The sequence below is a fragment of the Periplaneta americana genome, chromosome 13, assembly GCF_040183065.1.
Source record: "Periplaneta americana isolate PAMFEO1 chromosome 13, P.americana_PAMFEO1_priV1, whole genome shotgun sequence".
Lineage (NCBI taxonomy): Eukaryota > Metazoa > Arthropoda > Insecta > Blattodea > Blattidae > Periplaneta > Periplaneta americana.
In genome coordinates, this window is record NC_091129.1 from 131,395,780 (window position 1) to 131,534,320 (window position 138,541).

General features: G+C 35.3%; 1 protein-coding gene across 1 annotated transcript; it reads right to left on the bottom strand.

The window, feature by feature from the left end:
• Window positions 1-11,436: 11,436 nt before the first annotated feature.
• Window positions 11,437-117,255, bottom strand: LOC138712446 (farnesol dehydrogenase-like). Its single transcript, XM_069844270.1, has 7 exons — window positions 117,118-117,255; window positions 81,979-82,112; window positions 52,995-53,163; window positions 50,079-50,208; window positions 42,375-42,513; window positions 26,378-26,542; window positions 11,437-11,698 (listed from the first exon to the last, which is right to left on the bottom strand). The coding sequence occupies exons 2-7, from the start codon at window positions 82,108-82,110 to the stop codon at window positions 11,657-11,659; spliced, it is 777 nt and encodes a 258-aa protein (XP_069700371.1). The 5' UTR covers window positions 82,111-82,112; window positions 117,118-117,255; the 3' UTR covers window positions 11,437-11,656.
• Window positions 117,256-138,541: the final 21,286 nt, after the last annotated feature.

The following is a 138,541-nucleotide window of genomic DNA, read 5'->3' on the forward strand; positions in this document are numbered from 1 at the left end:
GTACATAACTCATTAAACTGTTTAAAACTTGAAGATAGATTAATGATGGAAATTATTTTCTTTCGGCAGTCTGAAACCATGCTTTGTTGTATTTATATATTTACTCTTCTTCTAATGAATTCAGATCTCTAATTTTTTGTGATTTAGAATTCCACATTCGGTATGATATGTCCCAAATCCTATTTTGTGGGAAGTGTTACTGTTTATTTAAAATGTATTTAGTGTTCAGCAGACCTTACTAATCTGCATTAGGTTGAGGTTGAGTTTTCCTCCTCTTAAACTTGACAAATGTTGTTTTGCGGAGTTCTTGGAGGGTTAGGAGGGGATGATAACTGCTCCAAGTCCTTGGCGGTTGAAAGTAGATAACGGTTAATGAAGCCACGCCAGAGAAGAAGTTTCTCAAACAAGTGGAGTTGTTTTCCCACTAGTTCACGCAACTGTCATCGGAAACCTCATTCACCTTGCAAAGGACATGCATTCAGAAATAACACCTACGTGGATTGATCGAAATAAGAAATAGCCTATATCAACTTTAATTTTTATTTATTTTTTTTATTTTTCCAATTTATTCGAAATTTTCACAGAATTTAATAAAGTATTCATGCAATCACACCATTGCAATGCGATAGAAAATAAAATTCATTCAGATTACAGCCGTGCTACACATTTTGTGATCGATAATTACATTTTGGAGATTGTACGACAGCCATGGACTTAAAGGGGAAGGAAAGAAGATACTCCCGCCCATGTATTTTCCGCTTCACCACTTTAGAAACCAGCACTTAATAAAGTACTGTGAACCAGTGGTGGATTTTAGGCCACCTGCGAGAGCCGAAAGCAATTGATGCATGTCTCATACAATCCGTCACTTAGCAATGATTTCCTTCAGATTTACTCGTAGCGGTCCGATACGTAACTGTCTCTGCCGGATAATGTGAATGAGGAATTAAGGTGTAGTTTGCAGTACCTCAATTGAGATATTTACGCCCATTCCTGTTGTACGAGAGAATATTATTGAAAAAGAATACAATGTAGGAAATAGATAATATTGTAATTTTTATACTGAACAACAATGTAATTTTATTCTGACAACAATAACTCTTCACTTTCTACAGTTCAATTCTACTCCCGTCAACAATGGGATTTGCTCTCCACACAGTAACACAGTATTCGTTAGTGCACTCCACAGACGACAATGACAATTTACTTGGACTATTACGAACAACAATGAACTTTAATCTTAACTAATATTCACAAAGCACTATTTACAACACAGAACTGTCAGTTCTCAGCTCGTTTGTCTTGGCTAGTTCTTCTAGCTCAGTCACTCGCGTTCACAGAATCTCGAACCCCAGACCTTCAGAGACGATCCGCTGAACTTCGAACTCAGGTCCCCCAACTGCGGTCCACTGCACTCGAACTCCGGGCTTCAGGCTCCACAGTTACGGACACAACTCAAGTTGCGCTCTGGTCTCGAAGCTGGCTTCACTGCTACACAAGACTAACTCGCTTACTGTCCAAATCTGCCTGTAACAACACTGGCTTACTGACTGACTGATTGACTTACGTTCACTCGCGCGTTGTATTTATAGCTCAGCCATAGTTTCTGGAGAGTTCGCGGTCTGTCGACAGATGTCTAGAAGATAACGGCTATCCAGACTTCCCTGGATCTTTCTCCTCACTCCACTCTACTCCCTAACACATGCCCCAGGAAGCAGATGCGCGCGCAACCCGCCCAAAACAGGGCCGATTTAGCCCTTCCTCCGTCGGTCGTGAGATCGAACCTCACGTGGCCGTCACAATATTAAATAATGCAATGTTACAGATAAGTCGTCTTGTAGGTAATGCTTACTGGGATATAAACACTTGAGAATTCAACACTTTGTATGAATTATTACATCTAGCAGGGGGCACTTGGCAACATACGATATATTAAATAACGCTAAATTCTGTGAGAGTGTGGGAAAATTTATGGCGAAAGTTCGACAGTTGAGGGTGGAACTGGCCGAGGGGGAGGGAGCCGAGGAAATATGGGAAAGAGTTATTGTAATTGTTGTTATTGTTGTAATGAGTAGTATTAACACTGAGCGAATGAGGTAATTAGGGGATAATGTTATTTTTGTATTTATTGTGTCTTTTTTCTATTTGTTTTTATTTCGTGTGTATGTTTTTTATGTATTACCTTTATAGACATTATTTGGATTATTTGTTGCAGTTTCAATAAGGAATTGAATTGTATATATACTTTTTTTTCACTGTATGTGTTTTTTTCCTTTCACATCTTACATTTATTTTATTTTTATTATTTTTTGTGAAATTTGGTATGAAGTCAGTTTAGTTGTAATTGTGATAATTAATGATAACGGTAGTAATAATAATAATAACTGTTGTTTTACTATTTTATTATTAGTAGTATTATTTTTGTTTTCTTTGAAGTTTCAAACTGTGCATAGTTATAGCACGAATGGCGGTACAGGCTCGTGCGAAGGATCTTGTGTACATGAGTTTGTACAGGGACATCATTTCATTTTTACTAACATTTTTAATATTAACTTGCCTATACGTCTGGATCAACGCCGTTTGCTACTTCCTTCCACGACTGGAGTTCGATGATACTGGCGTAATATACAAACAAATCACTTTACTAGGTATAGGAGGGAAGAAAAGTAGTTCATCCATTCACGTAAACTAGGAAATATTGCGCTTTTGAGTTTGATCATTTTATATTAGATTCTTGTTTAATCAAAATACAATACAGTATTAACAATGAGTGTTTTTACTCACGAACTGAGCTATCCATGTGGACGTATTCATTATGCAATGTATATTATACTGTCTACAGCACATTAGCGTACAATATAGAGAATGAAGTTAAATTGAAAAATAATCATAATTTTTATATTTAAACACATTTTTTTTAAATGGTGGTCGTTCATTTCGATACAGGCTTCAGCTCTTTTTGCATATTATCGCACTATAGTCTATTGTATGTAATTCCAATTACCAGTTTTGTCCTTCGTACTAGCAACTCATGTTGACATAATTCTGTACATGCTCTATAAAAGATTACCTTACGTACTGTAAATTCAATCTTCACTTCTCCCCGATCCGAAAAGACAAAATGACTCAGACATACTACCTACTCTCCGTCAAAGTGGTTATGTCGTAGGGTCGTAGAAAGGGAGGGAAATCACGTGACAGTTAATTACTTATCAAGGCCCTTTTATTTAAGTCATTTTAAACAGTTGTATAATATTACGTAGACGTCCGATTCCTAACAGAAATTAATGTTCTCAGAAAAAAACTAAGACAGCCCAGCCACTAGCTGGCGAATAAAAGCTGATGGGGGAAACTGGGATACGACGTAGGCAAATGGACGACAGTACCTGTGTGAAAATGATTAAATGTTGAAAACTCTTTCGTCACTGGAAGACGCGAACATATTTTTGGAACGTACTGTTTACTATGACCGTAAGGCTACTGTGACTGTATATGCGGTCTTGTATCTATGTGGAGGACGGTTGAACTTCATTAGTAGATGGGGTGGGAGTGAAGTACATTAAAAAACTCGGGTACAATAAAAATTGAAGTAAAAATAAAATGATGTCCCTGTATGTATATATATATATATATATATATATATATATATATATACATATATACACTTTTTTTCACTGTGTGTGTGTGTTTTTTTTTCCTTTCACATCTTACATTTATTTTATTTTTATTATTTTTTGTGAAATTTGGTATGAAGTTAGATTAGTTGTAATTGTGATAATTAATGATAACGGTAGTAATAATAATAATAATAATAATAATAATAATAATAATAATAATAATAATAATAGTAATAACTGTTGATTTACTATTTTATTATTAGTAGTATTATTTTTGTTTTCTTTGAAGTTTCAAACTGTGCATAGTTATAGCACGAATGGAGGTACAGGCTCGTGCGAAGGATCTTGTGTACATGAGTTTGTATAATTTATTGTGTATCAGTAAACTGCACTTCATTCATTCATTTGTGTTATTCTTGCATGAAGTTGAAGAAGACTTTCTCTGTGCGGTTCGGACATTGAAAAGAAAGTGCCCAAAATTCAGTGAGTAAGGAACTAAATTTTGAAGTTTATCAACAAAGTTATCAACAATGTAAGAACACGAAACGTTTGAACAAAAAAAAAATGATTCTATTGCTGTAAGAGTAGATATCTTAGTGTGAGTAATTTAATGTTAAAAATATTACGATAATAACAAAACATAAAATTTCTTTTGCATAGGCCTAACTTAATATATTAGGGAAATTCCGACTTTAAACTATCGATCACAAATGTTGCCCAGTTAATGAAAACCAATAACATACTCTGACCGCAGTTCATTTCATGCAATATAATTGCTTTATTCTACCTTAGTCATTATTTAATCGATATTCTGGTTTCTGTGGTTTGTTTATTTGTTTCTCTTGTGTGAGCTGATTTAACAATTAAAATGTTTGTTACTAAATGACATATCCGGATACGTTTATTTTTAAAATGGCCAATATTTCGAGTTAGCTTACACAGATAGAGAGAGAATAAAACTGTATTTAAATATCTCTGTTCAATTTTCGAAAGACGTAATACGGCAAAACAGACATAGCAAAATAATGACTGATGGACAGGTAATAATTTGAATGTTGTGTGTAATAAAGCGCCCACTAAGAAACAGAAAAAGTACTTGAAACAGGTTCCATTCGATGCAACGTAATATAGGATTTTGTGAAATACAACAAACGTTGAAAAGAGGTCCACCAATCAGATTGATTACAACAGTGTTTTTCCTTCGACAAAGCGTTGCGTCGCTATGATATTAAGTTATTGTTTAGTGACTTAATTTACTGACGTAATAATAATAATAATAATAATAATAATAATAATGGTTTATTTTAACTGACAGAGTTAAGGCCATTCGGCCTTCTCTTCCACTCAACCAGTATGATAAAAAATTACTACAGTGCTATGAATATAACATAATTAATACAATACAATACAATTCAAAGCAATACAATACTACAAATACAAGACAATATAATACATAATTAATATAATACAATGACAATTCTTTTCGTTTTCACAACACCAATAAAATAATTATGTAATAATAATAATAATAATAATAATAGTAATGATAGTCATATCTAAATTAAATTAAATTATTAAGCTCGATCACAAGCATAATTTCAATTTGACTGCGCCCGTAAGAAATCGTTTAGCCTTTTCTTGAAAGTGGTTATTGTCTGGCAGCCCCTAATCTTCTGAGGTATAGAATTCCATTCACGGGGAACTGAGATAGTAAAAGAGGATGAATAGTGGGATGTTCTATGGGCAGGAATTGCTAGGATTTGGCTCTCCTGTGACCTGGTGTTGAGATTGTGACTGGAGGATAAGTACTTACTTTAATAAAATTAATTATTAGAAATCAAATTGAACTCACCAATACATCTAATGGTCGATGTAACTTATATCCAAATTACCTCACAATACGCAAAATATCACGATCGCCTGATAGTGGAGGTATGTATGTAGAATCTAGAAGGGCTTTTTTTTAATATTCATAATTTACTACAGTTAATTATGTTTAAAACATGAAGTGTGATGCTAAACTTTTGTGATAGCGAAGATAATGATTATGGTAGAAGAAACAAAGATGCTTTGTGAAAAAAAAGTTGCAACAGATGGTTGTTTTAGAATTTTGAATTGAAATCGCTGTGATTCGGTAAAACATCTATTTTGTCCATTCACTGATTGATGACTGACGATTGTGTGAATGGAGCCTTGAATATCTGCGTTGGCATGAAGCAATCATCAGTGCGAGCAAATGTGGTAAATGTACAGAATCAGCAGGCTAATCAGGACGCCCATAATTTGCTCTGCACCGGAATGCAGATAAGCAGGGGCATCTCTGCATCCTGCCGAGCAGGACGGCTAATTACAAATAGCTGAGGTTTAAAAGTGGAACTTCGTTAGTTGCTTGTAACATCAAGGAAACTCCGTATGTTATTGGCTTTCCTCCGAGGTCTAATCTGTGGGATTTGTAACGTCATCCGAGATTGAAAATTCTCGGACTCTTGTGACCTACGGTGAGTACGACAACGGACCTCCTTAGAAAAATATGTTACCATATCAGTAATTATGTTTCATGCTCTATAACCTTAAATATCCGTAGCAATTTTCTTATGTATAATCTATGCCAAAAAGAAAAAAAAAAAAAATACCGACTGCCATACACCAAATCTCCTTCGGAAGACTTCCGTTGATTTCTTGAGAGCTTAAGATTTTCACGTGAACGAATTTCTTATGCTCTGTTTCTCCTTTGTTTCATTTATTTGTTGTTTTTTCTGTCTGTTTATACATCAAGAGTTATAACTAATTTATACAAAGATATATTCAATGAGGGCTACCGGCGTAGCTCAGTCGACTAAGGCGCTTGCCTGCCTATTCGGAGTTGCGTTCGGGCGCGGGTTCGATTCCCGCTGGGGCTGATTACCTGGTTGGAGTTTTCCGAGGTTTTCCCCAACCATATGGAAAATGTCAGGTAATCTATGACGAATCCTCGGCCGCATCTCGCCAAATATCATCTCGCTATCACCAATTCCATCGACGCTAAATAACCTCGTAGTTGATACAGAGTCGTTAAATAACCAAGTAAAATAAAATATGTATTCAGTGAGTAAATTTGGTGCTAAATAAAGATTTTTTCTCTAGTCCTGGGAACCAGGCGCTGTTCGAACGTGGACATAGACAAATCCACGCTACAGGAGATCGGTCATTTTTTGTGTATAAGGCTGTACACTTGAATAAGTAGCAACACATGTTTCAAAAACTATTAATAGCGGTATTGAATATGAAATAAAAAATGAAGAAGATGAGAGTGAAGATAATGGAGTTGAGAACGTCGACATTGATGTAAGTATAGGTTAAGGGGAAAATATGGTTATCAAACAAAGATTATGGTAGGATTGCCGGTATAACATGAGGAAAAAATGTACTCAGAATAATATAGTATATAGAGTTTCCATTCGTTTTGTGGTGTTTTCAGGTCAGGTAGCGGAGAAATTGCTTGCATAAAATTGCAAATATTACGGATATGTGTAGAACTTTGCGTGTGAATAACAATTTCGTTCAAAGATGTCGGGTACGCTAGACGAACATCACTTTGAACAACTCCTGTAACACAGATTAGTATTCATTAGGAAATAAATAGGTAATAATTATGTGTATGCCAATACTAATCAAAGTTATGTGAATGAAAGTACGCTGGAGGTTACATATCGGTAATGACCAGGCTTCGAGACTTTGGACCCGATACGATAAGTTTACTGTGCATGCTAGGTTGTTGACTCGCTGCAGGTAGATAGAGATGTGTTGAGGTAAGAACGTTGCAATTTACAGTAGAGTATAGTAGTATGAGGAAACACATATATGTACATTCTGAAAGTTAATATACATAACACAATGATAATGTCAAAAGAATGTGAAAAGCATTTATTCTCCTGTCTTTTATAAGCATTTGTGTTTAATTATACACAGTGTTAATGGTGGAAATAAGCATGTAGCAATTTTAATTTTTTTCATTTATCCTATTGGTCGTCTTCAGGAAGTGCAGTTACAGTACCGAATTGCAATATACTTACTACAAGATACATTCTCAGTGTCTCAAAAGTAAATATTTTTCGGTTATCTGCCAAAGTTTGTACTGTAGAAAGCTGCGCTCTACGTCGCATGACGTGATAGGAGCAAAACTAAAAAACCTAACATCATTGCAGTCCTTTATTCTCGGGTGACCCAATGTCCACTAATTTGCTGTTTATGTTAACACAATGTTCCATATCCGTTATTTTTACACAAAATTTATTTCCACTTCTGTTTTACACATTCAGTAACCGGTGTACTTGGTGTCTCATTAATTCTCTGCATCATTTTCTAAATTAATTCGAGGGCTTCCGGCATCTCTTGCTCTGACTTTTCTACCCATGTAATATTTTCAGACACAGTTTGTATGAAAACCAAATTATTCGTCAGAACCTTCAAATCCAGAGCGTTTTCCTTTGCGTATTTGTTGGCATTCATTCTACAGTACCCCCACCCACTGTACGCTTTACCACTATACTCAGTACGCAGTTATGCGGATTTCCCACTGAACTGCTCTATTGGGTCCGAAGTCTCGAAGCCTGGTAATGACGCAGTCTACGGCGATCATATAGACATATCTGAAGCGCGTGTTCCCAGCCGAAAGTCGAGCTTGAACGCTGTGTATTACCAAAACATAACAAGTAAATATATAAATAGCAGATAATGGACATTGTGATGTCAATATTTCTGCAGGGAGAGCGAATTATGACATCGAGGAAAAGAATGTGAACATAATAATGATACCTACTAGTCTATAATTTGTAAGCAAGGTAGCCGTCATAAAGCTTGACGTGTTTAGCCTGTGTATACAGCACGTGTTGAATTTCAGTAGACCAAAGGGCAGACCATGTTCCTGTCAATTAGGACTCCTTGAGTGGTAGCTGTGAGTTAGAATTGGATTATTTCCACACCGAAGGGACCAGTAATCCTTAACGTTCTGTGATGTTCTGCTCCGTTGAGATGCGCCTGTACAGTGAGCACCTAAAACGATGGACGACATGCTAAGAGGATGCAAACCACTCTGTGTACATTTACTGAAACAAGATTAGACCCGTCTGCTAAGTCAAATATCCGTGTAAGCGCTAACGTGATCACGATTTTAGGGCATTATCAAAGCGCATTAAATTTTTAATTTATTTTTCAGCAATAGAGCGACTGATATCGGCTACGGATAGCAAGGGGCATTTGTGCTCTGAACTGCTGTAGAACGTGGGTTCGAATCCTGCTTGGGTTGAGTGCCTGCCTGAGTCTTCTTCCAGGAGTGTCCCAAACAGTGTCGACGAATCACTTGACTCACTTTCCGAGAAAACATTTTCTAACACGAATTCTATGAAAGCTAGTTAACCGATTAGTTAATACAGCATCGTTAAATAATAAAATAGAATAGTGAATATATTCATATTGTGGCACCCGTCTGGAACGTTCTGGTCGCGTCTTGTTGCGCGCGCATCCATCGAGAAGGAAGGCGCGGGGAAACGGAAACACGAATCCCTGATGCTAGCCGCGGTGCGGAGTGAGGGGGAAGAAAAAACGACTGTGACTGGGCGGAAGTAAGGAAGCATCTGGAGACCGATTGTTGTGGAGGCCCAGAAGCTTCGCGACGCAGAACATTCTAGATTTTCGTGGTAAATAAATAACACCGTGAGTTGCCGACGAGAGTCAGTAGCGAGTTAGTTACTCTTCAGTAAGTCTACAAGTGAGCCTTCGAGTGAGCAAGGGAGCCAGCCTTCGAGAGTATCTGGTAGACTGGGGTCCGACGTGCAAGGAATCGCATCTGGAAGGCTTGGGTTCGACGTGCAGAGAACCGCATCTGGAAGGCTTGGGTTCGACGTGCAGTGAACTCGAGTGAGTGAGCTACTGTAGAAGAACTAGCCAAGACGAACGAACTGTGAACTGAGAACTGATAGTTTTGTTCTGTACATAGTGCATTGTGAACATTAGCTGAAATTAGGAGTACATTGTTGCACGTGTATTGCCATTGTCGCTGTGTGGAGTACAATAACGACTATTGTGTTTAAAGACTATTGTGTTGCTGTGTTCAGTGGAATACCCATTGTTGTAGGGTGAATTATTAAGAATAAAAGTCACATTATTGACAGGTATGGTGGTTAAAAGTAGAATAAAAAGTTACAATATTTTTATTTTAGTCTGTGAAACATCGTCTGTGGTTTGTTGCAAGCCTTTAGTGGCCATGTGCATCAACTACTGCTAAAATGCAGTAACCATGGGTTACGAAACCACGGTTAAAAAGTAACCATGGTTGAAATGTAATTTATATGCACCATTCATAATCACCGGTTACTTAAATATGGTTAGCCGACACCTCATTTAACCAGGTTAAAATCCCTGATGGTACACTGTTTCTACAAAATGACGAAAGGAAAGCATTCATACCTGTGCAAAGATGATAGTCAACGTCTAAAAACGACTGCGCTTAATCCTTTCTACATCAAAACGAGACCATTTTTGTGCGAAAGAAAAGTGTCAAGGACAGGGATAGAAGACTCTGCGCATGCGTAGAACAGTACTCCTTCCATTCTATCTCGTTTCCAGAAACATTAGTTGTTGAAATTTAAAAAAGGAGATGTAATTGTATATGTTGAAACATCAGATTATATTACAATAAATTAAGAGTAGCTAAAGAAGAAAATTCTAAGAATAATTTATATAACCTACTGTCCTCTTAAAATTAGTTCAACTCCTCTTCCGAAACCAACGCTAAGCGTGCGCGCTTGAACTAATATTTTTGTTTAGAGTTGTGATGAGACATATCCAGATGTTTCTGACGCCATCAAAGCGCACAGATTGTCAGAACTAGTGATGAGAGTATTGGAATAAAAAGTACGAATTATTCGATTCTTGAAAGTTCTCGAGATATATCTCGAATCGTGAACAATTTTATTATTCGAATACTTTGCTCAGATGGTAGATGCTGCGAGAAGCTTGCCGAATGAGAACAGAAACAAACAGTACAGAGAAAGAAGTTCTCGAGAACACCGATTGCTCATCAATCGTATACATTCGGCTAACCTCGCCTACAAACATGACGTAGTTGCGTGCAATAAATACTTGCTCCAGATCGTTTCTCTCTGTTTCACCTCTCTCGTCTTTCTTTCTCTCGTCTAATTACGGAACGCAAGGATCAACATCTTTACTGGAAGTTGCAGATAGCTACAGCATGTGATTAGAATAATAAAATATGTAAACTCTTGTGCTTGCACAATACACTACTGTCACTGTTATCGTTATCGCTATCATACTGGATGTCGGATAAGAGAACCGAGAAGAGAGAACCTGCCAGTGAGTAATCAAATCGTTATTCGAATGATAAAAGTATTCGAGAGCTTTTATTCGAATGATAAAAGTATTAGAGGACTTTTATTCGAATGATAAAAGTATTCGAGAACTTTTATTCGAATGATAAAAGTATTCGAGAACTTCTATTCGAAATATAAAAGTATTCGAGAACTTTTATTCGAATGATAAAAGTATTCGAGAACTTTTATTCGAATAAATTAATATTCGAGAACAGATTACTCGATTCTTAAAATTATTTGATTCTGCTCATCACTAGTCAGAACTCTTATGTGTCGCTCTTCTCACATTGTCTGAGGGAATCTCTTTTCATAATGAGTGTAGAGGAACGGCTGTTCAGATTCTTTCGTATTATTTTTGTTTAGGTCTATTTATTTTCTTTGTTTGCTAGTTTTATAATATTATCAATTTTACATTGCTTTTTGTAAAAAAAGAACTATATAAAAACCATGCATAAGTACCAGAGAAGTTTATTATATTCAACATGTAGTGTTACAATATGTTGACATAGGTATCCAGTTCATTTTTGTGCTGATTCTCTGAGCTACTATATTATGTGTATAGAAGGCAATCTTCAGGTCGCTGATATGAAAGTGAGAGGTTCGATGTTGTACCCACTTATCTGAAGTTCAGCAGTGTGTTCAGGGCATACAAACATGTTAAATCCTTTCATGCTAGAAAACTTCTCCAACAGGTTTTATGATCAGGTCGTGAATCTGCAACAGAAATACAAAAAATAAAATATCTGTAATATATGAACTTTAAATAACTTTATGCTCGACCTTGCGGAAATGTAGTAATTATACACCTGGTAGTAGCCCTTTAATGCACCTCATTAAAGTACACCTATTCATTATAGTTCAGTTGTTCAGCCAATGAGAAATCACCATTGTACCATTATAAAACCGCAAGTATCGATTATTCTCGGATATGCAATCGAAAGACAATTAGCGAAAAGTCACGGAGGCTGGAAATCTAATACTGTCGCAGAAGGTTATGTTCTGTTACTATAATAATTAGCGTTAATTGTAAATAATATTGAAATAAATTCAATTTGTCATCTCGTTTTTCAATTCTAAATCAATTTTCAGGTTATATCATGACTAATCTTCATCTTAGTCTCTACGTTATATCAAGGTCAATGACATTCGGCCTCGGAAAAAATCAATACTTTCGCGTCTGCGCACATCTCACAATTCAGGTCAGTTCGCTACTCATTTACATAACCATAATATGAATATTTTTAAGTAATTTCAAGTTAGAAATATGGTCGAGCATGAAAAGTCTTATGAAACTTGCCTATAATGGTAATTAAGACGCTCGTATGAAAATTATGAAACTCGCTTGCGCTCGTTTCATAAACAAACATACTTGCGTCTTAATTACTACCATTATAGGCTCGTTGCATAATGTACTATTCTAGGTAGGCCTACGTAGTTACTGTAAACTTTCAAATACTGGAAGAATAATGATTAAAATCAGCTTTATATGCAGGATAATAAATAAGTCGATATTTCAACTCATTAATCACTCCAGCTAAGATATGTCTCACAGCTTCAAGAATCAATTTTAATCGTCTCAAGGAATCTGGGAGGCAAAATTTTAGTCTTATGCTTACATGACTCGTATTCAAATCTATGTCCATAACCTCTACACCAGAGATAGGCACAATATTCCCTCGCGGGCAGTGTATAGATCTACACCACATCTACATTTCTCCCTCCACACATATTCTGTCTGCATGTACGTAGGCCTACATACTTCACGTGTTACACAACATCTTTTGTACATGGCAGCATCTGAGCACCGCAACGCCAGCGAAACACACACAATTGAATACACGTTCACTTGACATTTAATTCGTCTATTCGCATAGTGAATAAGCAGACATAGTTTTTGTTTATGGATTTTGTGATGACAATGCATTGAGTGCTGTTGAGGAATGCAGACAACATTTACCCAATCGAATGGGTTTCATCCAGCTGTGTGTTTTCCCATGTTTTAGCGGAAGTTATCTGAAGCTGTGCAAGATTAATCCACTCTCTATCATCATATCCCACCTCTCTAAAATCCATTTTAATATTATCCTCCCATCTACGTCTTGGCCTCCCCAAAGGCCTTTTTCCCTCCAGTCTCCCAACTAACACTCTATATGTATTTCTGGATTCGCCCTCACGTGCTACATGCTCTGCCCATCCAAAACGTCTGAATTTAACGTTACTAATTATATCAGGCAAAGAATACAATGCGTGCAGTTCTGCGTTGTGTAACTTTCTCTATTCTCCTGTAACTTCATCCCTCTTAGCCCCAAATATTTTCCTAAGCACCTTATTCTCAAACACGCTTAATCTCTGTTCCTCTCTCAGTGTGAGAGTCCAAGTTTCACAACCATACAGAACAACCGGTTATATAAATGTTTCATAAATTCCAACTTTACTAATGTTACCCATTCTGTTCTGGAAGAATGCTACCGGTATTTAAATAATTATTATATATATATATATATATATATATATATATTGAACTGGTAATGGAAATTACGAGAAAACGGCTGAACGGATTTTAATGAGTGACCCCTCATTTTCATGCCTGGCATCCAAAGTTTTTCAGAAAAGTAGTAGTTTTCAGTGAAATGTCAATTTTCCTACATAATTTTCCTATTTTCCAAAATCCACCTGTTGTCAGTTTTGAGAACTAATTTTATTGAATCATGGCCGACTTGATTGAATTTCAGAACAAAACACACACTACAATAAACAATAGGCTATTACACGAAGGCCATGACCTGCAGGATTGCCGACATATTTAGAGCTCAATTCAATTTGTTATTAAAAACTGATTCTGCAGTGCATAATTTTCTGAGTACAGCTGTGTATTGGATATTCAAATCTACGAAACTTGAGGTGGTTTGATGACATTATTACCATTAGAAATTAAATATTATTATAGTTAATATCATGATGCGTCTATTCTTCATTAATATTGATGCCATATTGATGACATGAAAGAGAAACGTTTTGAGGTTATGTAAGTAAATGTAGAGAATATCTTAATTTAGATCTCCATTTCTATAATTTACTGAGTGACTGCTATATATAACTACAAAACTTAAGTAAGATAATAATATTGTTATTAAAAATCAAATATTTTTATACTTATTAAACCAGTGGGGTTGGGTCTTTTTCATATACTTAATGGCGGTGTAGTGTAGATATTGATATGTGTCATTGTCTTCAGTATTGGCTCGAGAGAGCGCAAAAATTACAGTTCTTAAGGAAAGATAAAAAGGTATTACTTACTGATAAAATAAGATCATTTCAGCAAGATCTTTTAGTAGGATAAGATGATTTTACGCTCTACATTTCAAGTTCTACATGCAGCAAAATGCTATTGTTCGAAAGCTTAGCAAACCTGACATTTTTTTAACTTTTGCCTACAATCCACAATGACCTGAAATAGCTACTGCTATCGTCCTGACATTGTTACTTGCGTTTTCGCGTTGAAACTCAAAAACTGAAGTTGGATAGGTTCAAGAAAAAGTATTTGGCCTAAAAAAAATCCATTGAGAGGGAGTATGTTTCACTATTATGGAAGCAAATAACTATCAAAAAGACAAGTATTCTTCATTGAAAATAAATCTGAAAAATCTTTATTTGAATGTCTAACGAACTTAGTTTGCAGCAGCATTTGCTGCACAAGCCACTAGTTGTAGTATAATTATATTACATCACACACCAAGATTACAGCAAAGAATCCGACGACAAAAGGATGCTTGAAGCAATTTCACCCATTAGGAACACATGAAACATAATTGAATATACGAGTACAAAAAAAAGTCTAAGAAGGGGGAATAATGCTCCATTTTCCTGACATAAATCGAAACAACGGACTATATTTGGTTATTTCAAATGTGTTTCAGTGTACAGGTTGAAGTGATTGACTTGAAAGGTTTGCTAGGTTTTCCTTTCCCGTTGGTGGCCAGATGCTTCCAATGGCACCGGGCATCTCACTCGTTTGTGGTCGGTGGTGGAATACAAATTGAATTTACCCCGAAGAAAGGGTCGAACACCAGAACGTGAGGATGACGACCCCTGTGATACGCCGCAGTTCCCGACATCTGTGGCCACATCGACCGCTCTCCTAGTGGAATGGAGTGTCGGATGACCCGAGGTCAGACTGGGGGATGGCGTCTGAGGCGACCGAGGAAGGGACGCATGTTTGGCTTCTGTTTCAGAAAGTCTGCATCATAATCTCAGGATGTGGATTTCAACGTCAGCAGTACTTCATTTTATTGCCATTAATGTATAAAATATTAAGATATGCGCGAGATATCATAATTTTATTAATTATTTTTGAGTATTGAAGAGGGCGGGAGATGAAAAGAACCCTCGAACTGCGAGAGTTTGTCGAGATATTGTTTGTAACCTTTCAGTAAATTAATTCCCTAAGAAGACCTGAATGCGCTGTGGAGTAACGGTTAACATGTCTGGCCGTGAAAGGAACGGGCCCAGGTTTAAACCCTGGGCAGTGTTGCCAGACTATACCTGGTAAGGTTTATCTTGTCTCAGTAGCAATAAAACCAAGTCCCTTCAAATGAGGGTGGAGATTATAGGAGGGTTGTAAATTTTCAGGATTCCTTTCAAAATCTTGTTATTGTACAGGCTGCCGGAACTCAGTTTCTTGAAAGACAAGCTCAGTGACGGAACTACACAGTACGAAGAGAGATATTTTGTTATTTTATTTTGCGCTACAGAATGTATCAATTAGTCCCTTCCGCCACTGGATGGATGGATGGATGGACGGCACCGCTGCACTCCCCCATCGCCATAACAACACAGACGAAGTAAGACATATCTCCTTTCTCTCTCTTTTCACAGTGAGACAAGATACATCACACAGCCTTTAGCAACACTAAAATCCACCCACGCTGCAACCAAATTTCACACAATTCCACAGGTCATGACCAGGCTTCGGTCCTGAGCACAGAAACGCATGAAGTTGAGAACGCACGGACATAGTGTTGTGTTGGTCGAGTGGACTGTGAGATGGAGCGCGCCGTTATTTATTGTCTCAACATATAAACAGTCCGTCATAGTACGGCACAAAATATATTTCACCCTGTACAGATGCAGTATATTCTAGTATGGACAATATATGTCTACCATTAAAGTATTAATGTGAATTGTAACCTTCAATCAGGTGTCCCTACGCCGAAGCCTGTTACACGTACCGCAGCCAAGCAGCAATAGGCCTACACACAACGGCAATGCACATTACGGACCCACCTGTGCTGTTGCAGTCACTCCTCCACACGGGTCATGACGTCATCTATACTCCGTGTACTCTAAACCTCATACTGGTTACTCTGTGTCCCTAGGCCGAAGCCTGGTCATGACTCTAGAATACATTTTTGTGTACTATAAGAAGGGAGAGCTACTGCGTAACAACAGACACCATCGTGCCCGTACAGCAATTGTCAACCTATTAAGAAGCAGAGGATAGGAAGTACATGAGGAGATTCATTGTGTGTCTGAAGACGATTCTCATAGAAGAGTCGATATAATTGCCATCAATAGAAGAACCCAGAAAGCGATGGTCTTAGACCCTACGATTTGCTTTGAACGAGACACAAATCAAGCACTGCTGATAAATGATAACAAGCGAGCTAAATATGTACCTTGTCTTCCATACCTCAGTGAAAAATATGGCATTTCGCTTTACAACTGGGATGTTACAGGCTTACTATTTGGAGCGAGGGGTTGTTTACCAAAATTTACATCTAATATCCTTAAATCCTTTAAAATTCCCTTTCATGAGGTTCAGAAGATTGTAATGGAAATTCTGAAGGCCTCTCTTCAAATTCTACACTATCATCTATATGTTAACGCGTAAATTTTTGTTTTAATGTACAAATCGAATCATTATTTTGCTCGTTTCATTTCCCTTTATCTTTTCTGTTTGTTAATTCCGGATCCCAGTGGTCAACGTCACTTGAGGACGGATGATTTGTAATAAATCTTGGTGGCATGCAAAATATATAGATATCTTAATTACATAGCTTTCTGAATCCAACGCTGGTTTAGTGTGACTTCGTTATTCGCACTTTTATTATCGCTACAGTATTTTTAGAAATTAGGTCTCTCCTCCATTGCATAACATAAGTTTATATAATGTTCAAACTTATGCATGCACATATATTATTTAATTGTTTATTTATATTCAGTATTATTTATTTAAATATGATGCATATTAAGCAATTTAGTCTTAGGTAATAGAAAGTATTTTTGTCACGGGTCGTACATGGAGCAGATCAGAGAGAAGAGAAAAACCAGACAAGTGACTGAGCTTGTTGTTTACTTTTTCACCCACCCTGTCAACAAGACGCATAGCTGTAAAAATCTGTTCTCCAAGCACACACCATCCACCTCAAGTTCATTGTTACGCAGCTGTCTGAGTCAATGAACGTTGTCCAGTATTTCATTGTCACTCAGAACTTTCAAAGCCCGGGGGAAAGTTAATAAAGAAAAGGTCAAAAACCTTCTAACAGAACGACAAAACCCAAGCTACCCATCTACAGATTAACAACTGTACCGGTATTTGTATATGCACATTTATTTTTTAATTAATACAAAAATTTAATGAGAATTACACACAAAATCCACACAGTCGATCATTCCACAAGAATAAAAATTCCACATATTTTGTGGAATTCCGCACAGTTTTGCTACAATGATTCTGGATGGGACAAGTTACCGGTTGAGATTTTCCTCCGGGATTTTCCCTCAACCAATTAAGACCAAATGTTGGGTAACTTTCAGCGCTAGACACTGGAGTAATTTCTCTGACATCACCTTCATTTCACTCAGATAACCACAGCAGTTGATAAAGCGTTATGAAAACAAATTTTTAAAAAGGCTTCAGTATCGTCAAGATAGGAATGCTGTGGTAATACTGAGATTTAGAAAAAGTATGACCTAGGATCTTATACCGAAGGTTAGCTAACGTTTCACACTCACAAAGGAATTCGTTATTTTGGACGTAAGAAAAGATCTTTGTGCGAGATCGTGCGTATTTGCTTGGTTTCCGTACAAAACCAATCCGCGGAAAGTCTAAAATTCCACATTCAGTATTCCCAACCTAACACACATAGCAATTTCCCTCTTCTTACCGCTTAAGTAACATACTGATTTTACTGCTTTAGGCTTTTAACATATTATTTTTAGAGACGTTCAATATAGTAATAATTATAAATTGGAAACTTACCACTGCAATTTCACCTAAATTGCACTGTTAATTATTGTTTTTAAATATTTGCAAAAATTAAGTAAACTCTACAACTCCACTAAAGTTACTGCATTCGTGATGCAAGTAACATTAAGAAAGCCGTGAAAAAACCAGCAAGATTCCAGACTCATCATGGACGGGGGGGGGAGACAGACGTATATCACGGCCTGCTGGAGTAGGCCTAAACACAGAAAACATTTTAAAGCAACAATGTTGAAGATAGATATTTTTGTTTTGCAAATTTGCCGTCAATGAACAGAAACCAAGATGGAGATTTCATTGCAGCTAATTAGAAATTCCTCTTTCAGGTATGTAATAAACGATCTTCGCACAAAATAATGTACGATACACGAGCGGTATGTTTTCTTTCAATTCTCGGAAATTAAAAAAGCTCAACTACGTTTCGCTTTTTCAAACTTTTCCTCGAACATGAAAACTTCAACATACCGCTCTTGTAACGCATATTACTATTATTATCCATAACACTGAAACCATTTCATTCTATCATTAGAGTTTAATTTATGCACATAATTTTCTTTGATGAAAAAGTTTTAGCAACCTTTAAGCAGGACTTTCTTTTTAATGTTTGATTTATTAGATGTATTTGGAAATGGTACATGTTCTGTAATGTAATGCTTCATACCTGAACATGATATGAGAAGCTGTCTTGTCTACATCATTATAAATTGCCGTGGGCATGTTCTCTAAATATACCCATTGTATGCAGGTGTTTCCTGAGGGTTCAATGTCCTTTAATTAGTCCTGTCACTAACTTGGTTATATTTGCTACATTGAAACACGTTGTAGAATATTCGTAGAAGTGATGGGAGATGTATCCTTCAACTTCGAAGGTACCGGGATGAATAAAGAAACGATCACTTGTTTTAGAACGTAAAAAGGTGTCTATTTAATCAGTGTCTAATAATAAAATTATAATGAAAGATATGGTCTTCAGATTAACTAAACAGTGCGTTTTCAGAATTCCAAGTCAGTGTTGCCAACAGTTGTTCGTATAATCCCGCTAGATGGCTTTCGAAAACCCGCGATTTTCTAACAAATATCTCTAGATTTTAATGTATACTTATTATTCAATATTAATAATAGGAATAGAAATTAGTAAAAATTATAGATTAAATAATATACTGTTTGCAGATGACATCGCCATGTTAGCAGAGAATGAAGACGACCTCCAGAAGTTGATATACAAATTTCAGAATGTCTCAGAAAAATATAATTGTAAAATATCACTTCAAAAAACAAAAGAGATGGCCTCTCGAGGAAAAAATCCAGTGAGATCAAAAATAATAATAGGGAAGACCCCAATAGAGGAAATATCACATTTTCAGTATCTGGGATGCTACATAAGCTATGAGAAAGATAAAGATTTGTATATCAAACTGTCAAAATTCCAGGCTATAAACGGGACCATCAAAAGGACTCTAGGAAAAAAAACAAGAAAAGAAACAAAATTAAAACTTTATAAAATATTATCAATACCAACACTCCTTTATGTAAGTGAGACATGGATAATGGGCGCAGGAAATAAAAGAAAAATACAGACTGCCGAAATGAAATTCCTACGATATGTGAATGGAAGTAATATCATGGACAGAATACAGAATGTAGAAATAAGAAAAAATTTGCAGATACATAGTATGGAAGAAAAAATCCATGATTATAAACATAAATGGACGGAACATCTATTCAGAATGGATGACAGCAGATTGCCTAAGTTAGCCTTAAATTACAATCCTAGAGGCAAGCGTGAGGTGGGAAGACCCTGGAAGAGATGGACACCCTGCTGAGACATCGCCGGAACAGGCCGAAATGGCCTAATCCATGACGTTGATGATGATGATAATAATAATAATAATAATAATAATAATAATAATAATAATAATAATGGTCAAGATAGAGCATCCACCCGCCAATGTAACGAATATTGCACACAATTATCATTGCCAATGTGGCGCTATAAAGTAATTTTGAACACTTTTATCACAGACACAACATATTCAAATTCTTATTGCACGATATATGTTACCGTTAAAATCCAAAATTTGACAAAACAGGTTTCAACTAGTAAAAACTACTGCAGTTTTAAAATATAGATAGAAAGCGAATTTTCGTAAGATCTAGAATCAATGACAGGTCAGGTTTGGTTTGGTTAGTTTTTTTTTTTCTTTTTTTTTAAGGCTTTTATCAAACAAAAACCTAAACAAACCAAACCTAACCTGACACTGATTCTAGATCATACGAAAACTCAATTTCTATCTTTATTTGCTTAAACTAGTTTTTACTAGTTGAAACTGGTTTTGACGGATTTCGGGTTTTAACGGTAACATATATAATATGGAATTATCATTACATTGACACATCCATTATTTCACAAAACACAAACTGAACGAATTAAATGTAATTATGAAAGCCGCTTATAATGCTAATATGAATTTTCATTTCAGAAACTTTAAAGATTAAAAACGCTAGTATTCCCGCTAAGCGGGATAATATAATTTTACCCGCGAGACGGTTATCCAAAAAAGCTAGATTTAGCGGGAAAACCGCTGAATTGGCAAAACTGCTCCCAGTTAACGAAGAGAAGAAAAAGTTTGCACAAGAGTGAACCGTAAGTAATGTGATTAGTTCTGGGGGGTTATTCTTTGAGATATTTCAAACAAAAAAGTTGAATACAATTTTGCTCGTTTTTGCTTTCTTTTCGAGATAAAACTTATTTTATATGAAAGACTTTATAGCGTATAAAACATTGATTTAATTCCCAATATGCTGAATCAGTTTAAGACAACAGTGTATTTTTATAATAAATGACTGAAATAATTTTAGTTTTGTCATTTAAATGTGCAGAAATCTGATCCGAAGAAATGTAACTTTTCGTTCTGCAAAGAAATTTTATGTTATGCCCCAGGGCTAAAGAACGCCCTGTAGCAAGATTTCCTGGTGAGTATTAAATTTGAAACAGGAACAGTGTCAGCAGAATACACGGTCTTAAGATGCTTAGCCAGCGTTATAGAGTCCTGTCAGGCGTATGGTAAATCACTGCCTACAATGAAAGTATTCTTACGCCACAGATCATTGCTGGACTAATCGCATTGGTCCAGTAGAACAAAACATTCATTTTAATTGGTTAAAATTATATCACGCATTGTTCGAACTCTTTTCTTACGCGTAGTCTCATTATAGCGACTTATCGCTATATTGCACCGAATCAAATTAAACGTAAGAGATGTTTGATTAAGACGACATTTGTAATTATGTGAAATCAAAAGAGGTTTTAAGACCATCTCACCTGGTGGATGGCGTGGTCGGTACCCCGGGCGGGAAACGGTTAACGAAACATAAGAAGTGTTGGTGAGGAGTTGAGGCAGTTAGTGAAGACTGGCAGAGAGGGTGAATTTGAGAGACTTGGAAGCGGCATGGCGTCATCCAATGAAATATATTGTAAGTAGCTTTGTAAATTTGTAAATATATAATAAATCAGGTAGAGTTTACAATATTGCAATCATTTCAGACTAAGTTTAGTAATCATGTAGCTTTCCTATAGTATCCTGAGAGCTCCCCTAGCATACATATGTAAAATAGGGCTACCCCCCATTGGAGATACAATAATAATATCCTGAGAGCTCCAGCTCTTCCAGTAAAATCGTTTCCATTGTTGAGTAAAATGGTGGTGTCAGAAATCCTGATAAGTAGGAGCACATGTCGAACACAGTAGCCGTCCGATTAGCAATCAGTGCGACCTAAGCGACGTTCGCACAACATTTATAATGTCACATTTTGTTCGCATCAAATTTCAACACATATAAATTATAAAACTAAAATTCTTTCTATTTTATTATCATAATACACTGCTCTCTTGAATTCACTGAGTATATTGGGAATTAAATCAATGACTTTCCCAAAATACGCTATGAAATGTTTAATAAAAAACATTTTTTTTCTTGGAAGGGACGCAAAAACGAACAACATTATATTATTTTTTGTATTAAATATCTCAAAGAATAACCCCTTAAAATAATGATATTATTTACGGTTCACTTTGTATATACACTGGCCAGAGAGTGCATTAAAGCATCGTGTTAATTGTATTTGTTTATAGCAGGTTGATGTAGGTCATCCATTGACTGCATGTGATTGCTGTACTATTAATGTTATGTTTATGTATGCATACTGTGGGGGACAGAACGTGAGGATGGATTAGCAATTAGCAGGTATTGATTGATTGGATTAACTGATTGAATTATGTGGAGGGGGATAATGACGAAGACCAACAAGGTTCACTTTTTGTCAAGATAAAATACAATCATCGCTCTTAAGGAAATCTTGTGCGGGTTCTTGAGAGCACGCAGTGCAGGCGCTTTGACATCCCTGACCTATACTGTTTGGTCAGAACAAGTCTGTCTATATTAGGATGAATACTATTACCAGGGGCGGCTTTCGAAGAGGGGCTGCGGAGTTGCAGCACCCCCAGACATCTGTGGCTCTTGTCTCGTTTTATGTTGTGAAATACATTTATTATACAGTCTCTATTTAGCGGCTCTCAATGACATGCACGCTATCGTTAGTGAAGTCACTTCCTCCCCTGGTGCTGCCAGAGCGAAACCAGAGGCAAGGACTATAAGATGAAGCCACTTCCTCCCCTGGAGCTGCCAGTCTCGTCTCGGATGCTTTGCGCGTTAGTTTTACCCCTCCTCCCTGTTGCCCTTGGCCGTGAATCCAGAGTTTCCAGGCGCTGCAAAATTTGCAGCAGTTTGTCAGTAGCGTGCAGTTTTAAATACGTTTTCTTTAATGTTGTTTTGCAAGAATGTTTAATTCTGTACAATATTTGCAGTCTATTCAGTTCAGTACCTTAACAATTCAGAAGAAATGTGAAATTAAGTGCCCATCAGTTGAATCTCATAATGGAAAGAGCCGCTAAACAAAATACAAAGGTTCGCATATTTTTTGCTAATTTATCCAGTATCCCTGCTTTCTTCTCTCGATCTCCGCACAGTCTGTATTAGATTAATGTGTTTCAAAGACAATTCCATCAGCTGGGGCAACAAGATGGATTTAAAATAAGAACAGTAAATGTTGTTCATGAGAAGAAGGAGCCATTGCTAGAATGTTTTCAAACCATAATGCAATCTGAAACATCTAAGATCACAATAAATGAGGCAAGCGCCCTGGTCCGTACTCTTGAATATCCTGAATTCAATTTCTGGCTCAGTTATTTTTTCATTTATTGATGTATCATGTATATATATTATACAACCAACTACAACATCGCCAGTTAGATATTTCTAAGGTTCAAATCTGCATATAAAAAATTAAATTATGGTTTATTTAACGACACTCGCAACTGCAGGGGTTATATCAGCGTCGCCGGTGTGCCGGAATTTTGTCCGCAGGATACTTTTAAATGCCAGTAAATCTACTGACATGAGCCTGTCTCATTTAAACACAACTTACAAGATAAGGCGCATGGAACTAATCTTTAAATAAAGTTGCTTGGTTTATTTTTGTATGCAGCCCCCCTTAATTCAATACCCACGAGCCGCCACTGACTATTACTAATAAACGTAAAGTATATACAGTACGATTATTTAATCCTGACAGTCGCCGGAGATGTGCGCCTGGTTCAGGTGAGTCCCTTTAGTTATGCCAAGGGGTGTTTGGGTTTGTCACTCGCTTGCTTTCGGAGCGATCGGATGTCATGCGTGCGGTAGAGCGGTATGTTTCTAGTGCAATTAAGCTGTACTGCATTTCTTTACGGACCGATCGCCCTTATCTCTACTCCGGAGCTCTCCCCACTACTCCTATTACTTCCCCTCTTTCGCGTCGCTGAGCTGTCAGAACTAAATAATCGGTCTGTAGTTACGAGATGATATGCTGCTAGACATGTACGGGCAATACTTTTCATCAGGTTCATTTTAGAAAAAAAATGTTCGCAGACATACGTGGATGGAAAGATTGTCAGAATCTTAGCTGCGAAATTAAGTAAGTTAGGAAGACTTCTCATTATGTGTTAATTCATACAATTCCTTGTTGGTTTTACCTGACATTTGAAAAGGATATTTTTCTCTATGACTCGTCTATGTGTTTGAAATGCGAAAAATTGATCGGACTGCATTTTCAACTAATAGTGATTGTGGGTTGGCTTGTCCATTAACAAATTATTCTTGTAGATTTTTAAAACTTTCTACTGTTCCATTCTGCACAACAAATTACATGAAAATAACACCTCGCTTTATCGCATGTAACAACTATTTTATTAATATAAACCATCTTTTAACAATCTTATTTTAAACCCTTACCTATAAGATTATGTTCGTAAAAATCCTCTTCTGTTCAAGATCGAAGTGTCGTCTGATATCTTTTTTTTAGTAGGTTATTTAACGACGCTGTATCAACTACTAGGTTATTTGGCGTCGATGAGATTGGTGATAGCGAGATGGTATTTAGCGAGAGGAGGCCGAGGATTCGCCATAGATGACCCGACATTTACCTTACGTTTGGGAAAACCCTCGGAAAAAACCCAACCTGGTAATCGGTCCAAGCGGGGATCGAACCCGCGCCCGAGCGCAACTTCAGACAGACAGACTTCAGGCAAGCGCCTTAACCGACTGAGCCTCGCCAGTGGCTATTATGTTTTATTTAAATCTCAACTGAACAGTTGAGGCATTGAATTCTACCTTTATTCATAATAATAAAATAGTCTTCTTTCCAAATTTTTTGGAAATTAAAACGAAACCTACAATTTATTCGTCATATTCCACCACTTTACACATCCCTGATTAGAACACTATGGTACTGAGGAATGTAAAACACTTCAGGTTAATGTAGCTTACAATAAACTACATCGATTTAACCTGATATACCTATGTCCGAAATGTATTGATCGGGAACTTTTAAATGGAGAGTGGTGTATAGACGTATTTCTACGTTGTAGAGCATTGTAATACGATAAGTTATTGAAAATGTAGAATCTTGTGTTATTTCAATCAGTTTATTTCATAATTAAGTAAAACTCAGTAAGAAAATATAATAATTGAACCAGTCATATTACTAAGGTTGCCCTTCTTATGGATTCCATGAATAGCACATTCATGTTAGGTACCGGTATCGGTTATCTTTCCGACCTTGCCAGTTTCCGATAACATCTGCTAAAACATGGAAAAACACACAGCTAGATTAAACCTCGTGGATTGGGAAAACGTTATCTGCATTCCTCATATTTTTATATTACATTGCACATCCAATGATAATAAAACTTAGTGATAACTTAAATAATTAAGTTAAAAAGCTTTAAAGAAAAACATATGTTTTGAAAGCATAAGAAAGAAGTTAAAATCTTCTATTAACTTTACTTAAATTAATACACCTAAACCAATAATACAAATAAATAAATCATAATACCCAAAAAAAAAGTAAATAATTTAATGACAATGCATTGCCATCACATAATCCATAAACAAAAAATATGTCTGCTTATTAACTATGCGAATAGACAAATTAAATGTCAAGTTAACGTGTATTCAATTGTGTGTGTTGCGCTGGCGTTGCGGTGCTCAGATGCTGCCATGTGCAGAAGATGTAGTGTAACACTTCAAGTATAGTACAAGGAACAGTAAAACGTTCCAGTATTTCTTCCCAACCGTTAGACTTCGGACATAGGTAGCTAGATCAGGTTAAGTCGATGTAAGTTAACCAAAACTACATTATCCTGAAGAATTTTGTATTCATCCTGAGACACCCTGTATATGTTCAATAAAGAAATAAACGAAATTATAATCATTAATAACAATACAACACGTAAATAATTACATTAAATTTATTTCAATCACATTCACATACCTTCTAAATAAGAAGAAATTCCTCAAAAATCTCTGTCTGTTCGCTATAGGCTATACTGAAACTGCACACATAGTGGAATTCACGTTATCAATTTCTACAACGTCGCATTTCTTTTGTCGTAGTAAGTAAAATGAGAGGTTATGTGTTCTGAGACCCAGATACTGTAAGTAGGAATGCATGTATTTGCTCAGTTGATGGGTCTAAGAGTAGTTGTTACCAAGAGTCGTTACCGTACTTCTCAATAAAACGCTTTTCATTACCTGTACGTGGGGCGGAGTGCCCAAGATGTAGGTCGCTGCGTCGCAGATGTCTTGACTGTCCAAGTGCGGCACGCCGGCGTATATCTGGTCTATAGTCGCTTTCTCAGGAAACTTGTAGCCTTCTGCTACCATGATTTCGGTTTTCACCATGCCAGGGCATATGGTCTGGAACAAAGCGATTTCACATTTAATTTACACGAATGGATATACATAGTTTAGTAAAAACTCTTACGATCTTACTAATAAAAACTCTATATACAAACGTTTAACTCTCTTATACTTACACAATGAATAGCTTGTTTATACGTCGTGTGTAAATTCCTTACTAATGATCTCTACATACGTCGTGTATAACAGTATAACTGTTACACAGCTACATCATAATTTCGTCATTACTTCATTACGAAAGGTAATAGAATATCTGAGGTTCTCTATTGCATCCAGTAGAGTGCTCTAATGTGCCATGTTAAGTATCGATAGTACAACTGGCTCTGATCGATTACCACACTATATGTTGGTCAAAGAGCACAAGCTACAGCAATATTATTCTTATTATTATGTGCTCTTTGGTGCTTTTCCAATTCACTGCGGGCTAAAGCAGGGAGATGCACTATCACCTTTACTTTTTAACTTCGCGCTAGAATATGCCATTAGGAAAGTTCAGGATAACAGGCAGGGTTTGGAATTGAACGGGTTACATCAGCTTCTTGTCTATGCGGATGACGTGAATATGTTAGGAGAAAATACACAAACGATTAAGGAAAACACGGAAATTTTACTTGAAGCAAGTAGAGCGATCGGTTTGGAAGTAAATGCCGAAAAGACAAAGTATATGATTATGTCTCGTGACCAGAATATTGTACGAAATGGAAATATAAAAATTGGAGATTTATCCTTCGAAGAGGTGGAAAAATTCAAATATCTTGGAGCAACAGTAACAAATATAAATGACACTCGGGAGGAAATTAAACGCAGAATAAATATGGGAAATGCGTGTTATTATTCGGTTCAGAAGCTCTTATCATCCAGTCTGCTGTCCAAAAATCTGAAAGTTAGAATTTATAAAACAGTTATATTACCGGTTGTTCTTTATTGTTGTGAAACTTGGACTCTCACTCTGAGAGAGGAACATAGGTTCAGGGTGTTTGAGAATAAGGTGCTTAGGGAAATATTTGGGGCTAAGCGGGATGAAGTTACAGGAGAATGGAGAAAGTTACACAACACAGAACTGCACGCATTGTATTCTTCACCTGACATAATTAGGAACATTAAATCCAGACGTTTGAGATGGGCAGGGCATGTAGCACGTATGGGCGAATCCAGAAATGCATATAGAGTGTTAGTTGGGAGACCGGAGGGAAAAAGACCTTTAGGGAGGCCGAGACGTAGATGGGAGGATAATATTAAAATGGATTTGAGGGAGGTGGGGTATGATGATAGAGACTGGATTAATCTTGCACAGGATAGGGACCGCTGGCGGGCTTATGTGAGGGCGGCAATGAACCTTCGGGTTCCTTAAAAGCCATTTGTAAGTAAGTATGTGCTCTTTGGTTTGTTCTTCTGTGGTTATAAGGCAACCATCATCATAAAATGGCAGTCGATACGAACAGCTGTTAAAGGGGCGGCCATTTTTTCTCTATATACAACGCTTAAACATGGGGTTTCATGTATACTGTATAACTATTGCAAAGCAATTCCCATTCTATAGTTACCAGTAGCGGCTGGTGGTCAAAATAATGAGTGTGCTACAATTTCTATATCGGCCTACTATATACACTTATATGTATTTATCTTAATTTGAGACTCGCCTAGTGACGAAATATGAAATCCATACGACGTTCCTTCCTACTGCAGAATCTGTCAATTACCCTGGTGTTAAACCCTTCAACTTGGATATCATACTCTTTTCTATTGACAATGTTACTTCACAGAATGGATCCTGTGAATTGTTGGAGGCTATGTATCGTAACAATTGAACAGCTCCATCTATATTCCGGAAGGCAGGTGTTCCGTATAGAACTCAAAGTTGTGTCTTTAACACTCTTTTGTTCAGTACAGTATAGCTGTTGACAGCAACTTCAAGTTAGCGTTCAGGAAAATTAGGCTATCCAAAAATTGCCAGAAAATTTGCTGTTTAACAATTTTGTTGCATCTAGATAGCTTAAAGACTGGAAACGGTGAGTAGTTTTCTGAATTATACGGTCACATACTTCCTTGGCTTCAGTTTTCTGGGATTCCATTCTCCGTCGCTTGCCGACTGATTCAGGAGGAACCTCAAAAACCAGGTAGACGGCAGCAGCAGTCGGACACTTGAATTACCAAATAGGCCTACATTGTAAATAGTTCCGAGTTCTTCCACAAACAAGCATTCTCTCGTTACGCTTTACTTTTGCAATCTCCAAGCTGTGTTGTGCTGAAGCTGACTGCAGCACTTCCCCGCGTAAAAATAGCCAATCAGGGCAGTGATTTCAGCTTCGCACATGCGCATTAATTGTCTACATTCTCATGTAGAGTTCTGAGTAGCACATTGTACCCCCTGAGGCACCAAAGAGCTAAGAGCGAAGACTAAACACTCTATAACGCGTTATGAACATAACCTCGGAAAATTGTCAAATGGCAGATCAGATACTATGGTGGTATTGCAAATACATTATTTGAGCAAAAATTATCATTGTGCTGTAGCACTGTAGCACATAAGGACGGGCCGCCCCTAATAGTTACAGACTGTTTATACATCCATCGCTTATGCATGGTTTATTAGTAACGTTTTCTGTCTCATCTCTGCATAATTCTCGTATAAAAACTATACACGGTTTATTAGTAAGACCGTTAGAATATAAGTCATTATTGCTTCCTACGTATAAAATTAAAGAAAGAGCGCCTTAAAGATGATACATTGAAAGATTTAAAGTTAAATTAAGAATTGGATAATAACCAGAGACCGGAAGTTTAGGCATTATGAATTATTACAATAGGCAGGCAAAAAGGCATCATAAATAGCTAAAATAGGCAGGCAAAAAGGCATTATAAATAGCTAAAATACCCAATAAACGGCAATTATTAAAACCTTGCACTAGACCCACAACCTTGCACTTTCCACAAAGGGATTTCGGCACCAAGAAAAGCTTTACATAAGTCGAATGCAACTTGAGGTTTTCGACTCGATGTTACAATTACTGTTGGAAGCAAAGAACTCTTCTTCCCAGTAGTCTTGGAAAGTGCATTTTTGTGTTTGGTTGTACTGATATGTTGCGATATGAAATATTTACCTAGCTACAACAACGTCGCAATGAAAACTGAAAGGAAAATAACCGTTAAAAATAACGTTAGACTCGCACTCATTGTTGTCTTGTCAAATAAACACAAGCGATAATTGAAATGTTGACTGTTATACATTTTTGCAGGGCAGCACTCATTGTTGCAAAGAGAATATGAACTGACTGAAAGACAATAATATACGTTTGAATCGGTTATTGTTGAAAAGACCAAGTCAACTTTTTAAAGTTTTGAGATAATCGAAAAAAACTGTACAATATTCTCGTATGTTGGTTTAATCTTCGATAGATTATCCACAAAACAGTATTTTTCGATTATCTCAAAACTTTAAAAAGTGGACTTAGTTCCTTTCAACAATAACCGATTCATTTGGTGAAGTCACTTTCATTGTAGCGTTTATAGAAATAAATTAAAATATACCTGTAGGCAATTTTTAATAATAAATTAATAAATAATAGATAAATAATCAAATAAAGGCAAAAAAAGCATTTATTTCGTAAATTAGGCATTTATATTAAAAAAGGCAGAAAAGGGCATCATAAAACTGTGACGTTTCAATCACGAAGGTATAATTCGTACAGATTTACTTTCAAAATGAAGATTGATTTAACACATTTAAAAAGGGATTCTGCCTAAGTTCCGGTCTCTGATAATAACAATTTTATTGCTATTCCATTGATGAACACTCAACGTAACCTACGCATGAAAGCAAGTAAGTTTATGTCTTCTTTAATTATTACTATCGTTTTTAAATGTCTTTTCTCAATTACATTGTTTTTTACTCAAGCATTATTCTCTATAGGTAGCAGGTTTAACTGTATACCCCTTTGCCGTCATAATGTCGCCGTAGTGTACCATGGGAGATGAATTTTTGTCGCATCAGTATTATAAAAGACTAATGACAGGTAACAGAGCATAGGATATTTTGCTAATACGGGATGTATCTAAATTCAATACTGAAACTACTAGGGATGATACAAGAGACCAAAACAAACGTTTTTTGTTAAATGGTCATGTGTCGGAAAGTAATTACTGAATGACAAAACCAGTAACTGTACTGTACTCTAAGGAATAAATAATACAATTTGTAACGTTACTTATGACTAGGCACCGGATTTTTAATGATTATTAGAGGAGACAAAGTAAAACTCATTGTTACCATAACAAATATATTCTGTTGGACCAAAAATTAATCTTTGCGTAGATTCTTCGCCCAACAGTGCATATTACTGTGGAATTCCGGCCACCAAGTCACTCAATTGAGTGCGCTCCTTGTATAATAATAATAATAATAATAATAATAATAATAATAATAATAATAATAATAATAATAATAATGGCTTTATTTAACCTGGCTTTATTTACACTCAACCAGGATTAAAACTTGTTTACATAGTTGAACATACAACTGGATCGGAATTAAGTAATTACATACTGACACGATTTAGGTACATAATGAGATCAAAAGAGGTAGTTAAATAAAAATTTACCTCATAAAATAAAAATAAACATAATGGAATACATATTAATGTTGTTGGAATCAAATACGAATGAAACAAAAACAGAAACCGATAATTCAATAAAAAATGTACACAGTAAAAATAAAAATAAACACATTGGAATAATGGCATTTGACTTAATATATGTCAACATATACGTCGTACTTGAAGTCAGGCCGCAAAGGGAAAAACACTAGAGGAGAGGAATTCGATCCGGTGCTGTGGATTGAACTTCGGGGTAACTCAATGGTTAGAGCACTCAATGGTATATAGAATCAAGGACCCGGGTTCGATCCCCGGCGCCGAAGCGAATTTTTCTCCTCTAATATAATCATTAATAATAAGAGAAGAATCTACAGAAGTCAAGATTTATATCTATGCCGACGACATGATACTGGAATCTCATGACAGGAGTGAACTCCAAAAAGCAACCTACGCGCTGGAAAAGTGGGCTGGCCAAAATGAGCTGGAGATAAACAAGCAGAAAACCGAGCACATGATATTCAGGAAAGGGGGGAAGATATCCCAAGAAGACGAAATCTTCCTGAAACAAGGACCTCTACAAACCGTAGCCTAAGCCAGGTCAAATACCTCGGACTGACAGTACAGACCACAACAAATTCATTCAGTATACACACCAAGCAAAGAGCTACAGCAGCCACAAAAGCCATTCATGACATCAGAGAACTAACCAAGCTATCTCTCAAAACAGCGATGATCATCTTCGACACCAAGATAGTCCCCATACTTACTCGTACATACGGACTAGACCTAATGTGGGACAAACTGCACACGAAAGACCTCCATACCCTAGAGAACGTCAAGGCTCGCTTCTTGAAGGCTGCACTAGGAGTATCAAAACACACTCTCTCCAGGCTGGTGTACATGCTCGCCCAAGAGACTTTCTTGATAGAAGAACTCAGAACAAAACTCGATCTGCCCTCCACTTCCAACTGGAAGAAAGCACTAGACGAGAGGATAAGGAAGAGGGAAGACATCTGGGAGGATTTCTACCAATGGTTTCACTCATATCTCATAGATAGGAAACAGAAAGTTGAAACCAATACAACTATGAAATCTACATCGACATGGGGAACTATTAATAATGGAATTCCTCAAGGATCAATATTAGGTCCCCTACTTTTTCTAGTGTTTATAAATGATCTTGCCCCCCTTGTAAAAGATGTAGGTCGTCCCATATTATTTGCAGATGACACAAGTATAGTAATTACAGCCAATAACTCCAATCTTCAACAGAGGAAATTCTCTTCAAAATATGTGACTGGTTCTCAGTCAATAAATTAGTATTAAATTGTAACAAAACTAACATAATTCAATTTAAATCCTGTCCAAATTCAACGTTGCAAATTTCTAGCGCAATAATTAACAATAGATCCCTATTAGCAACAACAACAACCAAATTTCTTGGCTTTAAAATCGATAATGTGTTAAATTAGAAAAATCATATTAAAGAAATTACCCCCCAAACTAAATTCAGCTTGTTTTGCTATTAGATCTATGCAAAAGATAGTAAATATCAATACCTTAAAAACAATATACTTTGCATACTTCCACTCGGTAATGAGTTTTGGAATAATATTCTGGGGAAATTCCACAGATATTAACAATATATTTCTATTACAAAAAAGAGTAATTAGAATAATAATAGGTTCCCAATCTAGGGAATCGTGTAGGACTATTTTCAAAAAACTACAAATAATGCCCATGGCTTGTCAGTATATCTTTTCATTAATAGTCTTCCTCGTATGTAATCGTGAAAACTTTGTAACTAATTCAACAGTTCATAGCATAAATACACGTGAAAAAAATGACTTTCATACTCCATCGGCAAGTCTATCGTGCTATCAAAAAGGAGTGCGTTGTATGTCGGTAAAAATTTTTAATAGCCTCCCTATCGATATAAAAAATGAAACTCAAAACATAAAATTATTTAGAGCCAAATTAAAGAAGTACCTAATTTCTCACGCCTTCTACTCTGTAGGTGAATTCATGACATTCAACAACGCTTCATGAAATTGATACTAAAACTATGTGTTGTACTAGTAGACTATATTGTAAATCTCGTCTATATATATTTCATCTAGACTGTGACTATAAATTAAGATTTTATAATAGTATTAAGTTTTTTGACTTGTTCCATATTCTAGCTGTAAGCATGTATGAATACCATGGAATGTTAATAAATACAATACAATACAATACAATACAATACAATACAATACAATACAATACGGAGGCCATGATAAACCAGACCTGGACAGACACGAACCAGAAGCTCCGCCACTTCGTGACATCGCTGGCGGTTCATGGATACCACCACAAGATATGCAGAATTCAGTCTTTCCACGAACCGGATGACAACTGTGTGTGTGTCTTATGCAACAAGACATGTGATAGATACCATATCCTAATCTGTGGGAATCGGGAGCTATCAGTGTTTAACTTTGTTCAATCTAAGTGAAACTCTATTATGCACAATTTGTGCGCTTTATCATTATTATTATTATTATTATTATTATTATTATTATTATTATTATTATTATTATTATTATTATTAATCATAAGGACAGGAGTTAAACATCACTTATGGAGAGGTGTTCTCAAACTTTTGGTAGGGGCTGTACAAATGTTCTTTCTCTCCTAATCCATCATACATGGCCGTGTGTCTAGCATTTTAATGTCTTCGATATTATACTTGTTTGCCTTTATTGTATTACACGGTAGACATGTTGTAAGGTCGTCAATTACAGACTTAAAGTGTCTATCATGCCACGGATATCTCGATTGTACGTGTTCTGCCGTGATGAACTCGCCACTGATCCAGCATACCTGAGAGCTGATGGGCTGGATAAGTGGAGAGTTCATCACGGCACAATCAAGACACAGTGCAAGCAACAGATAACATAGGCCCTATACACCAAACTTGCTCTTATGCCGACGTCTGGATTACACAATCAAACTCTGTGCAGTTCGAGATGACCATTGTGTATAAAGTACATTTCGAAGACCTTTGTTCATTCATGCTATATGTGGCTGTTAACTCTGTGCAATGACTGTACAATGCATCTGTAAAGCTAACATTGTTGTATGTGCAAACACGCATGCCAACCTCACCACTCAGTCTTGACTGAGGTCCTCCATGACACAGATTGAATGTCAGCACTCAGTGAATTCTGTCGTCAGTCACTGCATTTGGCGAGAGACCACCGCATTCCTGCTTGCCATCAGGTTCGGGGTGCTTGTCATCCTGCATTAACAGGATTGTTCTGTTCGCCTAATTCATTTTGTGCTCACTAAACATTTGAGTATGATTAGAATTTTTACTGCGTTTGACTAGTGATCAAATTTGCTCTATTCTTTTATTTATATCATACGAGTACTTTGGAAAAATATAAATTACAGTGAGAATGGAAGAATGACATTTCAAGATACTGACGACGGAGATGCATGTTTCCAACTTCACTGATTTCTGTCAGTCTTTCTTTCCTCGTGTTTATTTCCCTGTTTCTCTGTATGTCAATCGCTGTACACCTCCGTACACAATCTCTATCTCTATTTCTTTGTGCATCTCTTTATCCCCGTTTATCTTCGTCTATCTATCTCTCCCTAACCATTTCTCTGTATCTCCAATTGTCAGTCTGAATGTCCACCACTCTGTCTTTCTTTTTGTCCATCAGTTTTGTCTGCCTCTTTGTTCCGAACTGTTTGTTCCTCTATCTCTTCCATTTGTCTTTATGTTTAATTATATCTCTGTTCGTCCATATACTGTATATTATTTCTCTCTCTCTCTCATTTTTTCTGTCTGTCTTTCTTTCTGTCTACCTATTTTGTCTGCATCTTTGTGCCGAACTGTTTGTTCCTCTATTTATTCCATTTACTGGTATTTTTACTTCTATCTCTGTTTGTCTATGTACCGTATATTATCTAATCTATCTATCTATCTATCTATCTATCTATCTATCTATCTATCTATCTATCTATCTATCTATCTATCTATCTATCTATCTATCTATCTATCTGTCTGTCTGTCTGTCTGTCTGTCTGTCTGTCTGTCTGTCTGTCTGTCTGTCTGTCTGTCTGTCTATCCATCCATCCATCCATCCATCCACCCACCCACCCATCCACCCACCCACCCACCCACCCACCCACCCACCCACCCACCCACCCACCCACCCACCCACCCATCCATCCATCCATCCATCTATCTATCTATCTATCTATCTATCTATCTATCTATCTATCTATCTATCTATCTATCTATCTATCCATCCATCCATCCATCTATCCATCTATCCATCTATCCATCTATCCATCTATCCATCTATCTATCTATCTATCTATCTATCTATCTATCTATCTATCTATCTATCTATCTATCTATCTATCTATCTATCTATCTATCCCTGTCTATTGTCTGTCAGTCTATAATAGCTCTTATTCGTCCCCCTGTCTATTTCTCTATGTCTACCTCTCTTTGTGTCTATCTCTGTCTCTCTTGATTCCTCTCTGTCCGTATCTCTGTATGCCTGTTTGTGTTTCCCTCTCTCTCTCTTATTTGTCTCTTTATCTCTATATATGTATATTTCTCTAATTCTGTTTGTTTCTTTGTCTGTTTCTCTGTATATCTGTTTCTCTGTGTCTACATCTCTATCAATCTTATTTGTCTCTCTGTCCATCTCTTTGTAAAGTCTATTACTCTATCCATCTTGTTTGTCCATCTATATCTTTGTACGTCTGTTTCTCTGTGAATCTCTCTCTCTCTTATTTGTTTGTCTCTCTCTCTATGCCGTTCCTTTTATATTTCTCTATATGTCTGTTTGTCTAGGCCTATGTGTTTATCTCTCTTCCCTCTTATTTGTTTTTCCATCTCTCGTACTTGTAGTCCTGTATTTCAGAACAGCATGGATGAAGAAATTGATAGACAAATAGCATCGGCATGGAGAAAGTTTTGGAGTCTGTCCTTCATCCTAATGGACAAGAGCCAGAAATTGCAGAACAAGAGGCAGATCTACAACAGCTGCATTGTACCTGTACTTCTATATGGGGCGCAATCCTGGTCGCTCACCAAGAAACAGGCATTAAAATTAGGAAGATGCCAAATAGGAATGGAAAGGAAAATACTCGGAATAAGCCTGAAGGACAGAATCAGAAACGAAGAAGTACGGCGACGAAGCGGCGTAGAGGACGTGGTCACACTCGCTAATAGGACGAAATGGCGCTGGGTGGACACGTGGTACGAATGCAACCTACCAGATGGGCACACACGGCGACGCTGTGTGATCCAAGAATTGGCTGGAGAAACCGTGGACGACCGAGAACCAGATGGGGGGACGAGTTCAAATTGCAGCTAGGAGGACTGTGGACCAGAATAGGACGCCAAAGAACACGGTGGAAGGACGCAGTCAACCAACTTTGAGCGGCAGCAACAAGCAGGGCTAGTGAAATTGTGGACAAAAAAAAATAGGAATGTAAATAGACCATCAGGTCGGCTCTTCTGATGGTCAAGTCTCGAGCCACCCCTGCCCAAGCAGGAGGCCTTGCCCCACTGGGGATTTACGGCTTTTATTATTATTATTATTATTATTATTATTATTATTATTATTATTATTATTATATATATATATATATATTGTTACCTTCTTCTCGAACTATATTGGCATGAAAAATGGTGGAACTCCTGTGGCATGAGTTCAGCACGATATTACACTTACATTCCAACAAATACGACAATGGAAGACATGTAAGTAACAGAATCGAAGCCCTAAGAGGTGTTTGGGCACACTTCCCGCACATATTCTGTCGCACAGACCATGGCGCGCTTGAAGGATTTATCTCCATTTACCAAAACTTACGAGAAGAAAATGTAAAAGATACGAGTACATAAACCTCGTCAAATAGCCCGACATCTTGTTTTATACTGTAATAATGGAAGTAGACTTTGTCGTAAACGAAGAAATGGATACTAAATAACCGAAAAGCAGATTTGACACTGTAAAAGGAAACACGTGAGTCGCTCAGATGATAATGATGACTAGTAATCATGGGATAAGCATATATTATAATGGATGAGAAGTAATAAAACTATAAGCGATATCATTCCGTTCCCTGAAGGTGGGCGTAATGGAAGTTATATATTCATTGCGTAACTCACGTTTCATGTGCTTGCAGTACACTTTCGTAATAGACGTTTTGATGCTACAAACTCATGATTTAAAAGGGGTCTACAAACAATATTGCTGGAGAATCTTTAGTATGTTGTAAATATTCATAATTTAAATATGTGTGTCACTGTTATATTGATTAAGGCTGGTTGAGTGGAAGAGAAGGACTTATGGCCTTAACTCTGCCAGCGAAAATGTTCTATTTTATTCTATTCTATTCTAAAACTGCTGTGAAGCCCAATTTTCTTTCCGAAAAATAAGCAAACATTAAGAGATGATCATTCGTTCGTGGGCGTGTTTAATGTCCGTGAAATCTATGTGTGAACTAATCTTTACTAAACTTTGTACACGTACAGTATTGGTCGAGGAAGTCTCGAAACTGACAATGTTTCAATAAACCTAAAATTTGAACCAATAATAATAGACTAATAATAATTTCAAACGCAATAAAAACGTTATCGCAACCACTATCATCACTACTAAATATCGTCAACTCAAATGACATATCACCACCAACTTCCAGTCGTCCATCTCATGTTTTTTTTTTTTTTGGGGGGGGGGGAAGATTTCAACATATGTTTACATTAGCGAGTATAGAATTTAAGCATAACTTTCCATAGCCTAGCACTGCTCATTCATTCAAGTTATTTATCCACTTCTCATTTTTTTTGTTCTTTTGTACATGATCGATCCATATTCCACATATTAATTTCCTTTATTATTAGTAAGGCATATAGAGTGTTAGTTGGGACGCCGGAGGGAAAAAGACCTTTGGGGAGGCCGAGACGTAGACGGGAGGATAATAAAAAAAATGGATTTGAGGGAGGTGGGATATGATGATAGAGACTGGATTAATCTTGCTCAGGATAGGGACCAATGGCGGGCTTACGTGAGGGCGGCAATGAACCTCCGGGTTCCTTAAAAGCCAGCAAGTAAGTAAGTACTATTAGTAAGAAATATCCATCAGCCATACCGAGCATAGGATTTTCATTTTGGAAGACAATATGTTTTAGTTCCACACTGTGACTATATTATAATTTCATAAAATAATACACAAGTCACTATTACTTAAAACATATTTTACATCTTTTTGTTGTTTTAAGACAAAGAAGTACATAGAGTTACTACAAAAGAAATAGATACTTTGAGTTTTGTATAAAATAAAAACTGTCTGTGATGTCGACATGTATTTTGCGCTGTTACGTTGAACTATTAACGGGGGGGGGGGTCACCTTCCAACAGGGTGAAGCACTGGTCCACTGGCACCGTGGTGTTAAAAACTGAAAAATCATCCGGACGGTATACTTTCACAGCGCTGGATTGACTATGCAACAGACAACAACCGCTCGCACGCTGGCCACCAAGGAATCCCGATCTCAAACCGTACGGTTTTCTTCTTTGGGGACTTGTGAAAGACAAGTTTACCTCTCCTCACTTCCTAATGATTGGGGTGAGTTGAAATAACGTAATGCGAGAGCTGTGGCAAGTGTCGATACAAGTATGTTATACTAGAATTTGGATAAATTAAATTATCGCTTTACTGTGTGCTGTGTGGTACAAAGAGCATATATTGAACATTTGTGAGTACCCAAAGAAACTTGAAGGATTGCTTTATAAAGCAGTGTAAACTGACGCCTGATAACATTAATGATTTTGGATTTATAAAGTTTCGAACATTTTTATTTCTTTTGTAGTAATTCTGAACTTTTTATTCCACATGCAGCAGGCGATAATTTTTTATTAATCATTATTTAGATTTTGCTTATTGATGCATATACATTGTCTGTAGAAATCTGATAAATCAGAAATTGTATACTTTTGTCTTTAAGTTGTAAGAAAGTTCTGTAAAACTGTAAAGATATAAAGAAATAATGCTTGTAGTACAGTATTTGAATTTAAAAGACTGGAAATGTAAATCATTGAGTAAAATCTGAGATCTTCTCTCCGATGAAACTAGGGATGTAAGCGGGACTTCGCTGCAACGTAACTTACTCTTTGTGCAATTCCTGGAGTATTTGCTGTACGCTCTTCGATTACACTCCGGGAGCTTCATGTCGATAGCAGAGACTGTTTCCCGAACGTCTTAAACCAATTCAGAATGGTTTGTTGTATTCGAATGTACCTTTTCTTCCGATGTCAAAATGAAATCTAAACTTATATTACGTTTCAAAGTCGAAAAGAGAGTTTCATTGAAGCAGAAGGATAAGTTCTTGGAAATGTCCCTTAAACATTGTATTACACAGAAATAAACATGCCATTCAGTCACAAATTGAAGCTTAAATGTTGATGATGTACAAGAAATAATACTAGACTTTCCTTTCTAAGCTAAAATATGCAAAACTGTTGTGCAGCTACGGGGAAGAAAGAGTCTCTAGCGTTCTATGCCGTTAGCATCTATTGTATTACAAAGACAAAATACTTTTGTAAATATGTATTTATTCTTATATTCTGTATTGCTTTGTTTCCTAATTAACGCAATTATTACTTCTTCTAAAGGTTTTAATGACGTAAGACAGTATTTATTCGAATCCATTGCACTTTTACATCAGATTTATTTTACTGAAAATTACTCGACATATCTGTGGTGTTCGGGTAAAGGGTATAAGTCATTTTTATTTCCAGGTGGAATTTTGTTCCCCAGATGAACACACAAGTTAAATTATACAAGTGGGTGTGCAAAAATCAAAGAATACAAGCAGTTGATGTGTTTTATTTGTGTAGAAAATTATTTGTAATAAGGGTTCCAAGTTTAATTTTCGTTTATCTCCGAACTCATTTTCATGACTTATCTCCCTTTACTAAAATACCACAGATATAAGCTTCTTAAGTGCGTGTGAATCGGTCTGTGCAAGTAGTAGAAGCCATCCCCCAAATTAGAGACAAGAGAGACTTAAAGCTTCAGCATTGAATAAATGAAACATGTGAATATCTATGTACCCGTAATTCGAATACAGAGAGGATAGTAACCTCTGGACCAAAATTTAAGATGTGATTCTACGTGTTAAATACAATAAAACTTTTATTACTCTTTCCTTCCATGAAGCATCGTTAAACAGGCAAAAAAAAATAGCATTTGTCCAATGTTTGCAGCGTTCTATTAGGCTACTACAGTGGCCCGAGAGAAATAGCTGATTGCAATACAAGCAGATAGGAAATTGCAAATTGAACCGTTTAACCAAGAATTTGAATAACAGCGAAAATTGTTGGAATAAATGTTGCAACGCAGCGCACGTCGCGTGGTACCGACTGAGTACAGCAGAGGGGAAGGGGAAGGTAAGGAGTACAAGCTGAGCTTGCTTAGAGTTATTGCAGCACCCGTGATGTTGCCAAATCTTTCATAGAAACATGACGATTTCCTCTTAAACGATGAATGTTAGAGAAAAAACATATTTATATTTTTCAAATCTCTCCTCATGATCTATTACCAGTTTCATGTTGGTGCAGAGGTTACCTTCCACATTGTATATTTTCACGTGTATGAATTCAATTTTCAAATGTTATGCCTACATTTTTATTTAGTTTTTATATTAATAATATTAATAGTATATAATATAATAGTTATATCAGACTAATAAAGTCTCATTTCAGTCTTCAGACTTTTCGATTGCTCGTAAAATTCAAGTTCTGGGAATGGTAAGTTAATTAAGTAGTAAAATATCGCTGCAAGCGAAAAGTATTGGGAATAAATCTGAATAAGGAACAAAAAAAAGTTTCCTCCCTAGGCAGAATTCGAACCACGAAAGTCTTAGTTACCAGTCTATCGTGCTCTGAGTGAACAAGGCTCTGAAATCAGCTACAAGGGTCGGTCCGGTTTATTTTTGCCACTACTGTACAAATTATTTAACAATAAATGGCAACAGTTGTCATTTTACCACGATTTTTATTTTATGTCTTCACAAACGGATCACTCTGTATTAAAAAAAAAAAGACCGATACTAATATCATGTGGAAACATTGATTTATAAAGTAATAAAGGACTTTATTGTGTGTAGTCTATATTGAGTGCAGAGTGGAATATTTGCTTCAACTATAGGTGAAATACTAAAAATCTAATGTTTAATAATAAGCGCTCTTGGTGCGAAATAGTAATATGCGTTACAAGAGCGGTATGTTGAAGTTTTCATGTTCGAGGAAAAGTTTGAAAAAGGGAAACGTAGTTGAGATTTTTAATTTCCGAGAATTGAAAGAAAACATACCGCTTGTGTATCGTACATTATTTTGTGCGAAGATCGTTTATTACATACCTGAAAGAGGAATTTCTAATTAGTTGCAATGAAATCTCCATCTTGCTTTCTGTTCAATGACGGCAAATTTGCAAAACAAAAATATCTATCTTCACCATTGTTGCTTTAAAATGTTTTCTGTGTTTACTATACTCCAGCAGGCCGTGATATACGTCTGTCTTCCCCCCCCCCCCCAGTCTATGATGAGTCTGGAATCTGGTTGATTTTTTCACTGCTTCCTTAATGTTATTTGCATCACGAATGCAGTAACTTTAGTGGAGTTGTAGAGTTTACTTAAATTTTGCAAATATTTAAAAACAATAATTAACAGTGCAATTTAGGTGAAATTGCAGTGGTAAGTTTCCAATTTATAATTATTACTATATTGAACATCTCTAAAAATAATATGTTAAAAGCCTAAAGCAGTAAAATCAATATGTCACTTAAGCGGTAAGAAGAGGGAAATTGTTATGTGTGTTAGGTTGGGAATACTGAATGTGGAATTTTAGACTTTCCGCGGATTGGTTTTGTGCGGAAACCAAGAAATACGCACGATCTCGCACAAAATATCTGTAGCATGTCTTCCGTCAATAATTATTAATTGTAATTATAATTAATTGATAGCTGAAATTTGAAGACCCGTGTCATAAATTCATGGCAAATTTTAAGGAACCCTGTGCCTTAAAGAAAGGACACCAGTTAGTATTTATTGAATTTTAACGTCGGTGTAAAAATTTGAAGGTATGAATAGTATAAGTTCACGTCAGATTGTCACACACTACAACTGCCATCCATGCCATGTCACGAAGTAACTTACAGAGACTCTGATTTTGGATTTGCGCTGCACCAGCTCTCGGCGAAGACCCTCGGTGAGCGCCTGCACCGCGTTCTTGGTAGCGGTGTACATCATGAGGCCGTACTCCAGACTGTGCTGTGGCACACCGTGGCCGTTGATACTGCAACACACAAGAACCATGTGAAGAGTATAGAAATTATGTAATTATAGTATTTCGTATAGCAGGAAAAGTATAACATAAAAAGTTCAGCTGATATGAACATATATTAATAATTGAAGAACATCGGCTAGCGATACAACTCGTACCCTGCAAGCCTGTAAGTTACAAAGATGTGGGCCGACCTCACTGTATATGGAGAGGAAAAATTTTTTTCTAATGTCGGAACTAAACAAGAAGCATAATATAGAGGGTGATTCACGAGGAAGGGTAAAAAATTTGGGATGTGAATTCTGAAGTCATTCTGAGAGAAAAAGTTCATATGAATATAGGTCCGTTTTCGAACGGTTACGGAGATATGGCTCTTTGATTTCACAAAAACTTCTGACAAATTTAAAGTTTATATTCACGAATTCATATATACCTAATATTCTAGAAGTCGGGGGGTCGATGTTTTCGCACATTTTCAAAGGTACCTCCTTCTGCTTCAATGCACTGTTGCGCTCGGGCGTGAATCGCGCTCATCGCTCGGGAGAGTTGCATGTGGCTGTCTTTATACCGCATCAAAAATACGATCGATTAGCGCCTCTCTCGTTTCCCAGTTCCTTTGCTATACCAAGTCTTTCATCCAACCCCATAGACAGTAAATACTCTTCAATATGGTACCTTTCTGTTCGGAAAGCGTCGTTCGTATTCAGCGACCGCACGCAAGGAACTTCCATCGCACAAACCATAAACATACACAATATCGGCGTATTCTGCAGTCGAAAATTTATAAGGCATCTTGAAAAACACAACTTAACACTTCCGATAACTGTACCTGTATAACTACTGTACTGTAGGTAGCTGACTGAACTGCTGTGAACCGATAAGTGATAGCGTATTTGTTGTGACATTTGTAATGCCCCACCACCCGGTTTGTTTCTTTTCTCTTGCCTACATCGCTCACAATAAGAGTCCAATGTTACGTCATTCATCGGTGACCTTGTCTCACGTCAGCAGCATATGGTAACGTCTGATTCACATTGGGACGAGACGTTTTACCAAAAAAATGCACCTAGCTCCGCCATCGTTCGAAAACGGACCTATGCTCGTATGAACTTTTTCACTCAAAATGGCCTAAGGTATCGTATCCTAAATTTTGGACCTTTCCTCGTGAATCATTTCTAACAAGAGGAGTCCTTAATATTTATTCGATATGAAAACAGGCTTCTTTCAGAATATCACATATAACTCATAGCCAGGATTTCAACCACTCCGCTTATTCGTCCCAGACACTGTAGTAGAATCTAAAGTGGTTAACAAGTTATAAGAATAGTCAATAATCAACTCTTTGCCGTTTGTGCCAGAGTGTAGATTAAACAATAATTTTGTCGACATGAGGTGTGCTATCTTTAATGCCGCTACACGGCAGCGAAGCGAGCAGTCGTGGTGAACATGGCCTCATCGAGTGTGAAAGCTGCGTTAGTCGGTCGGATGGCCACATGTGGTTATCGGGTTGCTAACTTCCCAGATTTGCAAATGCGATTAAATTACTAGACTTTAATCGCCCCTCGTTCCAAATATATGGCACTTCATACCGCTTACGCAAAGTATTTCTCCACCTTTTCCGTGTGCAATTTTTTCCCCAGAATTTGATTGGTTGTGTAGCATAATACTTTACTAAACCGCTTCGGTTATAGTAACTAAAATATTGTGGAACTTGTTTGACTTATGACAGATGTTGCATGGCTATCTTAATTCCCCCTTAGTTATTATTGTGCATGAGGAATATTCGTAAAGAGAACAGAAGTGAAATATTGATATATGATGCGATCAAAACGACGGTAAAGATCTTGCTGTGACAATAAAATTATTATACCACATTAAAAATATAAGTTAAAAACATAGAGACTATAATATTGAAATAAATTTGATATTTATTGATTTTATAAAAGCTTTTGACAAAGTTAACATGAAGGAACTTATAGCAATTTTGCTCAGTATCAATATATATAATCATTTAAATGATGAAATTTATAATATTTACAACCACAAACGAATTGCTATAAAAATAGATGACAGATTATCAGCATTAGTTGCCATCAATCAAGAAGTACGATAAGGTTGTAGACTTTATCCACTTTTTTTTCGTTATTTACATGAACTACATCTTTCAATTTTGAATACAAAATTATTATGCTGAAGGTAGCCTACTATGACAGAAATACACATCTTGATACTTTATTGTTTACAGACGATCAGGTCATTATTGCTAGAACAAAATCTGATCTCCACCGTACTATACAGAATTTAGAAAACATTTCTTCACGATTTGATACGAAAATTTCAACCAATTAAAAAAAAAGTAACATTTTAAGGGAAGCGACCAATTTAGAGGAAAATATGATTATACAGATGACAATTTAATAGAAAGTTCAGCTCTTTTAATTATCTTGGCTACTTTCTCTCATTCGTGGATGAAGACATGGCAATCAGAATGTATAAATTGATTAAGGTTATGAATATAATTAATCAGGATTTTAAGCTATCTCATATGTAGCTAGACATAAGGTTTACTGTTCTTGCATATGGAAATGAAGCTTGTACCATCAGACGAAAAGAGACTAAAAAAACAGCAGAACTGAAGTTCATGACGAGAACTTCTATATAATCCTTACATGATCATCAAAGAAACGAAGATATTTTCAAAGAATTACAAATGGCTTCAACTGTCCAGCACATACGGCAATGAAAACTGAAGTGGAAAGAACAATGTCCTCAATGAAGACATTCTATGTATATAGAGTTTGCATTTCCTTGTTAAACATAAAAACACATAACTTCGCTTGACTGAAAGATCACTATAGTTTGGATGATATTCACATAAAAGCCCTCTTATTTCTGTATCTTTCTCTACATTTGTAGCAGAACTTGTTATACTTAGCCTACACTTAGTTTATTATTTTATTTTTGCTAATATTGAATTTCGTTTCGTAAGTATATTTCCGTGCTATTCCGATATTTCCTCAACCAAATAATACACATTCTTCCAGAGGTTGCAATCCAGAAATCCTCTGTCCTACAAGTTTATTTGCTGCATGCTGTTCTTATTCTATTCTTCCAAATAACTTTGTAGCCTTCATCGTTTTATTTTTCGAAGCGGTAACATAATTAATCCCTGTTTATGAAAGAATAAATAAGTAATCAAAACTGTAAACATGTTCTGTTATTCTTTTGCCCACAACATTTTATTCTCAGCTTTTTCACAGTCTTTTCATTCCATGAATCTCTCTTTTGAATTAGTTATCAGAACGTTATTAGAAAGGATGGTTGAGGAAGACTAGGCTATAGTATATTCCTTGTAACCACCTGTAATATCTGTTGACAAAGTTCCCCTGTTATGACATAAGTCAAATTAAACTGATATTGACGCATGATATCACGATAGAACACAGTGTAGGAGTATATATATCTTATCGGCGTGTGTAAACAAGCGGTGGCATATAATACAAAATCATTGCTATCATAACCTTCTTGCCCAGAATATGATACGAACAACCGACTGTCTTATTGACATTCACAAACAAAATTAATCTTCTTTTCTTTGTAAAAATGGAAAATTACTTCCGATATTGAGTATGTCAGGGGTTATACAAACAGTCCACCGTTGTGAAAGGCTAAGAAAGTATGATATTGTGGGAGCACCCACACATTGTAGGACGTTTGAGGTATAGCTGTTACAGGGAATGTGGAATAGAAAAGGGAACTCAGCTCTCCAGTTGGTCCAGAAGGTAGCCATTACTTTGGTAGTGCCTATACGTGGTCATGTAATCATGGATTGGCGCGAGAGACATTTGTCAAAGATTCCCTAGCGTGACGGTGGAACAACACAAGTACATCACTTATTCTCGTAAAAATTTTCTTCATATGAATTTGCCTTTGGTGTAAGAAACGGTTAATAAATTAAGAGTCCACTGCAAGAATGATGGATGTCACTTTCTTGTCGAAAATGAACCAAGACTGTCAATGCATAGCGTAAGACATAGAGAATGTACATAGAGAGTTATATGATAGTCATTGTCCAGTAATGATCGGAAAATCACAGTTAAGCTTTGACCGCTAAGCATTTCAAACTTTCAATTGCTTCTCCTGCAAAATGTATTCCAAATGACATCCATCATTCTTGCAGTGGACTCTTCAAATACATTATTTTGTTTTTACATTTGAAGAGTCCACTGCAAGAATGATGGATATAATTTGGAATACATTTTGCAGGAGAAGCAATTGAAAGTTTGAAATGCTTAGCGCTCAAAGCTTAACTGTGATTTTCCGATCATTACTGGACAATGACTATAAGTGTTAATGTCATATAACTCTCTATGAACATTCTATATGTCTTAAGCTATGTGTTGACAGTCTTGGTTCATTTTCGACAAGAAAGTGACATCCATCATTCTTGCAGTGGACTCTTCATTTGCGTTCTGCCCAAGAGCAGGTCTTTCACTGCAAACCCAGCACTTTCCAGTCTCCTATTTTCTGTCTTCCTCTCAGTCTCCATATATGATCCATAAATCATATATATGTCCGTCTATCATCTGATATCTTCTTCTGCCCCGAACTCCTCCTGTTCACCATTCCTTTCAGTGCATCCTTCAGTAGGCAGTTTCTTCTCAACCAGTGACCCAAACAATTCCTTTTTTTCTTCCTGATCAGTTTCAGCATTATTCTTCCTTCAGCCACTTTATAATACAAATTGACGTACTTCTCTTCCTCTCGCTTGCTTCTGACATTTCCTCTCCTATCCTGACTTTGACTTCTCTCTTTCCAATCTACACCAATTTTCTTTATGATCCCCATCAGTTTTTCCAATCCACTCTGTCAAACGCCTTTTCTATGTTTACAAATACTATATACACTTCTTTATTCTTCTCCAGGTATCTTTTGCAGATTGTTCGTAGCAGTCCGATTGCATCCCTCCCATCTTTTCCCTTCCTGAAGATAAACTGCTCTTCTTCCAACTGTTCTTTCATCTTAGAATATAAACTTCGATTCAGTATTCGCAGGAGAATCTTCGTCGCTTGTGATATCAGACTGATAGTCCTGATTTCGTTACATTAATTCTGGCCTGAGAAGGCCTACTGGCCTTAGCTCTGCCAGATTAAATAAATAAATTATTATTATTATTATTATTATTATTATTATTATTATTATTATTATAAATTATTATTTTTCTTCGGTATTGGAAGTAACACTATCTCCATAAAATCTTCTTGAACAATATTGTCGCCTAATGGAATCAAATTTGGCAACAGATCGATTGTGAGATGTTATCTTGGCAATTTTGTTTACATAATTATATTCCGTGTCATGGAATATGAGAGGTAGTTCTAATTTAGCAAGCTGATTTTGCTGTGCTATTTGTTCCTTGCACCTCCAAAAGCGAGGTTTATCCTGGTCTTCGATTCTATTGTCGATCTTCCATTATTGCATCACTTCTGTCTTGTGATTGGCTGAATAATTCTTCTTTTCCATATAAACTTAAAACATAACGCTTGGAGCTACCACACTTCTTTTAACTTTACATCATTAGGACAACATCTACGTAAACGTATTGTGAGTCGTTATATTTAATGATGTGGCTCCTAGCTTTAACTTCAACATTAATTTCACATTAAGTTTGCATTGTTAATGAGGCTTAGCTCCCTTGAGGAGCGATTATATTGTTCAGAAACATGACCATGACGGAAAGTTTCAATGTATGAAGAGGTCGCATTGTCTGGAGTGTTAATTTATTCATGGGTTAAGAGTTTCTAAATCTAAAAACTAGCGTTACACTGAACATAAGTTAGAATGTACGAGCAATTCTGCAGAAAATTGCCATTTAAAATTAACATTTGAACTCATTTATTATTAATTGTTTTCATACTCCCATTTCGTGGATGATAAAATAACGAATTAAATATTTTTAAAACTAGCCGTCACGGTGGTGTAGTGACTAGAGCGTTGGTCTTATAATCTTGTGGATCCAGGCTGGATTCCTGGCCTATCCCCAATTTATAACTAGTATTGCACAAGTCTGTAAGTCCATATAAAAGAGATTTTCTCCACAGCTCCGGTTCACCAGTGACATCCCAGCATTTGATCTCATCGCAGGTGTAGCGTAGATCAGCTTCCTAAGGCGTACCATAGGCAACGACTCTGTCAGTAAATATTAGTCTATACAACTGGCTTTATATGTATGTATTTATTTATTTACACTGCAAGTGGGCAAGTACCCGGTGGCAGTAGTAGACACAATATAAACAAAACAAAATAAAATTACAATACACAATACATTTAACCATACACAATACAATTATACACAATAATTACAATTAATAATAATACATAAAATAACCTAATTAATAAGTGAACCTAGTTTTGCATTACAACCTACATATATATAGGCCCTACATAAGTTTCACATTGGTACTGATAATAATCTTTCACTTTACTGTCATCTCACTCGCTGTACTGGCACTATGACACATTTCACTGACACTTTAGAACACATTTCACTGACACTATAGAACACATTTCACTGACACTTTAGAACACATTTCACTGACACTATAGAACACATTTCACTGACACTTTAGAACACATTTCACTGACACTTTAGAACACATTTCACTGACACTATAGAACACATTTCACTGACACTTTAGAACACATTTCACTGACACTTTAGAACACATTTCACTGACACTATAGAACACATTTCACTGACACTATTTATCACTGATCGGAACTATTCACTGCACTGTAAAACCATAACTTCACTAACTCACCACGCTTCACTGATACAACAGTTCAAATAAGACAAACAATTACATCCTTACTGATACTTATAAACAGAACTAAATTTAAACTAAACATTTCTAGTCTAAAACCCTCTTACAAGCTATTTTTAAATAATTTACAATTCAAACCAAGAGAGAAACTCGTCAGGCTAAATAAATATATGTCGTCTTAAAAAATAAATTTCACCTTAATTTTAATTTACACTTTATACACAACGTTTTAAGTTATTCTTGAATCTCCTTAAAGGGCAACCCTCAAAGACCGTTGCAGGTAGGTCATTCCAGTCATTTATAGTTCTATTTAAAAATGAGAATATATCTACATCCGTTTTCTGTTTCCTACATTTGATTTTAAAATCATGATCGTTCCTACCATAATGCGTTGACTTCTCTAACCGAGCCGTTATGTCTACCCATGCTTTTTGACCTAGATGTGCTCTATACAATGATGTTATTAATGATGAATTACTAATATTCAAGTTCTCGCAATTAGTATAAAACTGTAAAATGATGGCAGAATAAAGAGAAAAATTTATGGATGATTGCAAATAAGAAACTTACAAAATTATTATAAGAGAAACGGAAGTCTTCAGGATACCATTCATAGCATTTTCTGCATGCATTTGAATTTTAATTTCTATTCATCACAATTATTTTAACAGAGGTTACTGATGTAGAGGAGCGAAGCTATTGTCGTTCGGTTAACAATGTCCTGTAAGGATGAATTCTTTGATTCTGTTTTACCTGCTGATATGTATAATGTGTCCATCGTCCACCCCACGCTCCTCCATGGACTTGAGGGCCTCCTTGGTGCACATGCTGAGACCGAGGACGTTCAGGTCAAGGACAGCTCTCCAGGCTGATACAGGCCCATCTGAAAACCAAGCGTGAAGCTCATTCAGCTTCATTTCCAACTATCTATGCTCACATAGCAAGTTTACTTGTGAAAATATATTACAATCTGTATCTGCTTTCTAATGTGATTCAAATATGATGTATACAGATACAAAATCAGCATATTCTGATTACATTCCTGGCAGAGAAGTAGGGATAGGCTATCAAGTACAGACATTCGCCAGGAAAGCGGCCTGCCTGCAGTGTCGCTTGCGGGAATCGTCTATCCGTAAGCTTCCGCTTTCTATACCAATAGCATGCATATAAGAATTTTTCTACGTAATACTAACCTTATTATAGGCGATGTTGGAAGTGAATTATTAAATGAGAATTCACAATACCGTCCACAATACTTGTAAAATCCAATCATAAAACTGAACTCATTTTTCATCGTCTATAGGCCGTAATTCATGCACGATACTCACTCTGTAGAGTTTTAATATATTAAAAAGTTTAGCATTAGTAAAGACTGATGTTTCTGAAACACAAACTTCCTGTGAAACACGTCTTACAGATTTTTTTTTTTTTTTTAGGAGAGCGTGTAAATGATGTACTGATTTCACTAGTTTCTTCTTCTTTCAATACTCTTGGATTTCGCGTAGGAATTGCAGGATTTAGCGATCCTGTTGTCCTTGGTTTGTTAACAAGACGTCTAACAGTTTCTCTACCCGGAATTGAAGTACCCGGATATTTCACTTCAAATTGCCTACGCACCTCTCGACATGACTCTCTTTTCACATATATGCATCATACATCATAAAAACTCTCTGTTTAAGCGTGAATTTTGCGTTTTGCATTGTTAACAAATTTTACACACTCTTAATATTTAAGCAACTGTGTCAAGAAACTGCACTGCACGTGTTAACACTGCTACAGCTGGCTGTTAACTTAATAACTTGTCGACCTTGACTGTCGAGCGTTTCTTAACAACTACGCGCACAAAGCGGCGTACCAGCACATGCCACTTTCCTGGCCCCACCCGTAGACGAACGCTCTGTATATCCGTCTGTTAAGGAATGGTTGTTCGTTCTGTTTCCTGTAATTTTATTCCTAACAGAAAAATATTCACTGGTTTTATACTAATAATTGTTGTTTAAAGAAAATTAATAGAATCTACAATCCAGGATACACTAGCCAGATATAGCAATATAATGTAGCCTATACAGCGAGGAAGTGAAATAACCCTGCTGATTTTCAAAGCAAATAGCTCATATTGTATGTAAAAAAAAGTGTAATATCATATTGGTGGAAAATTCATACCGGTAGTTTTCGCAGAAAAAAAAATTTCTCCCCAAATGTTTAACACACTCTTATTCGGTAACTATCGCAAATAGGATCGTGATTTTTATCCATATCGATAGAAAATCTAATAAAGAATAATTTATTCCTCTGGTGTATTTCCCTAGCCTGGACCGTTTTCGTGTAAATTTAATAAATAAACCACCAATTTCAAGCCACTGAACGATGTGAACAGATTGTAACGTTGTAGTGAGAGAGGAAGATGTTCACTTAGGGATACAGACCTGAGTTCGCTGACCTCTTACATTTGTATTACGAGAAGAAAGAACAGTGTGTTAGCGGCGATGTTGCCAGACTGTTGAAAATTCCAACTTAATTTTCTAATGAATCGTGCATTTTCAATGACAAAACGTAATGTAGGTTTTCTATTCATGTAAGTGTATCCTATCGTTCCTTTCGATCTGTAGGGTTCAGAGCCATAGTGGGCCAAGCGCAATTTATTAAAAACGGAGAAAGCAAGGGTTAAAGTTAAGTGAATACCATAGTTTAATGAAGATTGACATATCATTTAGTTTTAATGTGTATACTTTATATTACTTGTTATGTGTTTCCATTGAATTATGGTAATAACTTCATTTTAATCCTTGTTTTATACGGTTTTAGTAAATGGCGCTTGGCCCCCTATGGTTCTGAACCCTTCAATAAGATTCGGCATTTTGGAATGCTAAGAATATGACACAAGGAACCTATTACTTTCGAGTGTACAGTTTGGTACAAAATTGCTAAAATTGAGGACATAGGTAATGATAAAAAGATCTAATGTCTGTCGTAGATGACTTCGTATTTTCAACCAGTACTGAACATTCACAAATAAAGGGTTCCTTGGTGTTGTTGTCAAGATTGTAGGAGATCTCTGCCTAAGACAGTACAAAACATATCGAATATAAGGAATAAGTACGTACGGCGATTGTAATTCCTAAACTCCGTATGGAGGTGGTCTCCTTACCACTCATACGCGCATATACATCGTGATTCAAAAAGAAGTAATAAACAAATGCACAAAAAAACTGGAATAAAAAACGAGTGGTTTTGAAATACTACTGAACAGAGTTTCAGAGCCACTCAATCGATACTCATATTGAATTAATGTAACATTTTGTACTTCATTCTAACATTTAAATCAACCATTCTTTTGAAGGAAAGTAGGGTTTGGAGACGTGAGATTCGCAAAAGCAACAAAACTGAGAAGTAAATCGAACAATTCGGGAAACATTGTATACTCTAGGAGTCAGAGGTTACACCACAATCTAGTATATACAGTCGCGAAGCTCAGTACGTAGTAAATATGCAAACATTAGGTAGTTGCTCACCACTAGGATCGCTAATATCGCCTCATTACAGGCAATGCAAAATAGAACCGTCACAGTCTATTGTTTCTAGCACCCTCAAAACTCAAGCTTCGTGACTGTATATAGTAGACTGTGGTTACACTATAAAATAACGACGAGCATGCAACACGTCGTGTACCATGGAGTGTACTTTTTCCCACGATGCCAGCGTTGTTGATGAGAACGTCGACTCCTCCCAAGTTGTCCTTAATCCAGCGGAAAGCAGCCGTCACTTCGTCTTCCTTCGATACGTCGGCCTTGTAGCTGTACAGGGTTCCGGGCGATCCCTTAAGTTCTTCCTTCAGAGCCTTCGAAAAGAGAAACAGGTTAATGAAATTCCGGTTTCCATAGCAACTAGCGGGAACAAGTTCCCCAGCGTCTAAGTCATAAATAATAATACTGTCCACTACAACTGAACCGTCTTAAGTTGTCATGTGTGCAGTGGCTTTCCAGTTTCGCGAGTCCAAGCTTGAATGAATGTAAAAAAAATGTGAAGGTTAAGGGTAGGGAAGAGTAGAATCTTTGCGTACAATCACGACATTTAACACTATTGCTGAAGAGAAGAATGAAAATAATAACTATCTGCCGCCATTTCCTGATCAAAGTTTTATATTTAATGCCTCTCCGTCTAGTGGAATCAGGGACTTGTAAATGAAGGGTTCAGAACCATAGTGGGCAAGCGCCATTTACTAAAACCGTAGAAAACAAGGGTTAAAATGAAGTTATTACCGTAATTCAATGGAAACATATAGCAAGTAATATAAAGTATACACATTAAAACTAAATGATATGTCAATCTTCATTAAATTAAGGCATTCATTTAACTTTAACCTTTGCTTTCTCCGCTTTTAATAAATGGCGCTTGGCCCAGTATGGCTCTGAACCCTTCAAATGATTCTAATGTAGTTTTCAGGTCCTTAAAACTTGTATAAGTTACGAAACTGGTGTAAGATAATTATTTTGCCCAAATCCACTTCGATTTTAAGCGGCACAGTACATACGAAATACATTAATGAATTCTGCAAATTCCTAAGTAATGAACAATGAAAGACATTGAGAAACGGTGGAAATGGGAGAATAAAAAATGAGCATGTACCCGAGGAGAATAAATAATGAACAGATACGCGAGGAGGATAAACAATGAACAGGTACGCGATCACGCGTTCTTGCAAGGGAATTTGAGCGCTGCAAGGAAGTGTCTTATACAGATAACAGAGATGTTCACAGTAAATTAAATAAATTCCAAACAATATTTTGTGGCACAATAAAAGGAGTTTTAAAAATTGTAACAAAACAACTCTTCTAAACCTTTATAAATCAACCGCTTTGGAGAAACGGTTAGCCTGCCTGCCTGACCATGAAACGAGCGGGCCTGGGTTAAAATCCTGGTTGGGATATTTTCCGAGGTTTTCCTTCAACCACTTGAAGCAGAATTGCTGAGTGACTTTCGACATTGGACCTCGGACTCGTTTCGCCTTCATTAGCATCATTGCATTGATCATATTTAATAGTTAAGGTTGCCTAGGTCATGGCGGATGTGGTTCCGGGATTCACCTACAGATACTTTCATGAGTTGCTCTTGCCTTGAATACCGAATAAAAAGCAACGTCATAGAAAGAAATGCTGTCAACGTAATCAGCGCAGTTTTCACCATAGTTCAAGGCATATCACGACATTCTACAGCGAAAAGTTCCTGAATTTTGGAATATTAACTGAAAACAGGTACTGACGAAAAAAATGGCTTGTTTAGAAACAAATAATAAAAATTATTTACATTTTCGTAAGCGACTAACGTTATTCATTCATTCATTTATTATATTCCATAGATCTTACATGAATAATGATGCTTCAAAATGAGGAACAAGTCAACATTTTACAATATTACAATTACAATTTTTACAAATTTTTACAATATTTTACATCCCAACAGTAGGTTTTTTCTCTTCTCTCCTTCCTTCCACCTGAAGATGAAGGGAGAACCACCCTTCGAAACGTTGTGTCTTAATTTTTGATTGTGACAACCAGCAATGGAAAAAAGTCCAAACTCCTCACCTAAACATGAATATTTTACCATTTTTACAGTTGTACAATTTAGTAATTTTCTACAATGATGAGCTGAGGTGGAACACATCAAATTAAACAGAAAATTTCAAACATTAATGTGTCATAAAACAGAAAAAGAATTTGTTTACCAACACCACCTTTCAAACTTTCCCGAGAACCTTCGCAATGATGCGGATTCGTGTACACTTTAGCTTATTTTCCCTCCTATCTCCCACATTAATTAATTGATTGATTGGATTGATTTGGAATTCCGAATGTACTAACGAAGCGATCATACGCCTACCAAATATCTCGCTGTGACTTAGTTTCAATCCTAATATCACAGTTTAGTATATACAGTTACGAAGCTTGAGTTGTAAGGGTGCTATAAACACTAGACTGTGCCGGTACTACTTCGCATTGTCTGTAATGAGGCGATATTAGCGATCCTAGTGGTTAGCAACTATCTATGGATGCATATTTACTACGTATTGAGCTTTGTGACTGTATATACTAGACTGTACTAATATGATGGTTCCCATAGAAACGCAAGAACAGAAAATCTCTCAAGGCTCACCGCAGCGCTGTGCTGCTGTTGTTTTCAGCCTCTCTCATCGCTCATTGAAGTGGTTGCAGGCTTCCTGGGGTGCTCGTCGTTCAGAATATAAATCGTTTTCAGCTTTTACAGTACAAATTGCGACCGAAGTTCAATTACGGTAACCTCACCTCATAAATTGTCATTTTTGCTTTCTTAACCCTTCAGTGCTTGTGCCATTTTCTGTCACGCCAGCACTCGCGCGGATTATGTTTGTAATCCATTCCCTTTTTTTTTTTTAATAAACTAGTAATATGCGTTACAAGAGCGGTATGTTGAAGTTTTCATGTTCAAGGTAAAGTTTGAAAAAGCGAAACGTAGTTGAGCTTTTTTAATTTCCGGGAATTGAAAGAAAACATACCGCTCGTGTATCGTACATTATTTTGTGCGAAGATCGTTTATTACATACCTGAAAGAGGAATTTCTAATTAGTTGCAATGAAATCTCCATCTTGGTTTCTGTTCAATGACGGAAAATTTGCAAAACAAAAATATCTATCTTCAACATTGTTGCTTTAAAATGTTTTCTGTGTTTACTATACTCCAGCAGGCCGTGATATACGTCTGTCTCTTTTTCCCCAAGTCTATGATGAGTCTGGAATCTTGTTGATTTTTTCACGGCATCCTTAATGTTACTTGCATCACGAATGCAGTAAGTTTAGTGGAGTTGTAGAGTTTACTTAATTTTTGCAAATATTTAAAAACAATAATTAACAGTGCAATTTAGGTGAAATTGCAGTGGTAAGTTTCCAATTTATAATTGTTACTATATTGAACGTCTCTAAAAATAATATGTTAAAAGCCTAAAGCAGTAAAATCAATATGTCACTTAAGCGGTAAGAAGACGGAAATTGTTATGTGTGTTAGGTTGGGAATACTGAATGTGGAATTTTAAACTTTCCGCGGAATGGCTTTGTGCGGAAACCAAGCAAATACGCACGATCTCGCACAAAATTTTTTACACATATGAATGTGTAATTTTGAAGCTTATAAGTATAATAGTAATATTACTTTACTGATTCTATTACTGTTTGTGATACAACACTGTAACTCTATTTGAACTTTGATATATAAATCAGTGATGTCAGTAAAATATGAGCGATGTTATGATGCAAACAATGTAATTAAAAACTATATTGTTATTATTATATAGGCTTAATTGTTAGTTATTATAAACTACTTTTGCTACTGCCAAGAAGTCAAAAGGAGAATAGTAATGGCAAAGGAAGCGTTTAATAGAAAAGAAGCATCTTCTGCGGACCTCTCGAGAAATAACTAAGAAAGAGAATAGTGAAGTGCTTTCTGTGGAGTGTAGCATTGTATGGGGCAGAAACATGGACATTCGAAGAAGCGAAGAGAAATGATTAGAAGCATTTTAAATGTGGATATGGAGAAGGATGGCGCGAGTGAAATGGACGGAGAGAATAAGAAACGAAGCTGTGTTAGAAAGAGTGGGTGAAGAGAGACTAATGCTAAAACTGATCAGGAAGAAGAAAAGGAATTGGCTGGGTCACTGGTTGAGAAGAAACTACCTACTGAAGGATGCATTAGAAGGAATGGTGAACGGGAGAAGAGTTCGAGGCAGAAAAAGATATCAAGTGATAGACGACATTAAGATATATGGATCATATGAGGAGACTAAGAGGAAGGCAAAAAATAGGAAAGACTGGGGAATGTTGGGTTTGCAGTGAAAAACCTGCCCTTGGGCAGAACACTATGAATGAATAAATAAAGTACACTTTAGAGTTATAATTTTCTACTCCTAAAATTTGTCACTATGGTTCAAGTACATGTCACTTTCTATGAGAAATCATGTTCTGTATAATCAAATATGTCCACGTAACCATTTACATTGCAGGACAAAATAATCACAGCAGCAACAGAAAATACTCATAAAATTTCTTATGAACGGCTTATAGGAATAAATCGAATTATAAATAAAGAGATCGAAAATATGCTCTCATATTATGACCGTTAAAAGCACTGACGTTAGCACTCGCGTGGATTACAAATTGCAATCCACTCTAAAAATGCTATATTACTATGTAGAAAACAGTCAGAATCACATCCAAATATTCCAGACATCAGGGCTAAAGTGTAACAGGAAGTACAGAAAATCAGCATTGAAGGCGGAGATGTGATGGCGTAATAAATAAAGAACAGTGGACTACAAAAACTGTACGCCGCGCGAGTATTGGAGGGTTAGTAGAGGAAGTATGGTAAAAAATTTCGAACTGACCACAAGCCTGTCTTCTACTAAAATGAGAATACTTTTTATTTCATAGCTTTCTGCTCAAGGACAGGCCTTTCACTCAAACTCAGCATTCTCCAATCGTTTCTTTCTTTTAGTCTCCGCATATGATGCATATACAGTATCTTAATGCCGTCTGTCATCTGATATCTTCTTACTTTTTATTTGTTTACTTTACAACGTTTTATCAACTGCTATGATCACCTAGTGTTTGAATGAGGTGAAGGTGATAATGCTGGCGAAATGAGTCCACGATCCAGCGCAGAAAGTTACCCAGCGTTAGCTCTTAATGAGATGAGGGAAAACCTCAGAAAAAACCTCAACCAGGTAACTTGTCCCAACCAGGATTTGCACCTGGGCCCGCTCGTTCCACGGCCAGGCATGCTAACCGTTGCTCAGTTCACCATTTCTTCCAGTGCATTCTTCAGTAGGCAGTTTCTTCGAAACCAGTAACCCAATCAATTTCTTGAGGATACTTTAACACTATATTATGTTTGAATAATGTGCTGAGTCATTCGATATCAGAACAAGACGATATCAAGAGGAACTGTTAAGTTATGGTTTTACTTTTTTATTGTATGAAGAGATAAAGATGATTTTGTAATACTGTAAGAAATCGATTTCGATATTTTCACGAAAATACACGTTAGAATATCCCTGACGCCGAATAATATCTGGAATTATGTCTATGTACTAAATTTTTGTTAAATCCTTACAGAAATTTTATCCACATTCAGTACCTGCGAGTCATGTTTTCTATGAATGATGCACATTAAATAAGATGATTTACTAAAAAAATGGGTCTTTATTTAAAATCAGCATCACGCAGTAAGTACGGGTGTATCTTAAAATGGGTGAACAAATTTGAAAGAGAATGAATACTTATTCAAAGATCGTACTCAATGCTTTTAAGTGTCAGAATGTAGCAGAACACTCCAGGTTTAATTTATAATAGTTATGGCTCGATGTGACTTCCATTGGTAATGCGGCAGACGTCCCATCCCTAGTTAATTCCTTCTCCTAAGTGACGTAGCATCCCTGCAACCGCTGCGAGTATTCAGTTTCTGAGCTCAGCAACGTTTGCAGACAAGAGTGTTAGGTACACTCGATCTTTAACGAATTCCTATAAAAACACTCCATATGTGTAAAATCCGGGGAACGAAGTGGTCATATCTACTATCGGAGTTCCTCGACCAATACACCGACCAGGGAAATATGTGTTGAGGTTGAAAAACAAAAAAATGCAATTCGCAAACATAACAGCGCCCAAAGGCAAACAAATGCAACGCGAAAATATAGGACACGTTTGTTTCGATGTGAAACGGAGTAAGCGCAGTCGTTTTTAGACGTTGACTATTATCTTTGCATTGGAATGAATGCTTTTCTTTAGTAATTTTGTAGAAACAATGTACCATCATAGACTTTATGATGATTGAATAAGGTTTCAGCTAACCATGTTTAAGTAATCGATGATTATGAATGGTGTGCAGAAATTACATTTTAATCACGGTTACTGTTTAACCGTCGTTTCGTAACCTATGATTACTGCGTTTTTAACCGAGGTTGATGCATTTCGCCATTAGTGTACAAACGTCATATAATACGTAACCTAAGACCAAGAATTACTCATTTTATGTCGTGAAATATTGAAATAAGCCTTATAATCCTCTCTTGCATTTATTAGAAGCATCTAAAGAAGTAGTCCTAATGTTTGGAGTCCATTAAAGAAATATGCGGACTTTATCTATAGATTTCAGAGAAATGCCATTAATGAAAGTTGGGATAATTTATCGAACGCTAGCAACTGTTTCCAGAGTCGAAAACAGTGCCCTGGAGCTATGGAAGAAATGTATTTTGAAATCATTTTTCATCACGTGGTAGATTTCGTCAGCTATCTCGAGTCCTGGTGATTAGTTATTTCATATGGCGATGTGCTTTGAGTTTCGTGAATAAGACGGATTTTAACGGATATGCCTCAGGGTTGCGTACGTAGTGAAAGAAACTGTTGGAATAATATTATTTTATGCTCCTGCCTTCTCCACTTCATTAGCGAAATTAATCCATATTCTGCTAAAGGGATTTGCTTTCTGAACGTTATGAAGATTGTGGTAAGTCGCTTTTAATGTAGGAAGTAACAAGTTATACATGTTCGTATCATCATATGACTTGTATTTTATTTTTATAATCTCTTTGAAATGCTGTTTCAGAATACTGAAAATCTTCTCAATTCCTAGAAATTCTTAGACCTGTGTCTTTCTTTGGCTGAATCATTTATGCGTGGGTTTATTTCTCATGAGGAAAATGAACGACATAAATCCCTATCAAATGGCGGTATATTAATGTTTTGAGGATTAATCGTTATGAAAAATATTGCTTAATGTTTCATAAGAAGTTTCATGTAGGTACATTATAATTATAATTATTTATTTGAGTGAAGTTGAAGTTAAGGAGGAAGGAAGGGATACTTTCGTCTGCGCTGCTTTGTCCAGATTTTATAAGCATTAGCCAACTATCCTTGAGGAAATTTTGTGTTCTTGTTACGAACGTACGAAGAGCTACTATTTCCTAAATATCAACTAATGTACAGTAGAGCGTCTCGTTTAGGCACAATGAGAACGTAAACAAAGTGCAGGTAACGTGTGGGGGGAGCCGTACGATAAACACGAGGGATGCACAAGGTTTAGTTACAACATTTATGGCGGAGCATTACTTGAAATTATTTTTTCCGAAAAGGTACAAAACAAAAGAACACAAATTGCATAACTTCATCATATTACACTAATTTGAAGTTGTTTGTAATATACCACTATTCTTGAGTTTTAAGGGTAAAAGAATATTACAGATAAAGAATGAATTATTCACGAGTATCATTTCTTTATTTAGCTAGTATTCTGAAGCCAACTATCCTTGAGGAAATTTTGTGTTCTTGTTACGAACGTACGAAGAGCTACTACTTCCTAAATATCAACTATTGTACAGTAGAGCGTCTCGTTTAGGCACAGTGAGAACGTAAACAAAGTGCAGGTAACGTGTGGGGGGGGGACGAGCCATACGATAAACACGAGGGATGCACAAGGTTTAGTTACAACATTTATGGCGGAGCATTAATTGAAATTATTTTTTCCGAAAAGGTACAAAACAAAAGAACACAAATTGCATAACTTCATCATATTACACTAATTTGAAGTTGTTTGTAATATACCACTATTCTTGAGTTTTAAGGGTAAAAGAATATTACAGATAAAGAATGAACTATTCACGAGTATCATTTCTTTATTTAGGTAGCATTCTGAAGCTAAAAATGTGTTGTGAATTCCATAGTTGCTGCGTACAGATTTTTTTTCGATTTTTAACTACAAAATTACATTTTCTTACGCATTTATCACAACAATATTGTTACAAATCACGCCACTCTTGTAAATCCTTAAAGATTGTACATTAGGATGTAAAGAATAAGTTCCTAAAGTTTTATGGTTTGTAACAATTTTTGTGATAAGTGTGTAAAAATGATGTCATTTTTAGTTAAAAATTGAAAAATAAAATCTGTGCAAAACAACAACACATTTTTAGCTTCAGAACACTAGCCAATTAAAGAAATTACACTTCTGAATAGTTCATTCTCTATTTGTAATATTTTTTCTACCCTTAAAACTAAATAAAAAAAGGTATTTTTCTAACAACTCCAAGTTCATGTAACTTTGAAAATATTGAGATTAGGACAAATGTTTATATGACATTTTTTGCTCAGAATGTCTTCGGAAATAAACTCCGTAAGGGGCAGTAAATCCTCGTGAATCACCCTGTATACTCCAGTGCACCTCAAATCGCGCCGTACCTATTTCCTTGTGTTCTAAAACACAAATAAACTTGTCCCATTCAAATATCAGCGACAACCACCTGGAACCTTCCTTGTAAGAGGAAGGCGAAGAATAGGAAAGATTGGAGAATGCTGGGTTTGCAGTGAAAGACCCGTCCTTGGGTAGAACACTACGATTGAATGAAGGAATGCTTCGGTTGATGTTACAGCGCAGGAATATTTTAACAATAGTAGGTAAAATTTAATTATATATTTATACCAAGAAGATGAACAGTAGATCATTGATTACGTAGTGCGCGAAACTTCCCCCTACGACAGGGTACAGCGTTGGGTATTGAGCGCTTTACATGAAGTGATTCCCGACAGAACGCACGAATAATTGACGAGACTTCTCAGTTCATTGTAGTCGTGACCATGGTGGAAACATAGTAACTATGTTTCCACCATGGTCGTGACAGTGGAGCTTCTGTCTCACGGGATGTGGAGGCGAGAAATGCGAGCAAGACATAGCCTGGTACTGCACACAATTGACTGCTTTGTTGACGCTCTTATGTTTGTACTTTGTTGTTCCCTTAGTAACCATGTGGACCATGTATGAATAAGTATATAAAAATGCCTTTATCTTTTTGAGTCCAGCGACAGTGTTTCTACCTAAAAATGCAGGGACTTCCCATCGACTCCTGAAAGAGATTGATTGATTGATTGATTGATTGAATTCACGAGGGCTTTAACCGGGATGGATCCTGCGTTTACGCCCATTGTATGTCCTATATGCAAGAGAGGCATATAGGCAGAGATGCGATTACTGTTTTGCCTAACTTTCTGCAACTTACACGGTGAATAAACAGACTAATATGATTTCTGAAACCTCCTGACAGAAAACAATACACTGCTCCGTCGATTTAGTAGAATGCATTACAGTCTAAAAGTTAAAAAAAAATGTTGTGTTTTATTTAACGACGCTTGCAACTGCCGAGGTTATATCAGCGTCGCTGGTGTGCCGGAATTTTGTCCCGCACCAATTCTTTTACATGTCAGTAAATCTACAGACATGACCCTATTGCATTTAAGCTCACTTTTTTTTTTTAATTTAGACCGGCCAGAGGCCGTTTACCAAAGTTATCTTTGTTTTATATTTTCGTTTTTCACTTGTTTCCTTTGTTTTACAGTACTTACACTAATACAAACACAACACCCATGCCCGAGGCGGGACTCGAACCCACAACCCTTCGGACCAAGCGATAGAGACATGTCGTGCCCCTACCGCTTGAGCCATCCGGGCCGGCGACTTAAATGCCATCGACCTGGCCCGGGATCGAACCCGTACCTCGGGCATAGAAAGCCAGCGCTATACCAACGGAGTCAACCAGGCCGACTCCAGCCTAAAGAAAGCAGAGAACAATACAACGTGGTCTGTTGTGACGAGAATCGAAATCTCCGCATACCGGTACGGCATCGTGCTACAAACACTTTCAAATCTGAGTATTTCTGACAAAGTAAATATTATTCAACGCCTTGAAAACGGCACAAATGTTAAGGATATTTCTGGAGAGAGTAAGGTAATATTTCATTATTTGTATTTTTTCTTTCTTTATTTAATTCTCTATTTATTGTGTTTATTGATTTTTTATTTATTTCTTTATTTATTCCTTCATTCAATAATTCGTCCGCACATTCATTCATTCATTCATTCATTCATTCATTCATTCATTCCTGCATAACCTCACTCACTCACTCACTCACTAACTCCTTCCTGTCTTCCATCTTTTCTATCTTTTTTTCTTGCTTTCTTTAACCTATTTATTTATTTATTTATTTATTTATTTATTTATTTATTTATTTATTTATTATTGTATTTTTGATTTTATATATATTCTCATAAAAGAGTCGATATAATTGCCATCAAAAGAAGAACCCAGAAAGCGATGGTCTTAGACCCTACGATTTGCTTTGAACGAGACACGAATCAAGCACTGCAGATAAATGATAACAAGCGAGCTAAATATGTACAGCTGTCAAAAGAAAAAGTGGCCGCTCTCCTGGAACAAAGTTCCCTTCGGGTATCTTCGCTACAATTCGGAGACAGGCGATGTTACATGTTGTTGGACCACGTTGCCTGATATCTACAGTTATAATTGAAGTATACTGTGTGTTATTCGATAGCATAATGGTAGTGTTCAGTCCTCTTATTCATGAGGTTATGCGTTCGACTACAACCTCGTGCTTTTTATGTCCTTTTTTGTTGTGTTTTTGAGGGAGACAAACTAGACATAATGGCTCCTTTCTCTTTTATGATTATTTTAGTAATTAACATCAGGTTCATTAATAAATTATGCCATGACTTTATCATTATCATTACGATATTGTGGCTGCAAATGGAAAGAAAAAAATATCTTTCGTGGCATAAACATAACAAATTTACTGGTGTCGGCCTTGAAACATTAAAAAAATTAAGCATTCAAAAAACAAAACAAAAAGCCACAATTCAATATTTAGTCTATCTTCCTCTTATCTCGATCATCTTGCAGTCGAGTGGGTATGGAATTGACTAGTCTTTGCAAATAGCGACTGTTCTTAGACACGATATTCCAGGCATTCTGAACATACACACATAAATGTTCTGTCCATGGGCAGGTCTTTCATTGCAAATACAGCTATCTCCAATCTTTCCTATTTTCTGCCTTCCTCTTAGTCTCCGCATATGATCCACATATCCTAATGTCGTCTATTATTCTTTTCAACCAGAGACCCAACCAATTCCTTTTTCTCTTTCTAATCAGTTTCAGCATCATTCTTTCTTCACTCACTTTTTCAAACACAATTTTATTTCTTATTCTGTCTGTCCACTTTACACGCACCGTTCTTCTCCACATCCACATTTCAAATGCTTCAATTCGTTTCTCTTCATTTCGTCGTAATGTCCATGTTCTTTCCCCATACAATGCCACACTCCACACAAAGCACTTCACTAGTCTCTTCCTTAGTTCTTTTTCCAGAGGTCCGCAGAAGATCCTTCTTCTTCTATTAAAAGCTTCCTTTGTTCATGTTTGCAGTTTTCTTGGGAAGAATAGGCCTAAATGCGGTAACATCCCGTTGCTTTCCGCACACCACTATCTCTTTCGCATCTTATTAAATTCCAGGGGGCCCAATCGTGGAGATGAGGAGAGTGGATTTGACTAATTGGGCCCTCCGGACTTCACCGAAAGTCACGGCAAGTGTTAAATATTAATTCTATCAGGATGTTTGACCCGGTCAGAGACCGGGAAATCTCAATTAGCCTTTGCCCCCCGCATCCTGGACTAGCTTCTACGAATCATCAGAAAATCTTAGAGTGTGATTGGGCCAATTTTTCCGAAAATGTTTCCACACTTTTGCTCTCGTAGCTCAGAGGACGAACGTCGGAATTTAGATGTCAACATCTCAGGTTCAATTCCTCGTTACTCCTTTTCATTTTATTGTGGTTCAAGATAGTATAATGTAATAATACAAAAAGAAAAACTAATAGCAGTATTATGCAACTGGATTTTTCCAAACCTAATATTAAATTTATGTTATTTATATCGCTAAAGAACGATTACAATATAAATAACTTGAATATTATTTATACAGTATCACTAAAGAACGATAACAGAATATAAATGATAAATATCGGTTTGTTTAATTAATATATTGCGAAAGAACAATAACAATATAAATAACTTGAATATTGTTTTATAATGCTAATGAAGGAAAACAGAATATAAATGATAACTTGAATATTATTTAAATCGCTAAAGAACGATAACAATATAAAAAACGTGAATATTATTCATATCGGAATTTCACAGATTTATTACAGATGTATTTAAGAAATTGTAGAAGAATAGTAATTAATAACAGTGTCCTATTTATTCTTCTTGGAGCCAAATTTGTAACTTTTAAAAGTGTGGTTACTATGTTGAAGTGTATGTGTTGTAACGGATGCTTGATTTGTTATGTATGTGAGTCAGTTATGGGATGCTTGATGTCGTCGCAATGTCGTAATTATAGTTTGATTGTGTTTGTGTGACTATTGTGTATTAATTTATGATGTATGGTACGGAAAGCTGCATATTTGTGTTATAGAAGTGTTACGTATGTATGTTGTTAATGTTTTTGTATGTTTCAAATTGATACCTGATATTTGTTTTGCAATCGCAACGCCTAATTTACGGATTGTTTATGTTTTGTTTACATCGCGTAAGCTAATTTAATTTTCTTTCCCATTTCTCTTTATGCTTATATTTTTGTGTATAAAACTATAGCCCTAACATACATATGTAAAATAGGGCTAACCCCCACTGGAGATACAATAATAATTATTATTCATATCGTTATAATACGATAACAGAATACAAATGATGACCTGAATTTTATTCATATCTCTAAAGAACGATAACAAAATATAAATAACGTGATATCCATAAAGAATGATAACTGAATATAAATGATAATTTGAATATCATTTATATCGCTAAAGAACGATTAAAAAATAAAATGGAAACTTGTAGAAGGCCCGAACCCACGACCTTTGAATCATTAAACAAGCACTCTACCGCTGGTCTACGAGGCGCAGATATGGCACACTTTCATAGTTCCGGAACTGCTTGTACAAGCACATGCATCGTGTAACATCGCCGCGACCCGAAGTGGACTTTGAAAATATTCGCTGTTCACGAGTGCGGCCACTTTTTTTTTTTTGACAGCTGTACCTTGTCTTCAATATCTCAGTGAAAAATATGGCATTTCGCTTTACAATTGGGATGTTACAGGCTTACTATTTGGAGCGAGGGGTTGTTTACCAAAATTTACATCTAATATCCTTAAATCCTTTAAAATTCCCTTTTATGAGGTTCAGAAGATTGTGATGGCAATTCTGAATGCCTCTCTTCAAATTCTACACTATCATCTATATGTTAACACGTAAATTTTTGTTTTAATGTACAAATCGAATCATTATTTTGCTCGTTTCATTTCCCTTTATCTTCTATGTTTGCTAATTCCGGATCCCAGTGGTCAACCTCATTTGAGGACGGATGATTTAAAATAAATCTTAGTACTATGTTCACTTTTATAATGAATTAACAACTCTTAAATACCTATTCCCGTGTGATCGATTTTTTACTGTCCATATTATTCTTTGACTTTCCTGTTCTACCAGTCTACCAAAAAATGATGCTTGCCGATTGCAGGGGACTTGCTCCGCGTGTTATGTCTAAGTAGGTAGAGATTGGCTTTCTACTAAATCGACGGAGCAGTGTACTAGTAGATCATGAACCAATCTAATTTTCGTTATCACGCCCAAATGACGTCCTCCCCTTGCTCCATGCATGAGGGCGCTTAATGTGCATATAAATTCAGCCTTTTACGCTCGGTCTCTCTCAATAATATCTCGGCATCGAGAGCAGCTACAGACCTGTGTTATTACTTGTTGGATTTGTAATCGCGAGTTATGCAATATTAAAGTGCTACTAGACATGTAGGTAATATACACTTTGAATGAACCATAGTGAAAAATTTGTTGTGAACTGAGACTAATTTTGAAATGTCGCTTCATGTACAGAGCAAATATATTGCATACCCTGTTAATTACTTGTCTTACCATAGAGGAATAATCTCTACTTGTAAACTGAAACAAAAATAAAACATTCGAACCACAGTCTAGTATATACAGTCACGAAGCTTGGGATGATTTTTTGCAATTCTCGCGATAGTTGCTAGCCGCTTGGAGCGCTGTGAGTACTAAGAACAATAGACTGTGCCATAGCCATCGTGATCTAATACAGGCCGTAAGGCAGACCATGTAACTCGCTTAACCCGATCACGAAGGGCGGCGTTTCAACCACATAAATTAGTTGGAATGCATAAACAGTAACATATGTTTCTCTAAAATGTAATGCAATTCCATTAATAAAATTTAAAACAATGACTATGAGACACTTCAGACATAATTCACTTGCAAATTAAGATGTAATATTAGTCATGGTATGAAAATTACGTTGTTCATATGTGTAATACCTGCCTTTATTTCGATTAAATATTGCGAAATTCTTGTACATTTATTTATGCACGATTCAGTAATTTTCAATTGCACCGCACGGATATTTAGATATGTTGAAATTATAGGTTATGTTTACTGTACCAGTTGCCCCTTCCTGTCTAAATTTAGTGATATCCAATGCCTTGCCATTCATATGAAAATTATAGGTTATGTTTACTATATTTAACTTATATTCCTAAATTCGCAATCATACATTATAATTAAGCATAATGTCATATATGATACCCCGGACATTCAATTTGTCTGCATTTTAAATACTACAATTGAGTACTGAATTATTGTATTTATCTACTACTTAAGAGACGAAGTAACACAATTGCACGTACACTAATTTCATAGGAGTGGTATGGTAAATGTATTGTCTAAAATTAAGGAAGGTAGATGTGATAAATTGAAATCACAATATAAATTCTTTTTTATTAAACCTCAAAATAGCTTTCATTCTAAACTTGAAATGTTGACGCGAAAAGATTATGTTAACATGTAAAATTCTCTTCACATTAAAATAACACAGTTTTGTAATTATTTCTGCTACATATTATGCAACAATAAGTAAACGGAACTTATGGACACATTACACTAAATAAAGCTTAGCAATGATGAGCAATAAAGTTATATAATATTTCAATGAGCTCCATACACTGAAATAGAGAACCCGAACAAACATTACGGCCTGGTCTAGATCGAAAAAGCATTGACTGTGTCGTTTTTCGATTTTTGTGAAACGCTATGTAAACTGTGAAATGTTCGTTATCGGTTGTAATAACTGTAAATGGCTAAAATACAATAATTTGAATAATAATATGGGACAAGGAGACGTTTGTAGTATTATAAATTGTGAGAAAAATAGGTTAGAGTTATCCTTCTTCCGAAAGATCCAAGAAGGTGAGTTTATAGAATATAATATATATTTTAATGAAAATAACATATAAACCTTATGTATTTCATATTTCAATAGTGGAAGGAAGGTGTTAATTTTTTTCAAAAGAATACGATATCGAAAGTACAATACATTTTATGGTCTGCTAGGGAAAGAGTCTGTGATGAGGCGATAGTAGCGATCCTGGTGGTGAGCAACTATCAATGGATGCATTTTTCAACTGTCTATGTTTGCATAGGCCTATTTAGTAAGTATTAACCTTCGTGACTGTATATACTAGACTGTGACTGTACTGTATTAATTAACCAAGCTCGGAATAGAATGGATGCGCAATGATGTCTTATTACTCCGCTAGATGATGACTGACCAGTTTTCTTACTACAGCGGCTCCTTTCATGAATAGAGTCACTGTATGCTGCTGTATATCGTCACGTACAATCAGTAGAGTGGGATGAAAATTTGAATTCTATAACACGGGTATATTTATCTACGATTGGCAACATTGACTATTATCTTCGCCATGTATCACAATCGATTAGTAAGGTCAGATACCTTTGAATGTCAATGTACAAAAGTCGTAGTTCCTAAACTCACGGAGCTTGGTTACATAATAGTTTCATTCCCGAAGCTGGGTGACGTATTCTAAGTGCCAGTGTATCTCTGAAACGCTTCAGACTTCTTTTTATTTAGAAATTTACCCTCTTTCTTCAAGTTCTCTATTAAATCACTTATCATAATAGGAATTTCTATTTTACCCAGCATGCTAATAACTTAAAACACATTGCAAGTCATCCGTTATAGTTATATACTCAACGTATGGACATATGAAATCGATCAGTGAAAAAACCTCGCATTTTTTTATACTCTAATTTTTTCCCTATTTATACAAGATGCTGAGGAGAGTGCATTTTCAAAAATATACTATCGAAAGTCAAACTGTTTTCGTATTGTTGAGCGACAAATTTAGCACATTTTAGAAAAACAAGCCTCTTTCAGCGCTCAGAACTCTGGAACCATTTACTGCAGAACATTGAACGAGAGCTCATTTTGAAGCTGACATTTGGTAGGTTATGATAAGAAGTGATTCTTATTTTTATTGGATACAGAGAAACAGATAATCTGATTTTACTTACTTTTAGGTTTTTTGCCCATTTGTAAAAATGTAAAAAAATATTGAGAAAAAACCTTGCATTATTAAGAGGGATTCGGCATTGTTTGCTTAGTGTCACGGCAATAAGTTTCGGGGGTATTAAATAAATTATTTTCACACGCCTAGACTTGAAAGGCGCAACACAGCACGGACTGACCGAGAGATGAAGATAAGCGAGCGCTGGGCGTCATTTTACTCCTGTGTTTATGAAGACTTGTGATAAAGCTGACCCAGCTATGCGCTACTAGACGAAACATCACGTGTTTATGTCTCCTGGCCTTGCTTGCCTAGGCTAGCTCCCGCCTCACAGTCAGCTGGTTAGCTCACGCGCGTACTATTTATTTTCTTTATTTGATTTTTCAATACTTTCTTATTAACGTTGCACCAGTAAAAAATGCATGTTTATTTGTACCTTCAATGCGGAATCTAACCATATATTTAAAAAATATTTTTCGTGGACAAAGGCGTCTTAATTAAGAAAACTCTAAATTTCTCCATTTCCATAAAAAGTAAGAAAAACTGTTTACATGTCAATATAAACTTTAACTTTTCAGCATCAAAATAAACCATGATTTTGATCATTGGGTGAAAGGGTTTCGGAGCCAAAACAGTTTAAAGTTGCTAATTTTATAAAAATACGATAGATTAAACTATTTTTAATTTAAACACTATGAAGTTCTGATGCCTCAAACTTTGCACAAAGCATTGTATCATAGTTGTCTACGGACAGAAAAAGTTTCATTGTATTCAAAAATTGCAAGGTCAATTTTCTCTATATTTCGGTCGATTTGAGATGGAATGGCCCGTATATTTTAAAAACTTCACGCCGTATTCGGTGTGCCCTCAGTGGTTCTAAAAATAGTGAGAAGAGGTTCCCTAGTGGCGCGTGGTAAAGAATCGTAAAATGCCCGGAGGGGTTTCCATGTCTGGTCAAAAGATGGCACATTTCTTCCTTCGATATATCGAACATTTTATATCAGTACTAATGTCTTACTTGTTTACAGAATTAAGTTACAAGTTCACTCCAGTAGGAGCGGTGTGTTGTGTAAGAATGATGTGAAGTTAAACGGGCAAGAAATTTTCGTAACTTGTTTTACTGTAAGCGTTGTTTTTAGAAAAACCTTTCTTGGATATGAACTAGGGGAAGTTATAGCTACATTAAATAGGTGTTAAATAATATCACTGAAGGGACGTTGGTGAAAGGGAAAGCTGAAGAAACCTTGCATGATCTGCTCCTCAAAAATCATAAGACGAGAGTCGAATAAAGCTGATATTGGCATACTCAACGCGCAAGACGTTAAAATGGTAAGTAAAAACAGTCATGTACAACAAGTAGGATACAGAAATTGCCTCTTAAATTAAGCGAACCTATAAATGGACTCTTCAGTGTCGTTGGTGTTGACTCCGCAATACCAAAACATAAAAATAGTCCTAGTCTGTATGAAATGTAGGCTAAAGAAGAATAACATCTGTTCATTATGGGAACCAATCTCCATCATCTTCATCTTCATCACCACCACCACCACCACCACCACCTTCCAAATACTGTATGTGTTGATGTATTAGACCAGGCATGTCAATTGATGCCCGTAGGAGCAAGCGCGCGCTTTAGAGCCCAGAATTGCCTGAGCGCTTTACAGCAAAAAGGAAAGAGACAGACGAAAGAGGTGGTGTATGCCGCTTGCTCGAGCTATATTCAGGGATGGCCAGCACTGATTGAATAGATAAATGGAAGAGAACTTATTAAAACTGTATCCATGTTAATTTTTAGATTTGTCTGAGAAGTATAAGTGCATTATAAGAATGTAAGTTTTAATTTTAATGCTCATTTTTCACAAGTTTGTTTTTTTTTTATTCAAAAGGAATATTTTCTCAACTGTTCTTATAGAAAAATGAAATTTTCAGATATGGGTCTATTTATTTAGTAGCTTTACAGGATGTTTTCGTAAATCTAATATACCGTAGGCCTATATACGTATTACTGAAGATAGTGTATTGAAATTTTTGAAAATATTCGCATGAAAATCGTTTGTAAGGAAATGAATTAACAAAGCAACTACTGTTACATCATGAGCAAAAGATACGCGCCCATGTGTTGTAAAAATGTCAGCTCTATAGCTTCAGCAGATTTGGAGAAAATAATTTAATATTCTGATGATAGGAAGTTGCTCACAAATATCACCTTAAAAGCATAATGCGATAAGAGTTTTGTTATATAATATTAGTTACATTTAAAACATATACAGCATCTAGGTAACTTTGCTTTGTACCATAATATTGTTTTGATTAGTTTATTGATTACTTTTGTAAGCCTAAAGATACCATCAATATCAATTCCAACTTATCATGTCATACTCAATCTCTTTCTTTGGAATATCACTTTCTTTATGAATGATGTGTTTCATTCACTTAATACAGTATAATACAATTATACGTACTACTATGGAATTTAAGTGAATATTCCTTCTTAACTCTCTATTATGTTATTAACATATAAAACACAAGTGCAATATTAAGAAATCAGTGTCAGTACTTTTGTTTTACAGACAATATAGATAATATTAAACAGAAAGAAGCCATATAAAATAACGACATAAAATTGCACGTTCCGTTTGAAGTTTGTGTATCACTGTTTTATTAAAGCAAAGGCTGCTTATTCATATACACAACCCTTCCTCTTTCCATACTTAGCGCTTGCTGCCCGCGCACGACGTCAAGATCAGAAAAATGCGCTTGCTTTGACATCACTGTACTAGACCAAAGTGGTCTATTGCCGTTTCACATGAGTCCATCTCTTCGCCGAGCAGCCAAAAGATCATTTTCCATGAGATACAATATGTCATATTGCAGGATTCTTTTAGGGATGCGTCCTTTTAACACGTATTTTCCAATTTAGCCTTAGATTGTTTACATATTGTAAAACTGGCAATGTTTGAGTTATTTTAAGATCCATTCATTCGGTTTATGATCCCATTTTCGTACTCCTGCAGTACGCCTCATGAATTTTATCTTCGCAGCGCATATTCTCCGTGAGACAGAGCTGGCCAGGCAAGTGTTTTGTAAAGTTTGATTCGTGAGTGCATTTAAACTAGTAGTGATTCCGTGGTAAGTGATTGTTTAGTTAAGTTTTTTTTTAAATTTAATAATTTAATTCGGGTTGTGAGGATCACGTGTAATAATGATAATGAATATCCAAGATAGTTAAAGCTATTCATCTTTTCTATATAATTTTTGTTTAGACATACTTTTCTCAGTGCGGTTGCCTTCTCTTTGAAGAATCCCATGGTCCTCGTGGACCACTCTCGGACATAACGCTTAAAATTAATCGGAAAACTTAGAATATTTGGAAACCACTTCGTACTCTCTCCGTCTCATACAAACATTCAGATTAATCATCATGATGAGATACAAAACTATAGCCATATTGGCTTTACTTTCAGTAAAGATACATGTGTAACATACCCAAGAAAAACTACAGACATGGGAACTGTGTTTGCATTGAAAGATCTGCCCTTAGGAAAAAAAACTAAGAATAAATGAATGAATGGAATTAATGAGTAGCATGAATGAAATGAATGGAATTAAATGAAATGAATTGAATGAATGGAATTAAATGAAATGAATTGAATGAATGAATGAATGAATAAATGAATGAATGGAGGTAATGGGATGAATGAAATGAAATGAATGATTTAATGAAATGAAATTAATGAATTTAAATTCATTAATGAAATAGAATAAATGAAATAAAATGTAATGAATGAAATGAAATGTGAATGAAACAGGTGGAATGAATGAAAAGATGAAATGAACGATCGAAATGAAGTGAATTAATGACTGAAATGAAATGAAATGGGATGGATGGAATTAATGGACGGATGGAATGAATGGACAAATGGAATGAAAGGAGTGATTAAATGAAATAAAGGAATGAATGAAATGAAATTAATGAATTTATATTCATTAATGAAATAGAATGAATGGAATGAAATGAAATGTAGTGAATGAATGGAATGAAATGAAATGTAGCGAATGAAATGGATGGAATTAATGAATTGATGGAATGAATGGAAAGATGAAATGAACGATTGGAATGAATTAATTAATGAATGGAATGGAATGGAATGAATGAAATGGAGTGAATTAATGACTGAAATGAAATGAAATGGGATGGATGGAATTAATGGACGGATGGAATGAATGGACAAATGGAATGAAAGGAGTGATTAAATGAAATAAAGGAATGAATGAATGAAATGAAATTAATGAATTTATATTCATTAATGAAATAGAATGAATGGAATGAAATGAAATGTAGTGAATGAAATGGATGGAATTAATGAATTGATGGAATGAATGGAAAGATGAAATGAACGATTGGAATGAATTAATTAATGAATGGAATGGAATGAATGAAATGGAGTGAATTAATGACTGAAATGAAATGAATGGGATGGATGGAATTAATGGGTGGATGGAATGAATGAACAAATGGAATGAAAGGAATGATTAAATGAAATGAAGGAATGAATGAATGAAATGAAATTAATGAATTTATATTCATTAATAAAATAGAATTAATAAATGAATGAAGTGAAATGTAGTGAATAAATAGAATTAATGAATTGACGGAATGAATGGAAAGATGAAATGAACGATTGGAATGAATGAATTAATGAATGGAATAGAGTGATTGAAATGAAGTGAATTAACGACTGAAATGAAATTAATGGGATGGATGGAATTAATGGGTGGATGAAATGAATGAACAAATGGAATGAAAGGAGTGATTAAATGAAATGAAGGAATGAATGAATGAAATGAAATTAATGAATTTATATTCATTAATAAAATAGAAGTAATGAATGAAATTAAATGTAGTGAATAAATGGAATGAAATGAAATGTAGTGAATGAATCGAATGAAATGAAATGTAGTGAATGAAATGGATGGAATGAATGAATTGTTGGAATGAATGGAAATATTAAATGAACGATTGAATTGAATTAATGAATGGAATGGAATGGAATGGAATGAATGAAATGAAGTGAATTAATGACTGAAATGAAATGAATGGGATGGATGGAATTAATGGAGGGATGGAATGAATGAACAAATGGAATGAAAGGAATGATTAAATGATGTGAGGGAATGCATGAATGGAATGAAATTAATGAAATGAAGGGAAGAAATGATGGAATGAAATTAATGAATGAACTAAAATGATTAAAATTGTAAATCAGCGTAAAAGATGCAAGAAACCTAAAGAAAACTCGATGATTGCATAAAACATCTGTGCCCGAATTAAAGTACGGAAATAAAATACAATATGTAGACTACTATATTTAACATTGCTGTACCTTTTATTTGGTATTCATATAAATACGTGCCCCATTTTCCCAAAACTTTCTTGATTATTTTGTGGAAAAACTCGAGACACACAAAATGGAACGAGACGGATCGCGTGAACCACGAGGCACTAAGTTCATCTTACACTTACGTGTCCATGGTACCATGAGTGTCGTCAGAGTAAACGTTTCATGTCAAAGAATTTTAATTTTTCTCTGTTGTATCTCGAACACTGGTGCTTTAAGTAAAAAAAAAATCAACAGTCTCAGTAAAATCTTGGATTATGATAATATTAACCCTTAACTTGGCAAAGCTTCATTTCTCACCCTAAGTTTATTAAACCTTGTCGGACCGTAAAGAAAACAACTATCGCAATGTCCATATTTTTATATGTTGTATTGTGAAATTATATTATAGTACCGGTATTGTGAAATTTTAAATTTCCTACCATTTTTTTTCCACTGTTCTATTAAAATTATAGCATATAGCCTATTAACCTGTTGTATCCTATAGGATACATAGTCAATTTGAGGGTTAAGTTTAATTAAAATACATATCTACAAAATTACATGAAAAATTGGAAATCATATATAAACAGAATGCCTGGATGTAGAATTCCACGCCAAATGTTGAATTATCCTCCTGTGAGCAAGAGGTCCTTGGGCAGACCATTACAACGATGGAAAGAGACCGACTACATGGAAGGAGGAGGATGATTGAAATACCATTTGAAAACTCACTTTCATTCCATGGACCCCTATTAAATCACTCGCAGACGTATGGACTTGGTAATATATCAGTTTTTTGTATTGGTAGAATACGTTTAGGAACAGACTGTTGGTCTTTTATGACTGTCGACATATCATATTTTCATATTAAACTTAAGAATTGACTGCAGTCAAAGTATACAATGAAACAACGACAGTGCTTGAAGAAGAAATACGGGAAACATTTTCATATCGTGCACCTGACAAAGCTCAGAATCCTGTTGCACCTAGAGAAGCATATTTATGCCACAAAAGTCATTTTAAAAACCGGTAGTAAAGTTACACGATCTCTTCACATGCATAAATATCTAAGTCAATTTCTAGCAGCAATATATTATTATAATTCTTTCTAAGAAAGGCAGGAAGAGATAAGAAAGGAAAATGAATAGATGGAGAGGAAAATTAAGATGGATGAATCTGTAGATAAACGATAGAAAAATAGACAGAAAAAAAAAACAGAAATAGAGGAAAAATTCTGAGTTGTCTCAGCGATACATCGGAACGTAGAATACGTCATCTAGTTTCGGGAATGAAACAACAGTTGTGTTGGTTAGAATGTTTTATTTTAGTTCCGGTTTACAAATAGAGTGTATGATAAGAGAAGTAAGTAATGAAGGGCATGCACTATATTTTGTCTTCATATGAAGCGACATTCGGAAATTAGCCCGAAACAAGAAAATATATTTGATTGTGGTCCATCAAAGTGTATCGTGTCTGTCTATTATCGCTTTAATGTTGCTGAACACGCGAGTACAAATCAAATGAGTAGTCAGTCGCACATGTCTGTGGCTGCTCTCGATGCCGAGATATTACTGAGAGAGGTCGCGCGGTACGGCTAATTTTATACGCAATTCGACGCCCGTAGCGAGAGAAGGTGGCGTTATTTGGAGTGGATACACAAGTTGCATTGGTTCATGGTTTACTAATAATATTAGGATTCAACTGTGGCTCATATGGAAAAGAATGTTGTAACTGTAATTGATATTGATTTACGTAATTAATATGTCAAGTGTGTTTACATGTATGATGCAAGATGTATAAGCAAATAACTTGCTGACAAGCATATAGCAGGAATTTAGACTGACCCACTGTACTCACTGAGAAATACCGATTCAGCTATTGCAGTGTGCTGGCTATATGTCAACAACTGCTAACCTGGATGCAGTGTGATGACCAAAGCTCGGAACTTGGGGACTTGTGTCTTTGAACGTGACTAAGCGACCGGACTTCAATGTCAACAAGCTCCCGCTTCCAGCACAGAGGTACTGTCAGGTCTACTATAAAGGTGGTTCCTGGCCGGAACAACATATTGATAATATTATGGTAGCTTGAAACACGCAATTTTAAAGAATATAGGTATATATAAACATGCAAAATATATCAAATTTACAGTTCTACTCTGTACATTTTATTACAGTATATGACTACATGGATTCGAAGATTTTCGAATCCATAACTTCTTCGTCTGTTAGTTAAACATGATTTGAAACGAAAGAAACTTATTTCCACGTCACATGAAGTGACGGGAGCACACTTAAAATACTGAATGTTTTCACAGTCACTGTTTCCTTTTCGATTTTCAGCAGTTGCTAGCTGATCTCGTATCTGAGAAAGATAAGTATTCTAAATTTTTCTCGAAAATAGTTTTCAATTTCTATGTCACTACTAGGGAAGGTTCCACTACGACTTGATCCATGGCTATGGACAAATTTTCCACCGATTTAAGAGACTGCAATGTCTTTCAATTAATGCCCGTTTCCAGTCTCTAGTTTATGTGTGGCTCAACTTACAAAATATAAACTCTTCATTCGAAGAAAATAATGTATCTCCTCAGAATTCCTCCACGAAATTCTGTACCTAAAATTTAAGAAATATATTTTCAAACTTCTATAATACCCATTCGAATACCACGTATTTTCTCATTCCTCTAACAGACCGTTCACCGTAATTCTCTGAATGTCATTTGCTTCGACATGACACAGTTTATTCGTTCGTCTTCTTGCCATTCGATGTGACCACGTTCTTAGTACATACGACTGTCCCTGAGCTCTTGCAGGGTGAGCTTTGTATACGTTGTACCTGTAACCTTACTCAAGCGCACGACACACAAGTCCCCAAGTTCCGAGCTTTGGTGATGACATGGAAGAATTAGTTAATAGGCATAAGCGAACCTATAATTAAACATAAATATGAAAGTTATAGAATAAATTTAGATGTTTAAAGTAAAAAAGAAAAATAGAAAAATTAATTTAAAAATGTTCATTGTAGAAAATTGTAAAAAGGAGCAGATAAATGCACTAAAACTAGACTAAGTGCAAGTTTGAACCAATACATTACTGAGATTTGCGATAAATTAATTAGTTTAGGAAATTGTATATTTATTATGTATAACTACCTTTATATATAGATCATTTTTTAAATTATTGACTTTATACTTTTGTGAACTAAGATCATTAAATCTATCTAACTGTGGCTCATAGTCTTGTTATCACATTTTCGCACAGGTACTGTCGTCCGTTTGCCTGCGTCGCATCCCGGTTTCCCCTACCCGCTTCTGCTCTCCCCTCTCTAGAGGCTAGTGGCTGGGCTGTCTTAGCTCTTTCCTGAAAACATTAATTTCTGTTAGGAATTGGACGTCTACGCAATATTATACAACTCTTCAAAATAACTTAAATAAAAGGGCATCGTTAAGTAATTAAATGTCACGTGATTTCTCCCCTTTCTACGACCCTGCGACAAAACCACTTGGACGAACAGTATATAGCATGTCTGAGTAATTTTATCTTTTAGGATCGGGCAGAAGTGAAGATTGAATTTAGGCTACAATATTTAAGGTACTCTTTTATAGAGTAGGTACAGAATTATTTCAACATGAGTTACTAGTACGAAGGACGAAACTGGTAATTGGAATTAGGTACAATAGTGTATAATGCGATAATATGACAAAAGAACTGAAGCCTGTATCGAAATGAACGGCCACCATTTTCAAAAATGTGTTTAAATATCCATATTATGATTATTTTTCAATTTAACTTCATTCTCTATATTGCACGCTAATATGCTGTAGACAGTATAATATACGCTGCATAATGAATACGTCCGAATGGATAGCTCAATTCGTGAGAAAATAGACTTTTGTTAATACAGTACTGTATTTTGATTAAACAAAAACCTAATGAAAATTATCAAACTCAAAATCGCGATATTTCCTAGTTTACGTAAATGGATGAACTACTTTTCTTCCCTCCTATATCTAGTAAAGTGATTTGTTTGTATTTTACGCCAGTATCATCGAACTCCAGTCGTGGAAGGGGGTAGCAAACGGTGTTTCCGGTTCTCAACCGTTAATCCAAAGGTATAGCCAGGTTAATATTAGAAATGTTAGTAAAAATAAAATGATGTCCATGTATAACGCCACTTAATTTCTTCCTATTGCCAGTGTATTATAAAATTCATAAATTCAAATTTTCCTCCATTTTCATTAAATAAATTATGTATGCCATATCGTCACGGTGTCATGACTTTATTATACTTTCAGTGCATTTAAAGTAGCCATTTTGCATTTCAAAATAGTATTCTATAGTGGCTACATAAACAATCCATTGCAAATTGTGGGTAGTCACCTTATAAACGTCGCATAATCGGTGTTTTCTTCGATTAACAATAAGTATGCATGTTTTTCATATATCCTAAACTTTATGATTTATGAAACTATTATTGGAGACTTATAGGACTATTAAAAATCAGAGACTTGTTGCAAATAGTTTTGGCTAACCTTTGCCTATCTATCTATCTATCTATCAGTAAATGTCTAATTTATGATTTATGAGGTTCTTAAACTGAAACTTAGAGAGCGATAAAATCAGACATTTTTGTTACGTACTTTAGCTAATACTACTTGCGAATTTATCTGTTGGCAAACGTCTGATTTATGATTTATAAAGCTCTAAACGCAAACTTACAGGATTGTAAAACGAGATACAGTAGAGCGTCTCGTTTAGGCACAGTGAAAACGTAAACACAAAGTGCAGGTAAAGGCTGGTTCACAATAAACCGGGAACGAGAACCAGAATGAAAACGAGAAGCAGAGGACGTGAATATGACAATTTTTGATTCACAATAAACAGAGAATGTAGATGACTGTGCATATCGATATGTATGTCAATAACGATATGTAAAGTCGATATTACGCATTCTGATGTTATTTGTATATAATTGACTAATGACGTTATCTCATGAGTACAAGGCACTCAACATAAACACAGGTTAACCAACTTCGAAATTTCAACTGAAACATTTCATTAGGTACGGTACTATAAATATGCCCATGCATCTTTATTATCACAACCTATTTTAAGTCTACTATAATGTAAAATAATTAGAGAAGAAACATTTGTAATAGAACAAAAATGAACAAAACAGTAGTTATTGAATTGAAGCGTGAATATGTAGTGTGTAATACAACCAATACAGTAATAAAATATGATTCGCTTCCGATCGGTGTTCAAAGATGCAGCTATTGAAAGCTACGTATTCCCCTTCATTTTCTCATTTTTATACGAGGTGCGCCGCTTATCGTAAATGTGAGGATTTCAGTATTAGAATCTCATCAAATAAAACTTCCTCCATGATGTACAGGACAGAACAAAATAATGCATAGGTTATGTCACAGTCTTCTTGCTACAAAATATACGACGACAAAATAGCTTTTAGATGGCAATAGAATGAATCTAGTGGGCTGTGATCGGAAACGTGAACGCCAAAGTTGAAACTTGGCCAACTCTCCGTTCCCGATCTCGGGCTCCGGCAAGCTTTTCGTTAATTGTGAATGCTCACATTTAAATGTATACATTTTAACAATTTTACCGTTTTCGTTTTCGTTCCGATTCTCGTTTCCGGTTTATTTTGAACCAGCCTTAACTTGTGGGGGGAGGACGAGCCGTACGATAAACACATTGGGACGCACAAGGTTCTTAGTTACAACATTTATGGCGGACCATTAATTCAAATTATATTTTCCAAAAACACACAAAACATGGGAACACGAATTGTATAACGTTATAATATACACATTTTAACAAACACGCAATTGTACCGTTGAAATAATTTAATATATCATACCAAATTTTGCTACTTATATGATGTTGTTTTCAGGAAGCATTTTTTACAATTGTGAATTTCATTAACCGTATGACTAACATAATATCACATCTATACTCCTCGCTGTACTCGACTGAAACCGACTCTTTTGGTACGAACTTCCTACTTGTGGTTATTACCAAAGCTCGGAACTTGGGGACTTGTGTCGTGTGCATGAGTAAGGTTACAGGTACAACGCACACAAAGCTCACGCTGCAAGTGCTCAGGGACAGTCGTATGTACTAAGAAAGTGGCCACAACTAATGACAGGAAGACGGACGAAGAAACTGTTATGTCGAAGCCAATGACATTCAGAGAATTAAAGGTAAACGGTCTGTTTGAGGAAAATACGTGTTATTCGAATGGGTATTATAGAAGTTTGAAAATACATTTTTTTTTTTATTTTAGATACAGAATTTCGTGTAGAATTCGGAGGAGATACATAATTTTTTTTCGAATGGAGAGTTTATATTTTGTAAGTTGTGCCACACACAAACTAGAGGCTGGAAACGGAATTCATTGAAAGGCATTGCAGTCCCTCAAATTGTAAAAAAATCTGTCCATAGCCATGGATCGAGACGTAGAGGGACCTGCCCTAGTAGTGACACACTAATTGAAAACTATTTTCGAGAAAAATTTAGGATATACTTATCTTTCTCAGATACGAGATCAGCTAGCAACTGCTGAAAATCGAACAGAAAACAGTAACAGTGAAAAAAATCAGTATTTTAAGTCTACTACCGAAAAATCTTCGAATGTAGGTAGTCATACACTGTAATAAAATGTACACAGCAGAGCAGTAAATTTGATATATTTCTCAGGTTTATTTTTATTATATATATGCTATGAAATTACGTGTTTCAACCTACCATAATATTATCAATATGTTGTTGCAGCCACAAACCACTTTTGTAGCAGACCTGACAGTACCTCCGTGCTGGAAGCGGGAGTTTGTTGACATGAAGTCCGGTCGCTTAGTCACGTGCAAAGACACAAGTCCCCAAGTTCCGAGCTTTGGTTATTACATTGCTGCTGAAGGCTTGAAGTCACTCACCTCTACTCTTTCAACTCTGCGGGCGATGCCCACCACCTTCATGCCTTGTTTCACCAGGCCCTTTGCGATTGCAGCGCCAATTCCTGAACTGGCACCCGTCACTACAGCCACACGACCTTGCCACCTCTGCATTGCTATTTCAACAAAAAGAAAAGTAGACATTTATGTAAAAAATTGAAGTAGGAAGAATATGCCAGAAAAATGTATAATAATTTCATATTTAAGTAAAAGTACCACAAATCGATAGAATTATTAAAATTAAAACTTTTATATACGAGGTGTAATCATTAAATTCCGAGACTGTGTCTGTTGTGGGCGAAGGTATTACTTGAATGACATGCAGCGCCTAGAAGCGTCTGAAATGTGAATGTTGAGGAGAATGGAGCGTGTGAAATGGACAGACAGAATAAGAAATGAAGCTGTATTGGAAACAGTGGGTCTAGCGTAGGGGTTGTCAGCACAGAGCACGCTGGGGCTAGTCTCTCTTACCCGCGGAAAACGCAATGCACTAGGGTGCACTCCGTAGCTGCTAGCGGGTATGCTCTCTATCTCTCCCTGTTGCACGACAGTGCACACGGGACAGCACCGCGTACCCTTTGCACATTTCAGCGAGTGCTGACGACCACTGGTCTAGCGCGTCTGGCCGCGAAACCAGGTGGCCCAGATTCAATTCCCGGTCGGGGCAAGTTACCTGGTTGAGGTTTTTCTGGGGTTTTCCCTCAACCCAATACGAGAAAATGCTGGGTAACTTTCGGTGCTGAACCCCGGATTCATTTTACCGGCATTATCACCTCCATCTCATTCAGACGCTAAATAACCTAAGATGTTGATAAAGCGTCGTAAAATAACCTACTAAAAGAAAAGGAGTGGGTGAAGATAGAAAGATGCTGAAACTGAACAGGAAGAGAAAAAGGATTTGGTTGCGTCACTCGCTGAGAAGAAACTGCCTAGTGAAGGATGTACTGGAAGGAATGGTGAACAGGAGAAGAGTTCGGGGCAGAAGAAGATATCAGATGACAGATGAGATTAAGACATAGGTCTGTGGATTATATGCAGAGATCAAGAAGAGGACAGAAAATAGGAAAGACTGGAGATTGCTGGGTTTGCATTGAAACATCTGCCTTGGGCAGAACACTATGTATGTATGTATGTATGTATATATGTATGTATGTATGTATGTATGTATGTATGTATGTATGTATGTATGTATGTATGTATGTATTTGTTGCATCATTAATAATTAATAAAAATCATAATTTCGAAACACGTTGTACAATAATAAAAAACTATTGACATGGTTATCATTATATTTAATCAGTTTTGGAGTCTCTGGTCAGTTGATACCATAGTTCTTACAATGACTCTGAATCAAATATTAACTTTTCTACTTAACTGCCAGAACTTTAATTCTGGGGCCATCACTTTTTAGTCATATTAACAGCAATGTAGTCGGCCTGGGTAGTGTAGTCGGTATAGCGCTGGCCTTCTAGGTTCGATCCCGGCCCAGGTCTATGATATTTAAATGTGTTCAAATGCTACAGACTCTTGTCAGTAGATTTACTAGCATGTAAAAGAATTCCTGCGGGAAAAAATTCCAGTACTGGCGACGCTGATATAACCTCTGCAGTTGCGAGCATCGTTAAATAAACCATATTTAAAACAGCAATGTAGGACAACAACATTTGACATTAAAATTGTATAATATGCGATATTTACGGGAATTGGAGCGCTCATTGCAAAGTTGTCAATTGTGGGACAAGCAGGAGGGATATTGAAGTATGCAGTATAAAATTCTTAAGGAATTCCTGATTCGCCGCACTACGAAATTTATTGCTCATAAAAATTTTATATTGCCGTAATTTTTCATTGTATGTAAAATGTTTATTGCTGCTCAATTCCGGAACAAAATATAATACATAATATATTACTGATCTCCATAAAGGGATTCAAGTACCGGTACCTCGCAATTGATTTATGGGAGAAACGTGAGAAAAATTCCTGGATGTCGCTTTAATGCAAATAGACGGGAAATGTGGGCTTATTGTAGTACTACGTCGTAAAACACGTTCAGTTTTTTACAATAAAGATATAATTATGCTTGGACAGTGAAACAAATTGCACAAATTGTTCCGATATCTAGGAATTTGTACGAAATTTATACACTTGAAATAATAATAATAATAATAATAATAATAATAATAATAATAATGATAATAATAATATAATATAATATAATATAATATAATATAATATAATATAATATAATGTTGAACCAACTATTTGAGATAAACTTGTGATGATTAACGATCTAAAATATAAAATACAGGTATAAAATTTAATATATAAATAAAATTGTAGCTGACCTGTCTGTCTTATATTTAAATTATGACATATGAAATGCAAACATGATAAAACTATTTGGTTCCTCTTTAAATTTCATAATAGCTTCCGTTAGTTGAATATTTGTTGCGAATCTTGGTCTCTGGTACATAAAACCCAATCCCACAAAATTGATTCAGTGAAATTGTCGTCATGATAACCCAATGCTGCACACTTAAATAACACTTCACTAAAAAACGAGTGATAGGTTGTGTTTTAATTAGTTTGTACAGATTCCACAACAAGACATAAAATGTACAAGATATTGTATAAAAAAATGCCTGATGATGCCAGAAGGGCGAAAATGTTTGCTTAAGTTTCATAATACCGTACCAATTATCATTTACATATGTAAATGCCATTAATTTTTTAATTTGTGATATGTCAATTAGACTGAACATCAAATAAAACAATATTATATTATATCGTACTTCGTTTACCGTGGATCCAATAATAAGAGCGCGAATCACAACATAGTTATAGTTCGAAAATGAAAACCAATAATTTCCCATTAATTTTTCAGCAACTGATATACGGGATTATTATTATTATTATTATTATTATTATTATTATTATTATTATTATTATTATGAGTTGGAATGGAGACAGGATAAGATTTGTCTTGTCAGTCTCTTCATTGACTATACTGTAGCTTTAATCTGACATCTCTGGGGTTCAAAACAGGGTTTCCCGAGTGGAAGGTTGTCGCTCTGAACTGAAGCTATCGATTCGCCTCTGTTTGAGAGCCGATTCAAACTTAATTAACTTGTCGCGTTTATTTGATTCAAGGTCACTGCATGATATCGGAACATTCTCTGGCCGAAATTATCTGAAGGTCATTTCAATGGAGTTAGGTTGCTTAACACTTGTAAAGGAGACAACTGCATACACTGTCATAGGTCAAGAGCTAGATTATATCATCGATCAGCTGCTCAAAGGCATTACTCTAACGTGCAGTAGGGTTCGATTTAGATAACACTTTCTGTACTTGTCTTGCAGTTGCCAACCTATTCAGGAAAAGAAATCGGTAGACTCTCGTAAAAAAAATTGTATATTTCTATAGCCAATTCTATTACGGGAGATCAGTAACATAAACAATGGGCAGTAGTGTTAGCTTATACCGTATTTAATTTATTTTAGACAATTGACTGACAGTTTTCTATAATATAACACACTATTCACTATTATCAACAGTAATCTCACTAGAGGTTTTGGTTTATCTACAGAAAATCAAAACTCGAGTGGAATTTAATTGTCTATTACACGATTAGAAGAAAGTATATAAAGATTAGAAGTAACGAAGTATTCCAATACAATAAAATATTAATTGGCTTACGAAAATACCAAACTGTCTTCAAATTTGTACCATCTCAACATTACTAATATTACGCTAGTAGATGGCAGTAGTGTGTTATGGTTAGCTGTTTTCTTGTTATCAGTTGTGCCAACTATGGAATCTTCATTGAACTCTGTGCACGGTTACCGGTCAAGAAGGCTTTGTTGATTCAGTTTCATTTTTATTAAAACAGTTGCATTCCACTTCAATTATATCGATCCCAGTAATCAACGTCAATTGACAGATGATTTTCAATAGATCTTAGTATTAAACAATCTCTGATACGTGACTATTCATAATATCATATAGCAGAAGCTATAGCCTAACATAACCTAAATAATATAAACAAGTGTTAGAAAAGATTTAATTAGGGATGATGAAATAAACAATACACGTTTTAATTAACGATGATGAAATAAAAAATAAATATGAATAATTTTAAAAGAAACAATTATAGAAAGTAAAATTTTCAAATTTGAATGTTTTAGTGGTTGATGTTACATTGGACGTGTGCATAAAAAAAGTGAACTCGTTGATGTACATGGTGTATTCCTCAACTTATTCAGGATTTCCGAATGGTGCTCTTCATTTATTTGTAAATAGGGTTTCAGGGAAGATGCATAGCTATGACCAGTGATCTTTATTAATTCTTGTTCTTGAATGCCAATGCGAGTCATATTTGAAAGTGCTGTGCATCGACTGGAGTGGTTTGTAATTTTATGTTTTTGACGTCCAGACCAGTGCAGTTTGAAATGTTGGCAAACAAAGAAACAAATGCTAGGGTAGTAATAGGGACGCGATAAAATTGTGCGATAAGCAGCCATGATTGGTTGAAAGACGTCCTTTCGTACTGTTTTATTGGTCAAAAGTAGTGTGACGTAGTAAAAGTGTAATAGTCATCATAAACTTTGTATATTTGTTCTTTGAATAATATACTGTTGGTAACTACGCACAATCTTAAAACCATAGCGTTCATTCATTGCTTTAAGTGTATCTTCTGGCATACAGGGTGTTCTGAAAATGTTTCAATATTTAGAGGAGGTAGTAAGAAAAAAAATATGGTTCCTAAAATTCGTATCTTCTGAGAAATGAGCAAATGTTTACCATCATTGTAATTTGTCAAACAACAAACGTATCTGATGATGTCGCAATCAAGAGCGATGGAAACGTTAATACGAACATTTAATTATGTAATATAAAGGTATTGTACCTTGTATATGGCATGTTAAGTCACTGACTAAAAAAATAATAAATCCACTTAGGCCTAATTGAAGCTATAATTAAATTTTAACACACTGACATTATCATTAGTTACTTTATACGAAGGAAGGTAAACCTAATTGTCAGAAAAGTATCTTCACGTTTTGTATTTTTAAATTTTAATTACGCCTAATTATAGTAAATACAGAAAAAAAATCACATTAAAAATGAAGATTAAGCCTTTTTACCTAAACATAATCGATATACATATATTCTAATGCCACCAGGTTGTCTTTCGACATTTCTGGCCTTCTCTCCTGGCAGTGACTTACTGTGTAACCACTTTCTGAAGTTGGGGCGCCTGAAAGGTGGAGTTACATTATGCCTATGATAGGATAGGATGATCAGGATTATGTGGCGCCAGGAGAGGTCTTAAGTCTAAAATGAAATAAAATATTGTTTGACTGTTTCTGCCGACAATGACCAATATTTCTATTGCTAACAAGTTGTTTTAATTTGACCGATGTTTTTCAAAGAAATCATGAATCTACCGTTCTCAACACATTACAGTAACTAGATTGAGTAATTATTATTTATTTAAGGTCGGCGTCTATTGATTCACTCTGCAACGAAGGAGAATGGATTTTTCTTCATAACAACTTTTGGGGAGTCTGAATTGATTTTAAATTTTATAGTAGTAAACAATATAATAATAACAATACTTACTTACTGGCTTTTAAGGAACACGGAGGTTCATTGCCGCCCTCACATAAGCCCGGCATTGGTCCCTATCCTGAGCAAGATCAATCCAGTCTCTATCATCATATCCCACCTCCCTCAAATCCATTTTAATATTATCTTCTCATCTACGTCTCGGCCTCCCCAAAGGTCTTTTTCCCTCCGGCCTGCCAACTAACACTCTATATGCATTTCTGGATTCGCCTATACGTGCTACATGCTCTGGATTTAATGTTCGTAATTATGTCAGGTGAAGAATACAATGCGTGCAGTTCTGTGTTGTGTAACTTTCTCCATTCTCCTGTAACCTCATCCCTCTTAAGGCTGGTCCACAACAAACTGGGAACGAAAACGACAACGAGAAACGAGAACGGAAATATTGTTAAATTAAATTTATTTAAATGTGAACATTCACAATTAACTATTGTGAATGCTCACATTTAATTACATTTATTTTAACATTACTTCCGTTCTCGTTCTTGTTTTCGTTTTTGTTCCCGGCTTATTCTGAATCAGCCTTTAGCCCCAAATATTCTCCTAAACACCCTATTCTCAAACACGCTTAACCTATGTTCCTCTCTCAAAGTGAGAGTCCAAGTTTCACAACCATAAAGAACAACCGGTAATATAACTGTTAATAATTATGATTATGATTATTATTATTATTATTATTGTCGTCATCATCATCATTATTGTTGTTATTATGTTATTGTTATTGTTATGTTGTCATTTGAATATGATTCATGGAAGTTATGAATAAAATTTGCCAAATAAGTTCCCAAAACTTGGCCCTCACATCTTAATTTCTGGCTATGCTACTGAATGGAACGTTGACCATTTCAGATTAGTGAATAACACATTGTGAATAGTGTAGACAGTTGCATATAATCAGATAAGATAAGAAATAAGATACGAGAGATTTTACGTATTTCATATTATTTATGATGTGTAAATATCAATAAACTATGGTAACGGTAATTACTTTTTTCTCTTGTTATTTTGAGAGTTGGGTTTATTGAAACAAATCTCAATCTCTTTCGATTTCTGCACACCTTAACACCAAATTACCTTTCGTCTCGTTTCTCTTATCTATACTCTAACCACGACGTAAATACCAGTTCACTTATCTGTGGCACACTAAGTATAGGCTACCTCTTCATAGAACATCTTGTTATTCATCATATTTTAAAGTATCCACCTCGCGTCAATGGAATTCCTTGTCACAAAGTATTAGGGGCTGCAAGACAATAAACATCTTTAAGAACAGCTTAAAAGATAACCTTATTAGCATTTCACTCCAATCATACTGATTTAAACTATCACTGACTACATTGTTACTTCTTTCTTTTAGACATCATCCTGATTGTGCTGTATTTTCAAAATTGTCTCATAATAATCTCTTTCTATTATCTAATATTATTTGAAATATATTAACATTCTATGTATTTTAGCTTAATTCTGCTTCACAGTTTATTTCAGTGTTTAATTAATAGTTCATAGTATTTTGTTGTTTAATTCGTAAATAACTCTTGTATACATGTAACTCTCATCTAAATCAAATTGTTGAATTCTTTGTAAGTTCATGCATATGTAGGCTATATACTCTTTTTGCTGGTTGAGTGGAAGAGAAGGCCTTACGGCCTTAACTCTGCCAGCTAAAATAAATCATTATTATTATTATTATTATTATTATTATTATTATTATTAATTCCATTTGTAACTACAGGTCTTTAAGTAGTAAAAGATGTAAGAATAGTAATTAAATATCACATGCCTAAATATATTATTGTTCTAATTCATGTATTAATAGTAATAATAATAATAATAATAATAATAATAATATAATAATAATAACGATAATGATAGTATTAATAAAAATAACAATAATAATAATAACGATAATGATAATACTGTAGTAGCGATGATAGTATTAATGATGATAATAATAATAATAATAATAATAATAATGATAATAATAATAATCATCGTCATAGTAATATTAATGGTATTAATAGTAAAAATAATAATAATAATATTAGTAATATTAATAGTATTAATAGTAATAATGGTAGTAATAATAATAATAATAATAATAATAATAACGATAATGACAATACTGTAGTAGCGATGATAGTATTAATGATGATGATAATAATAATATTAATAATAATAATGATGATAATTAATAATCATCATCATAGTAATATTAATAGTATTAATAGTAATAGTAATATTAGTAATATTTTTATACTAATAATATTAGTAGTAGTAGTAGTAGTAGTAGTAATAATAATAATAATAATAATAATAATAATAATAATAACAACAAATCGAATGTCCAAATCTGTGTGTTCATTCGGGCGTGTAGCGAGGACGGAATCCTTCGACAAGATTCAGAATCGCTTTTCAGAGATAGCAGCTAACCGTCTAAGTGCGCGGTTTAAGCTGTCACTTCCCATTGTGGCGTTTGGTCTCTAATAGAAGCTTCAGCCTCCATCTTGTCGGTGTCTCGTGGTTTGATAAATGGAGGCTCTAATGCAGATGTTCGAGGCATGCATGCTCTTTTTTCAACTTTCGACGACACTCTTACAGTAAATCTCTTTTAAAACAAGTTAATTCTGTCACACAACAGAACACTATTTTATTGTTGGAAAAAAATACTCAAGTATTATATATTTTATCACATTCTTCTGTCCCCTCGTAGCTCATAGCTCTCGGTGATGGCGTCGATTTAAAGGGACCGATAAATGATAGATTTCTGGCTGATTCTGTCAGATTTGTGAATGACAGTCTGTCGTGATAGGATTCAGAGTAATAAATGAATTATATCTCTTACTGTTATTGAACTATAGCTATATTGTTAACATGTATTTATTCACGAACCCTATACTATAGCCTTCGTTAAAGGGGCAAAACTGCATTATTTTCTTGTCAAGCATTATCAAGATAAGACTACCACGCGGCATACAAGTTAGTTGTTATGGAACCCGTGGCGTCGAATTAGGACCTTACGAAGTTTCCTTAAGACGATAAGTACAGCTTACAGCAGTGAATTTTTTGGAAATATTCAGCATTTTTCCCTCCATTAGGCCTACTGTATCCTGTAGAATAATGAAAATTGGTATGTGCAAAACACTGTCCTGCTATATGAAAAAAATATTTTTACGATTAAAAAAAATATATAGCCTATATATATTTTCGAAACTCAAAATGGTAGGACTTCACTGTGCAGTGATGAAGTGATTCTGTCACAACTCATAACTTTAACTTTTTCATGTTCTCTCTCTTTTGTTTTATTGTTGAAACTCAAGTTTACAATATAATACTCTTTCAACTACATTCCTTAACAAATAATATTTGCTTTTATTTTGTGTTAGACGAGAATACTGATATTTGACCATTTTTTTAAATGAATTTATTTTTTATCAGACAATCTATCAAAGGTAGAGAAGTGATTTTGCATCTTATTGTATATATGACGTGCATAAATACACACAAAAAATGAGTTATGAGGGAAACGCTTCATCACTGCTTACAGCAGTGAAATGTTTGGAAGTATTCAATATTTTTTTCTTCCATTACTGTATCCTGTAGAATAATGAAAATTGGTATGTGTAAAACACTGTCCTTCTGCTATATGAAAAAATATATTTTTACGATTAAAAAAATTATATATATATATATATATTTTTTTTTCAAAATTCAAAATGGTGGGAGTTCACAGTGCAGTGATGAAGCTTTTCCCTCATAACTCATAACTTTGTTAACTTTTTCATGTTCTCTCTCTTTTGTTTTATTGCTGAAACTCATGTTTACAATATCGTACTCTTTCAACTACATTCTTAACAAATAATATTGTTTTATTTGTATTAGAAGAGAATACTGATATTTAACCATTTTTAAATGAATTTATTTTTATAAGACAATCTATCAAATGTAGAGAAGTGATTTTGCATCTTATTGTATATATGACGTGCATAAATACACACAAAAATGAGTTATGAGGGAAACGCTTCATCACTGCTTACAGCAGTAAAATGTTTGGAAATATTCAATATTTTTTTCTTCCATTACTGTATCTTGTAGAATAATGAAAATTGGTAGGTGTAAAACACTGTCCTTCTGCTATATGAAAAAAAATATATTTTTACGATTAAAAAAATTATATATATATATATTTTTTTTTGAAAATTAAAAATGTTGGGAGTTCACTGTGCAGTGATGAAGCGCTTCCCTCATAACTCATAACTTTGTTAAGTTTTTCATGTTCTCTCTGTTTTGTTTTATTGCTGAAACTCATGTTTACAATATCATACTCTTTCAACTACATTCCTTAAAAAATATATATTTTTTTAAATTTTGTGTTAAAAGAGAATACTGATATTTGGCCATTTTTAAATGCATTTATTTTTTATCAGACAATCTATCAAAGGTAGAGAAGTGATTTTGCATCTTATTGTAGATATGACATGCATAAATACATACAAAAAATGAGTTATGAGAGAAACGCTTCATCACTGCACAGTGAACTCCCACCATTTTGAAAAGAAAAAAAAAATATTTTTTTTTTAATCGTGAAATTATTTTTTTTCATATAGCAGAAGGACAGTGTTTTACACATACTAATTTTCATTATTGTATAAGATACAGTGATGGAGGAAAAAAATGTTGAAAATTTCCAAAATTTTACTGCTGTAAGCTGTACTTAACCCCTTAATGCAGTGGAGTAGTGCGATGGTGTCAGAATTTGATTCACATAAGTGAAAATAACAGATGCTTTTTTGCTCTGAAATCATTAACGATTTCCAAAACAATTCTTACTATAGCCACAAAAATAAGACGCCACAAAACAATAAATCTACTCATTTTAATATACGGAGTAGAATCGTTGGTTCTTAAAAAAAAGGGGGGGGCACTAATAATTTTTGAAAACAAAATATTGAGGAAGATTTTTGGTCCCATTCAAGAAAATGAACAGTGGCGAATAAGGAAGAAAAGGGAATAAAGAAGCTTGTATCTGCAACGCAATAGATCGTAGCAGTACGGTAGTTAAAAGTAGAAACGTGAGAAGAACAATCCGTGATAAAAGTTATTTGGAAAGAACTACCAGATGGAAGAAGACCTTTGGGAAGACCCAGATTCCGCTGAAATGACCATGGGCAAAGGGATCTGGAACGTATAGGAGAAAATAGGACCATGGCGGAAGATAGAGAAGCTTGGAGGAAAATTGTGATTGAAGCCATGCTTAGAAAGTTAGTACTCATATTTCTGCAGTTTATCACGCTTGTATTTGAACGTGTTACGCAAATGTTTGTAGTTCAAGGGAAACGAGATAACAGGAAACTTTGAATATTTCTGAAAACGGTAGGTTTTACTGTAACAACAAAGGAAAAAGCCCAGTTGTCTCGTCATGTGGAACGATAAACTGCGACCTGGAAGAATTTGGAATATTTAACTGGCCATTACTTTCAGAATGTACATATATACGGTCCACTTAGCCTCTTTTGATATTCCCTAGAAAGACCGAGGTGTTGGTCACATCAGCTCCATTCTTTACTAAGGACCGAGGAGTAAAGAAGTTCTACCTAATTATCTTCAATATTCCCCGAAAGTGTATGCATGAGTACCATTGTAACAGCAGAAAGTTTGGATTCTTGTGTCAATAGAAAAATCTGTAAATGTTTTTACGATTCAGAATTTTGTCACAGTACTATACGAATGTTGAACGAGGCTAGACAGTATCCGAATTCTTGTGTCTGCGCCAAAAAAAATGTAAATAAATAAATAAATATGTAAGTAAATAAGAAAATAAAGTTCGATTCCCACTTGGGCTGATTACCTGGTTGGGTTTTTTCCGAGGTTTTCCCCAACCGTAAGGTGAATGCCAGCTAATCTATGACGAATCCTCGGCCTCATCTCGCCAAATACCATTTCGCTATCACCAATCTCATCGACGTTAAATAACCTCGTAGTTGATACAGCGTCGTTAAATAACCAACTAAAAAAAAAAGAAAATAAATAAGTTGATAGATAAGTGAATGAATAAATTAACGAATAAATAAATAAATAACGAATAAATAAATAAAATATAGAAGTTATTGACTTCTATGAAACTCTAAATTCTCATTTAACATCAAAATTGACCCCGGTTAAATCTTACTTCCGGTTTGTCTCAGAAAATTGAGGTACCACAAATCTATTCTTTACAGGCCTATAATTAATTTAATTTAATTAATTTACTTCTTCATACTGGAAGAGTTAAGGTCGCAGGGCCTTCTCTGACACCATGCCGGGTCACAAAGTATACAAGCAGTGGAAATTTAACAAAAATTTAAAGAACAGAATACTAATATATTACAAAAAATTTAATAGCATAACGAAATCGACACTAAACAACATGAAAATAATACCACAGTAGAAAAAATAAAGTAAAATACAGATCTAAAGATTGGAATATAATAAAAGCAACTCAGTTAGTACAAATAGTTAATAGCGAAAACGTAAGGAAGAGTACAACAAATGGAATGTAATAAAATAATAATGAAAAAGAGAAAAAATACGAAAATGAACTAAACTCCACATTAAAAAGGGTATGGTAATAAATTCATTTGATGATCAAGAGAACTAAAAAGGGGAAAGAAAGAAAAGGAAATTATATATATATATATATATATATATATATATATATATATATATATATATTTACAAAACTATCACAGAGAAAAGGGCTTATACCTAATTAAAAAGAATCTGAATTGGAAAAGTGTAATTGTAGTTTATTTTTGAAACTAGATAATGTCCGACAGTCTCTGATATGTTGTGGTAGAGAGTTCCAGAGATAGTTGCAGAGACGGTGAAGATGAAGAGTAGAAGGATATTCTGTGTTTAGGAATGGAGAGTGTAATATGGTGTTGTGTGATGTTTATAGGCCTATAGGTTTTGGTTATGATTTTTTTTTTGTGAACATTCAGTATCATGTACTTTTCAATAAGAATGGGTGATACGGATGCTTTGAAGGGCTTCGTAATAGCCAACCGCACACAGATATGCAATTACTCGTATATGCTTATTGAAATTTATTTAAAACTATCCGTACACGTGCGCTCCGCTGCACCCGTTAGAAATAAATATAAAGTAATTACATAATTAAACTAGGACATTTGATCCAGGGAACATTCGTGTTTGATAGAAGGATAAATCGTTTAATATGTTACTTAATTTAAATTGCATCCAAATAATTAAAATGCGATCATTTTGGTCCAGAGACACTCATTTGGTGCAATGACAATTCCTTTAACATGTTTCTTAATTTTTATTACATGCAACCATAGTTTAATGAAGATTGACATCATTTAGATTTAATGTGTATATTTTATTTTACTTGTTATAGGTTTCCATTGAATTATGATAATAACTTAATTTTAACCCTTGTTTTCTACGTATTCAGTAAATGGCGCTTGGCCCAGTATGGTTCTGAACCCTTCAAATAACGTAAATTATATTATATAATATTAGATATTATATTATATCATATTATATTATATTATATTATATTATATTATATTATATTATATTATATTATATTATATTATATTATATCAGAAGGTACTGTAATAACATTATAGCATTATGTCCATCTAGAGAAACTACACTTTCCAATGGTGAAATAATAATTAATTATACAAATCGATTAATTTAGCTTCCGATATTACTTCATACAAACACAGAAACATTCTCTGTAGGCTATCTTTCATAGCTTTCGATTGTTGCTGTCCAAGGCCCCTTATAGACGAAGGCATTTGTTTTTTTAATTCATTACACGGCCTTAGATGGTAGTTATTTTAATTTTAAAACTCATTTATCTCATTAAATATCAGTCCTATCAAAATTTTTCAAGGAATAAAACTTATCGAAAATTATTTTAAAGAAACTTTTGTTATGTAACATTTTTCACAAAAATCAATAATAAGAGAGATATTTCGATTTATTTAATTCAGGCCCCCTTATAACTCCTTATGAATAATGTATTTTGAATGCCATATAGCCTAAAATCTAAGTTACAACGAACTTAATTTATATACCAATTTTAATCGAAATCCGTTCAGCCATTATCGCGTGAAAAGGTAACAAACATACAGACAGACAGACAGACATACAAACAAAAATGTCAAAAAAGCGATTTTCGGTTTCAGGGTGGTTAATTATATATACTAGGACCAATTATTTTTGGAAAATCGAAAATTACCAGAAAATTTTCGGCTACAGATTTATTATTAGTATAGATTACAAATAACGGATACATCTTCGTTGCATTGTAATTCAAAGACAAGTGACTAGAAAATTTATACGAAAAGTTTCTGAAATGACCGACTAACAAGTGTGGTTAGTAGAAAAAATTATATAAGACCAGTTTTACACGTAGAGAAACTGTGACACGAATTTCCAAAAATATATACTGTATTGTCATTTTCACGACAGCATTTGGATAAATAATAGTCTATTACTTTTAATTGATGTGAGGATGAATGAAGGTGAGTGTCTCCCTAAAACTGGAAACTTCAGCTAGACCGGGGAAAGTAACTCGAATAGAAAATCAGTAGTAGGCTACACACAGTACAGAGAGTTCCTATGCAGACCGGTCCCATTCCAATCTCTATCTAACAAAATCTATTGGCGGGCGGCGAGTGTCGTACGCCGGCGTACAGACAAGTCGGTGCACGCTTCCCTACGTAGACTGGTCCCACTCTACTCTTTACCGTTTAGCTTGTATAGTATCTGGAAATGTAATATTGAAAATCAGTTAGAGGCTAGATTAAGAAATAAAGATATTAAGACAGAAAATATTTTAAACTCCACTGAAATAATTTGAAAATAAAGCTGAACTAGCACTAACATACAAACGATATAAAAATAATGTGAGAAACTTACGAAACAACTTCTAGAGTATAACCCTGTAGAAATTTTGAGAGATTGAAAAAGGCCGAAAAAATGGGGAGAAGGGAGAGTAATTTCAACAAATACCATTACTTTTTAACTCAACAGACTTTAATCTAAGATCTGAAAAAGTGTAGATAACAATAGTGATTATGATTGTTACAGTGTTTCCTGTTGGCATCAGGAAATTAATGTTATTATGCTAGACAAAACTTTTCCGCTGTATAGACTAGCATTGCAAAACTAAGTTCGTTAATATTCTCATACAGTCCTTTTCTCCTATGACATGCGTTGATAATTAATTCATTATTGTTACTGTGATTATTTGTATTCATTGTCAGAGGTATGAATTAATCATGACAGTATCTTCTCTTATGCATAGATCAGCAAAGATTTATAAACTAGATAGATTAGATTTATAAGTATGATAATAATAATAATTTTTGTGTATGTCCCTTGTACTCGTAATATCTGTTCCAGATTAAATAGGTGCTATAGATTATTTGTCCTTATAACAATTCGTAAATCATGGAAGTAAAATTCTGAAGTGGAATTTCATCGGATGCTATTATAAAACCTTCAAAATATGTATGTATATAGAGCTTTAGAAGATGAATAATATCAATATGTTGTACATAAGCAAAACCATTGCAGTCAGATTTTAGAGAAAGATTAAAAAATACGCACTTGCACCTTGAGATGAGATTGGGAGAAGTAATGAAATTTGTAAGGGAAACTTTCTGTTACTGTTGATTTTTTCAATTAAGTAATTGCATCCATAAACTTATAAGTTTCTAAGCTGAGTGAGATATATAGTAGGCTACTCTTTGATATTTAATTTGTGTTTATTTAATTATTTAATTTCGAAGTAGGCCCCTATATACCAAGAGCGTCCACGACATTCTACATACTTACGGTATACAGTATGTACGAAACTTTCTTTTACGCTAAGGTTACCACATTTTTTTTCACAATTTTCGGGGACAGATGACGAACTATATATGGAAGATCTACTTTTAACATTTCTGTTAGTTTGTCACTCATTTAAATTGTTTTGCACACCGTAAAGAATTAAAAAACTCATTCTATTTATACACTAAAATATTAATTTTTCTTAACTGCTAGTATTTTTCAGACGAGTGAATTTTTTTTAAGCAGGTCTTCTCTAGATCCCTAAAGTTTGCAACAAATTCCTGATAGATCATGTTGAAGTTGCTTAGATAGGAAGCATGGCTCGAGCAGTTTCTAAACTCATTCTGGATTTTTTGGGATCTTCACATCTTGTTCAATTAAGAAAACATTCTCTTCACTGAAGCATTACTTCCAGGAAGACATGGAGATATTTCAATCAAGTTCTGGAGTTATGCATAAAAAATAATTTTCTCAGAGACAATTAAAAAAAATTCACTCCATTTTGAGCAAGATCAGCTCTTCACTCCACTTTAATATTTTCTCTGAAGTCATGTTTATCAAGCAAGAAATTTAACAATATATATTATTTTATCCGGGTGAAGTCCATTTACTTTGGAATGAAAAATAATGAACTGTCTCCCCAAATTTTTGTGTTTCTGGAAGATATCTTAGCAATACAGATCCTACGGATATCTTATATTGTGAATGAATATCCCAGGAACTGAGATATTCGACAGAATTTTCATAAAATTATAATAATTAATACTGAACATATGGGGATATCTGGGGACAAATTATTAAATTTGGGGACATTCTGGGGTTGAAACTTGTTGCGGCACAAAAGAAAAATTCAGGGACTGTCCATGGGAAACGGGGTCTCGCAAGCAGGGAATACAGACTGCAGGAATGCGAAAGAAACAATGCGATAAGGAAGAACGGGCTATAGGAAAGGTCACGAGATAGCTTGAATGATATTAAAAAAGTGCATTCGGAAGAGAAACGATATCGATAGAATCACTCTAGCGTTGTGATAGTTACATTACTGTTTTATTCAATTCCACTGCATGTGAATACGTGTCTTGTTTCAAGTGAGTTTATTTTATTATAATAGTCTATGTCAGTGGCGGCTCGTGGGTATTGAATTAAGGGGGGCTGCATACAAAAATAAACCAAGCAACTTACTTTATTTAAAGATTAGTTCCATGCGCCTTATCTTGTAAGTTGTGTTTAAATGAGACAGGCTCATGTTAGTAGATTTACTGGCATTTAAAAGAATCCTGCAGACAAAATTCCGGCACACCGGCGACGCTGATATAACCCCTGCTATTGCGAGTGTCGTTAAATAAACTATAATTAAATTTTTTTATGCAGATTTGAACCTTAGAAATATCTAACTGGCGATGTTGTAGTTGGTTGTATAATATATATACATGATACATCAATAAATGAAAAAAATAACTGAGCCAGAAATTGAATTCAGAATCTACAAGAGTACGCAACAGGACGCTTGCCTCATTTATTGTGATGTTAGATGTTTCAGATTCCATTATGGTTTGAAAACATTCTAGCAATGGCTCCTTCTTCTCATGAACAACATTTACTGTTCTTATTTTAAATCCATCTTGTTGCCCCAGCTGATGGAATTGTCTTTGAAACACATTAATCTAATATATACTGTGTGGAGATCGAGATAATGAAGCAGGAATACTGGATAAATTAGCAAAAAATATGCGAGCCTTTGTATTTTGTTTAGCGGCTCTTTTCATTAAGAGATTCAACTAATGGGCACTTAATTTCACATTTCTCCTGAATTGTTAAAGTACTGAACTGAATAGACTGTAAATATTGTACAGAATTGAATATTGTTGCACTTGTTATACTCACAACATTAAAGAAAATATATTTAAAACTGCGCGCTACTGACAAACTGCTGCAAATTTTGCAGCGCCTGGAAACTCTGGATTCACGGCAAGGGGCAGCAGGGAGGAGGGGTAAAACTAACGCGTAAAGCATCCGAGACGAGACTGGCAGCTCCAGGGGAGGAAGTGGCTTCACCCTATAGTCCTTGTCTCTGATTTCGCTCTGGCAGCACCAAAGGAGGAAGTGAATTCACTAACGATTGCGTGCATGTCAATGAGAGCGAAATTTAAAAAAAAAATTCGAGCAGCTAAATAGAGACTGTATAATAAATGTATTTCACAACATAAAACGAGACAAGACCACAAATGTCTGGGGGTGCTGCAGCTCCACAGCCCCTCTTCGAAAGCCGCCCCTGGTCTATGTAGTGACGGAGGGTTCCCCTCGCAGGTTATCATTTTTTTTTAATTCGTAAACATATGCTGCGCATTTAATTTCCTTCGGATTGTTCTCTTGCTACGTTCTTTATTTCCACAGCGATGTCACCATCTGTCCTCCTTGGAAGAGGCAGTACTTCCATCGGCCCGCAAGTCTCGCTCTCTCGGCGTGTCTACATACACACGTCAAAACAAACAGTAACGCCACCATTGCTTTCCGGTAATCGTTTCTTGCGCGAGCTATACAAGACGCAATAACTGCGCCAAATGTGCGTGGGAAACTGGTCACTGAACTGTCTGGCCTCGTACTGTCCGCGCAACTTTTCTAAGCAGCTGAGTTCCCTAGTGCTCTCTCGCTGCCCCGTAGCTACACGCTAGCTACCTGCATCAGTTGTAGCCTACGTAGACCTACAGTTATAAAAACATTTGGTATATTTATTTTCAGTATATTCCATTGAATATGGTAGGTGAAAGTGTATGCATTCACAAAATATCAAATATAAATAAATTACATTTTTCTTCGTCAGTGTACTGTACAATACAGAACAATCACAACTCCAATTATTACAATTCGTATCTGACCGTAAACTACTGATGGAATGCGATACATAAAGTCTTTCAAGTAGAAGAGCTATAGGTCTGTTACAGGGGCGTACGGAAGGGGGGGTGTTACCGGGTTTGAACCTCCCCTTTAACTTTAAAATAAATGACATATATTTCATTAAATTTGATTGTTTCCATGGATTTTCCTGTTATGTTAAGTGTCTTAGCTATCATATACAAATAACTGTTGTGTATATAATTGTGTAAGTGTAATAATGACACAAGAATTTTTTATTATACACAATTATACACACGTTAAAATGTGTTAAAAATTGGATGGCTGTGAAAAAAATTACGTTTCAAAGATTTTATAAGAATATTCATGAATATGTTCTAGTAGAACACAGCATAATATTAATAAAATAAATATACCGTAACATAATAATAATAATAATAATAATAATTTACTGTAAGTACAACGATCTCTTCGATCACACTGAGCAAGCAAATGTATTTTACCCGTCTCCTAGACCCCCTCTCCTTCCCCCTCTACCGTTCATTTCTCTTGCAGCTGTTCCTGATCCCTGTGGCCTCTGTAACTTCCGCTCTTCCTCAGTGATTTCTCTTACAGCTGTTCCTGATCCCTGTGACCTCTGGCCTCTGCTTTATCTGCTAGTCTTCATGTTTAAGTTTGGACTTGGGTGATAAATATAAACTAATCTCGGGTTTCGTGTCGGATTCGAGTCTGTTCAGCTCGTACCGGGCCGAGCTTAAGATTTTTGGCCCGTACAAACCTATAACTGTTATCGCACAGTGATTTTCCGAACATCCCGTATTTTGAAATAAAATGCAATTTTAAAGTTACTATCCTTTCTAAGGTTCATTACATTTTTAATGCATAATGAATATCAGATATGTGTTATTTGTTCCTTGTGGATATAAAGTAATATGTGACCCGTTGGGCGAAAAGGGACCTAAAGTCGTGAAAGAAAATTTTACAGGAGAACAAAATAACGAATTTGCGGTGCAAACACTACATTTCTATGTTTTGACAGCTTGCGATATCTGTAGGCTTTTTGTTACATACTAAACTAGGACGTAGTTTTACACAGTGCTTCTTAAATACCTAAATTTTTCTTTTAGTTGCTAAGAAAACAAATGAAAACTTTCATTTGCGTTTTTCTCGAAACGTGCATAATGTAATATCAATATTCAATAAGTAACATATAAAAAATTAAAGCACCTAGAACCATGGATTTTTTTTAATGCTCAGTATTTCATCCTCTTTTTAAAACCACAAAAAACAAAAACATGAAAAATCCGACTTTAGGTCCCATTTCCTGCAACTAGTCACATATTCATTATTATTTACTTAGAAATAAATCATAACAGACATTGACTATAGACTACGTAGTTACACAGAAAACACTTCGTGAATTGGTTTGGAGATGTGAGAGTCTTAAAGATTTAAATCGATATTATTAATAATTGTATGTGTGGATTCGTTGCGTTTAAAATCGTTAATATTGTTTTGGTATTAATGACTCCATAGATACAAATGTACTGTATCTCGCACGTTGATAGTTTTCAATCGTATTTTGTGTGATATCCATTTCCACAATTAAAATTTCACTCCCTCTGTATCTGCAAATAAATTAAAACGGAAACATACACAAACGAATTGTTTGTAGATACTGGGTGGTTAAATTTGTGTAATACCTATTGAATATTACCACTAAAACAAACGTAGTTGTATGTTTTAGGGGAACGTTCGTAAATGGTTTTTATATATTATATGGATATAATTTTTTTCTATCATAGTTGAAGCTGCACATACGAAAACAATATCAATTGAAAGGACAATTCCACAAGTTTTATTAGTGTGCAGGATATAAACTTGGTCAGTACACGTTTGGCGAATCTAACGTTTTTCAATATGGAATCATAGTAACCACTTACGCGTACTTTGGTGTTACAGGCGAAATAAAACAGTATGTGTGAACAAATGGGCTATTCCATCTCAAATCGACCGAAATATAGAGAAAATTGACCTTGCAATTGTTTAATACAATGAAACTTTTTTTGTACGTAGAGAACTGTGATACAGTGCTTTGTGCAAAGTTTGAGGCATCAGAACTTCATAGTATGTATTTAAATTAAAAATATTTAAATTTATCGTATTTTCATAAAATTAGCAACTTTAAACTGTTGTGGCTCCGAAACCCTTTCACCCAATGAACAAAATCATGGTTTATTTTGATGCTGAGAAATTAAAGTTTATATTGACATGTAAACAGTTTTTCTTACTTTTTATGGAAATGGAGAAATTTAGATTTTTCTTCATTAAGACGCCTTTGACCACGAATAAATATTTTTAAAATATATGGTTAGATTCCGCATTGAAAATACAACTAACACATATTTTTTTACTGGTGTACCGTTGATAAAAAAGTATTGAAAATATCAAATAAAGAAAATAAATAGTACGCGCGTGAAGTAATCAGCTGACTGTGAGGCGGGAGCTAGCCGAGACAAGCAAGGCCAGGAGACAAACACGTGCTGTTTCGTCTAGTAGCGCATAGCTAGGCTAGCTTTATCACAAGTTTTCATAAAAAAGGAGTAAAATGACGCCCAACCCTCGGTTATCTTCAGCTCTCGGCCAGTGCGGGCGGTACTGCGCCTTTCAAGTCTAGGCGTGTGAAAATAATTTATTTAATACCCTTGAAACTTATTGCCGAGCCACTATGCAAACAATGCAGAAGTCCCTCTTAATAATGCAAGGTTTTTTCTCAATATTTTTTACATATTTACAAATTGGCTAAAAGCCTAAAAGTAAGTAAAATCAGATTATCTGTCTCTCTGTATACAATAAAAATAAGGATTACTTCTTAACATAACCTACCAAATGTCAGCTTCAAAATGAGCTCCCGTTCAATGTTCTACAGTAAATGGTTCCAGAGTTCTGAGCGCTGAAAGAGGCTTGTTTTTATAAAATACGCTAAATTTGTCTCTCAATAGTACGAAAACCGTTTGACTTTCGATAGTATATTTTTGAAAATGCACTCTCCTCAGCACCTTGTATAAATAGGGAAAAAAATAGAGTATTAAAAATGCGAGTTTTTTTTACTGATCGATTTCATATGGAATAGCCCAAATACAGAGCGTTCCGCTTGGCTCCCAAGTCGAAAGACGCACATCAGATATACTTGCATGACTGGCGTAGATTGCGTCATTATCATGCAATCTTAATTAATAAAATATTATATTTTTTGTTTTATAATGATTAGCCTACTAATACGTGTTATAGGCGCTATTCAAAGTTGTGTCCCTCTACATTCACATATTCTTGACATCTTCTCATAAAATTGTTATTCATGCCATAAAACTCTAAATAATTCTGTATAAAAGAAAAAACCTCGCACAAAATAAGAACTTGGAGATAAAATAAGAAAAAAAAGAATATTGCAAGCATTAAGGAAATACGTATAACATTTGTGTGTGAATAAGAATTTCATCAAAAGATGTCGAGCACATTTCGCCGTCACTATCACATTCATCTTCGTCCAATCTAACTACTTTCATACTCATGTCCTCCGTTAACATAAGGGGCGAATAGATTTCGACCTAATGAGTGCCCCAACCACAGAACAGGATTCTTATTAATAATCGCCAAAAATAGTAGGCAGACATGCAAATGTTTATAGACCAAAATGGGCGTCGTTATAAAAATAACTAAATAAATAATTAAATTAGTAATAAGTAAACAAGTCCACCGCTATGGAGTAACTGTTAGCCTACCTGACTGTAAAAGAGCGGGCTCAGGTTCAAATCCTGGTTGGGACAAGTTACCTGGTTGAGATTTTTTCGGGGGTTTTCCCTCAACCCATTAAAAACAAATGATGATTAACTTTCGGCGCTGGATCCTGGACTCAGTTCACCGGCCTTATCATCTTCATTTCATTCAGACGCTAAATAACCACAGCAGTTGATAAAGCGTCGTAAAATAAGACATAAAAAGTAAACAATTGAATAAAATTATTATGATTTTTCTTAAATATAATAATTATCGTTTAGCTAAAGAAATTTTGCTCCTCCAAAATAAATAAATAAATAAATAATAAATAAATTAATTAATTAATACATTACAAATTAAACAATAAATTAATACATTAAAAATAAATAAATAAATATATAAATAAATAAATTAATTAATTAATGTTCACGTACGATTCCACATGTATGTTAGAAATTGCGTAATTAATATTCGTATAACAAAACAAAAAACTACGCATATACCTAATGATCATGTTTTACTGACAAATAATATTTATGTTGAGAATTTTAGCTGTGTAAACTAACTGAGAAATTTTCGCTAAAAAGAAGTAAGAGAAAATATTTCGTACAGTTTGTTCCTTCATTTTCTTATGATATAAAATGTAAAAGTCTGAAGTAAGAAGAGTAAGATGGGATGTAGGAAGACCGTAACTATAGATAAATTATGTTAGGAAGAATAGAATGCTGGAGTGGAGTGCACGATCTTAGAGTAGTAATAACAGATCAGTAAGGAGAAGTGGACTGTTTGGAGTTAATTTAATATAAAAATTAGTGGAGTTATTAATCAGACTGTTGGGATTTTTATATTAATTGTATGTATATTAAACCTGTTCGACTTGACGGTACTCGCTCATTTAGTATTACATGTGGGTGGTGCTCACTGTCTTAAAAAGGTTGAGAACCCCTGGTGTACAGTGTAGCCAAATATGGAGGCAGTGAGGCCAACATCTATTTATGAACGGAGCGCAGTAGTCTGCGCCTGCAGTGAGACGGTGATGCGTACATGTTTTATATGGGATACACAGTATAACGTTGTGATAAGTATTAAAGTATCTTTTTTTAGGTTATTTTACGACGCTTTATCAGCATCTTAGGTTATTTAGCGTCTGAATGAGATGAAGGTGATAATGCCGGTGAAATGACTCTGGGGTTCAGCACCGAAAGTTACCCAGCATTTGCTCATATTGGGAATCGAACCCGGGCCACCTGGTTTCGCGGCCAGACGCGCTAACCGTTACTCCATAGGTGTGGACGGTATTAAAGTATTTCATATAGTTGTATAAATATAAAAAAGAGCGATATTTTAATTGTTCACTAAAAAAATCCCATAAGAACTCATTTATATTTGGGGTGTCAGCAACACCTCGGGCGTCTTTTAATGTTACAAAATTAGGCGCGACTGTTTAAGGGGTTAGGTACAGCTTACAGCAGTAAAATTTTGGAAATATTCAATATTTTGGCCTTCATTACTTTGTTTTGTACAATAATGAAAATTAGTATGTGTAAATCATTGTCCTTCTGCTATATGAAAAAAAAATTGTACGATTTAAGAAAAATTATTTATTTATTTATTTTTTTTTTTCAGAATTAAAAATGGTGGCAGTGCATTGTGCAGTAATGAAGCGTTTCCCTCATAATTCAAAGCTATCCAACATTTTGTGATGAAATTTTTTGTGTGTATTTATGCATGTCATATCTACAATAAGATGCAAAATCACTTCGCTTTCCTTTGATAGATTGTCTGATAAAAAATAAATTCATTTAAAAAAATGGTCAAATATCAATATTTTCTTCTGACACAAAATAACAAATATATATTATTTTATTAGGTTGCGGATAGAGGAGACGGCCTCCAGATATGGAGGGTAGCTGCGAATATATTGAATAAGCAGTCGTGGACAGCCGATAAGGGATGGTCCTCCAGCTTGGGGGTTGGGCGAAGGGCTAACAACCCATCACCGTAAAAAACAGCTTGTTACGAATCCCTATAATAAGCCTCGGAATTGTGGGAGGTGGGATATGATGATAGAGACTGGATTAATCTTGCACAGGATAGGGACCGATGGCGGGCTTATGTGAGGGCGGCAATGAACCTTCGGGTTTCTTAAAAACCATTTGTAAGTAAGTAAGTATATTATTTATTAAGGAATGTAGTTGAAAAAGCACGATATTCTGAACATGAGTTTCAGCAATAAAATAAAAGAGAGAGAGCATGATAAAGTTAACAATTTTATGAGTTATGAGGGAAACGCTTCATCACTGCAGAGTGAACTGGCGCTATTTTGAATTTTTGGGGGGGGGGGGTAAATATATTTTTTAAATCGTAAAAATATTTTTTTCATATAGCAGAAGGACAGTGATTTACACATACCAATTTTCATTATTGTACAAGATACAGTAATGGAGGAAAAAAATATTGAATATTTCCACAATTTTACTGCTTAAGCTGTACCTAGCCCCTTAAGGGTTTTAAGATGGTATGCATATTGTACTGTATTATTTAAATAACCGTTACCTGCCTCCCTCACTGTTTCCTGAGTTTCTTATTTTTGAGCTTTTTTCTGTGCATAACCATGTGATAACAATGTCATAATGATAACGTTAAAATTGTATAAGTTTTAAAATTCAGTCATAACTCACTTCGGTGAAATTATGGAACAAGTATTATGTCGTTTAAATACTTGGAGCGGAGTTGGGAAATGTTAGAAAAGTGGGAATGAGGTCAGACAACTAGCTAATAAAGCAGCTATAACTTCTGCCCACTGCACTGATGTAATATGAACGAATAAATATTTAAGGATAGATGTTCAAACCAGGTTTATAAAATTGTAGTCATTCCCGTCCTTACTTATGCAGCTGTAAGAATAGCAAGGTGTAAATCTGTATTCCTTTACAGTATATCTACATTGTAGCGATAATGGGATGTTTAACACACTTTCGTTTGAAATTATTTTCGCCTAAATTATTTGGTCTAGATTATGAAATCAGCACATGGTAGTGCTATTTGGTCAAGACACGTGGCAATCGTAGTACACTTTAAAAGGAAATGGAAAGGTTATCATTAATAAGTCAATAGATGTTGGTACTAGACTAGACATAACTAGAAGTTATGGACAACAAACAATTTGTCGCATGGTGCGAATTAATATTTCTGATGAAGGGGAGATAGAGTCCTAGACAGAGATGTCCACACCTGTGGAGTAACGGTCAGCGCGTCTAGCCGCGAAACCAGGTGGCCCGGGTTCGAATCCCGGTTGGGGCAAGTTACCTGGTTGAGGTTTTTTCCGGGGTTTTCCCTCAACCCAATGCGAGCAAATGCTGGGTAACTTTCGGTGCTGGACCCCGGACTCATTTCACTGGCATTATCACCTTCATTTCATTCAGACGCTAAATAACCTAGATGTTGATACAGCGTCGTAAAATAACCCAATAAAATAAAAAAAAATAGACAGAGATTACCACACATAAAATTATTATTATCCTCATTCGATACGGCTCAACGCTTGGTCGCACTGAGTTGCTTGTCTTGCATCATCATCATCATCATCATCATGGATTAGATCATTAATGGTCTGTTCCGGCTCCAAAGTATAGTTGATCACTCCATCTTTTGGTTGGTCGTCCTCGACTTCTGTGACCTTGAGGCTTATAATTTAGGATCATACGGGGCAGCCTTTCTTCATTCATTGTGCTGACGTGTTCAAACCATTTATTTCTATATTCTTCTATTTTTGTTACTATTCTGACTATTTGCAGTTCTTTGCGGATATCTTCATTCCTTTTCTTGTCTACAAGAGTATATCCTGCTACATATCGAAGACATCTCATTTCTGCTCCTTCCACTCTTCTTATCATGCTTTTATTAAGGGTCCAGCATTCCGAGCCATACATCAATACAGGTAAAGCTAAAACGTTACAGAACTTTAGTAAAGTTTCTCTTCTGTTTTTCCTTCCTAGTGTTCTCTTAATTGTACCACAAATATGTTGGAACAGATTTAATTTTCTGTTAATATCGTTTGTCCTATCATTTCCTAGGAAGACCACTAAATAGTTAAAATCAGTTACGTGTTCTATTAAAAGATTATTCACTACTATTTTGGCTCTTACTATATTCTTCCCATGGAACGCCATTACTTTGGTTTTACTTGGCGATATCTATAGATTATATTCAGCAGCAACTCAGCAAATTATATCCAAGAGCAGGCTTAAGATAACACTTGTAATTCCTAAGTTATTGATTGTTGTCAGCTTGCCGGTGATGATAATACATCAATATTATTTGTGCGAGATCGTGCGTATTTGCTTGTTTTCCGCACAGAACCAATACACGGTAAGTGTGAAATACCACATTCAGTATTCCCAATGTAACACACATAACAATTTCCCTCTTCTTACCGCTTAAGCGCGACATTCATTTTACTGCTTTAGGCTTTTAACATATTATATTTAGAGACGTTTAACATAGTAATAATTATAAATTGGAAACTTACCACTGCAATTTCACCTAAATTGCAATGTTAATTATTGTTTTTAAATATGTGCAAAAATGAAGTAAAGTCTACTACTCCACGAAACTTATTGCATTCCTGATACAAGTTACATTAAGGAAGCCGTGAAAAAATCAACAAGATTCCAGATGCGGATGTTATTACTGCAATATGTTATATAAATAATATTGTTAAAATTTTAAAATGAAAAATAAATCATTACATAACCTTACCGTTTGTTTTAAGTTCGCATTTATAGACTGGGGGAAAAAAAGACAGACGTATACCACGGCCTGCTGGAGTATAGTAAACACAGAAAACATTTTATAGCAACAATGTTGAAGAAAGATATTTTGGTGTTCCGAAGTTTGCCGTCATTAAACAGAAATCAAGATGGAGATTTCATTGCAACTAATTAGAAATTCGTCTTTCAGGTATGTAATAAACGATCTTCGCACAAAATAATGTACGATACACGAGCGGTATGTTTGTTTTCATGTTCTCGGAAATTAAAAAAGCTCAACTACGTTTCGCTTTTTTAATCTTTTCCTCGACCATGAAAACGTCAACATACCGCTCTTGTAACGTATATTACTATTTCTTTGCTTACTTTATACTGTACTATATAAAGTATACGTGTATTAAAACAATTACATTTTGTGAGGGGGGGGAGAATAGAAGTTATCCCCTGACAGACATTTTAATATGAATTTATGAGAGGGGGATAACGTTCCAACATGGGGAGGGGAAATCCCCCCCCATCGCACCTTGAATTTGTCATTGGACGAACTATAAATATTATCGAATATTTCATTCCAGGAATTGCGTGCATTTAGTCGCAAGCTGCGATAACACTATCAATGTGTCATACCTTATTAAAATTACTAAGTATATTACGATTTTAAATATACCAACGAAAACATTTGGAAGTTTTCAAGCCTTTCTTTTATATTCTGGTAGAGATAAACAACTCAATTATTTGATGTAAAGATAACTGGCTAGGGTTTAAAAAAATAAGAGAAAAAGCTGAAGTAACGAACAGGTACAAAATAAAAAGTTCATATCTGATTCGGCAGTGATGGGGCGAGTCTCTTGAGACTCTAAACTGTAATTTCTAATAAATACAGTATCTAAGGAGATACATAATTTTATTGGTAATTGCCATTCTGTGTAACACTCTACAAAAGTTTACGGGCTACATATAAAGCACTGTCAAACTTTAGTTGTGAAATGTGTTTGCCAACCCGTGGGAATTTTCCCATTTTGTGGGAAATTTTGAATATAAATTTTGAAAATAGGAGAAATGCAGAGAAATGGGAAAGATTTCAAGAAAGTGTAATAGGGATAAAAGTAGAAAATACGTAGTCATTGGAAAAGAACACATATTAAGTTTATTACGATTCTAGGTAAATGAGTTTCCCTTGAACTGCTTAAATTTTTATTTAGTAGCATTTAAAGGAATGCAAAAGAAATTGTCATTTTGTTCCTATTTTTTTTTTCACGAATTAGCATTTCTAGATCTAGAATCTATTTTTCGGAGTTCGGACCTTGAATTGATGACCTTCTCAATATATTTCAAAAGTTGTGGAGATGTAGATAAGGTAGAAATTGTATGGAAAAAGATTAGAATTACTTATAATTGCATTTTTTATAAAATAAAACAAGTTGCGAATTGATTAAATGTTCTCATTAGGCAGTTTCTTCTCAGCCAGTAACCCAACAAATTCCTTTTCCTCTTCCTGATCAGTTTCAGCATCATTCTTTCTTCACCCACTCTTTCCAACACAGCTTCATTTCTTATTGTCTGTCCATTTCACACGTTCCATTCTTCTCCAGATCTATATTTCAAATCTTTCTATTCGTTTCGTCGTAATGTCCATGTTTCTGCCCCATACAATACCACACTCCATACAAATCACTTTAATAGTATCTTCCTTAGTTATTTTTCCAGAGATCCGCAGAAGATGCTGCTTTTTGTATTAAAAGTTTCCTTGGCCATTGCTATCCTCCTTTTGACTTCCTGGCTGCAGCTCATGTTACTGGTTATAGTACACTCCAAATATTTAAAGCTGTCCACTTGCTCTACTGCGTCATTTAGAATTCGCAAGTTTACCTTCTGTATTTTTCGTCCTATGACCATGCTCTTCGTCTTGTTTGTATTTATCTTCATCACATATTGCTCACAGCTGTCATTTAGCTCCAGTAGCATAATATCCTTTAGTATAATTTCCTCTTCCGCTAACAACGCCATATCATCAGAAAATCTTATGCATTTATTATAGACAGTTATTTTGAAGTAGATGGAGGTGTAATAGACTTGAACATATTTGATAGCCTATATATTGGAGAGCATTACACAGGGCATATCAAAAGTCCGGTAACACTTTTAATATTTTATTACACAAAAACTACTAATGATAGTACTTTCAAACACACGTCAGTTTAAAGTCAAACTCTCAAAGTTCGTTTTACACCTTACAGAGATTCAATGTGTGAACCACGAGTGACTCGGCAGATGTCCAAACGATAATCAAACTCTTCCCATACCCTTTTCAACATATTTTCTGTGACCGTGGCGGCAGCTTTTCGAATTCTGGTTTTTAGTTCCTCTAAATCACGTGGCAAAGGCAGTACAAACACACGGTCCTTTAGTTACCCCATAGAAAAAAGTCACATGCAGTCATATCGGGTGACGTTGGTGGTCATGTCATGAAACATCTGTCCCGTACTCCAGCACGTCCTATCCAACGATCAGACATCTCCATATTCAGGTAAGCACGAACTGTATTGTGGAAATGTGGCGGAGCCCCATCATGCTGAAAGATGAAATCGTCATCGAGATCTTGTATAAGTTGAGGCACCAACCATTGCTCCAACATGTCTAGATATGAATGTCCAGTCACAGTAGCCTCAATGAAGAAGAAAGGTCCGTACAGTTTTCGTTGTGACACCGCGCAGAAAACATTCACCTTTGGTGAATCACGCTCATGTTCAATGATTCTGTGAGGTTTCTGTGTACCCCAAACACGACAGTTGTCCTTGTTAATTTTCCCACTCGTATGGAATGTCGCTTCGTCGCTGAAAATTAAGCGGCTGAATAAGTCATCGTCGTCTACTACGAGTTTTCTTGCCAGCTACAACACGCAGCAAAAGTGAATGTTGGATAGGTCGTGCTGGAGTAAGGGACAGATGTTTCATGACATGGCCACCAAGGTCACCCGATATGACTGCATGTGACTTTTTTTATATGGGGGTTTCTAAAGGACCGTGTGTTTGTACCGCCTTTGCCACGTGATTTAGAGGAACTAAAAACCAGAATTCGAAAAGCTGCCGCCACAGTCACAGAGGATATGTAGAAGAGGGTATGGGAAGAGTTTGATTATCGTTTGGACATCTGCCGAGTCACTCGTGGTTCACACATTGAATCTCAGTAAGGTGTAAAACGAACTTTGAGAGTTTGACTTTAAACTGACGTGTGTTTGAAAGTGCTATCAATAGTAGTTTTTGTGTAATAAAATATTGAAAGTGTTACCGGACTTTTGATATGCCCTGTATTATGAGAAGAAGATGGAAAGGATTGTGGAGATTATTATTATTATTATTATTATTATTATTATTATTATTATTATTATTACATAGTACCTTGTTTGTGGATTATGACCTTACCGTTATGTAACACTTTGTGTGTGCATACAGTGCAGGAGAATGAAAGTGTATCGTAATAGTGTGTGTAGCGAAAAAAAGTGACCTTGACTACAAAAGTATACACTACTGCAGGAGTTCTCCACAGGTGTATCGCGACACAAAATAAAAATAATAAATTTTATGCCATCCAGAAAGTCTCTTTACAACGCATTTTTTTTATTTACAACGAAGTCTTTGATATGGTACGAGTACATTTTATTTTGAGACAGACTTTACCAGTGAAACGTGAACACCTCCAACAATGTTCAGTTTAATTATTTTTCTGCCTGGCGATAATTCGAATGAAAGTTAACACAGCAACAACGCTTAGTAATTCGTTCACTCTTCCCACTTATTAACAGAGTTTAGAATCGTCAGAACATATTGGTCAGTTTCAGTATATTGTATATTATGTGTGAGCAGGTGATAGTGTGACTATTTTATCAAAAGTGCTTTACTTAGATTTTATCAACAGTAATCTCACTAGAGGTTTTGATTTATCTAGAGAAAATCAAAACTCGAGTGGGATTTAATTGACTATTACACGATTAGAAGAAAGTATATAAAGATTATAAGTAACAAAGTGTCCCGCGCCGTGGCGTCGCGGTCTAAGGCATCCCGCCTAGGACTCGCGTTACGGAATGCGCGCTGGTTCGAGTCCTCATGGGGGAAGAAATTTTCTCATGAAATTTCGGCCAGTGTATGGGACCGGTGCCCACCCAGCATCGTGATGCACTTGGGGAGCTACGATAGGTAGCGAAATCCGGTTGCGAATACCAGCTATAACGGCTGGGGGGATCATCGTGCTAACCACACGATACCTCCATTCTGGTTGGATGATCGTCCACCTCTGCTTCGGCATGTGGGCGTGAAGCTAGCAGCCGGCTGGTCGGTCTAGGCCATTCACGGGCTGTAGCGTCACGGATTATTATTATAAGTAACAAAGTACTCCAGTGCAATAAAATATTAATTGACTTACGAAAATAAACCTGTCTTCAAATGTATTATTGCACCATTACGCTAGATGGCAGTTGTGCCAACTATGGAATCTTCATTGAACTCTGTAGACGGTTATTAGTCAAGAAGGCTTTGTTGATTCAGTTTCGTTTTTATTAAAACATTTGCATTCCACTTCAATCATCCGGATCCCAGTAATCAACGTCACTTGACAGATGATTTTCAATAAATCTCAATATTAAACAATCTCTGATACATGACTATCCATAATATCATATAGCAGAAGCTATAACATAACCTAACTAATATACTGTACACAAGTGTTAGAAAAGTTTTAATTAACGACGATGACATAAAAAATAAACATGGATAATTTTAAAAGAAATAATTATTGAATGTACAATTTTCAAATTTGAATGTGGTTGGTGGTTCAATTGATGTTATATTGGACGTGTGCGTAATAGAAGTGGAACTCGTTGACTTAGGCCTACATGGTGTATTCAACTTATTCAGGATTTCCGAATGAATAATTTTAAAAGGAATAATTATTGAATGTACATTTTTCAAATTTGAATGTGGTTGGTGGTTCAATTGATGTTATATTAGACGTGTGCGTAATAGAAGTGGAACTCGTTGATTTAGACCTACATGGTATATTAAACCTATTCAGGATTTCCGAATGGTGCTCTTCATTTATTTGTAAATAGGATTTCAGAAGATGCATAGGTGTGATCAGTGATTTTTATTAATTCTTGTTCTTGAATGCCAATGCGAGTCATATTTGAAACTGCTGTGCATCGACTGGAGTGGTTTGTAATTTTATATATATTTTTTTTTGACGTCCAGACCAGCGCAGTTTCAAATGTTGGCAAAGAAACAAATGCTAGGGACGCGATAAAATTAAACAAATGCTAGGGACGCGATAAAATTAAACAAAAGCTAGGGACGCGATAAAATTGTGCGATAAGCAGCCATGATTGGTTGAAATACGTCCTTTCGTACCGTTTTATTGGTCAAAAGTAGTATGACGTAGTAAGAGTGTAATAGTCATAGAAAAATTTTTAATTCGAAGAAGACAATCTGAATTAAGTTCTAGGTTAGATGACAGCAATGCTAATTCAAATAATGTGAGCGAAAATGCCCTTCAAGGCTCACAAAAACGTACCTGCTGCCTTTCGTAAATATAGTGATGAATACGTGTCGTGGCGATGAATATAAACAAAATCACGAGTGTCTTATATGCGAAAATTTGTTGTCAAATCAGTCGATGGTGCCAAATAAACTAAAAAAAAATATATATTCGTAACTGCCGTTTTCAACTTCATAATTGTACGAATCAGCATTTTCTATGAAAATAGTAAATCTAAACAAAGGAACAGACTGTTGACTCTTGAAGATGATTATGTCTTGGTCTGTCAACCATAAAGTCACGTATAGAGAAATTCTGTACAAAATCACAGCGCAGACTTTACATTAATTTAAATACGTGAGTTTTCAAAAACGATAATAAAAATCTTTTATCGCGCACATCCAGCATAGATAGGTTGGGATTTTTGACACATACCTTTGTTTTTTTCTAATGCTACTCAAGTTGCTGCTTGTTTTTTTTTTTTTAAGACTTTTCGATTGCGTGTTAACATCGACTTATCTACAACACTCGATGTTCGACAATGCAAAGAAATTATCAGTGCTTTTTTCCTAGCAAAACGCGCTTGAACGGCGTTTAGACACCTTTTTCTTGCATTTTTTGTCATACAACAGAAATGCTGTATGTGTGAATAATCATCTTTTTAATATAATTTTTCTTTGAATGCCGCTTGGAGCTTTAAAGTTTTAGCTGGACGAAAAGGAGCTTAAAAACGACATAATTCCCGTGCAGTGATCAGTAATCATCTCCCCGTTCACTAAAAAATATTCTTCACAGAGTTCCACCATCTTTTTCTCCAGAAGAAAAGCACTGGTTGTTATTATATTACTCGTATTATTAATAGAAACAAATAAGTGTGTCGCGATATCGTGGGCGTTCAGTAAAGTGTGTCGTAAATCAAAAAAGGTTGGGGACCACTGCACTACTGTACTGTATATAGAACGAAACGGAGAACTGCTGTCTCACTATAGCAACGGCACGGAAATGCTTTCCCGATAACCTTGGTTTATTTATAGAACCACAAATTAGAGTGTAGCTGATATTATATGATTACTACTGTTATTATTTAATGTTATACGAAGTACAGTAAAACCGGGATTGTACGTAGCTGAAAGGGAATGCTTTAAATTACGTGCAATTCGGAACTACATTAGTATAAATAAAGTTTGAATATAAGATCGTGTTCGAATGACTAGGATTCAGTTTAACAGCTAACATAGAGAGCTGGAAGCACTTTGGGATTTTTTTTTAACTTGTCCAAAAAACTCTGCGGTGACTGAGTGGTCAGACCTCCGGCCTGTCTCGCAGGCGGCCCGGGTTCGAGTCCCGGTCAGATCCATAGTGACACTTGTGGCGGACAAGGTCGCAGTTGGGGTTTTTCTCGGTTTTCTCCCGTTTTTGCCCATATTCGGCAGCTACATCATTCCATCATCATTTCTCCATTTCGTCGTCATTCCATAGCATTCCCCGATCGCCGCCTGGCACTTATCAGAATCTTGAACTGGTTCTTACAAAAATAAAATATGAAGATCATAACTGGATGATCTGTAGAGATCTGAGAGAGTTGTGTATTGTTATTCTTCAGCAGACTCGGTATTGTTCCCATATTTCCTCTGTGACTGGACAGGAGAGCAAGAAACAGTCATTGGGAACAAAAACAGTGGCCACAAAGAATATCCCTTGAACCTGACACAAGAGGAGAAGCAACCAACGCAACTACTCCATGAAGAGAAAAAGGCGGTATAAAGCATTTGATTAAATGTGAGTTGTTAAGTGTAGTGCCGAAAGGTACTTGTGCAGATATGAACCTGTCACACTCGTGGGCCTTAGTTCGAACTTAGGGTTAAGATACAAATTAGATATAGGCCTACTTTAAATGTTATTTTAAGTGACCATGCTTAATTTAATTTAGGATGCTCCTTGTTATTATTATTTTATTATTATTATTACTATTATTATTATTATTATTAAGTATTGTTTTTATTAGTTGTGTTTATTATTAATTGTCATTATTGAGTGTAATTAGTTACCACTGCCACCGGGTATATACCCATTTGCAGTGTGAATAAATACATGCATACATGACAATCTAACAGTTTTTGTAAAATATTCCTTTAATATTCGTCACTGGACGTGTTTCACTTGATCACTTTTCCATATTAAATTCAATGACGCTGCATTTACATTCCTAAAAATGCCAATGCATGTTGCGGAAAAATGGTACGTGATAGAGAAAATCTGAGCTCAGTTTTTAATTCGGTATTCCAAGAAACAATAAATGTAGCATCAATTTTTAAAAAAGTTTTTATGGCCGTTAATTTTGCAGGCTTGTGTTATTAATTGTTCACGAGTGATAAGCAGGAAAAAAAATACATACACTCTGAAAATCCCCACATTTTTAGAATTATTTAAAAAAAAAATCCCTACGTTCCTTTTCATGTGAAAAATCCCTATGCCGAGGGATAATTTCTACATAATATGGCAACAATGCCAGCATCAAACAGCAGCACATCACTTTTACGATAATATTTTTTTTACAACACCATAGGATGCAAAGAGAGCGGATTATTGTAAACTAACATCCTACCTTATAACGCTGTCAGCATTCAAAAACAGCAGGTCCGATATAATACATTATTTTTCTTAAACATTAAACAAATAGAAGAGGCGATAGAAATGAGAAGTGATGCTTACTTGTTTCTCTGCGTCCTTGCGTGCAGCTCTCACGAAGGCGAGGAACCGACTGGTCTTGTTGACGGATGACTTCAGCTTACGTAATCGCATGTTTACAAAGCCTGTCCTAATCATTGTACTGTGGAGGCTCATTTTTGTACGCAATTATCTGTATGTAACTTCTATAATGTGTGTTGTGTTATTGAAGGACAAAAGTCATTATGACCCAGCACTATAACCATTGCTTATCTCTTGTGACGTGCTAACCACCAGATAAGTTCACTTTCACCCACAGCAGTAGACAATGCTAAGATTCGCTGCACGTGACATACAACACAACCAACACCACGTGTTCTTAAACCAGCCTCGTTCGCACGTCGCCAAACAGTGACCTGAGAAATTCTAAGAATATTAGAATGGAATAGAGATGGGACGGAATGAGGTGTATGCCTATGAAGGGGAAATGTAAGAAACTCGAGAAAAATCATTGCGACATTTTCCATCACAAGTGTATGAGGTACACAGTGTAGAGATGGGTAAAAATAGCTGGAACAGTTTTTTTTTTTTTTTAACTGTTTAAGTACGAAACAGGTGAATTAACCTGTTCTAACTGTTCCAAAAAGTGTTACACTACTCCATTGATCACTTCAACGTTCAACATGGTTCCAAGAGATAAACAGTACAATTTCTAAACAGTTCCCTTCCTCTTTGTTATTTGCAAAGGCCACGTGTAGCGCTATCATCAACCTCCAGTCGAAAGTAGATATATAACATTTTCCACACGGCCTTCGTGCAACAGTATGTAGGCCTAGTATAGCGCAATTTGTTTGTACGAATCAAATTCCCAAATAAATCCGATATTAATAATCAGGGAACGGATTTATATGGACTAAAAATATATGAAATATGTAAATATATATGTAGTTATTTTTACCAAAATATGGAATTAAATATGGATTTTTACCAAAATATGGAATTAAATATGGACTTAAAATTATAAAAAAATGACTATGTACGTTAAATATTGGTACATTTTAATCAAACTAAACAAAAAATATAATGGACGTACCTTATCTTCCAATGTAGTTTCAACAAAACACAATTTTTATTGTCTGTTACCATAACAATAGGTTACAAACATTTCTTTCAAGTGCTGAAAAGTGAATCTTCTTCTATTGTCTCTGAGGATAGATTTATACTGACTAAAAGAGCGTTCGACGTCACAAGAAGTAACTGGTACATAATTCAATTTCACAATGTCTGCTGGGGATAAGTCCAAGTTAATCTTCACTGTTGATTCACCACTCATCACAGCAACAACCTTTTGTAGTTCTTCATATCCAGGGTTTTTTGAAAGTACAGTGTCCACCTTAGCTCTTACTGCATCTGCAACTTTACCTCTACCACGATTCAGTTGTTCCACAGTACTATTTATAATTTCAAAACTTTCAGATAGTGAAAGGTGCCTATTTTGGAGACTTTTGAGCGTTTTTATGATGCATGAAAATGTATGCTGAATGTGAGCTAAGTCATTCTTCACACTTATGTCACAGGTAACTGTTTTCGCAGTATCAATTGAGACTGCATCTTCAGAGTCCAATGCAAGGAGAACATTGTTAATAGAGTCTATATGTTCGGCATAATATTCAACTGCTTCTAGCCATGTACCCCATCTAGTTAAAATTTGCTTTGGTGGCAATGGAATTTCAGGGTACATTTCTTTCAACACGTTAACTCTACTGGGAGCTTTGAGAAATACTTTTTTCACTGATGAAATCAACAAATCTACTTTAGGGAAATTGTCTCTGACCACTTCTGCCACACGATGAAATGCATGCGCCACACAAGTAAAATGAGTCAATTTAGGATATACAACAGATAATGCTTGTCCAGCTTTGACCATATAAGGGGCAGCATCGCTAATAAAGAATAACACATTATCGTACATAATACCCTTTGGCCACAGGATACCCATAGCTTCGTTGAACAGTTTAACTATAGTTTTGTTATTGCACTTTTCTAGAACATCACAATGTAAAAGAATTCGTTCAGAATATTGTTCACTTAACAAACGGATAACTACATTACCAACAAGTCTACCTTCTTTGTCGGGAGTCTCATCAATGGAAACCCAAATTGAACTATCTTTAATTTCATCTCTTATCTTCTGTATTGTCTCATCGTAGATGGATGGAGCATACGTCTTCCTAAGTGTTGACTCATCCGGGATTGTATGTTGAGTATATTTTTCAAGGAATTCCCTGAAGACCTTATTCTTTAGTTTGTAGAGAGGAATATCAGCAGAGATGAGAGAACGGCACAGGTCGATGTTAAACTCAGATCTTACATTCGATGTTGTTGGTTGTGTTAAAAACAATTGTCTCTGCTTGGAATTTAGTTGTTTGTTGGCCTGATGTTTACTAGTTGTAATGTGTTGTTGCACCAGGAACTTTTGTGTAGATGATACTGCACACTGACACAAATTACAAAATAATATTTTATTGTCAGTTGATAAACCATCTTCTTTAAATTCTGAAATGTAACTTGTTAGTTTTGATTTTAAATTGACTGAATGACGTACTTTTGGCATATTTACCGTCTTTATAGTATGATTTACAAAACTGAACCTATGTGTACTCTGACTGGCATTTAACTGTTGAGCTGCACAACTGAAGTCTGTTAAAAATTTTAAATTAAATTAATACAGTTTTGTAACTTACTTTCCCATTGTTGATAGGACTGCTAATTTTCAAATAACTCTGATGTTAAAGGGATTACTGAACATGTGTTTAAATCTCTATTGTTGAAATGTATTTTTAAAAGTTAATGGAATTTTGTTTTGTTTTATTGTTAAACCTAATATAATATGGACTGTTTTATATGAAATATGGAAAATATATGGAAATTAACGAAAATATGTACTAAACTCCAAAATATGGAAAAATATGGAAAATAAAAGTAGGATTTTTCAACCCTACACATTGTGAAACATAAAGATAATGCAAAATATAAATTATATTAGCTTTATAAGTAAATATGTATTTACATATAAATCCTTTCCCTGTTAATAATTATTAGCTGCACATTGATGGAGAATATGTTTATGGTGCCATGATATGGTGTTAATTAATATACCGCAAAAATATTATTGGATAATGTCTTATCGTTATTTCACTCTCTTAGAATTATATGCATTATTTTTACTAAAATCGGTTCATTTTTAATTGTAGTTAATTGCTGTACTCTTTAACAGTAACCTACGAAAAATGACCGACTTTCGTCGTCATAATACACTGAACAGCTGATCTAAGACGATTCAAAGGCTGTGAAACATGTTACTGAAACAAATGAGAAGTTGAAACAGAACAGTGGCACTGATGTTACAGTCGAAACTGTTTCATAAAAAGAACAGTTTATCCCATCTCTAACACAGAGTAGGATATACAGGGTGCGTCAGAAAGAACGGATGGATTTCACATGGCAAGAAAATTGTAAAGATTCATGAAATCAAAAATTTATTGTTATCAACGTATTCACCAATACATGCAGTTTATTTATGTAAAACAACATTATCCATATGATGTCCTTGGCTTTCAATACAGGCATCGAGGCGTTTTCTGATGTTCGCCATCACTTTCACAGTCATAGCTGGTGCAATTGCCACGATTTCTTCACGAATCGCTGTCTTCAGTTCGTCCAGTGTATGTGATCGATGTTTACAAACTTACGCCTTCAAATGGTCCCAAAGAAAGAAGCCGCAGGGCGCGAGATCTTACCGTAGCCTCGGACAATCTCAGTGCAATAGAATTTCGTCCAGGTGATTTCTTCTTTAATGTTGAACCTGTGATACGAAATGAAGCCTCCCACCGCAAAATTTTATTCCGAGTTGGAATCCTAGCGTGACATCCGATGTCGAAATGAGTCCTGAGTGGCGATCACAGACTTTTCATTTTTCAAAAATGTCTCTACGATGAAAGCACGTTGTACACCAGACCAACACCATGTTCTCAACTGAAACTGCATTCTCTGGCTGACCCAACAGTCGTGGTCCCCCTCACTATATCTCTCTCCTCGTTGCGTATCGATAGTTTGAAATCCATCCGTTCTTTCTGACGCACCCTTTAGAAAGCTTGAACAAATTTTATTACTTCAGAATATAAATTATATAATATAATACTTTCACGTGTTAATTAACTAGGTTACCTTGTTGACTAGTTGCTGCCTGTGGGCTGTCATCAGAACTGAGTGGTTTTCGCGCCTTCTGATTGCGTTTCCTGTAGGGGTGTGTTTGTGTAGTGTAATGTGGAGTCAAAAAGTGTGTGTGTTCTAAAATTGAGTTGTGTGTTGAGGATTTAATGCGGGTGTGTTTTTGTGTGTCCGCATATTTCGTATTGTTCTAGTATGTTTAGTTTCTGGTTTTTCGGTTGGAGATGTAGAATTTCCATGTCTGTGTTTATGTTGCTGTAGGTGTGGTTGGCGTTTGTGATGTGGTCTGCGTTTGTGGAACAACATCTACATAGGACAGACAGTCAGATCATTTCAAACACGATACAAAGAACATATCACAGCCATAACCAAATCACTAAACACTTCTACAATTAAGTACTCCAGAATTAGACTATCTTAAGTTAATTAACTATTTCTGCCTTTATTCTCCCCGCATTTATTAATCACCACCATTTGTGTAGGAATTGGCTACTATTATCTGATTAAATTAATATTAAGATGAATGTTTCGTTAAGCTTTTGTATTTGCTGTTCTTATTTCCAGCCTGAGCGGAATAGCGCGGCTCTTATCGCTTTCGTGGCGTGCTTTGATGACAAAAAGTTTGATCAGATTTTTCGAATGTTAAACGTATAAACATTTCACTGTAAAAGTCCCCAAATATCGTTTCAGATGTTTAACCACCTAATTTTGTACAATTTAAAACAACTCGTTGGCGTCATAGGGGAGAGTTGCCTAATTTGTACCATTTTACACATTTTATTTTTTCTAATTTTAACTGTAACTTAATGACAATTTTAACTGACAAAGTTTGAATCATTTCAATAGCGACATCTTAATTTCTACTATGTTGGGGGGGATTTTCCTGAAAAGAAAAGTTTACTTCAAGTTAACATAAAGTCATTACGTTCAGTTTTCTAAATGTCTGCAATGAGTACAAATTAGGCAACTGGTTTCCTAACTTGTACCATTGAGTTCCTAAATTGTACCACATACATCAGGGGATCTACGTTCTTGCTGTGGATGGTGTGTCCATCAAGCAACAGCAATACTCGCCTTTCTTTTTGTTTTTCGCATGTTTTAGTATTGTAGGCTTAGGCACACTGTACATTCGGGCACATTCATTTTATTCTATGATCGCCATTCATATATGCATATATATGTGACCATGTCCCGTATTGAAGCTTCTTTGCCATTCTGGAATTAATGTAAAATGCATTTATAATTTGTTACAAAGGAAGAAACTTAAAAACACCAGAACATGAAATGTGGAAATTATTCGATTAAATTCTAAATGCATAATTTAGTGTGTTTCTGCTACTTTTATGTCATAGTAATTCTTATTATTAGTAATGAACGTCTGACATGACTATTTTAAATTCAGAATTGAATGTGTTTTATTTCCTGAAAATAAAAATTACAGCATTATATTCATACTGAAATGATTAGAAGTTAATAAATTATAATTTCTTATTTAAATTAGGTATGTTTTTATTCATACGTCACTATAATTTCAAACATTTGTAATGAAAGTTCCCTATATTGTACCGGTACATTATAGGAAACTGAAGCCGGTACAAAATACGCAACCTCGCCATATTTTCTTTGTTAAATTATAGCTGCTTAACGGTTTCTAACAGAAGTCTGTAACTTAATGACAATTACAATATATAAATGTATTTTTAAATAATATATAGCATTGTGGACTTCACTTACCTTTCGGAAGTAATTGTTGTAGCCAAGTAGCGCAAAAACTAGATTGAAACTACCTAAAACAAGTTTTTTCACTCCACGTCTGCACAACACAACCCACAGGCTTCGTCTCTCATAAAATGGCATATTTGTAGATGTAGTTCACAATGTTTGACGTAGATGACAACACTTATCAAGGAACTAATTTTCAAGACGGTGGTACAATTTACGCAACGGTACAAATTGCGCAGCTCTCCCCTATTGATGTGTGAATAGTTTCGGCTGTAATATCTGCAGTGCCTGGGGAAAGTGACATTAAGACAGTGTCCACAAACCTTTTTTGATAATTTATTGACAACTTACACTGGTTTATGTCGATTTGAGTTTTTTCTGTATGAATTACTGTAATGGGGAAAATACTTATGTGTTTTTTTTTTCCAAGCGAGCAGATGTTCCGTAAGTTGTCAATAAATTATCGAAAAAGGTTTGTGGAAACTGACTTATGTCACTTTTCCCAGGCACTGCAGATATTATAGTGTTGTTTCAGAACTAGGCCTTTTGGCATGAGGAAGCAATTATGACGTAATTGACGAGAAGGCTCCGCCTTATTACATTTAAGTGCGGGGAGTATGAAAAACAGAAAAAAAAATATGAATATTTTATTTGGAATTCAAAACAACCTCATAGTCCTAACCATGATCGCAATATTAATCACGAACAGCTTAAACGTTTCGGTGAATTTCTTATCACTTTAATGATATGTTTTATGTGTTGTTGTCCACACCTGTGGAGTAACGGTCAGCTGCGAAACCAGGTGGCTCGGGTTCGAATCCCGGTCGGGGCAAGTTACCTGGTTGAGGTTTTTTCCGGGGTTTTCCCTCAACCCAACACGAGCAAATGCTGGGTAACTTTCGGTGCTGGACCCCGGACTCATTTCACCGGCATTATCACCTTCATATCATTCAGACGCTAAATAACCTAGATGTTGATACAGCGTCGTAAAATAACCCAATAAAATAAAATAAATATATCTGTGTTACTAAACATGTTTTTCCATTGACTATTGGACGACGTTGTAAACGGTACAACTTTCAATGAGTTGCAATTAATATTTTATTAGAAATCTGTACGAAAAATTTTTGAAACGAGACAAACCAACTGCAGAGGTAAAATTGTATTAGACACACTGTTTAGATAAGTAGTATATTTTACTAATTTCTATATACTTTTTGTTTTATTTCTTTTAAGGTGCCTTGGAATAGAACTTGCACTGCTTCAACTTGCAGCTAGGCGATGTCTTGTCTCCTAAGTGTAAGTAGTATAAATCAAATAAAAGTAGCAATCAGAAGGGGAATACGGTGTTCTAGTGCTCACCCACAGTTACTTGTAACTTCTACCAACCTTCCGCTTTCCTAGTCTACATATCCAAATAATACAAGTATAATAAGGAACTAGTTCAAGACACTTTTCCCATTGCAATCTCAATTACGTAAATTACGTACTTGCGTGGTTTGTATATTTGTGATTTAGAATCGATTTGTTTTTTGTACATGTTACTGTATTTGAAGTTTTACTTAATTTTTATTTTGATTGCGTAAATTATGTAAATAAATTCTTAAATTACATTTTTAATATACTTTCCATGTACCAAATGATTTATTTATTGTTACACACAATTTATATCGCGTCCTTAATATTTACTTCTGTCGCTAATAATAATATCCGGAGAAATTAGACTTTGCTATACAAGTAATCTATTTCCATAATAATTTCAATGTTGTGTTACCCATTTAAATTAAGTTCTGCCCAATGAAAAATTCTAGCGCCGCCATTTTTGGTCTATATGATTAGTGTATGACAAAAATATTGTAGGATCTAAAATATTATGAAATTTAGTTTTTCCTACTACAAGTTGTCATGGTAACCTATCTTACTCTGTTTCTATGTCAAGCAAAATATTATTGTCCCGACTGAGAGAATTTCAGCTATCAACTATAGGCCTAGTATCTTATTTCACATAATTCTATAATTTGCGAATGTATCTCTCTGAGAATTATCTTCTTCATTTAAATTGCAATTTCACATCCAGGATTAACTTTCTTGAGACCACAGAATCTTGACGGGTAGGCAGAAAACAAAGTAAAATTAAATTTGGAGACGGTCATAGTATCATGTATTTTTGACCTGGTGAAATGCAAGGAGAAGCCCTAAGGCCTTAACTCCTCTAGTAAAAATAAATAAAGAAAATTAATAAGTAAATAAAGAACGGAATGAATAAATAAATAAGTAAATAAATAAATATATAAATGGAAAATTAAATAAATAAATAAATAAATAAATAAATAAATAAATAAATAAGTAAACTGTAACCAATATTTTGTTTCAGACGCTGACCAATTTATTGTGTGTTAGCTCTAATACAGTACGAAGATTAATACTAGAATTGACTGAACAACTTCAGAAAGTATTCCATAATAATAATAATAATAATAATAATAATAATAATAATAATAATAATAATAATAATAATTACACTTATAGTTTTAAATACAACTTTGAAAATAATTAACGAGCAAACGATTTACAACTTATAATAAGCTATTTTTCACTAAATAATTATATAATTTATATTATAGTTGAAAATATAATAGATACAAGTCAATAATATTTCTAACAAGTGTAGCAAAGCACACTGGTGTGGCTAATAAATAAATAAATAAATAAATAAATAAATAAATAAATAAATAAATAATTTTGTAAATAAAAATAAATAGATAATAAATAAATAAGTAAAAAAATAAGTAAATAAATAAATGAATTAATATTTAAATAAGTATATAAACACTAATAAATAGTCAATAAACTGCATTTTATATCTTAATGGACAGCAGTGACTAATCTTTTTGGTCTTATGATCAGCAACTCTGATTACTAACCAGGAGTTCGCGACTTTCATTCTCAACTCTGCAAAGTGAGTTTTCCTAGATGGAGACACCCTACCAAACATACGCTGAGAATACCCCTTTATGGCGCTTATGTGATCACCACGGGTCTATCGCGACCCCATAGTCTTAGCAGTAGGCTTAAGGATGGATAGCGGAATGTGACGTCACCTGCGTTAACAAAATTTTTAACTCGGAATTTTTTAAAGCCAATTAGGTTTTTTGCATGACATAAGATCGAGTTGTCATTGTATCTTATGTTGTGAATTTTTATTCATTTGCTAAAGCGTTTCATTTTGGGGGGGGGGGGTGTATTTACCATGCGCTCCATCTGACTAGAAACTAAACACGGTGTGGTGTTGGCGATGTGGGGTTGATAATATGCCATGCTTGCTCCTCAGATAACACGTATAATCACAATAAGTGGAATCCCTGTCCACATCGGTAGCCGAACGTTCTTTTTATTTGAAACCTCCGTGGCCTTGTTTGTCTGCCTGCGTTTCCATCTGCCGACCTTGAGTTTTTTTTTTTTTTACGTAAGACATTAACTCACGCATCGATCTCAAGAATCCTACTGGTTGCCATGACGTCTTGATTAATGATGGCAGATGTGTCAGTTGCGATTCAGATTCATCCAATGTACACCGTCTTCGCATTCACAAGGGCTCTCATTTTAGTAGGGATGACACGTTATCCAGATCACCGTAGTCTACAATACAATATTTCCAATATTTACATTATTTGAATGGTTCAGAACCATAGTGGTCTAAGCGCCATTTACTAAAACCGTAGAAAACAAGGGTTAAAATGAAGTTATTACCTTAATTCAATGGAAATATGTAGCAAGTAACATAAAGTATACACATTAAAACTAAATGATATGTCAATCTTCATCAAACTATGGCATTCACTCAACTTTAACCCTTGCTTTCCCCGTTTTTAAAAAATGGCGCTTGGCCCACTATGGCTCTAAATCCTTCATTTATATAGAGCGAATCATATAAACCTTTAACATTTTAATGACATAACTTCTGAACCATTAATTAATTCTTATTTGTTGTTTATCTTCTTATTTGTTGTTTATATTTTTTTATTATTATTATTATTATCTTATTCAGTTTTGTGTGTAAAATTGTAGTGTAATTTGTAAATTTGTAGTGTTTTTGTAACGCAGTCTTTACTCCTGGTTGAGTGTTAGAGAAGGCCGTATGGCCTTAACTCTGCCAGGTTAAATAAATCATTATTATTATTATTATTATTATTATTATTATTAACAAACGTGTGCAATCTGTTCTAGATTATAGAGTAACTGTGACGGGGATACTTCAGAGTAAAAATGTTGGAAAATGTCTTCCACATGCATCCATAAACAACTGTACTCGTCGCACCATATTCCGTGACGTTCTCAGAAGTGTATCCTCGTCAATGTTGCTAATTACATTCCTAATGGCTTCACGGAATTCAGCAAGTGACCACGGTCTAGTCTTTGACCTAAAGTTAGCCCCATAAGAAGAAATCCGGGGAGGTTAGGTCGGGTGATCTGGGGGCCACAGATTTTTTTTTTATAGATTAGACGATCACCGAAAAAGCTGGCTACAAATTCCATGGAATCGTTAGCGCATGACATGAGTAGCTTATATCCTGAATTTCTTTGGTGAATTCACCAAACGTCCTCGAATATCATCAACACAATCCTGACTCATTGCAGGTCTGTGTTTTCCACTCTTGCTAAGAGCGCGCCAGTTGTCTCCAGCTTCCTGCGCCATCGATAAAATTATTGGCCTGGTTGGAACATTGCACACATCGAATTCTCTTCGAAATGCCCGTTGTGTTTGAATCAAGGAACTTGTCTTCCAATACGTTTTCACAACAAAAACACGCTGTCGAATTGAGAACTACATGTTCGTGTTATTACTTCAAAAACTAGAGACTGCGAACTAATTTCTAATAGCCAACAATAATAGTCATAGTAGTTAATATTTGATGGTATAGTCCCGTCGCTCTAATTTCCGGCAGCCAATCGCGTTGCAGGTCGGCTACATTTAAACGTGTGCGACTTGTGATTCGCTTATGAAGACGTTATTCATTTCTTAAGGCTCGATAAATACTTAATATAATCGCCCGCCATTTTGGCTCTTTCGTTGGCAGAAAGCACAGAAGGCGTTATCTGCCGCTCAATTATTTGCTGAATTACAGTGCGTTTGATTTATTATCATAGGAGCTACGACATGATAATGTTTAACGGTGTTGCAAATAGATTCCTCGTATGGTAGCTCGGCAACGAAAGAACAAAAATGGCGAACGATACTACCTATCTAGACATTATAGAGCCTTCACTTCCTAAGACGTAAGCAAAGAGGAGGAGTCATGCCGGGAATAACAGCGTCGATACTATAGGAGTAACAATATAGATTTTTTCCAGACCATTGAGATCATTAAACTCAATTTCAAGGTTAAACTAGCTTCCAAAGGTAAATTATAATTAATTAAATATGTAAAGGTTTATATGGATCACTCTGTACAGTAAATTGTCATCCACAAATAAAATAAAAAATTAACAGAGGATTTCAGAAAAACGTTATGATTAGGCCCACTACAAGACTTGTGGTAATAGCACTCATATGAATCTTAAGTACAATTTTCTGTAAGAACTGAGTGTGTCTAACGAATTGAATGAGCCATCGACATACGTCAGCCGATAGAGGATCTGCCTACGGATCTGAAGCTATGTTAGGCCGTGGATTCAAAATAATACTTACTTACTTACTGGCTTTTAAGGAACCTGGAGGTTCATTGCCGCCCTCACATAAGCCCGCCATTGGTCCCTATCCTGAGCAAGATTAATCCAGTCTCTACCATCATATCCCACCTCTCTCAAATCCATTTTAATATTATCCTCCCATCTACGTCTCGGCCTCCCCAAAGGTCTTTTCCCCTCTGGCCTCCCAACTAACACCCTATATGCATTTCTGGATTCGCCCATACGTGCTACATGCTCTGCCCATCTCAAACGTCTGGATTTAATGTTCCTAATTATGTCAGGTGAAGGATGCAATGCGTGCAGCTCTGCTTTGTGTAACTTTCTCCATTCTCCTGTAACTTCATCCCTCTTAGCCCCAAATATTTTCCTAAGAACCTTATTCTCAAAAACCCTCAGCCTCTATTCCTCTCTCAAAGTGAGAGTCCAAGTTTCACAGCCATACAGAACAACCGGTAATATAATTGTTTTATAAATTCTAACTTTCAGATTTTTTGACAGCAGACTAGATGACAAAAGCTTCTCAACCTAATGTCTACTATAGTAGTATGTCTTCGTTTATCTATCAAGATGTGATCTATTTGGTTGTGTGTCATTCCGTCTAGAGAAGTCCAAGTATATTTATGTATATCCTTATGGGGGAATGTTGTACTCTTGACAATTAAATTTTTTGATGTGGCAAAGTTGACTAACGTAACTCCATTGTCATTACTACTTACGTGTAGGTTCTCTTTTCCAATTGTTGGTTTAAAAATATCCTCCTGTCCTACTTTAGCGTTGAAATCCCCCAAGAAAACTTTCATGTGATATCTAGGTAACTGATCAAAAGTGTGTTCCAATTCCTCATAGAATATAAATAATAACGGAAGGAAATAAAATATAACAGTCAGTCTTACGACAGCAACAACAATAATAATAATAATAATAATAATAATAATAATAATAGTAATAATAATAATATAACCTTATTAGCATTTCACTCCAATCATACTGATTTTAACTATCACTGACTACACTGTTACTTTTTTCTTTAGACATCATCCTGATTGTGCTGTATTTTCAAATTTGTCTCATAATAACTTCTTTCTATTATCTAATATCATTTGAAATATATTAACATTCTATGTATTTTAGTTTAATTCTGCTACACAGTTTATTTCAGTGTTTAATTAATAGTTCATAGTATTTTGTTGTTTAATTCGTAAATAACTCTTGTATAATGTAACTCTCATCTAAATCAAATTGTTGAATTCTTTGTAAGTTCATGCATATGTATATACACTTTTTGCTGGTTGAGTGGAAGAGAAGGCCTTACGGCCTTAACTCTGCCAGCTAAAATAAATCATTATTATTATTATTATTATTATTATTATTATAAATAAATTCGCTGTTCTTAATGTCACACATTAAAAAAGCGAATCTATTATTATTATTATTATTATTATTATTATTACAATGTTATTGATTTTTGATGATAATAATAATAATAATAATAATAGTAATAATAATAATAATAATAATAATAATAATAGACTAATAAATAGATTCGCTTTTTTAATGTGTGACGCATCTTCTGGGAGCCTTGTTCTATTTTCTCTGTTCTTCCATTGTTCTTTACCCAAATTTAATCTTCCCATCGCTATTTGTATATTATTCTTCCATATTCTTCCAGGCAAAGGCACATAGCCGATACAGCGTCGTTAAAATAAGTGATTAATGATTCCAAATAAACTGAAGACGAGCTTGAAGAAAACAAGTGGAAAGATAAGTGATCAGAACACTCGCTGGATTACGCTATCAAGACTAATTTATCTGGAACGTGGATATAGAAATTAAATGACAATCAGAATAGTAGCAACAGCAATTATTATTTATTTCTACGAGCAGAAAAAGGATTGCACAAAATACGTATATTAGAACCAGAAACTAGGACATCAGGTCAGAGCTAAATATAACAGAAAAATTGGTTATAAAATCAATATGTCTAAAATAATGTTTATATTACTAGCAAAAGCAATTCCAGATGAAGGATTCCTTATGGAACACGGCAAAAAATAGAAACCATTTTGGAAAAGAAATGTGATAGATCGTGGAAAACGTTCAATCAATGAAACCGTGGTAGGTGAAGAATGAAGACTGTTGTAGCTGGTGACAGTGTAAGGAACTTTCGAGGCGTGCAGCTTTAAAGTTTCGTTCAAGTCACGAATTCTGTGCAAGGCATTGATGTATATCTATTGTCAGTGTGATGTGCTGCCGTGCTCTAGAGAGAACGAGAAGAATATAAATAAGAAAAATGCGAGCTTGAATAAAGGGAAGCATGTGGAATGACATAGAACACGGATCTTCATTATTTTCCTTTCGGGTCCGGATTGATGGTAGGCTAATATCGCAAGAGAGGGGACTTAGGGATCCAAACATTTGGCTGAGTAGACAGGTGCTGTCCACTGCTGTGAAGTAAAGGTTAGCGCATCTGACCGTGAACCGAGTGGCGCCCGGGTTCAAATCCAGGTTGGGACAAGTTATTGGGTTGGGTTTTTTCCGGGGTTTTCCTTCAACCAATTGAAGCAGAATTGCTGGGTATCTTTCGGTGTTGGACCTCTGACTCACATCATCATCATCATCATCATCATCATCATCATCATCATCATCATCATCATCCGTACCATAGCCCGGGATAAGTTCACGGTGCGGCGTGCTGTACTTTTACAAGAGCGAGGCCATTGTTTCACAGAATAGGAGTGGTAAGCACAATAAGCCTCAGGCTGCAGTGCAAGCCTTCGGGTCCGTCCTCCGTACAAGAGAAAAAAAAAAGAGATAGGTGTTCGTCTTGCTTGTTATGATTGGTTACTCCGCATAAATGTGTAGACGTATAAATTCAGGACAATTACAGAAAAAAGTAGCTATTGTATATATTAGCATGAATTAGCATTGTACTTCCAAGCTTTTTCTTTTCAACCAGTGGAATGTGTATACGGAGTGAATCGTAAGTAATTGAATTTCAGGGTGTTATTCTTTGAAATATTTCAAACAAAATGTTTAATAAAATTTTGCTCGTTTTTTTGCTTCCTTTTCGACGTAAAAATTGTTTTATATGAAACATTTCATAATGTATTATTACGATGTACCGAAGTACATATGATTTTTCCGTGCAGAAATTCTGCGTCATCATATCGTCGCCTGAATGCAAGAACTAGGTAACTCAAAATTTGCGTTTTTTAGTTACCTCTTTTATAGCATAGCAAAAATCGCACAAAATGTAATCCAGGATCTAGGTAACTGATCGAACGATACCAGCGACATCTATTTTTCAATATAACAAATAGGCAAAAGAAAACGAGGCATATCCCTTAGTGCAATAAATAAGTAAATAGGCAATGTCACAAAATATGAAAAATCAAGTTACCTAGTTCTTGCATTCGGGCGACGATATGATGAAAGATGAGTGGAACAGAGAAAAATTCTCTCTGGTACTGGGATTTGAACACAGGTTTTCAGCTCTATCCACTAAGCCACACCGGATTCCAGTCGGATTGAATCCTCTCAGTTTGTTCCACCCCTTGGGTTCCCTCTAGTGGCCAACCCTCATGCACTGCGTCATAGATGTACGACAGTGGCACAATGTCCATACGTGTGCTGAGGTGCACTCGTTATGAGTGACTAACTGGCCGGGATCCGACGGAGTAAGCGCCGTCTTAAATCACTAAGTGATTATTTTTCGCATATCATATATTGTTACGTAATCCTAGTGCCGGAGAGAATTTTTTTCTGTTCCACTCATCCTTCATCATTTCATAATGTGTTTTGAGAAAGTCATCGATTTTATTTCCAATATGCTCAATCAATTTAAGAGAGCAGTGTATTATGATAATGAGTGATTGAAAGAATTTTAGTTTTGTCCTTTAAACGTGCAGAAATTTGATCCGAGCAAATGTAACATTTTAACATTCCTTTTAAGACCGAAAAGTTACATTTGTTCAGATGAAATTTCTGCACATTTGAGGGATAAAACTAAAATTCTTTCAACTATATATAATCATAATACAGGGTGGACCGCTCGAATGTACCTAATTTCAATTGTATGTGACTGGTGAACAGTTGAAGATAGAACCTTACGGTAACGTTTATATGAAAGGACAACTCAACAAGTTTCGAATCCTGTCGGTAGATGGTGCGCAAACACGGTTTCTTGTCGTAGATTGTATCGATTGTCAAAATGGCGACACCGCAGATGAAAGCGCAAATTGTATTGTGGTATGCGAAATTTAAATCAATTGTTAGAGTTCAAAGGGAGTATCGGCGAGTGTTTAACGATGATGCTCCAACTGCTAAAAGCATTAAGAAGTGGCGCGATACATTTTTAGCTACAGGATCGGGGTTGAAGAAGCATGGTGGTGGTCGTAGAACATCCGACGAAATGGTTGCAAATGTTCAAGCCGCGTATGAGCGAAGCCCGCGGAAGTCATTAAGAAGAGCTTCGCGGGAACTTCAAGTACCAAAATCAACATTGGAACGAATTGTCCACAAACGTCTCAAACTGTACGCATACAAAGTGCAGTTAATGCAACGTCTGAAGCCGGATGACGAACCAAAACGAGTGGAATTCGCCAATACTATGCTAGACCGTCTCGGCGCTGATCCTGATTTAACACCGCTCGATTTCTTTCTCTGGGGCTACGTCGAAGATAAAGTGTACGCTACCCCAGTCTGAGACCTTCGTGATCTTCGGGAGCGCATCATAGAGGCTATTGAGAGCATTCCAGAAGACATGCTCCAACGTGCTTGGCAAGAAATCGTTCATTGCCTCGATATCGTCACAGTGACAGCTGGAGCTCACGTCGAGATATGGTGATGTGCATATAGAAGATTGTTGAGTTTTCCTTTCGTATATACGTTACTGTAGGTTTCTATCTTCAACCATTTACCAGTCACATACAATTGAAGTTAGGTACATTCGAGCGGTCCATCCTGTACACTGATCTCTTAAATTGAGTCGCTCAGAGCAAAAGTGGTGTAAGTCAAAATTGGGTAATGAGGTTTAAAATAAAAATTCTGTAAAATACAGTGCAAAGTAGCAATGAATATGGGCTTCTTGCTATCCACTGACTACTAATAGTTTAAATAAATTGAATATTAATTGCTACTTTGCGCTGTATTTTACAGAATGTTTACTTTAAAACTCATTAACCATTTTTGACTTACACCACTTCTGCTCTGAATGGGCCAATTGATTGCGTATATTGGGAATTTATGCAATAGCTTTCCCAAAATACGTTATGAAATTTTCATATAAAATAAATTGTTCTCGAAAAGGAAGCAAAAACGAGCAATATGTTATTAATCCATTCTGTTTGAAATATCTCAAAGAATAACCCCCTGAAATTAATGACATTACTTACGCTTCATCCTATACACAATACATTGACACAGAAACAAATTTTTAGAACAATGACATTTTAAATTCAATGACAATATGCACGTTTGAAATATACTGCGCAAAAATATTGGAGAATATTTCTGTATCTTTCAGATGCTTACTCGAGAAGATGTCTGGTCCACTTAATTAATTAAAATTAAACTAGGCCTACTTGTAGTAGTGAGAACTACAATTTTAGACGATATTACAACGAAATAGTTACAATGATATGGACAGAGCCTATGCGAAGGATGCCGATAGAATACGAAAATATGTGCTGGAATGGATATCACCAGGGAAACGCTAGAGAGGAAGGCCTAGATATCGAGATATTTAAGAATAATAGGCAACTACGCAACCGCTTTCTCACGCTCGAGCGAAATTAGTCAACGAAGAGCTCTAATCCTGTTACTTGATGTCGAGGAAGTAGTTGGTATTTCGCCATGAGTTTACGTAACCGTAACACTTAACCTACAACTGGGGAAATCCTTGGAAAACCCAGAATAGTAAACAGCACAAGCGGGAATCGAATACAATCCCGAGCGCATTGTCGGAGCACGAGTTCATCGCTACTCCTTCACCACACAGACATCTTCGATAGCCTTCTGTCCGCCGTTCTTCTCATGTGTATTGCAGGCGAGAATTGATCTTCTTTGCTGTATATTCAGAAGAAGAGGGAATCAAAGAAACAGGAGTAACGACGAACATGTTGTAACGTAAATTTGTAGAATATGCTATTGGTTTCAGGAATTTAACTCTCTATATCTGTTCTGTGGTGTTTATAAAAGCATCGACCAGATGTATGGAAGATAACATACAGTTAAAATCTGATTTATTGCCCCGCCTTTATAACGCTGGCCTTCGTATCACAAATGATAAACTGAAAGAATATTCATCTGGTATTTAATAGAAAACCTCATCATGTTGCTATGTAGCCTACCACATTAATCATGGTGTATAACAGCTGCTTGTGACGTTGAGAATATGCAGAGGTCTGCATCGGACGTTTTCGCTTGAGCGCCAAGTAATTCATAGCATAATTCGATAGGTAGCGCACATGCATTATGGGTAAAATTGTCACGAGCGATATATCCTCGAACGGTATAAGCTGAGCGTTAGACATTCGTTCTTGTTACAGTGAGGAACTGTGTAGTAACATCATAGATGTTTATCATTTCAAAACTTTGCAGTGTTTAACTAACCTCTCCATAGTACTACTAAAAAATTGCTTTAAAATGTAATATAAATGTTGTAGGTAAATGTTTTTTTTTTTTTCCCCCACACAGGAGTGATTTTGTTTTTGCCACATCTAATAGATGTTATTCGATGTAAATGTAATTATTATAAACGGAGAACACAGTCACTATAATGCAAGAACTGTATCAAGTTTTCTAGTAATAATAATAATAATAATAATAATAATAATAATAATAATAATAATAATAATAATAATAATCTCTAATAATTAGTGTATCAATCTTTGCGTCTGTAACAGTTGCGCAGCATTATTATCCGTTTTATTATATTTTCTGTGACGTTATCTCTGTACTAATATTGTTATTAATCTACTGCTATATCAATAATATTTTGTAAAACGTTTCTACATTGTCGCAGTATATAGGCGGAACACTATGTATGGACCTATGATATTATATATTGCTAAATCAAATATTGAATAATTATTAATTAGCAATAATAACTGTATATATATCGAAGTTTTTCAGCTATTTTATTTTGTAACTTCGTGTTCCTGTTTTGGTACGTTCCATTGACTGTTCCATTAAACGTTGTGAGCAAAATATATGTGTCGCCTTCCATACAAGATAAGACATGTCGGTGAGATGACCTTGTACTGTGCTTCTATTTATTACGAGCGTATCACGACCGATCGTATCTCACTCGAGGGTGCGACACTCGACCGAGTTCAAGCGAGCGATTTAACTCCAATGCAGCACCCTGTACGGGACAAAAATCAGGATGACAACATTATTTCGGTTAGTGTTCCAGACTAGTCGGACTAGGTTCTATTTTCATGTAAAATTTCTACACCGGGACTAGGAGAGATGGCGGTACACAACTTCTAATCACTAAATTATACACCAATATGCCTGGGTTAAATCCCAAATCTCTCCGCAGTGCATGTCGTCGTGTGAATGCAAGAACTAGGTAACTTGATTTTTCATATTTTGTGACATTGCCTATTTACTTATTTATTGCACTAAGGAATATGTCTCGTTTTAATTTACCTATTTGTTATATTAGAAAATTGATGTCGCTGGTATCGTTCGATCAGTTACCAAGTTCTTGCATTACATTTTGTGCGATTTTTGCTATGCTATAAAAGAGGTAACTAAAAAACGCAAATTTCGAGTTACCTAGTTCTAGCATTCACACGACGATATGAAAAGTAGGCATATGTCACTGTTGATAGTGATTCTCCGTCGGATGGGGATGTTAAGATTGCCGGCTCCCTTGGTGCTATTCGACAGGAGTAGGCTACGTGCCGGCACCGGGTTTCCCCTTCTCCCTTCCTCGCCATCATCATCATCATCTTCGCCCATTCCCTACACTACACTTACACGAACATTTAAACATACACTCTCCCTAGTACACGACATAGCTCTTCACAGATACATATCACGGATAACGTGGCCAACGAAGTGGTGTGCAACTTATAAAATGGGTCACAGTCCTGCCATCTATCCGCAGTATACGGAACTCGAATCACGCAAGTGAAGTGGGTAAGCATTAGATACACAAACACGCTGTAATTCCTTAACGGTTGATAATCATGTTCATATGACTTTTTTGATCAAAATGGCCGATAGAACGGATTTCTAAATCGTGGGTTATTAGTCGTGGATCACCCTGTATATTCACCCAACGTTACAGTCGACATGCTGTCCTGGGGAATAGCTCGTGGTTTCAGTACCAACAGACAGGTATCCCCGTTTCCGTTTTCCTGTCTTCCCTGATGACGATGTCGGAGCAGACATATAATTCCGAATCTTTCGATGTCTGTACAATTATGACGCGGTGAAATTTATTATTATTTTTATTATTATTGTTATTTATTATTATTATTATTATTATTATTATTGCTATTAGAGTAACATCATAAAACTAGAATAACATTATTGTATAGAGCATGGGTAGACATAACGGCTCGGTTAGAGAAGCCAACGTACTATCGTAGGAACGATCATGATTTTAAAGTCAAATGTAGGAAACATAAAACGGATATAGTTAAATTCTCATTTTTAAGTAGAACTGTAAATTATTGGAATGACCTACCTGCAACGGTCTTTGAGGGCTGTCCTTCCTTAAGGAGATTCAAGAATAACTTAAAAAGTTGTGTATAATGTGTAAATTAAAATTAAGGTGACATTTATTTTTTAAGGTGACTGTATTTATTTAGCCTGACGAGTTACTCCCTTGGTTTGAATTGTAAATTATTTAAAAATAGCGTGTAAAAGGGTCTTAGACTAGAAATGTTTAGCTTAAATGTAGTTCTGTTTATAAGTATGCATAAGGGTGTAATTATTTGACTTATTTGAACTGTTGTATCAGTGAAGCGAGGTGAGTCAGTGAAGTTATGGTTTTACAATGCAGTGAATAGTTCCGATCAGTGATAATTTATAGTGTCAATGAATTGTGTTCTGTAGTGTCAGTGAAATGTGTTCTAAAGTTTCAGTGAAATGTGTCATAGTGCCAGTATAGTGAGTGAGATGAGAGTAAAGTGAAAGATTATTATCAGTACCAATGTGAAACTTACGTAGGGCCTATACATATGTAGGTTGTAATGTAAAATTAGGTTCACTTATAAATTAGGTATTATTATTAATTGTAATTATTGTATATAATTGTATTGTGTATTGTAATTTTATTGTGTATTGTTTATATTGTGTATACCACTGCCACCCGGTGCTTGCTCACTTGCAGTGTAAATAAAAACATACATATAAAAATTATGATGATGATTATTATTATTATTATTATTATTATTATTATTATTATTATTATTATTGTCTGGTTCTTCATGTGCTGGTGGTTTAATAGAAGAAGGTACTGCTGTAAAATCTGAATTATATTTATGCTAGTACCCCAAAATATCTAGAAAAATGTAGCAAGTTTGACATAAAGCTTCACAACTCAAATAAGAAATAAGGTAGTAACATTTTTACAAAACTAGTAAAGCTATTTTTAATATCTTAGCAATTTTCTATATGAGAAGTAACTAATCAAAATGTATATTGTCCATCGAAGGACAGCTTCAACTTCTTACTGCATTCAAATTGCTTTAAATGTACACTGTTCCATTGCGAAAGCATTCCGATAAAATCAGAAGTTCCAAGAAATCTTATATTGTCCATCAAATTTAATTTTATGTTTTCTGCGTTAAAAGTTTAATTATAT

Coding starts and splice junctions, on each gene's coding strand:
- LOC138712446 (XM_069844270.1), bottom strand. CDS start 82,110: ATGCAGAGGTGGCAAGGTCGTGTGGCTGTAGTGACGGGTGCCAGTTCA. Junction 42,514..50,078: donor CACATTATACATATCAGCAG/GTAAAACAGAAT, acceptor TGTGTGTTGCAG/TATCAACGGCCACGGTGTGC. Junction 11,699..26,377: donor GCACTCCGCCCCACGTACAG/GTAATGAAAAGC, acceptor TTTCTGTTGCAG/ATTCACGACCTGATCATAAA.